This window comes from Pelodiscus sinensis, chromosome 1 (genome assembly GCF_049634645.1).
Source record: "Pelodiscus sinensis isolate JC-2024 chromosome 1, ASM4963464v1, whole genome shotgun sequence".
Taxonomy (NCBI): Eukaryota; Metazoa; Chordata; order Testudines; family Trionychidae; genus Pelodiscus; species Pelodiscus sinensis.
The window spans coordinates 96,391,941-96,536,119 of NC_134711.1; the positions used below are offsets into that span (position 1 = coordinate 96,391,941).

The 144,179-nt window shown below is 44.4% G+C and overlaps 3 protein-coding genes across 8 annotated transcripts; 1 reads left to right on the forward strand and 2 right to left on the reverse strand.

Annotated features, from left to right (window-relative positions):
- Positions 1-4,868: 4,868 nt before the first annotated feature.
- Positions 4,869-66,477, reverse strand: CRY1 (cryptochrome circadian regulator 1). Of its 2 annotated transcripts, XM_075938376.1 has the most exons (14): positions 65,756-66,475; positions 31,829-31,937; positions 30,875-31,017; positions 28,259-28,443; positions 26,375-26,463; positions 25,819-25,959; positions 24,622-24,933; positions 17,581-17,732; positions 17,290-17,492; positions 16,450-16,551; positions 14,601-14,696; positions 7,131-7,202; positions 6,943-7,047; positions 4,869-5,545 (listed from the first exon to the last, which is right to left on the reverse strand). In XM_075938376.1, the coding sequence occupies exons 1-13, from the start codon at positions 65,911-65,913 to the stop codon at positions 6,947-6,949; spliced, it is 1,863 nt and encodes a 620-aa protein (XP_075794491.1). In that variant the 5' UTR covers positions 65,914-66,475; the 3' UTR covers positions 4,869-5,545; positions 6,943-6,946. The 2 variants fall into 2 exon arrangements, with proteins under 2 accessions (XP_075794491.1, XP_075794492.1); XM_075938377.1 differs by lacking the exon at positions 7,131-7,202 and having other exon boundaries at positions 65,756-66,477.
- A 70-nt stretch (positions 66,478-66,547) lies between these two features.
- On the forward strand, positions 66,548-73,926 carry MTERF2 (mitochondrial transcription termination factor 2). 3 transcript variants are annotated; one of them, XM_075938384.1, is made up of 3 exons: positions 71,785-71,921; positions 72,132-72,394; positions 72,592-73,926. In XM_075938384.1, exon 3 carries the CDS (start codon positions 72,639-72,641, stop codon positions 73,788-73,790), a length of 1,152 nt encoding a protein of 383 aa, XP_075794499.1. In that variant the 5' UTR covers positions 71,785-71,921; positions 72,132-72,394; positions 72,592-72,638; the 3' UTR covers positions 73,791-73,926. The 3 variants fall into 3 exon arrangements, with proteins under 3 accessions (XP_075794495.1, XP_075794499.1, XP_075794497.1); XM_075938380.1 differs by lacking the exons at positions 71,785-71,921; positions 72,132-72,394 and adding an exon at positions 66,548-66,660; XM_075938382.1 differs by lacking the exon at positions 72,132-72,394 and having other exon boundaries at positions 71,787-71,921.
- A 10,777-nt stretch (positions 73,927-84,703) lies between these two features.
- Positions 84,704-113,603, reverse strand: TMEM263 (transmembrane protein 263). 3 transcript variants are annotated; one of them, XM_075938385.1, is made up of 5 exons: positions 113,476-113,603; positions 105,276-105,400; positions 104,326-104,497; positions 100,258-100,327; positions 84,704-87,340 (listed from the first exon to the last, which is right to left on the reverse strand). In XM_075938385.1, exons 3-5 carry the CDS (start codon positions 104,467-104,469, stop codon positions 87,054-87,056), a joined length of 501 nt encoding a protein of 166 aa, XP_075794500.1. In that variant the 5' UTR covers positions 104,470-104,497; positions 105,276-105,400; positions 113,476-113,603; the 3' UTR covers positions 84,704-87,053. The 3 variants fall into 3 exon arrangements, with proteins under 3 accessions (XP_075794500.1, XP_075794501.1, XP_006138045.1); XM_075938386.1 differs by lacking the exon at positions 113,476-113,603 and adding an exon at positions 111,316-111,338; XM_006137983.4 differs by lacking the exon at positions 104,326-104,497.
- Positions 113,604-144,179: the final 30,576 nt, after the last annotated feature.

Here is a 144,179-nt window from a genome sequence, read left to right on the forward strand (position 1 = left end):
TCCTCCTCCCCCATGCAGTCAGGGTGTTGTCAAATCTGACAGCTGCCAGAACTGACAGCCAGCAGACTAAAACTGACTTTCTGCAGTGACCACTTACTTGAATATAATGCCAATGGCTGAGAGAAAGGATCATGTTGCAGAGGGATGTCTTCTTCATTCACTGGGGTAGGATGCACCTGAAAGAATTTCCAGAAAACCCAAGCAAAGTTTGAGACACAGGTTTGATGATCCTAGTTGTCCTATTCTGATTCTCAGTTCCATTGTAGATTGCTAAAGCTGATCCCATCATGCTAACGAGGGACCTTCTCCCTGACAGAGATTGGACATATTGTGTCCTCCTATCACATGGCTTACATTTCCAAGCAAGCAGAAAAGCTTCAGGATGTGTTTCAAACAGGTCCACGTGGATCTCTTTACTGAGTCTGCATAAGACCTGCTTGCTTGACCACCCTATTCGCTTATTTAGGTCCAACAATAACTAAACCCCTATTTAGACTTGGTAACCGCATAATCTAATCCTGAATTAATCAAAGGCAGAGCAGTACATCGACTTCACTCTGGCTTTAAATCTTAAATTACCTCTCTGATTATAACCTCCCTGTGTTACATGGGTAACAACAAGATTGTGACAGAACCAATGAATCTGTCTTTTCAAACACTTGTTTCCTGAAAGCTTAAGATACTTGCATGGAAGTTTGTTTCCCAAGAGTTCAACTTGCCAGAGAGTTTCAGGCCTTCGTGATGGATCCACTTTATTTATACAAGATTTTACAATGAAACAAGGTGTGACAGGGTCCTTGGAGTACAGCCTGGGATTGTGGGACCATTGTGTCCCCTTAATTCTTCAGCATGGGCTGCCTCTCACAAAGCTTTCCTAGCAACAAGCAGCAAACCCTTCCAGGAAGCAAAACCTTCCACTCAGCACAGCCGCACGTAGAGCCCCACGCCCAGCTAGATTATATGAATGCTTCCAGAGCAACTCATGAATCTCAGAGAAAGGGACCAGCCAAATCCCCCCAGCTCCCGGCCTGGTACTGGGGAACATAAAATGTCTTGTACTGCTCAAGACAAGCAGTGGAAATGTATTAATGGGTTCATCACTTCATCAATGGAAAGTAGATACACACCAGCTTTTGTAAACCTGAGCTGATTTACCGATCACTTCAGATAAACTCACTGGTAAAGATGAACAGTAAAACAAGTTTATTGACTAAAAAGATAAGAGTTGAAGTGATAGCCAAAAAGTGAAAGTGGCTACCAAAAGAAAATACAAACATGCAGTCTAAAATCTGAGTCCTATTAGACTGTGCAACATCTAATTTACAGAGTTTCTCTGACCTCTTTGGACATTGTAGTTCATAGTACACAGGTTTCACCCTTGAAACCTGGGCCTGTCTCCTCTGTTGGAGTCTTCAGAGCTTCCTAGTTGCTTGCAGCGTAGGTGGGTGAAGGAGAAAGACCAAGAATGAGGCCCCTGTATTCCGTTTTATATCCTTAGTCCATATGCTTAGAGAACATAAATCCAGGCATGTCTGGTGGGCACTGCCAAGTCCCCAGGCAAGGCTGAGCAATTTCCTTAGTGTGGCCTTGTGCAAGAAAATCACTGCATTGCAGTAGCCGTGCAAGACAATGGTTACTGATGGGTGTTCAACACCCCTGTGTAGATAGCTCCTTTTTGCACAAGCCCTCCCCCCCCCCTTGCACAAGAGCCGTTCTAATTTTTTCAGAAAATTTCTTGCTGACAATTTCATTCTTGCTATCATCTCACACAGCTGTGGGCATCAGGGCTGCTCTCCTCTCTCTACATATCACAGAGGAGAATCAGTGTTCTAACACTGCACAGTCTGGCCATGCCTCCTTTGCTCATCAGATGAGTTATTCCCAGGCTGTAAAACTAGCAGAATGTTATTTCAATATCTCTGGAATATTTGTTAATAACCGCACACAGACTAAGGAAGATGATCACATGCTACTGATACCACTTCATATCTGATCCTTGACTCACGAGCCAACTTTGGTGGGTAGAATTGTGGAAGACGTAACTAGAAAAAACAAAATTATTAGTAAGAACATGCGATAGTATCCCTCCCTATTTGTATTTGCTCAAAGGGCTAAATCATTTCTGTACCACTGCCTACAGCAGCTTGCCGCCACAGGAGGCCAATGGAGAAGACATGTAGTCTACCTTGTAGCACTTAATAAGGAGGGTAATATTTGATCAGGCAGATACCTCACAAATTTCTCTTTGTATGGATTAGCTCTCTGCCCAGGAGGTCGCCAGGGATCACATGAAATGTGCCCTGACTTTCTGGAACTGGAATCTCTGATGCCTTTTACACTTTCACAAAGCATAGTCCAATGCACCTAGCAATAAAGCACCTGGAAACTGAATCCTTGGCATTTCAGATGTAAGGATACAAACAGGGCATCCGATCTCCTTGTGCACACTGTATATTTGAGATAAATTTTCAGAGCCCTTCTGATATCTAGAAAGTGACACCTCTTTTTGGTGGTATGACGTGGCTGTGGAGAGAATGGAGGTAAAGTTCTCTCTTAGGAAGCATGGAAAGAAGAGTTCACACCTTCAGAATAAAGGATTCTGGAGTTCCGAGCACCACCCTGTCCTTATGAAATATGCACTAAGGTTCTTGCAAAGAATGCTGATGGCTCCAATACTTGTCCCTGTCAGAACATGTTTTTATGCAAATCCAACATTGACATCAGTGGCTTGAAGGGATAGTGTGTTAGGGTTCTCAGTACAAGTGCAGTAGGGAAAAGGAGATCTAGTGGCCATCTTGAATATCCAGACTACCAGCTGGCTGTTCTCTGCTAGAGAAGAAATTCCTCACTTTGTGCAGAAATAATGGTTCTTTGAGATGTGTCCTTGTGGGTGCATCACTTCAGCTGTTGGTGCATCCTCATGCTGGCGATCTGAGAATTTTTTTAGCCGTGTCTGGTTGTGCAGCCCATCCACAGCAGCCACCTCACGGTGCTACTGATTGCGTGCACGATGCAGCCCCTGTTCCTTCTCTACTGTGGAATCAAGGATTTGGATTTTTAAGTAGAAGGGCGAGTAGTGGAGCACGCACAGGGACACCCATCTTGAAGATCCATTGTAACTGCACAAAGTAACTACTACTTCATGTGCTGTTCCTGTGGGTGCTTCACTTCTAGTATCTATAGAACAGTGCCCAGTTGGAGGGGAGGCTTTACATATAGAGCATTGCCTGGATTTAACCCAGTGTTTTTTTAGCTGCCCTGCCAGCCAGTAAGAAGAAGAGCTAGTAGGGAGACCATGCAGTGGAGGCTTAAATGACCTAGGGAGAAGCACTGCTCCTCCCTTGCCCTCCCCCAAATGGACAGAAAAGGGAAAACAGAAAGTGTAAGGGCAGAAGAAACCACCATCTGCTGCTTCTGTGGAGGCAAAGAAACTGGCAGCAACCAAAAGTAAAGGGGTCAGGGACACCCCATGCAGCACCTAAATGCTGACCCACTTCCATGAGCGGTAGAGATAGGAGAGCAGCCCAGATATCCAAAATTATGAGAGACAGTGACACTGACGTGCAGCAAAATGCTTGGATGGTAGCATATGTTTGTTGTCAACCGGGACTAGTACAGCACTTTCAATATGTCTGTTTTGACAACATGAACAGTTGTTTTCAAAAACATTTCACACTTTTATTCCATGCGCTTCAAGTTTTTAGAGCCCTAAAACAGTGGTTTTGTATGTTATCTAGAACCTATTTGATCTAATTTAGGAAAACTGCTTCACATCTGGCTCTCTGCTTTAGTGCTCAGCAATTTTTGCAGGAAGAGTCTCAAGCACTCTTCACTTCAAACAATAGGGGATTCCACAGACAAAGAACATACAATATGAAAAACAAGGGGTGTTTATTTAATAGTATTTTTAATTAAAATTTCTCTCTGCCCAAAACATTGTCACTGAACAGAAGTGGATCTAAAACTATCATTCTAGAGGGGAAGTGCATCATGTTGTGCAGAGCAGTATTTGGTCCTGCACAAGTTGCCAACACAACGTTAATATAGCTTTGGGTTGGATTTTAACTTGATACAATGTTAGAAAGAAAATCCTTACAACTAAATGTCATCTGAAAAGATGCTGATAAGAATAAATCTCAGCAACTTCAATGAGAATTTATTAGCTTATCCACCAACACCGTAAATTGGCCTTGCTGTCTATAATATGTAACAATTCAGGTTGTTCCTTCTGGGATCCTTATATTCTTGGAAAATTTCTAATCTTTGCAACTGACCTGAAAATTTCAGACTGAGGCAAACTATGAGCAGATTTGCAGAAATCTCTACTGCTGCAGAAGAGCAAACTAGTTGTAATAAGCAAAAGGCTGTCTGCAAGGCTGCTGAATGACACCTTTAGGTGTAGCACAGATAGCAGCATAGCAAGGCATCTAATTCTATATAAAGCATCCAGTAGATGAGGTAGGACTGAAGTCATGTGGAAAAAAATAGTATGCAACGGGGCTACATTAAGGGAGGGTTGAAAAAGGTTGTTGAATTAAGGTTGAACTGGAAATCTTAATTCTAGCATTTCCTAATCTTTAGAGACCTAGACTTTGCAGCCTTACATTCTAGTCACGTGGTCTTTTCATAATTAGATTTTATATATCTACTTCAATAGATAAGTAACCTGCATACAATTTTAGCTCTGCTACTATGAAAAGCTGTGGAAATAATAAAAAGGAAGCCATGCAGTCAATTATTCTAAATCTGAAGATCATCTTTCTCCTGCCCCCATACAGTTTTTTTGGGTAATAATCACTACAGCAGCAACAAATAGCACATGTGCACTTGCACGCGACACACACTCAAAATAAATTAAAACCAATACATCTGTATATACACTTTTATTAAACAAGGTAATTTTAGCTTAACTGAACAAGGCAGTGGGAAATACAAGGACTGGGGCATATACATGACAACTTACAACATCTTGACAGAAATAAATGGCAGGTGACTTATATACAGCTGCATGTAATACAGGTTACAACTCTACTGTATTTTAATTTAACACAGTCCTAAGCTCTTACATTATGAAAACATTATGAAAATATGCAGAAGTTGGATCATACAGAGGTCTAGTAGTCTAAAAACCTCCATACCTCTCAAATTCTGCCCACAAAGTTTCTATTTTACAGAACAGCCATTACACCTTCCTGTCTTTACTGTTACGGTACATGAAATATCAAAAATATATTGATGAGTCTATCACTAACCATGAATGTTTGTATTTACATTCAAGTTAAATTCCTCACCAAATGCTTTATATACAAATCTCAATTTACCCTTTATGAAAGTCATTAAAAAGTTAAAAACCATACAAATGCCAATTAGAAATAAAAACATTCCAAAAACTGAACTTGTTTACAACAATTCAGAACATTTGAAACAAATTTATGAAAAGTGTGTTACTTTAATACACGCATTCTCACAATTCTTCAGCTCCAATACAGCGCAACAATATTTTGCTCTCAATACATTCTGTGCAGCATCCTCTCTTCCAACATTGCTGTAGGAAAAAAAATTAAATAATCAACTGAGGGAAAATATTTTTCATGAAGTCCGTAATATATTTTGTAATTTGACAGATACATGTTTGTTGCATTTGATGGAAGGGTCACAGGCACTTTCCCAAGGCAGTACAGGTGGTCATCACTGTCCAGAAAGGCAACCTTTTAAAGACAGTTAATCTCGGCATAATCTAATTTCCACATCAGAATGCACATAAATAGAGCCCTACAAATCCACAAGTTTTATATCCATGGGTATCTGCATCCACAGACGTGGACAGCTGCAGCTTGTTTTTGCAGATACAGATAGCGGATACAAATTTTGCAACCGTGCATGGCTCTACACATAAGTCCCCAGAGAGACAGATTTTAACTATTCGTTAATGTTTTTAATAGTTGTATTGGTATAAGCTACACTAAAGATAAAACCGATAAACATGAATATTTACAGGTTTGAAGGATCAGGCTGAAGAGAAAGAAGCAGCTCTGAACACTGGTGGTTCAGACATAGGCCATGTGGCAGTAAGGAGCTGAAGAGGCAGTCAGTCCTCCCCACCCCCTTATGTACTTATAAGAAGTGTAGGGGCACAGGCACTGAATTATAAACACTGCTTGCAAAAAATTCACTAGTCTAAGGCACATGAACATCCACAGCAGAATACAGAGAGGGACCAGCATTCAAAGAACTTCTTTTTTGGCTTTCCTACTCCCACCACAACCGTGTGCATGAGAAAGCAGAGCACAGCTCCTGTTCCCTTTCAGCCACCTTCAATCAGTAGCTACATAAAATTGCTTCCCGGGTTTTCAAACTTTTTTTCCCTGTGACCCAGCTGAAGAAAATGATTGAGGCCCACAACCTAACATATTTATACCTTTTGACTAGAATGCAAGCTCCAAGGTGGAGCTGGGGATGAGAGATTTGGAGTGCAGAAGGGGACTCCGGGCTGGGGAGGGCTCAGGGGAGGAGACTGGGGTGCAGGCTTACCTCCAGCAGCTCCTGGTCAAGAACACAGCAGGGGTGCTAAGGCAGACTCCACACCTGTCCTGGCACCGTGGACTGTGCTGCACCCCAAAAGCAGCCAGAAGATCTGGCTCCTAGGCAAAGGTACGCAAGTAGCTCTGCGTGCTGCTCTCACCTGCAGGCACCACTCCCTGGCTCCTATTGGCCAGGACAGGCAAGAGGCATGCCTTAGCACCCCTGCAGGTCGCCTGGTTACTGTGCAGCAAGATGACCCAGTGCATGACATTCCACGACCCAATAGTGGGCTGCAACACGTACTTTGAAAACCACTGCTTTACACCATGCAATGGCATACATGCTGTACATTAATGGGTGCAAATTACTATGTAGTAATTTAGCTCATTAACAAGATGTTTTAGAGTTCTCATTTCTTACCAATCTAATTAGTGCTCTGGCGCTGGACTTTCAACCCAGTGCTCTGAGTTTCCTTTTCTGGATTTGGGCGTTTCCCAGTGCTGATGCCAGTGCTTCCTGTTCTTCCTGTAAAATGAAGTCAATATCTAACTTGAGAAACTACTTTGCTTTGTATGTATCCAAATGGCATCTTTTAGAATGCAAGTCACCTTGTTGCAGTAAATGTGATTGCTGATTGTCTCCATGGGCATAATGTAAAATACTGCTCCCTTGAGAGTAACCTGTTAAAATACAATACACATTTACTTCAATCATTCTTGTGTTTCTCTTTTATTTATTACAATTATATGTTTGTATCCACAGAGCTTTTGGATCAACAATGGAACCCAAAACTCTGAATTCCCGAACACAGATGCCTGGAAAGAAAACATTCTTGTTTGCAGAAAAATCTTCAAAAGTTCTCTCAAGATAAAGACCAGTTATTCGCGCCCCCCCCCCCTTCCCACACACACAGTCTTCCCTTCGTGAATTACTACAAACTATAATTTTGTTAATACTCATTCACGTCATCTTCTTTACTATTTAATTAAAATAACAGTCAACAGCACAATTGAACTGGGAAAATATGAAAGTAAATTTCAAGAAATTGTTTCATCATCATCTTATATTATTATTTATATTATCAAACTACCTAGGAGCCTCAGTTCTGAACCAGAAGCTTTTGTTTCACTTCAACTGCTTGATAGCCCTCAAGGCTGGAATCTTTAATCAACAGATCATGAACAGCCAAAGCAAGAGTAAGTTTTCCTATTCTGCCCAAACATGTGCTTCATATGGAATGAGAGTGAAGTCCTGTCTCTGAATCTCTTCTGCCAACCCTTAACCTCTACTGAGACTGAAATGGAAGGCCAACGAGGGTAAGAATTGTGTCATGTGGACACCTGTTTGACAAAAAGTGTCCCAAGACTTCTTGTTCTTTAGAAGAAGAGGTTACTTACCTCGTAACTGTAGTTCTTCAAGATGTGTTGCTCATGTCCATTCTGATTAGGTGTACGCGAGCCGCATGCACTGATTCCAGAGCTTTTTTCCCTTAGCAGTATCCATAGGGCCAGCAGGGAGCCCCCTGGAGTGGCACCGGTATACCGGTGCATATATACCCCTGCTGGCCCTCCCACCCCTCAGTTCCTTCTTGCTGGCTCCTTCCGACACAGGGAGGTGGGTGGGATGCAGAATGGACATGAGCAACACATCTTGAAGAACTACAGTTACGAGGTAAGTAACCTCTTCTTCGAGTGCTTGCTCATGTCCATTCTGATTAGGTGAATCCCTAGCCGTGTCCCCCCTCCGGAGGCGGGGTCGGAAGGTGACTGACTATTATTTTATTATTCTGCAGAACACAGAACTGCCGTCCCGACGGCAGCATCCTCCCTGGCCGGCTGCGTGATTGCATAATGTTCTGCAAAGGTGTGCACCGATGGCCAGGTTGCTGCCCTGCAGATCTCCAAGATCGGCACGCAGGCCAGGAACGCCGCCGACGTTGCCTGGTCTCTAGTGGAATGTGCTGTTATGCGCGGCGGTGGTCTACCCGCGACCTCGTAGCACAGTCGAATGCAGGAAGTAATCCACGAGGATATACGCTGTGCCGAGACTGGCTGACCACACATCCTTTCCGCCACTGAAATAAACAATTGAGTTGACTTACGAAACTCTCGTGTCCTATCTATATAAAAAGCCAACGCCCTCCTAACGTCCAGGCAGTGCAGAGCCTGTTCCCTGGGCGACGCGTGTGGCTTGGGGTAAAACACTGGCAGGTAAATATCTTGGGACATGTGGAAGTGAGAGACCACCTTGGGAAGAAACCCCAGGTGTGGACGCAACTTCACCTTATCTTTAAAAAACACTGTGTAAGGTGGTTCTGAGGTGAGAGCCCTAAGCTCTGACACCCGCCTGGCCGAGGTAATGGCCACGAGGAAAGCTACCTTATAGGACAGATGTATTAAAGAGCATGAAGCCAGGGGCTCGAACGCGGGCTTCATAAGGACCGTCAGGACCAGGTTAAGGTCCCAAGCCGGTACCGGAGGCCTCTCATATGGCATCAACCTGTCAACTCCCTTTAGAAACCTTTTAACCAAGGGATTGGCAAAGATAGACCTTTGCCCCCCCCCCCCGGCGTGGAAGGCCGCTATGGCCGCCAGGTACACCCTTAGGGAGGCTGTGGCCAGGCCCTGTTTCCGCAGGTGGAGGAGGAATTCCAGGACAGTCGGAACCGCTCCTTCACCTGGAGCGAGCGTCCTGCCCTCCAGCCAGGAAGTAAACCTCTTCCACTTAGCCTCGTAAAGGGCTCTAGTGGACGGCTTTCTGCTTTCTAAGAGGACCTCCTGGACTGCTCTGGAGCAGGCTTGCTCCATCACTGAGAGCCACTGAGGAGCCACGCTGCTAGGTGGAGAGATGGAAGGCTCGGGTGGAGTGCCACCCCAGCCTCGCAGCTCTGAGTGATTAGATCTGGCACTAGGGGTAGCCTGAGCAGGCCCTCCACAGCCAGATCCAGCAAGGTGGTGAACCAGTACTGCCGAGGCCATACTGGTGCTATCAGGATGATCCGAGCCCTGAACCTCTGCACTCTGAGGAGTGTGTCATGGATCAGAGGGAACGGGGGGAAGGCATAGAGTAGGCCCCTGAGCCAGCTGACCTGCAGCGCATCTCCCCGAGAGCCCAGACCGTGCCCCATGTACGAACAGAACTCCCCGCACTTGGCGTTGCTCAGAGTTGCAAACAGGTCCAGGCAGGGAAACCCCCACCTTTGGAAGACCTCGTGAAGTACATCCCACCTTAGCACCCACTCGTGCGCCTGGATCGAACAGCTGAGCCTGTCCTCTAGCCCGTTCCTGGTTCCCGGAAGGTGAGATGCCTCCAGGAAAATACCGTGGGCTATACACAGTTCCCATAGATCTAGGGCTTCCCGGCACAGGGGAGAGGAACGTACCCCACCCTGCTTGTTTATATAGAACAGAGCCGTAGTGTTGTCTGTCAGCACCGCCACCACTCTGTTCTGTAAGTGGGGAAGGAACGCCCTGTAGGCCAACCTGACCGCCCACAGCTCCTTGATATTTATATGGAGGTGAGCCTCCTCTGTTGACCACGTACCTTGCGTCCTGAGGTTGCCCAGGTGAGCGCCCTATCCCACGTCCGAAGCGTCCGTGACCAGCCGCACTGACGGGGACGGCTTGGTGAATCGGACCCCCGCACACACCGTGCCCTCGTCCTTCCACCAGTGCAGGGAACAAAGAATGTCCTGAGGGATAATCACTACTGCATCTAGCGGCGACCTCAAGGGGTTGTGCGCTACCTTGAGCCACCACTGCAATGGGCGCATGCGTAGCCTGGCGTGTTGGACCATGTAAGTGCCCGCCGCCATGTGGCCTAGGAGCCTCATGCAGGTCCTCGCCGTCGTAGTCGGGAACTCCTGCAGACCTACTACCAGACAGCGAATGGTCATAAATCTGTCTCTCGGTAGGGACGCCTTGCCCAAAGGCGAGTCCAGATGGGCCCCCACAAAGTCTATGACTTGCATGGGCTCTAGCAGTGATTTGGCCTTATTTATGAGGAGGCCGAGACCCTCAAACAAAACCCTGGCCCTTGAGACATGACCCAACACTTGTTCTCGAGACTTGCCCCTTATGAGCCAGTCGTCCAGGTATGGGAACACTTGGACCCTGTGCCGCCGCAGAAACGCGGCTACCACCGTCATACTTTTGGTAAAAACTCTCGGGGCTGTACACAGTCCAAAAGGGAAGACCATAAACTGGAAGTGGCCCTGTCCCACCGTGAACTGAAGGAATTTTCTGTGACTTGGAAAAATTGAAATGTGGAAGTACGCATCCTTTAAATCGAGAGCAGCATACCAGACCCCCTTTCTGAGCGATGGGATGATGCAGGCTAGCATCACCATCCTGAACTTTGTCTTCCTTATAAAGGTGTTCAGGTTTCAGAGGTCTAGTATGGGACACATGCCCCCTTTCGCCTTGGGTACTAGGAAGTAGCGGGAGTAGAAACCCTTTCCCCTTACGTCTGGGGGCACCCTTTCTATGGCCCCTAGCATCAACAGGTTGGACACCTCCTGCCGAAGGAGTGTCTCGTGAGAGGGGTCCCTGAAAAGGGAAGGGGCAGGGGGATGGGAGGCAGGGTAGGAAAGGAAGGGGATAGTATATCCCTGCTTCACCAGGTCTAGGACCCAACGATCCGACGTGATCTTTAACCATTCCTGGTAAAAAAGGGAAAGACGGTCCCCAAAGGGCGGACAGATAGGTGCTACTGGTACTCTGCTCTCTGGCGTACCTTCAAAATGAGGGCTTAGTTTGGTGACCGGGTGACGGACCGGAGCCTCTCTCGGAGTCTGACCGAGGGCCCCTACGCCTGCCTCTGAAGAGGTCAGGGCGGCTATTGTTGCGGCCTCTCCTGCGACCCCTATCATTGTTTTGCCCCCTTCTAGGGTAGGGTCTAGTCTGGAAAAAGCGCCTCTGAGGCGCCGGGGTATGTATCCCTAGCGACTTCAGGGTTGCCCTTGAGTGCTTCAAGCCATGCAGCTTGGAATCAGTCTGCTCTGAAAACAAGGCCGGCCCCTCAAAGGGCAGGTCCTGAATGGTGGTCTGCACCTCGGGTGGGATGCCAGACACCTGCAGCCAGGCACTACGCCTCATAACAACCCCTGTGGCCACAGTGTGGGCTGCCGAATCAGCTGCGTCCAAGGCCGCCTGGAGAGAGGTACGCGCCACAGCTTGTCCCTCTTCCTTCAGGGCCCCGAATTCCTGGCGGGATTCGGGAGGAAGCTGGCTGGCAAATTTCTGCATAGACGCCCATGTATTAAAAGCATAACGCCCCGGCATCAGTTGCTGATTAGCTATACGTAGCTGGAGGCCCCCCGTGGCATAGGCCTTCCGGCCAAGTAGGTCCAATCTCCTAGGCTCCTTCACCTTCGGAGTAGGACCTGGAGGCCCTTGGTGCTCCTTCTGCCCAGCGGCCTGAACCACTATGGATCCCGGAGCCGGGTGGGTAAAAAGATGCTCGTGCCCCTCCTGGAGTACATAGTACCTTCTCTCGACCCCCTTCTGGGTCAGTGCAATGGAAGCCGGCGTCTGCCACAGAGTTTTAGACAGCTTGTCCACCATTTTATTCAGTGGGAGCGCCACTCGACCAGGGCCCGCTGCCACTATGATGTCCACCATAGGATCTAAGTCCTCATGAACCTCCACATGCTGGACCGCAAGATTGACCGCCAGCCTTCGGAGCAGCTCCTGGTGCGCCCTGGAGTCCATAGACGGGTGCTGGGGCGCGGGGGTCGGCCAGGGCCTCGTCTGGTGAAGACGACGAGAACTCCCTTGAGGGGATTGCCTCCTCCTCAGCTCTCTGTGCCCCTGGTTCCCCCTGGGCAGCGATGTCCACATAGGTTGCGCCCAGCTGGGACATAGCCCCCTGCCCCTGACCAATAACCGGGGGTCTTGGCATCGCCACCATAGACGAGTTGCCTCCAGGTGGGGGCGCTGTCAAGGGGGTGGCGGACGGAGTGCTACTCCTTCGGGATGACCCCGCTGCCAGCCCCGTAGGGGGAGGCTCTGGGCCTGGTGGTATGCCCAGGGCGTCCAGAAAGCCCACTGGGGTTGCCCCTGCCACTGCTGCTGGTCCACCGGCTCCCAGTGAGATGATCTGACCGATGAGCGGGACCTATCACGGGGCCGTGACCTATATGAAGACCTGGACGAAGCCACTGACTCGGCCTCCGAAGAGTACTCTGATGCTGACCAGGGAGGGGCCGATGAAGCCTGCACCCTTCACTGGGCTGCCATGGCTGATGGCTTGCCCCTGTGCACCGCACGCGGTGCCGGTGGGGGCATGGGTGGAGGCCTTTGCTGCATCTGATAGGCCGGTACATAACCCTCCGGTGCCGTCATGTGCAGCGGCGCTGCGCCCTGCTGCTGCGCTCCCAAGGAGTAAGCAGGGATCGGTGCCGGGACAGGCATCAGCGTCGGTGCCATGCGGGGCGCCTGCTGTGGCACCGCAGGTGGCGCATAGTACGGTGCGCGGCCCTGCACCGCCCAGGGGGCTGTCTGCGGCACCGGACCCTGCACCGGTACCGTCGGCACCGCAAGCACACTCGCTCCCGTCGGGAAGGGGCCCGGGGTCGGTGCCGGTGTTCATCCCGGCTCCGAGAAAAACTGCTGCTGGGCCGAGGCCCGCCCTTCGCCCAGAGGGTCCCACGACCTGGCCATAGCCTGCTGGGGGGCACTTGAGGCCGGTGCCGGCACGGTCCGCTCCTGCGGCACCGGGCCCTCCCCTTCATCCACAGCCATGTGAATGAGGCCCCGGGCCGCCTCAAAAGTTTCTGGGATGGAGGGCCAATGGACCTCTCCTAGCCCCACGGGCTGCCCCGGGCTCTTGCCCTTATCCGGGCTGCGCCTCTTTTTGGAGGACTTAGAAGACAGGTGCCCCTCCTTAGGGCGCACCGTCTGGGCACTCCTCTCTACCGAGCATCCCCTCGAGCTCTTGGAGGCCCTCGGCACCGGTGACTGCGATCTGGGCCTCGGTGCCTTGTTGTCCAATGGGGGTGCTGCCGACGGTGCGCTGCGGGCAGAGTGAGGCCGCTCCTCGCTCTGAGGCTGCAGTGCCAACTCCATTAGCAGGAGTTTCAGCCAGGAGTCCCTCTCCTTCTTGGTCCGGGGCTTAAAGCTCTTACAGATAGAGCAGCTTTCAGCTTGATGGGCCTCACCCAGACACTTTAAGCAGTCGGAGTGGGGATCTCCGCAGAGCATAGGTTTGGAGCAGGAAGCACAGGGTTTAAAGCCCTGGGGCCCTGGCATGCCCTCCCCTCACTGAAGGGTTCCACTGCTCCCTTAACTAACTAAATATTTAGAGCACTTAACAACTACTTAACTAGATAAAAACTTCAACCAGAACTATAATACAACAGATAAGAAATAAGCTGCTAAGAGATAGGCTATCAGCCTGAGGCATGCTCCAGCTACCGTCATGGGCGGTAAGAAGGAACTGAGGGGTGGGAGGGCCAGCAGGGGTATATATGCACCGGTATACCGGCGCCACTCCAGGGGGCTCCCTGCTGGCCCTATGGATACTGCTAAGGAAAAAAGCTCCGGAATCCGTGCACGTGGCGCGCGTACACCTAATCAGAATGGACATGAGCAAGCACTCGAAGAAAATAAATATATTTCTCCTATTTTCGCATACAAACTGTAGAAATTGACTGTCTATATTGGAAAGAAAAATGACTCTACACAAACTGCTATCAAATGCACAAAGTAAACAAATGGAAATTTTACTTCCTGCAAGCTCTTTCAGTTATAATTATCTTAGGTGTCATTTGTAACAGAAGACAAGAACAGATCTCTGATTTCTATGTGGGTGTCCTTCCAAAAGCTATTGTAAAATACCCTTTTGTCAAACCCCTAAATAAACAAAGCTACACTATTGTCCATGACTTATTTGAAGCACAAGTTAAGATCATGTTAAATAATGATCATTACATGTTTACGTTTCAACAAAGAAAAATGAGCCAAGCTCAAATTTAGAATTCTGCTGTCACCCAGAGGGGGAGATGTTTTTAGGGATTTTAACAATTTCAAGAATAGCGAGAACCTCTTTGAACACATTTTTTATTTGCTGAATAATACCGTGCTGCTGAATTCCACTTGATCCTGCATGTGAGTCTCCGAGGGCACATGTTTGAATGCCCCCTGTATGACCATCATTGCTTCCCATTTGAGCTCCTGAAAAAAAGGACATTTTTTAAAATTTAGCATAGAATACAGCCCAGATTGGACATTTAATAAATAACTATAATGTCTGAAAGTCTATAATTGCTAAATACATACTTACAATGGGAATTACTGAATACTGCACCCTAAAACTATAAAGCGAGGTCAATTTTTTTTTATTTCCCCCCCACCATAGCCTGTAAAGTTATGGGAAAATGTTTATATGTCCAAGGTTTTGCTCAAATTCAGATCTTTATTCATAAACCAGGGAACTAAGACTTAAATTCCTAATATGAAAATTACAAATGCAGTTTACGTACACAAAAAATTGGTAACTGAAAATTGTACCCATCAATTTTGTATGCTGGATTGAAGCCCCTTTTAAAGTTTTGCTTTTGATGTTTAAGTTTCAGAGCATTTTTAAAAACATCTTATACTCCCTATATTATGTATATAAAACACTAACATCTGTACATAATCTAAAGAATGTTTGTAGGCTAAAATATTTTTCATTAAAACCTAATGGAAAAATTCTACAATAGGTATCGTAGACATATTTGGGGTATTTTACCATCATTATGTGTACTCTGGTGGTGCTTAGACTATTCAGTTCCAAAGTACTAGGCACAATACAAATATGGCAAAAATGTGCCTTGCCTCAAATAGATTAAATCAGACTACAATCTATTACGTCACTACCATCAAATGACATAAAGGAGGTGAACAGATGCACAAACATGTTTGAAAATTGCTCAACATGCATTAATACTTTTACAAGGGTTAAAACAGTCCTGAAAAGTTTTACTTATTTATGCTGAATATATCTATTCTTCAGATGAGCAGCTATCAGTGTTATATAACCATGCAAAAATGAGTAATGGTAGAAGAGAGGATGTGAAAATATTCTTAAGAGCAGTTTTCACAAAACTGGTTTTGTGAAGATAGCTAGGGAGTTAACTTAAGGAATTTGTGCAACTTCTCAGTAGGAATGTGAAAGTGTAAATGTGTAACAGTTAACCAATAAACCTAGGCTCCTGGGTTAGAATGCAAAGTCACATGCTTCTCGCCCCCTCCTGTCCACTGCTGCTTCTGTATCAGAGGTAGCGGGGGGGGGGGGGGGAGAGAGGGAGGGAGGGAGGGAGGGAGGAGTGCACACAGGGAGCTGCATGTGTACCAGCTCCCACAGAGCTGCCCACCCTGACACTCCCCGGGCTACTGCCTCTGCACCAGCTTTTAAAGCTGGTTCCTCACATGTAGCAGCTCCCGTGAAACTGCTTGCCCCCCTAACATGATCCTGGTTTCCCCCCTTCCCCCCGCGTTGTTTCTTCTGAGACCGAGGCAGTAACGTGGGGAGTGGTAAAGGCAGGCAGCCCCGTGGGAGCTGGTATGCACGGGGAGCAGGTTTAAAAGCTGGTTCCCTGGGAGCACTAGCTCACGAGGAGCCTCTTGCCCCATGGCAATCACAGAGGGGGTGGGTACATGTGGGAAGCTGACTCCTGCATAGCTACTAGGAGAATATGGGGACCTGTGATCCCGCCGGGGGGAGGGGGAGAAAATGACACACACCAAGCAGCTTAACTGGAACTGCTGTGCATGGGGAACCGGCTTAAAAGCTGGCTCCCTGTGCTCTCCAGCTCCCAGGGAGCCGTCCTCTCACCACTGCGTGTAAATGAGTTTCAGGAGTTACACATTTACCTGAATAAATGCATTTTAACATCCCTACTTCCCAGTTCCAATATTTGTCAGAACAGGAGATTTTACTTACCACCTGTGGTACTACAACCAGAGATGTTTTCTCCTGGTGAATATCCCATTAGGCCACCATTTCCATTTCCATTTGTGTTAGAAGGCACTGTTGCAAGAAGACCTAATCAAAGAAAAAGAAAAAAAATCAGTGTCAACATAATTGAGGCAAGCAAATATATTTTTGTTTTCTATACACTTTCTGTTGGCTTGAAATTGTATTTTCTCGGTAGTTTACCAGTGTGAAGAATGAATTTTTAGCCTCTACTGTAAATTGGAATATCTGCCCAAATAATTTTATATTATAATTACATTACTATAAAAAAAATCAGTATTATTTTTGCAAGAAACTTTAAATGCATAGATTATATATGGTACATTTTAGTGCAAAACACATCAGAAGTTACTTCATACCTAATGGAATATAGCCATTATTTAAACAGGCAAAAGTCAACAAATGCACATGGAAGAATGTAAACCAAGGATTAAAATTAATTTTGCACGATAAACCACGGTGTTTGTAAACAGTGGATTGTACAGTTAAGGTTGCAAGACTTTTTCCACTAACTTTTTCCATGCAGAAGTTATATCTAATAGTAAAATTAACCTATACAAAACTTATCTGATGCACTAGAAATTACAAGAATTTAAAACAAACTGCAGGACTAACTCCCTAGGCAGGTGGAGACTAGAAGCATTGTAAAGTGCTGAAAAGGTGAGAGGGAAAATACAAGTGTTACCGTGGGGTACACTGCTCTTATCTTTACTTGGTAACTAGGCCTCATGGCTGAAGAATGGATTATCACAGCTCAAAGGGAAGAAAAACTTCCAAATAAATACATGAAGTAGATTACAGTCATACCTAATCCTCTGTACCGTGAAAGTTGCTGGTAGATCTGTTTCATCCTCTCAATATTCAGGCGGCTTGCCTCTGCATGATTTACCATTGGTTTAGGATAATTAACTCCTATTACACATTTTGCAACCTTCTGGATGCTCTCTGGGGCATTCCAAGGGTCGTATATGTATTTTGCAGGGAAACCTCTCAGTATAGGCAAATAACGCCTTTAAAGACAAAAGGTATAGTTTTAAACAGCTGTTTAAAGCTCAAGGCAACTTCAATGATGGCTTTACAATATTTATGTCAGATTACCTGATGTAGTCCCCATTAGGATCCGTTCTTCTACCAAAACCCACAGGACAGTAGCAATGAAAAAACTGCTGAAAAAACGAACTACAGGAGAGCCACATCCAGCTTCCAGCATTAACACTCCAATCCGCATCAAGCAGCAATTCTTCAAATACCTTGAGAAATAACAGTGGCAAGTTATTCTAAATGAGTTAAAAATTTCCACAAACATTCCTAAGCATTGCTCAGCTATCAAAATGTCAGTACAGAAAACTGTGTTCTTAAATGCTGAAATCCTATCTTTTCTGATACTTGCCCAGACTTGGTAACATCTAAAGAATGCTCAATAAATACTTAAAGTTCTTCTTTAAAGTCCATTCATGTATGATGGTGGAAAAGAGGTATGTCTGGCTTCTGCACTGCAGATACCAGTCTTCTGGGCTTTCAGTGGATTCTGCAGCACAGAAGTTGGACATACTTTTGCAAAAATGCATTTTACAGATGGGAAACAGACAGAGTGGTGAAATAATTTGCTCGAAGTCACTTAGGTAAGCCAGTAGCAAAGCTAAGAATAGAACCTAGGTTTCCTAAATTCCTGCACTGTGCTCTATCCACTAGGCCTCACATTATCTTCCCCGGGGTGGAATTTTCTTTCCCAATTTGCTCCATATGGACTGTACTAAAAAGCTACATTAACTTACTAATGCTTTTATAGCTTTTTGGTAGATGTTTCAATTAACAGTTAATTTAATAATTAGAGAAAAAGCAGATGAGGTAACACTGTTTATTTGATCACGCCTTAGTGAAAGAAGCTTTTGAGTTTATACAGAGCTCTTCTTCAGGTCTGGGAAAGATAGTCAGCATCACAGCTAAATACAAGGTAAACAGATTGTTATACATGAGGTAACAAATCTTGTAAGGGATCATTCAATGTAAAGTGGGCAGTTAACATTTAATAATTAATTGGTCTAAAAAAATTTCTAAAATTTAACAACTTTGATCTAAGAAAATTAATTCCTTATCACTGAAATGCATCAAGATGGATGCTGTATAGTTAAATTTTGGACTCATGCTGATCAGGTATGGCAGAACTTAATAGGCACCCCTTTTTAGAGCCCTGGCCTTTCCTGTCTAACACTTGAGTCCCTTCTGAGGGTGAGAGGTTAAAGACGGACTGCTCCTTCAGTTCCTTCCACCAAATTCTCTGGCTATGTCTAGACTACATCCCTCTTTCGAAAGAGGGATATAAATTACACAGATTGAAATTGCAAATGAAGCTGAGATTTGAATTTCCCACACTTCCTTTGCATAATGGCAGCCATGCGTTCTTTTGAAAAAGGGCTTACAGAAGTGAAACCGCCATCTAGATGTGGTTCTTTAAAAAAAAGCCAAAACCCTTTTTCGAAAGATCCTCATTTTTTGAGGAGTACAGGATCTGTTGAAAAGGTTTTTTTCCCTTTTTTCAAAAGAATCGTGTCTAGACAGTGGTTTCACTTTTTCGAAAGAACACACAGACACCATTATGCAAATGAAGCATGGGAAATTCAAATCCTGGCTTCATTTGCAATTTTGATCTAATTTATATCCCTCTTTCGAAAGAGGGATGTAGTCTAGACATGCCCTCAGTGTACCATTATGATCTTGTCTACTCTGCAGCAATAAGAATCAGGCTGGCTTGCCTTACCTTTTTTATTACTATGGGAATGAGGAGAAATGGGGAAAAATGTATATATTAAACCAAGGGTCAGCAACATTTCTGAAATGGTGTGCCAAGATTTAATTCTCTTGCCCAGGGCTGTGCTGCTTTCCTGGGAGGGGAGAAAGGGCTCTCTTTCTGCCGCGTGCCCCCTAGACCACCTGGGTCAATGCAAACATTTCAGCAGACTAAGTTGATAATGGAAACTCACCGTTAATTACACAATTACAGCCCAGCCATTTTGCAACTGGGGAGAATGATTTAATTTAAATTATTAAACAGATAGGGGCTATGTCTACACTGTAGGCTTTTTGCGCCAGAACTGTTTTGCACAAAAGGCACGTTCCACAAGGGCACGTCCACGCTGCCATGTGTTTTTGCGCAAGAGCTGTGCTTTGGCTCAAGAGCGACCATGGCAGTATGGATGCTCTCTTGCGCAAGAAAGCTCTGATGGCCATTTTAGCCATAGGGGTTTCTTGCGCAAGAAAATCATGTTGCCTGTCTACACTGGCTACTTGTGGAAGACTTCTTGCACAAGAGGGCTTATTCCTCGTGGGGAGAGGAATAACTCTTCCGCAAGAAGCCCTGTTTTCTGATGCTTTACTGTAAATTTACTTGCCCAAGAACGTGCATGCAGTATAGACACCGGGCAAGTTTTTGCGCAAGAACAGCTGTTCTTGCGCAAAAAGCCTGCAGCGTAGATGTAGCCTAAGTATTTTAACTTTCCCATGTTAGTTTATCAAACTTTATTGAAAATGAAGTAAAACATGTAATTTTTTCTTTATTTATGGGAGGGGTGGGAACCTTTTTTGGATCACTGACCCACAGAAAAAAAAAATTAGTCGGGGACCACACAAGTGAGAGAAAAAAACCCTCCAAAAATCCCCAACCCTCACTGACATGGCCCCCAACTGAAACACCTTACTCCTGTGGAGCTCCAGCCCCCATGGGATGAGGGGAAGGGACTGGTAGGACTGAAGTTCAGAGCTTCTCACAGGCCAAATTTATTTTTCTGGGGTTCTAGAGTTAGAGGATTTTGTGGACCCCCCATAGGCTCTGGTGTGGGAACAAAAAAGGGGGGATTCAATGTGCAGGGCTGTCAGTGAATGGGATAGGGATGCAGGATCTGGAAGGGAGTTTGGCAGCAGGGGGGCCAGGAAGGAGTTGGGGGAGTAACGCAGAAAAGGTGAGAGGGTGAGAATGCAGCCAAATAGATAGTTGGGAAGGGAGCCAAAGGAGTGGGGAGTAAAGGAAAGTACAGCTTCTATAAAGTAAAACTGTACCCACCCCACATCTTTCCTCAGCCCTATGATCTCCTCCCCCCCCCCCCCCCCGCCCGATCCCCTGCATTGCTCCATGTCGCCCAGGGCAACCCCTGCCCCTCCCATCCTGCTCCCACATCCTTCTCCAACCCCCACCTCCACACATCCTTATGCCTCCAGCACACTCACCAGTAGGCCAGCAGTGCTGGGACTCTCAGCCCCCTGGTAGCTCACCGGGACAGAGGTAATAGTCTCCCTCCTGCCCGGCCCAGCCATTTGCCTGAAGCTCTGGGGCTGGCAGAGCCCAGGGCTGGCTCCAGTCTGACCAGGTACAGTGAGGCACTGGGGAAGGGCTTCCCCGCCCGTGCAGAGCAGTGCGGTGCAGCCCAGTGATCGGCCAACCAGCCCCAGCTCTGCAGACCAGCCATACTCCTTCCCCCACCCCTCCCCCCACTCCCTCCTGAAGTAGGAAGCAGAGCCTGTAGTCGAGAGGGAGGGGAAGGAGTTAAGCCCTTAGCTCCTGGGAGCTGCACGCACGGCTGAGCAGGGGCAGCCCCAGGGACGCGCGCCTCTCCCGCCCAGCATGCAGCTGCGCGGCTGAGGCTGGAGCCATAGCATGAGCTCCCTGCTCCGTGGAGGGGAGAGGCAGGGCTGAGCTCCTGCCCCACGTGCCAGTGGGGAAAAAAAAATAAAAAAAAAAAAAAAGTCAGCTCACTTGGCCCTTGTGGCTTATGTGCCAGGGGTTTCTGACCCCTGTATTAAACCCTTTTTTCCAATTTAGAAGGAATACACAGGTCAATGGTATGCTGTCTGAGCCCACTTCTGAGAAGAACTAAGGACATTTCATACTGAATCCGATTCCAAACAGATTTCTGTTCAGAAACCCACAAAGACTGAAAATATCCTAAATTGTCATATTTGAGAGACCATTCATCTGTCTGCAGAGAATCTCTGCTCAGTCGATCTGCAATCATACTGCATTCACTCGCTTCTTGCCAGAAAACTGAGTATATGTTATGCTGGATACATTAATGCCAACATTTTATTGCTTTTGTAAATTTAAGATGTTCAAGTTCCTCCTTGTCTATTTGCATAATACACTGCTGACACGTTGTCCACAGCCACTTGAATAGTGCCTTTTGGCACTTGCAAGAGAGATGCCCTGGCATCTAACTGAATTGCCCTCAGTTCCAATACATTTATGTGTAACAGGGATTTCTCTGTCATTCATAAGATCTCAAAAACAGACAGCAAAGATGCACTTCCACCCTGTCTTTGGCTCATCTATGGTTGTTACTAAGAGAGGAAGGCTGAACCAAAAATCCTTTAAGGGCATTCTGCTGTTCCAACCACCAACTTTAGCAAGAGAGAAATATTCTTTGGAATAGCGAGTAATATTTGCATGCTGTCTGTAATTGGTCTGAAATTCTTTAGTAACCAGTGCTGAAGAGGTCTCATTCTAAGCCCGGCACACAGAGTCATTATGTTGCGGATGCCATCAGACCCAACAGAATTAATAAATAAACCATCTTCTCTGACAGATGAAATAATCCTTTTTGTATGGAGCAGGGAAATTACATCAATGTTACGGTGTGAGAATACTTTATTTTAAACAAGACTTCGTTTTCTAAACGCTCCATGCTGCTGCCTATCAATCAGAGGAAGCAGCATGGGAGGGGTGGGGGGAGGGGGGGAAAAGAGAGACAAACCAGCTCCTGCCTCCCTAGGGGGGAAGTGCATGTAGTTGACAGGATTAACCGATAAGCCCAGGTTTTGGTTAACCATGGTAGTTGTCTACATGCTGATATCCCTACTCAGAGCTGATTCAGCCCTTCCCCCCATTCTTATTTTCTGATCCTTTAGAGTTCTTGTATACTAGAAGTTCCATTAACCACACCACCAAGAACAAAAGCATCTGAAATCTGTTTGGTCTTTCTTTGCCATCTTAAGATGTGACTGTGCTATAAATGGGTAATGGCTCCCCCCAAAACATTTTAAAATATGGAACCTGCATGTCAGATGCTGGGAAGACCTCTGAGCAATGCCACCCACTCCACCCATCCCTTGTACCTGCATTTCTTCTTACTGGGATCATCGGTACAGAAAAAAAGCTTTTCCTTAAATCCTCCAATCTAAAATGAGTCTAACCTATAGACTACTAATTATTCATTTTCTTTTACTGCTGCAGCTGGAGGGAACAGAGGTGGTAACAGTGTCACAACCTCTTTAAACTCTCACCCTCAAAACACAGTTGGGTACAAAGTGGTGGTGTGCAGGGGGAGTCTGGGCACTGTCCTGTAGTGCTAGTCCCAAGAGACTGGGACATTTGAAGAATATTAAGTTTGCAGTGCTTTCCCTGGATCAGCCCTAACTTGCATAAAACAAGTTCTTTCTGCTTAGAAACATCGTGAATATTGTTCCCTGAAGGGGAACAAACCAACCAACAAACAAGAAAGAGAATCTTGTTCCCTGAAGAAAAATATTAAATAGTGTAAGTTTTCTGAAACTGCTTTAAAAGGTCTTATTCAATATATATATTCTTATTTAACACACATATTAAAAATATTCAGCAAGTTTTTCTTTAAAAGTTTACCTAATCAAGATGTTCTATAACGATCTCATTTCCTTTCCAGGACAATACAAAACCACAAATATTAATTCTAATTCTGGGTCACATTAAACTTTACAATTTTATTGATGTCTAGCAGAACATGTTAATACACAGCAAAATCTGCATGGGAGGGGAGGGATTATTACAGCAGTAGAAAATAAAAGTTTTTTTCTCCTATCATTCCAAATCTACTATTAGAACATTAAATTCTACTTGTTAGACTTCTGTAATCAGCATCAGTTAACAAAAGAGCTACTTAAACAAGTTACTCAAAAAAAACCCTATAAAAATCATTGTGAATACCTGCAACTATGCCTTTTTATTAAAATAGTTCACTTATCTATTTTCTGAAAATATTTAGTTAAAATACAAGGTGGATGAGGTAGTATCCTTTAATGCACTAACTTGTGCTGGTGAGAGATAAAATGTCAGTACACAATTGCCCCACTAGATGCTCCCCTTCAAGCACACTTGCTAAGATTGTATAACATCCTACTAGAATTAGTGGGAGACTCTCTCTCTAGCAAATGGAAGTACAATTTATAGATCCTTGTACTATACAAATATGTTCCTTTGTTATCTTCGCTTAACTCCAAGGGTAGGCCAAGTAATATTTGTAATGTGAACAATCAAATGCATGAAGTTGTACATTATAGGAATACAGACATTCAAATTTACACATGTATAAATCACATAAGGCAACCTGTCTTTAGATTTTTCATGCAATTACTTGCATAACCAAAAGTGCTGTTTACATGTGAAACAGGAAGGAAGTGAACATAACTCAGACAGCAAATGTATTAATCTTCAAGTTCGAACAGGAGGAACTGTTTATAATGTAGTAAGTTAAAAAAACCTGTGACTGTATTTAGAGATTTGTTTTTTATTTTCTGAAACAATCAAAATCAAAGACTGAAGAATGCTGTAAATAATAGCAATGAGACTAACACATCTTTATACTCTGAATATCCATGGCTCCAGTTTTAGGATAATTTGGTACAAGTTAGTTGGGCTGAGATCACTAATGAATCATGTTGTCCAACATGTATGGGTCTGATACAGCAAGGTGTTGAGTCTCCTCCCACCCCCCGTCCCGCCCTTTCATTCCCACTTTGCTTTCACTAACCTGAAAAGAAAAGGTTGGTGGTTTCTTTTATGGCAGCGGGATGGACGGTATGAATGGGAAAGAATTTCTATCAGCTGAATGATGAATGTTATTTATTCTTACCATAGATATATGGGGCTGAAAAGGCCCTCAAGAAAGTAGCTGCTCTATTCCTTCATATTCTATTTTGATTTTAAAAGAACTCATGGATTTAATAATTGCTGGTCCTAATTTTCAAACTGGGTTATCTAAAATTAAGCACCAATGGCCATTACTAGACATCTATTTAAAAAAAGCATGTTCTGCACCTGAAACTTAGACGCCATCACTCCTACAAGAACGACAATTTAAATGTTCTGACCATAGTTTATTCATTAATGAAAAACTGTACCTTCATTCCTTCTTCCCAACTAATCCACAGGTCACCTCGAGTCAAGAAGCATGCCACAGCATGTCTGGCTAAATGATGAATCCAACCTTCCTGACGGAGCTGTGTCATAATTGCATCAATCCAAGGAAATCCTGTCCTGCCTTCTGCCCACTTGGCCAAAGCCTCAGGATTCCTATCCCATGGAATCTGAACACAGATGGGATTTCCCTCCATTTTATCAAAGCGTGGATTATTAGTAGCTGCTGTGTAGAAAAACTCACGCCACAAGAGCTGGCCATAAAGGGAGAGGGGAGGGGAACTGTTCTTCTTTACCTGAAAGGCATCACGAAAAAAAACTCTCAATTTTTTATTATACATAAACACTAGAAGATTTACCCAGCATTGCTTGTGTCTTAGGATAGGAGGCTGTGGGTGGGGGTAATTCCAGGAGTCAAGGCAGGGGCTTTGGGATGTAGAGAGCTCAGGAGAGGTGGTGGGGCTGCAGGAGTCAGGGTAGGGGCTCCGGGGAGGTGGTGGGACACAGGATTCAGTGCAAAGGGGCTAGGAGGGTGGATGGGTGGGTGGATGTAGTCTTGCCAGGGCCACCCGTGATGGCAAGGGTGGCACTGCTCTGATGGCAGTTCCTCATGGGGGCCCCAGCCAGCACTGGGTCCTTGTGGGGGACAGAAAGGGGCTCCTTACGGGAGGTAGGGGTGAAGAAGCTGCTGGCCAGTGGCTCCTGGGGGGGCACAAGGGGTCCCAGGTCTGTTAATCGGCAGGGCTCCTCAGTGGTATGCACTGTGGCCAAGGGCTTGGGGGAAAGGGAGGGGGCGGAAAGCATATGGGAACAGGGGGCCAATCACAAGTAGGCCATTGGCTACCAATATGGAGATCCCTAGCCCCAGCTAGCCACTCTGTCTGGTGCAGCCACCTCCCTTGTGGTCACTCTGCAGTATAACTATCCCTCCTACCAGCCCCCTCCCTTTCAATGTTATGGAAAACAGAATTCCAGGCACATCCTGTTTTCCTGGTACAACCAAACCCTGACCTTGCTTTAAGTTAGGATAAAGGAAGCTGCATATCAAATTTGGTGGTCCTAACTCTTACTGTTTAGGAGGAGTTCTTGAACAAACAGACTCACGGATAGACCGACACATGAACACACAAACTTTCTAAAATAAATATATAGATGAGTAGCTTACAAAGTGGAGTTCATACCTTTTTGTATAGGTCTGTTAACTTGAAATAAAAAAGGCGACATGACAGACAGCCAAATCGTAGATAGGGACTAAGCCCGGTGGGACTTGCAAGAAGAGAATTTGCATTCATTCGTGGTCTTTCAAAGTTTGCTACCCAAGCCTCAGAAAAATCAAATTGTTAAAATATGTATTAGATGATTCACAGGCAGAGTGAAAAATTATAAAGTTTAATATACAACTGAAACATACCTGCTCATTAAGAAGCTATTTTTGTGACTAACATTGCACTATACGGAAGATATCTCCACTAGAAAATGCTTATGTTCTAAGTTAAGTGAGATATCAAATCTTCTTCTAGTTCCATTTTTATAAAAGTTGAAGGTGTAAATTTTTTTTCCAAAAGTCATTATAAAAAACAAAATAGCTATTCAGTCTGTAGCTAGATACAGGTCTTTGGATTGAAGTTCATTGGAAATTCTGCTCCCTCCTCCCCAACATGCTTATTTGTAGTAATAATAATTAACCATGGTTTTAAAGATGTAAACTTTTGCTTGTTTCAATGATATGCAACATACCTTTCGTTCCAAATGCCTTTCCAGTCGTGTGAGAGCTTCTGTTTCTCCACCCGGCCACACTGCCGAAGGCAAACCATCTGTATCAAAACCTGATAAGCAAAGTAAAAGAAATTTTTTTTTTAAATACTGTATCAAACAAACAGCAGTTATCCCAATTCTCAAAGAATAACTGTTCTCAAACCATGATACATCACTAGATAGTAGAATGCAGCTTTTGAAGCAAAGTTTGCCAAATGGACAAGTCCTACCAAGCCACATTAAAAAGCCATTTGCCTGCAACAAGCTTAAATACAATGTTTATGTTCTATTATAAAAGGCAAGGATAGACAGATCTTAAATTCCTTTTTACATTTCCTTTGATGCAGTCAATTAAAAACATCCTTCCACACTATTCATTTCTGTGGTCTCAATTCTGTAATGTTTGGGATATAAGAACTACAGAGATTTTTAATGAGACATAATTTTCCATTAGAATATGAGGACTGCATAACAAAAAATTAAGGACAGCCAAAATGTTAACAACTTGTTTTGACAAATTTTAAATTTAGAACCAAAATGTACATAGATGAGTCTTTATATTCTCTATGTCCAATGAAGGTAATCTTATACAGAGGCAGCAAGGTAGTGTGTGTGCGCGTGTATTCATTTGGATTAACCAATAAACCTAGGAGTATTGGTTAATCATTTAAATGACTATACACTAACATCCCTACGATATATAGCAGGATGACCATGAAGCAATGGGATTTGGAAACTTGCATCATGTGATGCTGACTGCTCCATATGACATTGCAAGCTCTTCCCAAAACACCCTGCAGCCAGTTGCATTCTGAAATAGCTACCACAATGCATTGCTCTGTGGCACTGCAAGACCTATTAATGTGGACATGCTCCACCATCACAAGGAGAAGTCAGTATGATATGCTGCACAACACAGACTCTAATCAGTACAGTAGTGTCACTGAAGTAGATGTTTAAGAGTTTTATTGCATTGGGCCTTAAAATTGCAATTTTTGAAAGGGATGAAGTTAACATGAAAGTGTGTCTGAGAATTCTGTACTTGCTAGAGTGACAAGTTACACTCAAGATTACTGTAAAAAGACACTAGTAACTTTTCCCCCACAGATCAAAAACATTTGTTGAAAGAGCAGAAAAATCCTTATAAAATGTTTTTAAATGGTTTATAGGTGTCTGGATATATTTTAAGGGTGTTCACAGAGTAACTGATGGTGACTGTCAAAAAGTTCAATTTGTCAGTATCCCTTTGATTCATCATGCTTATGGTTTGACCTGAAAGGTTTTCATATGTGCACTGGCATTTGCAAGATTACAGTGACAATAATAATTAGATTATTACTGTAAACAATATTTTAAAATTCATGTGCAAAGTTGTTCATGTTTAATTTTATGATAAATTGGTCAAATACATGTAACTTTCTGTAATTGGGCTATTGGAATTGAACTAGACAAGACAGAGCAGTGGAGATCTGACAAGATTTTTCCAGACACCTGTGGGGACAGCCTGGAGTCAAAATCACTTCTGCTTGTGTTTAACATAAGTGACTGAAGACTAAATCCATGACTCTATTATTATTTAACTTTGTTTACTTTATAATAATGTCTTTTCAGCTTTGGAGAAACAGAGTTTTAGCACTGGTTTTGTATGGAGCACAAATACAGGGAAGCATTCACTGCAAAAGAAGAGCTAAGTACAACGGTTCAAAACAAATGTGCTCGGAGTGTAGTCTGTTATTACAAAAAGTCTGGGAAATCTTCAAGTCACTTGGTTAGGCTTTTCCACCTTTGCTGTAGGACATTTTGGAAGTAATACTTCAAAATGTGTGTTATATCAGGAAATGCATGAATATAAGTCTTATAACATACCCAATTCTTCTAATGATGGAACACCATATTTCTCATCATGATCATCAGAAACTGGAGTAGTACACTTTTCCATTACTTCTGCAGTGATGGTTTCCACTGGCATCTCCAGTGGTTCCATTCTACTGATTAACGTCTGAAATCTTTTATAGGTAAGAGGTGGCTGTCCTCCATTTAATTCTATAATCCTGTGTTTAAAAAAAAAACCAAATGCATGCATTTCATATAATTGCACGTTAGAAATGTATATACATATACACAGATGAATATAGAAAATCTGTTCTGACCTGCAGTTTGAATTCTGTTTTTGTATACCCACACTAAGCCAGACAGTTAAATCTTAATTATATCATTCCATTAATTACATAAACTTATTACTTTTGCTTTCTAAGTTGAAAACCTCTCTCAGCAGTAAATGAATAATAAATAAAAAAAATAAGGTAAACCATAACATATACACCCTCAAACAGGTTACAGACAGCAGTAAAAATAAAATTATTGCAGAGACATACATACATACAAACCACCAATTTAAAGCATTACAACTGTGATTTGGAAGGAAATACTATGGCAGTATTCCAATGGAAAACTATGGTAACATCAATTAGGCAAAAGATGAACATATAATGATTTTAATGGCAGCCATTTACATGTGCATGCACACCCTTCACCTCTCTTCTATACTTCACTTCTCCCACAAGAGTAAGGTTCCCTCTAAACTGTGGGATTGCACAGGTGTATAGTAAGCCCCACACAGGGGCTCAGGGTTGCTGTGCAGGAAGCTACCACCATCGGGGAGAGGCCCCAGAGAACTGCCATAGCTGGGGAACAGGAGTGCTCCTCTGGCCCCAATTAAGGAACGGGCTTTAGGGGCTGCAGTCCTTAAAGCCTCTGTGTTCTGGACCAGCCCTTCCCGGCAGGAGGAGAGGTTGGTAGGGGTAAGAGGGGGGCTCCACGCGCAACATTCCTTCCTCTCCCACACTCCCCCACCAGCTGGAACCACATTATCATGAGCACTAGGAAGCTCTGTCCTTGCAAATCCCACAGGCTAGGAATCATGACTAATGTGGCAGCTATAGGTGAGTGCCAGCAACACAAAACCTCCTATTGCCACCACACAGGAGCTGCCCCAGATAGGCCCCCTCCACCCTAAACCACTGCCCCAGCCCAGAGCCCCCCTCCACCAATCTAACTCCCTCCTAGACCTCACACCCCAACCCTGAACTCTCTCTCCTGTCCAGACCCTGCACTTCGACCTCCTGACCTAAGTTTGCTCCCACAGTCCAAACACCTTGGCTCCAGCCTGAAGCCCCTTACTAAATCCCAAATGCCTCCTTCCCCAGGCTCCACCCTAAAGCCCGCATCCCCATAGATGTGGGGCACACATCATCATCTCCATATTGGTGCACATAATATTAATTCTGAACATGAACATACAAAAATTAGAGGGAATGCTGCTAAAGAGTAATTTGATATGCTTCAGATACAACTTGAACTCCAAAAAGCAATGAAGCAGAATTTAAACAACAAATCTGTATATTATGGCACTGAATGGTAAACCTGTGTTGTGCATAGGGAGTAGTATTTTTTGTTTAACTACTTTGTTCATTTGGGGTTTCTTCCTAGTATTGAGGAAAGATCAACCCCTGCATTCCAAACAATGAAACAAAAATAGAAGTGAGAGATGATACTGGAGAGATTTGAAATAAAGTTCTCTTAATTTAGCTAATATAAGACTGGACACCACAACAGAATTAATAAATCAAAATTTCAATGGGACCAATACTTTATATGTTGTCAATTATGTACGTACTAGGGGGCTGCGCCCGCTGCTCACTATATTCACCAACCTTCCCCCCCTCCCTCTGGCAGCTTTTGTGGCCAGACAGCATGATGATGTCATTCTGTCGCCCGGCAGGAAAAGCTTTTATATACAGAGAGATAAGATGGGGCTAGTATTAATCCACTAAAACCATTAATTTGTAGAAAAACGTAAACACCAAGGCAATATGGTGATTTCAAACAATCTCCAAATAACTTTCTAGGTACACATGATAGAAAGGGAATGTCTGAAAAACGTTCAATTGAGAACTAGCGCACTAGAAACAAACTTTAAAACTTCTTGACATATTTGCATGCTGAAAACAGCAATAACTGAAGCAATGGTATCAATCTTGACCTTTATTCATACCAAGTTCTTTATCACCCTGATGGTATGGAATGATAGAATGCAACTGTTCAAATTGGTATATACTGAACTACATACAAAATCTTACAACTCCACAATAAATCCTATTTAAAGTGAATTATAGGCATATATGCATCATATTCCCACAAAGCAAGTATATGGCCATTTTTATAGACCAATTATGGCACAGTTTATTAAAAGGGACTGATATTTTGGCTCTCAGCCAATTTTAGAGTTCAAAACTCTACTTCGCATTGAAATAAGAGGTTGTTATTTAACTAGGGGGTGGAAGAAGCAGGAATAAAAACTGATTAAGCATACAGTAAAGACTGCAAACTGTGCACTGTGGTTTTGCGGCAAAACAATGACTGAATATTGCATAAAATCCACACACATTACTACATGTTAAACTTCAGACAGTAATAACTTACTTGTCTAAGTCATATAATGTATGTGAAATTCGTACAATGACCTCCACTCCAGCTTCACTAGCCAGTTTCTTAATTGCTGCATCCCTCTCCTTTCCAAATGGCTCAGAATCATATTCAATAGAGAGTTTTGCAATGTTCCATTCCTGAAATTCAGAAAAACAAGTGTTACATTAGAAGCACCAGTTACCGGGGGGTGGAGAAGACATTTACTTTCCCACTCCTAATTAGATAAAAATGCAGTCTTGCACATCAGCAAGCCTAAAACCTTATTAACAGCAGTAGTAAAAGGAAACTAAAAAAGTGAGGATTCCCTGCAGCCATTAGTCTAAACTTCTTCCTCAGGGAAAAAAAAAAAATTTTTTTTGCCTATTAAACATTGCTGTCAGTTTTAATTTCATGGAAAGCTAAATTCCCAGACAGAATTAATCCAAAAATGATTACAGTGACTTTTAAAAAAAAAAATTACCTCAAAGGAAAGAGAAAACCAAGATTAAGTTGTATAGCCCCACAGCCTGGATAACCTGACATGGGCTAGTTGCAGTTGTTCTATTGTGCAGCAGACATACTTTTGGTGAACTCCCAGGATACCCCACAATCCTACTAGCTGTCTTTCATCATCTTCTGGGCCTGTTTTCCCACACTGCACCACAAAACTAGGGCTAGAGTGATCACTTTTTGGGAGGGTGCTAGGAAGTCTGGGTTTTGAGTAGGTATCAGGCCCACACAATTCAGAGTAAACACTGGACCCTGGGTTCAATGATTCCTAGCCTGAGGTCACAAATGAGTGTAGATGCTCAAGCCTAGATTAACAAACCCTGTGTCTGCAAAGTGAGTTTTCTTAAGGCTGGGCTTATATTCTTGTACAGACATACCATTAAAGCTATGTCTAGAATGCAGAGTTTTTCCGGGAAACAAAGCATTTGCATTAAAAACACACCTTTGCCTATAACTCACCTTAAAGAGCCTGGGAAACACATCTGCTGGCTGTCCACGAATCACAAACAAACGAGAATTTAGTTTTCGTAGATTGGCATCTAGATCCTCAAGACACTGAAGCAGAAACCTGTGTAGGAGAAAGAACAAACCAACATTTATTTTCCTGAAATAGTTCAATCAAGCATCTTCAGTTAGGAAAGGGGGGGGGGGGAGATAAAAAAGCAACTACAAGTAGATCATCAAATAGAAATTGCTATGTTTCCAGGATTTTACAGAAGACATGTGTTCACACATGCATGTTCTGGTCAAGGTTCAAACTATACATGCTTACTTTGACTGCAGTTGTTTACATTCATAACATTTATTGTTCTATATGGAGCTGAAGAAATCTAACTGCATTCTGCCTCATACATTTTAGCTTTGTAATGTACCAAAATGAATGCTAGTTATAATTTGGAATTCAGTTATTTAAAAGTAGAAGGGCAGAGGAGAGTAAGGAACAGGAGATAGTTACTAGGAGAATAAAAACTTTGTGTAGTAAGGCTTTACACACGTTTAGAGTAACCTAAAACGTGTCTGAGAAGTAGTGTAGCTAAAAGTCACACTAAATGACCCATCAGTTCCTTTGGAATTTAAAAAAAAAAAAAAAAAAAAAAAAAAAAAAATCTATAAAACAACTTGTGTCCACTGATTTATGGTTTTCTCTGGAAGCCATACAATTTCACTGTCTTGGATATCCACCTACAGTAGAATTATTTTAACAGAGCAAAGAAGATAACGAAACCATAAATCAACCAAAAATGGTCTACAAGTTTTCCAAACAGAGAGAGATTATTTTAGCAAATCACTCCAAATCCATACATTTTAATATTAAACTCATTACAAGAACAATTATTTATTATGAATTGGCAGTATAATTTGACATGCTGAAGTTAGTCTATGCAAATGTTAAGAACAGTTATATTATGTTTAACAAAGATTATGAAGGATTAGTTGAGGTTTATAAACTACTCTGTGAAATATTATGCAAATCTGAAGTATACAAATGTTGCAAGCTGAGACACATCAGTACTTCCCCACCCATCCAACACAAACACAAAGCTGACTATGGACAAGATGTAGCAAGAATAATGAAGCATAGGTTGGAAAGAAATACTTTTGGAGTATAAGAAGTACAATAATAAACTACTTGTGGTTAGCTGCACTTAACTGTATTTTAGTTTCTTTAACCACCCTCCACCGCCAGGAAAGGTTAAAAAAATGAAAATTAAGGAAGATGTTTGCATACCCTAACATTGCTAAACACAGCAGGATCATTTATAAGTGACATTCAACTAACAATACAGGCAGTCCCCGACTTACGCGGATCCGACTTATGTCGGATCCGCACTTACGAACGGGGCTTTTCTCGCCCCGGAGCTCACGGGCGGCGGGTCGCCACCCGTGTCCTCCGGGGCGAGAAAAGCTTCTCCCGGTCTTCCTGGTCTACTGGGGGGGGTCCAGCAAAGCCGCTAGACCCCCCCAGCAGACCAGGGACACCCGAGCAAAGCCGCTGCCTGGGCGGCTTTGCTTGTTTGCCTGGGAGCAAAGCTGCCCAGGCAGCGGAACCCCCGCCACCTGGGCGGCTTTGCTCCTGTCCCCCTGGTCTGCTGGGGGGGGGGGGTCCAGCAAAGCCGCTGGACCCCCCTCCCAGCAGTCCAGGGACACCCGAGCAAAGCCGCCGCCTGGGCAGCTTTGCTCGGGTCTCCCTGGTCTGCTGGGGGGGGGGGGGGGGGGGAGGGGGCGCAGCTAGTGCGCCCCCCCCCCCCCCCAGCAGACCAGGCTTTTGTTGCGCGACGCCTCGGGTAGAGCAGCTGGGGTGCTGCCGGGTTGGTCCTGTGGGAACCTACCAGGCAGCGCCCCAGCTGTTCTGTCCCAGGCTCCAGATTCAGCAGCTGTTGAAACTGATCAGGCTGATTTCAGGAGCAACTCTGCCTCTGGCTTCCTGTAGTCAGCCCCTGGTCAGTTTCAGTGGCAGCAGCTGAATCTGGAGCCAGTTCCGACTTACATACAAATTCAACTTAAGAACAAACCTATAGTCCCTATCTTGTACGTAACCCGGGGACTGCCTGTACAGTTCGTCTGCTGCTAGTCTCCATATGCACAGAAATTCTTTATGGTACACGGCAATTCAACAAATGCAGAATGATGGGTAACCTCTCAGTCAGCTGGCAACAGAATTTCCAATCCCATATTTCTTTTTTGCCTGCATCTCCTGCATGAGGACATCCGTGCTGCAATTTGTTCTGATTAGTACCAAAAATAATTACATTACATTACATTTAAGAAGAGGACTAGGTTGGTTGGTTTGTTTTTAAAGGACAAACACACAGAAAAGAACTGATAATGAAGAAATTGTGGAGAAATTGGAGGTGGTCTAGAGAAGAGCAACAAGAATGATTAAAGATCTAGGGAACATGAGCTATGAGGGAAGACTGAAAGAATTGGGCTTGTTTAGTTTAGGAGAGAGAAGACAGAGAGGACATGATAGAGGTTTTCAAGTACCTAAAAGAGTGTTACGAGGAGGAGGGAGAAAAATTGTCAAAATTACAATAAAATTCTGCCAAGCCTAAATAGAAGACTGTCAAATAAGGTGATAGTTTTTAAAACTAAGGCTACAGTAAAAATGTTAACTGTAAAAATTATGTTTACAGTGAGACTCTAGGCCCCCTCTTCCCACCCCGGACCCACCTCTGTGCTGAGGAGCAGAGGTGGGGAGGGAGGGCGCTGCTTCTACTCCCTCCCTCCTCTCCCCGCCACAGGAGCATTTTCTTTTTAACTGGTCCGGCCTTCAACCCTCACCACCTAAGGAAGGGAAGAGGGCTGCCCCACCTCCAACTTAACGTGACCTCCAGTCCGCTGTGGATGAGGAAGGGACAGTCCGAATCCAGCGCCTCTCCCCTGGCCTGAACACAGCAGCGGCTCCAGAGGCCCACTTCACCCCACTCTACCCCAGCCCCAATCCAGAGCCCACAACCCAGTCAGAGCCATTGCACCCAAAGCCTCTGTCAAAGCCGCAAGGCCCTTATCCCCTGTCCCACCCCAGATTCTGCACCCTTAGCCATAGCCCTCACACCCCTGCACTCCAACAGTCTGCCTCAGGCCTGAGCCCCCCTCCCACACTCATAACCCCTTAGCTTACCCCCCACCACATGAATTTTGCTATGTGCACTAATATGAAGGTGATTTTCGTACATCACTTCCATATTGGTGCACACAAAATTCATTCCACTCAGGTGTGGGAAAAATTAGAGGGAACACTATCCCAGACTACCGCACTTATTACTAAGATCTGCTATTTTGTCATTTATCCAGTTAGAATGTTTGATCATATGTAAAGAACTTTTTAATTCAAGTACAGTTTATCGCATTAACATATGAGGCAGATGATGCATGATCATGTTAGATAAAAATCTACCAGACTGCCAACATACAGTACTACAGTATAGCACTATCAGAGATTTTTAGCAAATTGAATGATATGCCAGCATATTTTCTTATTCTACTGATTTGTCACAATCAGACATTATGTAGTAGGGCCAGTATGTCCTTGTAAACAGATTAAGCTCAGACAGGATTTAAACATTATGTACACTCCACAGCATCACTGGGCATTGGGATGGAATGCTACTTTCTTATCACCAGATCAAGGTCCTTCTGTTTAGAAAGATGCCTGTTTTATTGATTCATTTAATTACATATTAAGTTTTATATTGTTACAATACAATATACAAGTTACTGTGACTTTCAAAGGCTGACAAAGTATTCAATAAAGAAAGTTGATATTTTGCATTACTTTCCATGCTTTACACTGACAACATAGTTTTAATGTGTTAGTACAAATTAAATCTGATACAAAAAAAGAAAAGTGAATGAGACAACAAGAAGACTGTTCAACTATGTTATCAATAATAAATTCTTATTCACTTCACTGCCACTATGTCAAGTAGTGATGGAAGGAGGAAAAATTACTACAAGATATAGCTTTGTATAAGCCAGAGCTGTTGTAGAGTTTCATTACCAAATTCTAAGAGACTCATACTAATAATATATGAAAAGGCAAAGGATGAAGGGTGGTGCAGTTTTGGAAAATAAAGAATTCAATGAGTAATACCATGTTATGAGCCACCTGCCACAGGTCTTGAAGCTAGACCAAACTGGGTCACTTGTAGATCATGCAACAAGAGATCTGTCCATTTGAGACCTTTGAAGACTGCCTGAACTGTGGGTTTTCCTGTCACATTAAAAATCAATTACAATGGTAGATTTTAGGTAGAAGCAAATAAGTATATGAATCTGTCCCCAACTTGTTTGGTGAACTACAGAAAGTTGTTTCCTTATGCTCCGTCGCCTACTATGATCTTTTCTAACCACTTTTCTGTATCTTTAGATTATTGTTCTCTGGGATGTGAAGTATGCAATAAAATATTTCTCTGTGTGCTACAAGCTCGCAAGTGCTTCTCAAAAATAGTACCCTGTACCTGTTTTACACTTCATGGGCAACATACACAATGACAATAGTTAAATTAGACAAAATAAAGCTATGTTGTCTATTGATATATTAGCACCTGTAAAGTTCTGTAATCTAAACACTAAATATTAGTGTACCTTACCTCTAAAAGATGTATAAAATCTCTATCACACCATTTTCTCCCTTCCTTCTTAACTGTTGTACTTACTATTCACAACACTGAAACTGTGGGGGTGCGATCTTTATATTTAGTGTTTTCATAGTAGATATGTGGTTTGACTGGGAGTAACTTCTTACTTGTTGGAAAGTGAAAGCCCTGTGAATTGTTCTTTTGAGCTTTAGAACTAAGTGGCAAGCCCAACAAATTAAAAAAAATTAAAGATTTAGAGATTTTTTTTTATTTCTTATGTAACAATAATGATATATCTGATCCAGTTACTGGTAGGTCAGTTGATATTTGGGCAAATGTAAAATCTTCTCATTCTATAGCAAACAAAAGCAAACAATTCAGCTGTGTAGGAAAGATAGAAAATATGGCAAAAGACCAGCTTGGCTTAACAAGGAGATCTTGCACGATCTCAAAATAAAAAAGGAGTCATATAAAAAATGGAAACTAGGACAACTAACAAAGGAGGAATATAGGCAAGCAACACGGGAATGCAGGGGCAAGATTAGAAAGGCAAAGGCACAAAATGAGATCAAACTAGCTACAGGCATAAAGGGAAACAAGAAGACCTTTTATAAATACATTAAAAGCAAGAGGAAGACCAAGGACAGCGTAGGCCCACTGCTTAGTGAGGAGGGAGAAGCAGTAACAGGGAACTTGGAAATGGCGGAGATGCTCAATGACTTCTTTGTTTCGGTCTTCACCGAGAAGTCTGGAGGTGTGCCTAACGTAGTGAATACAAGCAGAGAGAGGGTAAGTTTAGAAGATAGAATACACAAAGAACAAGTTAAAAACCACTTAGGAAAGTTAGATGTCAGCAAGTCACCAGGTCCTGATGAAATGCATCCCAGGATACTCAAGGAGCTGATAGAGGAGGTATCTGAGCCTTTAGCTATGATCTTTGAAAAATCATGGCAGACAGGGGAGATTCCAGAAGACTGGAAAAGGGCAAATATTGTGCCCATCTATAAAAAGGGGAATAAGAACAACCCAGGAAACTACAGACCGGTCAGTTTAACGTCTGTCCCAGGGAAGATAATGGAGCAGGTAATTAAGGAAATCATATGCAAACACTTGGAAGGTAATAAAGTGATAGGGAATAGCCAACATGGGTTTCTGAAGAACAAGTCATGCCAAACTAATCTGATAGCTTTCTTTGATAGGATAACGAGCCTTGTGGATAAGGGAGAAGCGGTGGATGTCATATACCTAGACTTTAGTAAGGCATTTGATACGGTCTCGCATGATATTCTTATTGATAAATTAGGCAAATATAACTTAGATAGGGCCACGATAAGGTGGGTGCATAATTGGCTGGATAACCGTAATCAGAGAGTTGTTGTTAACGGTTCTAAATCCTGCTGGAAAGGGATAACAAGTGGAGTTCCTCAAGGGTCTGTTTTGGGACCCGTACTGTTCAATATCTTCATCAATGATGTAGATATTGGGATAGAGAGTACGCTTATTAAGTTTGCAGATGATACCAAACTGGGTGGGGTTGCGACTTCTTTGGAGGATAGGGACATAATTCAAAATGACCTTAGCAAGTTAGAGAAATGGTCAGAGGTAAACAGGATGAGGTTTAATAAAGAGAAATGCAAAGTGCTCCACTTAGGAAGGAACAATCAGTTCCATACATACAAGATGGGAAGCGACTGTCTAGGAAGGAGCATGGCGGAAAGGGATTTAGGGGTCATAGTGGACCACAAGTTGAATATGAGTCAACAGTGTGATGCTGTTGCAAAAAAAGCAAATATGATTCTAGGTTGTATCAACAGGTGTGTTGTAAGCAAAACTCGTGAAGTCATTCTGCCGCTCTACTCTGCACTAGTTAGGCCTCAGCTGGAGTACTGTGTCCAGTTCTGGGCACCACATTTCAAGAAAGATGTGGAGAAATTGGAAAGGGTACAGAGAAGAGCGACAAGAATGATTAAAGGTTTAGAGAACATGACCTATGAAGCCAGGCTTCATGAACTGGGCTTGTTTAGTTTGGAAAAAAGAAGATTAAGGGGGGACATGATAGCGGTTTTCAAATATCTAAAAGGGTGTCACAAGGAGGAAGGCGAAAATTTGTTCCTCTTGGTTTCTGCGAACAGGACAAGGAGTAATGGGCTTAAAGTAGAGCAGGGGAGGTTTAGATTGGACATTAGGAAAAAATTCCTAACTGTCAGGGTGGTCAAATATTGGAATAAATTGCTAAGGGAGGTGGTGGAATCTCCCTCTCTGGAGATATTTAAGAACAGGTTAGATAGACATCTGTCAGGGATGGTGTAGACGGAGCTTGATCCTGCCTTGAGGGCGGGGGGCTGGACTCGATGACCTCTCGAGGTCCCTTCCAGTCCTATTATTCTATGATTCTATATGCAAATTGTGCTACATCAATTGCACAGCTTATTTCAAAATAGGACTGTATAGCACTTTAAAGACTAACAAGATGGTTTAATAGGTGATGAGCTTTCGTGGGCCTGACCCTCTTCCTCAGATCAAATAGTGGAAGAAAATTGTCACAACCATATATACCAAAGGATATCCTGTTTTTTGTTTCAGCTGCACCAGACTAACACAGCTACATTTCTACCACTATTTCAAAATAGCTCATTTGAAAGTAGGGAGTGTCTACACAGCACTTATTTCCAGATATAGCACTCTTCCTCTGACTTTCCTGACTCTTCATACAATGAGGGTTACAGGAGTTGAAGTAAGATGTCCTCCAGCATGACAGTATTTTGACACTATTTTGAAATAACTGCCTGCTGTGTAGATGCAGACTAAGTTATTTTGAAATCTCGCTAGTTATTTTGAAATAGTTTTGCAATGTAGATGTACCCTTAGTGAACAATGCCAATCAGAAGGCCACAGAGTGCAGTCATTTTGGACCTTCTGGATTGCAATTCTTGCAGCACCAAATCTCCACAGCATTCCTTGGCTCTCTCATGTCACCACCAGGAGCCAGTGCAATGTCAGCTGTCCCAGTTTCTGCCATCCTGGATTCTAGTACCACAGATCCTTAAACAGAAGGACCTTGCAATAGTTTTTGGATGTGTACTGGTGTCATAGAATTTGAAATATTTGGAATATGAATCATACCAGACAGTTTAGGATATAGATCAGCAGTTTTATGCAACACTCTAGGCCTCTAGAATTGTGGTGTACAATCTGCACTGCATGTTTGGCTTGTGAGTTTTAAAGGGGATTTTTGAAGTTCTTTACAGTGATCTGCTAGAAAGCCCATCAACTTTTACAGAACTTTAGCTCTCATTTAAAAATAATTACTAGTGACTGTGGTTGCAAACTATTTTACTGCTGCTAATTTTCACAGAAATATCTAGCTAGATATCAAAGAAATTAAAGATAGAAATATCTGGAATAAAGTCTCAGGCCACTGAACCGCCCCAGGCACACATTCCTCTATAGAGGAGAAGCATTCTGGCAAAAAGTGGAATGGTGGAAAGAAACCAGTCAAAGTTTTTGTGTGTGTTAGACAGGCCAAAGCAAAAATATATGGGTTTGATCATCAAGTGGCCACTGAAACTTGTCAAAGGCACATTCTGCAACTACTGGGCAAGCCTAAAGTCATTTACTGACTCATCACAGCAAAAATATTCTTAGGTACCTAAAGTGTCACAGGGAATGAGAATTTTTTTTTTCCGGCTCATAGGGAAGACTGGCCTGTTACATTCAGCCCAAACTTTCACACAGAGAACTTCAGCCAAATGTCTTGAACATTTGGCAGGACAGAAAGTGGAAAAAAGTAACACATGACAATTGTCTGCTCACTGAAAGGATCAAGAAGCGTCAAGATTCATGTCAGCAATGAGTTAGAGATTTTCAAGTGGAACCAAAACCAATTCACCTAAATTCAAAAATAGTGTATATTAGTTGTCTAAACTATTTAAATTTCATTAAGGAAACAAATGATTTTTCTATACAGAAAATACCTGCCAACAAACAACCATGCAAAGTTATGTCACAGGGCAATTTGTGCAAAACTTCTTTGAAAGTACTTATTTGTGAATTGACCTATATGAACATAACGGCAACTAGAGAGGAACAACCAACCAATAAAGGCAAAGCAGGGAGTAAGGCCTTTGTATAGGAATAATACATCACTAAGTTGTCTATGTTTTCTTGTCCGCATCTGCTGGAAGGCAGGCTACATTCTCACTGCCTGAGCTAGCATAGAAGTACTACAAAGTACTGGCATTTCTGCTAGAGTCTGAAATAATAAAACAAACCCACCCCCCACACATCCCAAACCCCACTGTGTATTTCACAATATATTCTGCCCTTTCAGAGGGGGCGGAGGAGAACCTTGCCATCAAGAAGTTTTCAAGAAGCAGGACCAGTTTTCCCATGGATATTCATTTCCCTGAAGCCTTGAAATTAGATTTTATATGCATTTTGCAAGATCCTACATACATTGACAGTGCTCAATGTTGAGTAAACATGTTTTTTTTAAAGCTTTTTTCAGTATCAAAAATCCACACACACTATGGGTATGTTTGCTCCCTATAGCAAGATCTAGAACCTTTTGGAAAACACTGTTAGATAAGGACAGGGGTAGGCAAAAAGCTGCCAATGGGTCAAATCCGGCCCGCTAAGCCACCAGATCCAGCCTGCGGCCCCCCTTGCTGGAACCCTTAGGCAGAAATCAGTTCACATTTTAGAAAGCCAGCTGTCCTCCGCTCTGGCGGGCTGCTGACGGGGGAGACTTCTCATGCTGTTCCTGCCCACCAGCAAAATCTCTTAGCTGCCACGGGCCAATCTCTCAGTTTCCAGCCAATAGGAGCCAAGAATTTTTTGCTGGGGGCAGGGGCAGTGTAGGAAATCTTCTCCCTTGAATGCTGCAGCATTTCAAAGGGGCAGCGTGCACAATTAATTTTTTTTAATCGCTTGACAGCCCTACTTTTTTTTATGTTTTGTATCAACAGCAAGCACACAAATACACCTTCAATAACTTTGGAGACTTCTGATTCCTGGAACTGCCTTAAACATGTGGATGGCAGACCTTGACAGCAAAACTCCCCTGTGTTGAAGAGTGAAGTTTACATTCCAGAGTGCTGTTATATTCCTTTGGTTTAGGGACAGATCCTTCAGCACCAAGAGCTAGTTCCCTCTGCTCTGCCCCAACTCTAAGAGATGCTCTTCTGTAATTATCACATAGGAACCTGCTACCCGTCACCTCATTCATGATAGGGCAAAGTTTCTTGCAATCAAAGGACTTGAAGCTGGGAACCCTTGGGGCTGCCTTGCCAATATCCAGTCTTGTCCTAAGAAGGTTCTCCACAGTTACCTTCTCTTCACAGTTGACTCATTTGTTCTGAGGTACCTAGTATAAAGACTGAGCTGTCCCCCATCTGGGGTTTCAGCAGCTGCAATCATCTCGCTCTTCTCTTTCTGAAAGGGCAAAAGAAGACTACTAATTGTATTTTAATCTTTCTTGAATGTAGCTGAAGCTGAGTCAGCAGCAAGGAATCCTTGCTCTTGCAGCATTCATTCAGTATGGATATAGGTTAGATGTAACCCTTATGGCCGTGACAAGTTGCAAATCTTCTAATGGCCACACAGACAACACTGCTCCAGCACAACTACTGTCATTTTGAGCACCAAGAATTTTGGGAATGCGAAAGCAACGATATAGATGGTTAACCGATGAGTCTCTTCATGGTTACACTCAGGTTCCTGGTATGATCCTGATATCTCAAAGATAGATATCAAATTCAATGTAGTATGTTCTTGATACCACTTCTGTATATGCATTTTAGATCTAGTTAGCCGTCTTCATAAGAAGAAGTGTAACTGCATCATACTGAAGTGTTTCATAAGAGGGTTTTGAATTGGTAAGCTGCTGAAAAAATGAAACACACTTGGGATATTATGTGGAAGTGAGCATCCTTGATCTTGTGTGTACTGTCAACATAACCCCCCTACATTTTCACAAATCCTATTCAAGATGCTTACAAAGTTATATAGTACAGGCAGTCCCCGACTTACGCGGATCCGACTTATGTGGGATCCGCACTTACGAACGGGGCTTTCTCGCCCCGGAGGTTGGAGCGAGAAAGCCCCATTCGTAAGCTGCTCCGGTGCCCCTGGTCTGCTGGAGACCGTCTCCAGCAGACCAGGGGCACCGGGCGGGTTCCCGTGCTTCTGAGGCTTTGCCAGAGCAAAGCCTCAGAGGCGCGGGGAACCGCCGCTGCTGCCGCTTCAGTCCGGGAGCCTGTGGTCTGCTGGGGACCGTCCCCAGCAGACCACAGGCACCCAGACTGAAGCGGCACAGGCCAGAGCAAAGCCTCAGAGGCGCGGCACGCCGCTGCCGCTGCGGCTCTGCTCCCCGTGTCCCTGGTCTGCTGGGGGGGGGGGGGCGCAGCTAGTGTGCTCCCCCTCCCCCCCCCCAGCAGGCCAGGCTTTTGTTTTGGAGTCTGGGGCAGAGCAGCTGGGGCGCTGCCGATTGGTCCTGCAGCGCCCGCTCTGGGCACTACTGGACCAACCCGGCAGCACCCCAGCTGCTCTGCCCCAGGCATCCTGATTCAGCCGCTGCTGAAACTGACCAGCAGCGGCTGAATCAGGACCTGGGGCAGAGCAGCTGGGGTGCTGCCGGGTTGGTCCAGTAGTGCCCAGAGCGGGCGCTGCAGGACCAATTGGCAGCACCCCAGCTGCTCTGCCCCAGAGTCCAAAACAAAAGCCTGGTCTGCTGGGGGGGGCGGGGGAGCACACTAGCTGCGCCCCCCCGCTCCCCCAGCAGACCAGGGACACGGGGAGCAGAGCCGCAGCGGCAGCGGGGTGCCGCGCCTCTGAGGCTTTGCTCTGGCAAAGCCTCAGAGGCGAGGGACCCCGCCGCGGCTGCGGCTTCAATCCTGGTGCCTGTGGTCTGCTGGGGACTCCCCAGCTGACCCCAGGCTCCTAGCAGCATGCAGCGTAGTATGGAGCCCAGTGCCAGCGAGGGACTCAGAGTCCCTCGCTGACCCCAGGCTCCAGGGCTTTGAAATGCACGAGAGCCCCCACTGGGGACTCGTGCCTGCTTTGAAATGCACAAATCGTGTGCAACCCAGAATCAGCAGAACTTCCTGTTGGCCTCGGGCTGTATTCGGAGTTCCACATTCCTCCAGCAAGGGCTCTTGTACATTTCAGAGGAGGAATGCAGAAGTACCTATCAAATAGTCGACGGAAATTCTATCCACTGGTCAACTAGTCAATTAACCGTATTTTAACATCCTTTCTCTGAACACTGTTTCAGTTCTGGGTACCCTCAGATCTGAGTTACCTTGTCACTCCCTTAATTCTAGAGGTAGGGGTCTACCTATGCCTGACACGGTGTCAGCTCTTTTTAATATCACCAGCCTATCAGCCACTCCGGGCTTCTCTACACTTGCAACATTTTAGTGGCACAGCTGCAACAGTACATTGTAAATGCTCAGTACAGAAAAGGGATGGGTTCTCCTATCCACTTAGTTAAATCACCTTTCTGAGGTGGTAATTAGGTTAGTGGAAGAATTCTTCCCTTGACCTAGTGCTGTCTACATCAGGGGCTAGGTCAGCTTGTGTCATTCGGGGTGTGGATTTTACACACCCTGAGTGACATAGCTTGGTCACCCTAATTTTTTAATATAGACCTGGCCTCAAGTACTCTCCACTGGGCTATACCAGCCCTGACTTCACCTTGCAGATTAACAATTTGTGCACTTCAAGTCCTGACTCCTTTTGAAATCATTCCTGTGATATCTAGCCCTTAGCACTCAAATCCCAGCTACTCTACCCCCAAGAACCAGAGTAAAGATTTAACTAGACACCTCCATTCCACGCAAGGTTTCCAAAGTGAACTAATTCAAAGGACCTATCCCTACCCTACCCTACATAAATGAAACACTTTTGTTTCTACTCAGATAGGAAGAAGCCCTGTCTTGCTGTAATGTTCCCTTTTTATCTTCAGATAGCTTTGATTGTTTGGAGTTCCGATAGCCTTGTCCTGTAAGACTTTCAGTACAAATCCATATAATTAACCCTTGCATTGCATCATCAGATAAGTAGCGTGGGGGTGACAACTTCCTCCTGACTGAATGGGCTACCAAGACATTATTGTCTAGTGATTAATTTTTGCTCAAGTCCATAAAAGTGTATTCATGTAAACATGTTCTTCCTCAAGTATTACCGATATGTACATCTCACAATACATGAATCTTGATAAGTTAGGAGTTTTCTGTAGATACTGGCTATATAGCCAAAATGAATAACTTGGAAGGTGTGTTTGATGTAGTGAGTTTTTCAGGTCTAAGATGAAAGTGTTTTAAAAAAAACCCAACAACCAGAGGACCCTTTGCTAAGGAGCCTCTGTCACAAGCATAAACCCTAACACTTTTCATAAATCCACTCTGATACAAACTCCTACTTTGGGAAGCTGCAGTTATCTTGGCACTAGGTTAGTATGTATGGCGGGATTTTTTCTGCTTATTGATATGGGAGTAACATACTAGGGATGTAAAATTTTGATTTGGCTAATCGAATAGCTGATGCAATTTCCATCAACTATTCAATTAGTCAATTACACTTCCGCCTTTGAAGTACAGGCAGTCCGAGTTACGCGGATCCGACTTATGTCGGATCCACAGTTACGAACGGGGTTCCTTTCCCTGGTTTCCAGCAGACCAGGAGGAGGGGGGGGGGGGCGCAAAGCAGAGCAAAGCCGCGGAGCACGCGGGCAGCGGACAGCCACGGCGCGTCTGGGCTGTCCCGCTGCCCCCGTGCTCTGTGGCTTTGCTCCAGACACCTGTGGTACAGCAGCTGGGGCGCTGCCAGTTGGTTCCGTAGCGCCGCTCTGGGCGCTACTGGACCAACCGGGCAGCACCCCAGCTGTTCTGCCCCAGGCGTCCTGATTCAGCCACTGCTGGTCAGATTCAGCAGCGGCTGAATCAGGATGCCTGGGGCAGAGCAGCTTGGGTGCTGCTGGGTTGGTCCAGTAGCGCCGAGGAGCGGCGGCGCTACTGGACCAACCCAGCAGCACCCCAGCTGTCTGCCCCAGGCGTCCCCAAGTCAGCCGCTGCTGAAACTGACCAGTGGCTGACTACAGGAAGCCCCTGCCCCGGGCTTCCTGGAATCAGCCACTGATCAGTTTCAGCAGCAGCTGACTTGGGGATGCCTGGGGTTCTTAAGTTAAATCTGTATGTAAGTCAGAACTGGCGTCCAGATTCAGCCGCTGTTGAAACTGATCTGTTTCAGCAGCGGCTGAATCTGGACGCCAGTTCCGACTTACATACAGATTCAACTTAAGAACAAACCTACAGTCCCTATCTTGTACGTAACCCAGGGACTGCCTGTATAGCAACAGCTTCAGGGCTGGCAAGGGAGACTTTTTTGCTTAAACACAGTTGATCCACAAGGAAAGGGTGAGCTAGTGTGAAGGGACATTGTACAAAACAAAACAACAAAATATCCTAAACTCAATCTGTACTCTCATGGACCTGGCACCTTTGCCTGTTGGAATGTGCAGCAAATTGCTCTAAGGACCTGTTTACAACTCCACTTACTCAGGGACAGCAATTTCAGATTAACTATGCATGGATGTTGTTATTCTAGAATAAGATCACTTTGTTCTAATAGAACATGCAGTACTGTAAAGTGGATACAGTTAAATCAGATCCAGGCATTCTTATTCCAGAATAAGAGCATCCACATAGCATGATGCAGGAATATCTACCACATTACAGATAAGCCCTAAACAACCCAGATTAATGAGTGTAATACATTCATTTGAATGTGCAATTCCATATCACATTACATAAAGTTATCTTCTAGCTAGAAGTATATTTTAAAAGGGAAGTTCGCATAGCATTTTGCATCAGTTTTTCAAAGACAAGTTATTTAGAAACAGTCAAACTGTTTTTGGAATGCGTGTGTCTTTCACACTGCCATGATTTTATATGTGCATTCTTTTCTCCTGAGCAGGCAGGAATTAAAACTATAGTAAGGGGTTGGAAGTTTACAGGAATCCTTCTAAAAAATAAGTGTTAAGAATAAAAGCAAACAGACTGAGCTGAGAAACAGCGTGTTTTATACATACCCTTCATGAATATCATGAAGATGGTCACACAGGCTGTACTTCCAATTTGCCAATGCTAGTATAATCAAGCACTGAGGAGGATATTTTAGTGTTGAAGATTTGTTTATTTGGAGGGGTGCAGAGGGCTGATTATAAAAGAAACATCCTGTTCTTAAGAGGTTGTTTGTACATTTTAAAGCCATTTTGTCATCAACTTCCACTCTTTATCCCTTTAGTAAAAACTAGCTTGTGGACAGCTGACCAGTAAGATCCCCACTTTCATGTGATTGTGAGCAGGCAGAAACTGTGACCACTCTTCTCTAGAGTTCAACTTCTGAGGAAAAAGCAGTCTCACATATACAGAACCTCAGTAACAAAAACCAGAGATATGAGCTGACCTTTCGACCACACATTTCATTTGTAAGTACCGTACTATGTTAAATGTAAACTGCTAAAAAAAATAAGGCAAGGATTAAAAAAAGATTGATAAGATAAGGAAATTGTTTCTGTGATTGTTTCATTTAAATTACAATTATTAAAAGCATCATTTTTCAAAGCTGTATTAAGTCAATGTTCAGATGTAAACTTTTGAAAGAACAGCCATAAAGTTTTGTTCAGAGTTTAAAACCACCTCCCATTCCGGAGATTTTACTGTAACTTTGTAACCATTTCTATATCAAAAAGGGGCATTTATGGTCTCTGAATTGGAAACTAGATCTAACCTCATTTCCCCAAGGAACACAACTGTTGTGTGTCACTTCTAAGGGGCAAGAGAAACTTGCCACTAAAGAAAAGATGAAATAAAACCTCTGAAGACTAAAAATGAGGCTTTGATTTAAATCCCACACTCCCAAAGACCCCAGCAAGGGAGGAACTGGGGAAAGAGAAATGACAAATTTTCATAAAGAGGAATAAAGTTAGCTACAAATCTGTCTATTTTTTAAAATGATTTCCAAAAGATCATTTCAATATGAATCAACTGAATTAGCCTCTTAAAGTAGGTCGTTGCTCTAGCAACCAGTAGTGTGTTTAGACAACTCCCTGCCATAATGACCTACTTTTCAGCTCCTCCTAGGACAGCATCACGTAACTAGAATTTCATGTTCACATCTGAAACATTCTGAAGAGAGAAGGCTAATCTGCAGCTTCCAAAGTCTCTATTTCCTGGAAACAAAAATAAAGACTCCCAGAACATTCGGATACCAGATCAATATGTTGCTCTACATTGACTGGACACAGAAACAAAGCTATTCAGGACATATTCAGACTTCAAAAAGCATTTAAGAAAGTCAATTATTAAAGTTAAAAAATGCTAAAAGCAAATAGCACAAGCAGCTGCTAGAATGAACATCTCCAAAAGCAGTGCTGCTCTCTGCCAGCAATCTTCATTGTAAACAGCCTGTTTCAGTACATCACTAAGGCTATGTCTATACTGTGGGTGTTTTGTGGAAGAGGAAATGCAAATTGAGTGCTCATTTGCATATCTTCAGATCCTTTTTGCAGAAGACATTTTTGCGATAAAAAGCCCTGGGTAGATGTGGCCATTTGTTGGGAAAACCCCCTTTTGTTCAACAGCCCTTATTCCTCAAAAAAAAAAAAAAAAAAAAAAAAAAGAGGAATAAAATACAGGCTCTCGCACAAAAGGGTTTTCTTCCGACAAATGGCCCCGTCTACACAGGACTTTTTATTGCAAAAACTTCTTCCGCAAAAAGGATCTGAAGATATGCAAATAAAATGCACAATATGCAAATGAGCACTCAATTTGCATTTCTTCTTCCACAAAACACCCTCAGTGTAGATGTAGCCTGAGAGAGAGAAGCGGACAGATATTCCTCAATTACAGACTTGAAATTAAGAGTGAAAAAAAACCCCTCAGGAATGAGAAAGTTAAATACTTTGCATTTAACCCTGTGTAAAGAGATGGTGATGAGGGTGGAAACACAAATTTAGGAAACAGCATTGACAGTTACTTATCTATTGTTTGCCAAAAGCTTTTTGATAAAATTTCCAAGAGAAAGAAATAAGTTTAATACACGTTCACTCAGAAGTTTATGAAAATTTCACCAGAATTTTGAAGATAGATAAAACTGAAAAGTCAGCAATATTTAATCTGTAAAATAACATGTCTATTTGACCATCTGAGTTCCCAACCTTTTACATTAAGCCCTCATAGTTCAATTTTGTTCATATTTAAAAAGGCATGGGCAAGGAAATTTTATAAGTGAGAAAAGTCACACCCCAAAATAAGAGTGCGCTGCAGATGCATATCTGTTACTACACAGTATACTCTGGGTTTCTGGTTTTGTTTTAAACCAATAAACACTAACAGAGCAAACCCAACATAAAAAACAAAAAATAGGTATATATTGCAAATTAGTTGAAACCATAGGTAAGAGCAGTGTTCTCTGTAAGATGCTCACTTGCGTGGCTGCGCACAAGAAATTCAGAGCCCGCCCACCCTTTTGCAGAGCTGAGGAGCAGCACTCACCTTCCTGGATTAGTGAGGTGGCTGCTCCCTTGGCCAGGGCCATATGGTGGGGCAGAGACGGGGATAGGGTTGCAGAGGGAGGTGGCTGCTCTGGCTGCCGCCAGGACTGAAGCTATGTTGGGAGGCAGCTGCTGCCAGGGATTGGGGCCATGGGGCTGGAGGGCAGCTGCTTCTGCAAGGAGTTGGGAAGGGGGAGTGGAAGGGGAGAGAGGGGCGCTAGCTGTATAACAGGGCAGAAGATGTATGTGTTTTAAATTGTTATGGAAGAAAGTCCCACTTGCTGTGCCGATGTATTAGCACCTGCCCCATCTTCTGCCCTGTTACACACTAACAATATCTATCTAAAAGTTTCAGAGGGGTAGCCAAGTTAGTCTGTAGCAGGAAAAACTTAAGTAGTAGTCTAGTAGGACTTTAAAGACTAACAAAACATGTGCCCACAAAAGCTCATGATACCATCTACATGTTTTATTTTTTGCTTTTTTTTTAAATGTATATACTGTTAATAATTGATGGATGCCATGGTAGCACATACCCAAACAAGCACATGTATTTATCAGTATTGATGCACAAGACAAAACTCACTCCGCTCATGGATGGAAAACCTTAGAGGGAACACTGGTCATGAGCAGAACTGCCAAACACAACCCAACATAATTTGTTGGGGGAAGTCAACATGGTTTCTGTAAAGGGAAATCATGCCTCACCAATCTACTAGAATTCATTGAGGCGGTCAACAAAAGGACTAGGGATGTAAAATTCCATTTAACTGGCTAACCGGATAAACATATTGTTTAACCAATTAGAGGGGGCAAGTGTGTGCGGGGGGGGAAAGAGCACTTGAGCCGGGCTGGAAGGGCCCCTGCCTCCTGCCCCCACCCTCTATCCCACCAGATAACCTTAATCAGTAACAGGCTAAACCTTCACATCCCTAATGTAGACAAGGGGGATCCAGTGAATATTGTGTACTTAGATTTCCAGAAAGCCTTTGACAAGGTCCCTCGCCAAAGGCTCTTAAGCAAAGCAAGAAAGGTCCTCTCATGGACTGATAACTGGTTAAAAAATTAGAAACAAAGGGTCATTTTTCAGAATGGAGAGAGGTAACTAATTGTGTTTCACAATGGTCCATACTGGAATCAATCCTATTCAACATATTCATAAATGATCTGGAGAAAAGAACGGTTACTTACCTGTAACTGTTGTTCTTCGAGATGTGTTACTCACGTCCATTCGAATCAGTTGTGCGCACCGCGTCTCCGGAGCGTTTTCCCTAGCAGTACTCATAGTGCCGGCAGGACGCCCCCTGGAGTGGCGCCACAATGGCGGAGCATAAGTACCCCCTGCTGGTGCTCCCCTACCTCAGTTCCTACTTGCCGGATGCTCCGGACGAAGGGAAGGTGGGGGGAAAGTGGGGAAAATCGAATGGACATGAGCAACACATCTCGAAGAACAACAGTTACAGGTAAGTAACCGTTCTTTTCTTCTAGTGGTTGCTCATGTCCATTCAAATCAGGTGACTTCCAAGCCAACCCCACTTCACGGAGGAGGGGTCAGAGCACCCAGAAAGAGAAGTCCACAAAAGTTGAACAACCCAAACATATTTATTCAAGTAACAGAACACAGAACTGTTGAAAAAAGTGCAATGTGGTATAGAGAAACAAACACATTTACAACACGGAGCTGAGGACCGCAGAACCCAACCCTGCGTCCTCCCTGGCCTGCTGTGTCAGCGCATAGTACGCCGTAAAGGTATGCACTGACAACGTGGCCGCCCTGCAGATTTCAGTAATTGGAACCTGCGCCCCAAAAGCTACAGAGGACGCCTGCTCCCTGGTGAATGTGCTGTAACCCGGGGCGGGACCTTCCCGGCCAGGACATAACACTCCCTGATACACCCCGCGACCCAAACGGACAACCTCTGGGTAGAGATAGGGAGCTCTTTCATTCTGTCCGCGAAAGCAACCAACAGTTGTGTGGACTTACGAAAGGGTTTCGTTCTATCGACATAGAAGGCCAATGCCTGCCTAGCATCTAGGGAGTGGAGCACTTGCTCCCTAGGAGAGGCATGGGGCTTTGGAAAGAAAACCGGGGGGGGGAGTAAATTTCTTGGGACAAATGGAACGGTGACACCACCTTGGGGAGAAAAGCCGGGTGAGGACGGAGCCTCACATTATTCTCCAAGAACACTAGGTAGGGCGGGTTTACAGTTAGTGCCCTAAGCTCAGATGCCCTGCGAGCCGACATAATGGCTACAATGAACGCAACCTTCATAGAGAGGTGCTTTAAAGAGCATGTGGCCAGTGGCTCAAAGGAGGGCGACACAAGTCTAAACAACACGCCCTCTAGACAACACAAGGTTAAGGTCACAAGCGGGGAGAGGGGGTCTAACCGAGGGGTACAACTTATCCAAACCCTTAAGAAACCATAGAGGATGCCCGCAGGCCACAGCATGGTCATGGCATCTCCCCTGGAGTGGGCCCCCAGGCTCAACAGGGAGCAGTTACTCTGGCACTTGGTGTTGTGTGCTTAGGCAAACAGGTCTAAGGGACAACCCCACCTGTGGAAGACCTGATGATGAAGGGCCGAGTCCTAGAGGAACCATTCGTGGGCTCTAAAGGACCTGCTCAGAGCATCAGCCAGCAAATTTTTGCACCGTGGCAGGTATTCTGCCTGCAAAAATATATTGTGTGCTACACACAGGTCCCACAGCCACAAAGCCTTGCGACAGAGGGGAGGCGACCAGGCTCCCCCCTGCCTGTTGATGTAGAACACAGCCGCCATGTTGTCCAGGCGCACCAGGACGGAGCGGCACGACAGCTTTGTCAAGAAGGTCTTGCAAGCTCTCCTCACTACCCTGAGCTCCCAGACATTTATATGTAGGGCCTGCTCTACAGGGGACCACAAGCCCTGGGTCCTGTGACGCCCCAGGTGCGCTCCCTAACCCAGGTCTGAAGCGTCTGTGACCAGTGTCACCAAGGGGAGGGGAAGGGGAAGTACGGTAAATGGAACCCTGCTGCACACAACAGCCTCCTGAGTCCACCACTGTAAGGAGGCAATTACCGCTGGAGGCACCGTGAGAACCATGTCCCAGAGACCCCTGGACTAGTTGAACACCTTCACTAACCAGGCCTGCAGCGATCTGAGCCTCATTCGAGCATGGAGTACCACATAAGTGCATGCTTCCCTGTGTCCTAGCAGTCTCAAGCAGACTCAGGCAGTCGTAATTGGTTAACTCGGAGATCAGCTCCACTATGGCCAGAACTCTGTTCCTGGGGAGAAATGCTCTTGCCACCCTGGCGTCCAAGAGAGCCCCCACAAATTCTAGGCACTGAGAGGGAGTCAACAATAACTTTTCCTCATTCAGCATGAGACTGTGTCTTAAGAAGAGAGTCCTTGGTAAGGGAAACGTGAGCCACCACTTGTTCGTAGGCTCGACCACAAATTAGCCAGTCTAGGTACGGAAAGACGTGTACCCCCTTTTTGCAGAGGAACGCCGCTACGACCGACATGCATTTTGTGAAGACCCTGGGTGCTGTCGAAATTCCAAAAGGGAGCACCGTAAACTGGAAGTGACAGCGGGACACTATAAAGCGGAGAAACCTCCTGTGGCTGGGTCTTACTGCCAAATGGAAGTAAGTGTCCTTGAGATCGAGAGTTGCATACCAGCCTCCTAACTGTAATACCGGGATAACAGAGGCCAGGGTTACCATTCTGAATTTAGATTTCACTACCATCTTGTTGAGGTCCCTGAGATCTAGAATGGGACGAACCCCGCCCTTGGGTTTTGGGACAATAAAATACCGGGAATAAAACCCCTTATCCCTTAAGTGTGAAGGGACCCTCTCTACTGCTCCCTTTTGGAGGAGCGCTAAAACCTCCTGGTGGAGAATACCTTCGTGAGAGGTGTCCCGAAAAGAGACAGGGCAGGCGGGTTGGAAAAGGGTGAACCCAGGAAAAGGATAGTATAGCCATCCCTGACTATTCTCAGAACCCAAGCGTCGGTGGTGATTTCTGCCCAGGCATGGGCAAATTGGGATAACCTAGCCCCAAACAGGGGGCCCGGGCGGGAAACTGGTGCGTAATGCTCTAGAGGACTGTCATAACGGGTGCTTGGACTGTTGAGGGGGGCCCTGACCAACCCCATGGTTGTCCCCTCTCAGTCGGCGACGAGGAGCTCTGGGCGAAGGTGGGGCCGCAGCCGCCCCCGCACACCCACTGGGAGCACGAGGATGGTGTCTCTAGTAATCCTCACGGGGGACCCGAGATTGCATTCTCCCCTGTTGTCTGTAGGGAAGCTGACGTCGCTGAGGAGCCGGCACGTGGATCCCCAAGGACTGGAGAGTGGACCTCGTGTCCTTGAGCATATGGAGCCTTGAGTCAGTATGCTTGGAGAACAACGCTTTGCCGTCAAAGGGCAGGTCCTGAACAGTAGTCTGCACATCAGGAGGTATTCCAGACACCTGCAGCCAGGCACCACGATACATAACTACACCCGACGCCATGGTACGGGCTGCAGAATCAACAGCATCCAGGGAAGCCTGAAGAGCCGTGCGGGTGATAGTTCTGCCCTCTGTGGTCATAGCCCCAAACTCTTGATGCACCTCGGCGGGGAGTTTCATCTTTGAACTTATCCATCGCTTGCCATGTGTTATAGGCATATCGACTCAGCACTGCCTGCTGGTTAGCAATGCAGAGTTGCACCCCACCGGTGGCATACATCTTACGCCCCATTAAATCGAGGCGTTTGGGCTCCCTAGCCTTCGGGGACGGCCCCGGGACAGGCTAGGAATATAGGTGCTTGTACCCCTACTGTGGGACAGAATAGCGCCTCTCGACTCCCTTTAAGGTAGGGGTTAAGGAAGCCGGGGTCTGCCACAGGGCGTTAGTGATCTTAGCCACAGTTTTGTTGAGTGGCAAAGCCAAACGGGCGGGCGCATCGAACAGGATGTCTATCATCGGATCCGTGTCCTCTACTACTGGCTCCACTGGAACACCCAGGTTGGAGGCCAAATGCCGGAGCAAATCCTGATGCGACCGAGCAACCATGGTCGGCATTGCCAATGCGGGATCCACTAAGGCCTTATCAGGAGGAGACGATGACGACGACTCCTGAATCAGCACAGGATCCAGCATAGGGCCTGGTTGAGGAGCTGGCTGGACAGGCACCGCCATGTGCGGAAGTGGCTCTGGCACCAAAGCCTGCAGGTCTCTAGCAGTATCTATGGTAGCAGTCCTCTGGGGCGAGGGAAGGGGTCGAGACAGCGACGCTGACGGGGGCGCTTGGTGCCCGGAGACACTGGACACTGTGGACGGGGGCATAGGCCCTTGCCACTGATGGTATGCCTACGGTGTCCAAAAAGGCCAGTGTGGCTGAGGCAGCCAAGTCTGTTGCACATGCGAACGATCACGGCGGTGCCGGGAACGGGATCTATGCTGTCACAAAGCCCTCGAGGACCCCAATCTGAAAGAGCCCACATCCAAATCTGAAGAGTAATCAGTCGGGCCAGGGTGGCGCCGATAACGAGTACCCTGTCACCATCGGGGCGGAGTGCGGGGGGGGGGGCCACACCCGAACCTGGCCATGGATTCTGGCTTGCCCGCATGCGTGCGGTGAGGTCGTACCGGTACCAGAAAGACAGGCTTTGGGCCTGACTGTGGTGCTGACACGGTGCACGTGGACTGCGGTGCCGAAGTCAGTGCCGGTTGTGAGCACGGAACTGCGGAGTCCAGCTGCCACGGAGATGGTGCCTCTATCAGTGCCGCCGTGGGCGCCATGGTGGGTAGGACTGAAGTCGCCGGAGCCGTGATGGCCGCCCTAGAAGGGATTGGTGTCACCAGCAATGGTGGTACCAGCATGGCCCACGGGGCCGATGCCAGTACTTGAATCGGTGCCAGTACTTGCAGCGGTGCTGAAGAAGCCAGTGCTGATGACTGTACCAGCACCCCAGGCAAGAGGCCCGGTGCCAGTACTGCTGACGGTGCCACGAGGCCTGAGTAGTACGGCACTGGCACAGCTAAGACCGGTTCCAGGAGAGGTCCCAGCACCGAGGGAGGTTGAGTCCAGTCGAGTGCCGGGTGAGGCCTGGCAGCCTGTGTACCATGGAGGGTGAGCCCTGGGAGGGTAGCCAAATTAGTCATCATATTGTATATACAGTTGGGATTATTTTTTCCAATATGCATTACTTTATATTTATCGAAATTTAATTTCATTTGCCATTTTGTTGCCCAATCACTTTATTTGGTGAGATCTTTTTGAAGCTCTTCGCAGTCTGCTTTGGTCTTAACTATCTTGAGCAGTTTGGTATCATCTGCAAATTTTGACACCTCACTGTTTACCCCTTTCTCAAGATCATCTATAAATAAGTTGAATAGGATGGGTCCCAGGACAGACCCTTGGGGGACCCCACTAGTTACCTCTCTCAGAAAACTTACCATTTACTCCACTCAACTTCAATCAAACCAGAACAGGAAGAAACTTAATCCTTAAAGTTAACTTACAAATACTAATGATAGCTATTTGTCCCCCAAATAAAGTTTTAGATTGACTGATGTTCCTCTGTTGCCACAATACTGCATGGAATTGAAGACTCAGGTTCATAAGTTTTACAACAGCATTACAAACTTCCATACAGAATAAAAATGCTGTGGCTTGCACAGATTTACAGGTGGCTGCTTTGGAAAGTATGCTGGACATAAAGCCATAAAAATGAATAAGCGAGTAGCTTCTATCATAGAGCTTATTTGCCCATCCCTCTCCCATGTAGGTTTTTACATTCATAGGATTTTAAAAGTCATAATTTTACCTATTTAAATCTGAAATTTCAGTGTGGTAATTGTAAGAGTCCTAACCCAAAAAGGAGTTGTGTGGGAGGAGGTCACAAGGTTATTGTGTGGAGAAGGGTTGCAGTACTTCTACCCTTACTTCTTGGTGGCACTGCCTCCATAGGTGGGCAGCTGGAGAGCACTGACTGCTGACTGGGAGCCCAGCTCTGAAGGTAGAGCTGCCACTAGTAGCACCTCAGAAGAATAGCATGGTGTGCTGCTGCCTGCACAGCTGGCCTTCAGTCAGCAGTAGGGCTGTTAAAGACTAGTTGACTATCCGATAAGCATTTGCTTAATGGGTAGTATTTTGACTAGTCGATATTTTCCCTCCCCCCTCCCAATTATAGAAAGAGGCAGCAAGGGGAGGGAGGAGGGATTAAGGGCCATTTTGAAACCCCAAAACTGCTGCTGTGCGGTGGGCTGTCTCTTTAAAATGCTGCCTCTGCGCATTTCAAAGGGGTAGTTGTCATGGAGCCTGGGGTCAGCTGGGTACTCTCAACTGACCCCGGGCTCCCTGTGGCATTTCCTTAGAACCCATGATCAGCTGCAGACTCCCCAGCTGACCCCGGGCTGCTAGCAGAATAGCATGGAGCCTGAGGTCAGCGGGAGACTGATTCTCCCGCTCACCCCAGGCTCCATGGCTTTGAAATGCACAAAAGCCCCCACTGGGGACTCTTGTGCATTTCAAATCAGGCACATGTGTGTAACCCAGAGTCAGCGGGACCCCCAACAGGCTCTTGAACATTTCAGAAGAGGAATGCGGAAGTGCCTATCGACTAGTCGATGGAATTTCCATCGACTAGTCAACTAACCGTATTTTAACATCCTTAGTCAGCAACAATCATTCTCTGGCCAACCATCCCTGAAGGCAGCAGCAGCACAGAGATAAGTGTGGCACCCTTATATCAGGGTGGGGAGGGGGAGAGGAGAGATGCTTCCTTCAGAGATTGACTGTCAGCCAGGTGTCCTTCTCCAGACACTCAACTCTGAGGATAGTGCAGAAGTAAGAGGTGACCCACCCCCCAAATAAACCTATAACCCCTCTGCAAGTCTCTTTTGGGTCAGGGCTCCTAGTTAAAGAAACACAAATCTCCCCCCATGAAATCTGTATAGTACAAGACAGAAGCACACAAAAGACCAGATTTCACAGCATGGAAGAGAGGGGAGATAAGATTTCACAGTCTAAGATAGTTTTCATGGCCCTGAATTTGGTAGGACCCTATTTACAGATCTACTGCACACGCCAAGGTATTCCCACAGAAAAAGAACAATTCAACATATAAATACATTAACTGTATGCAGAGTTAATATTTCCTAATTTCAAAAAAACCAAATACTAGTCGTTTAGAAAACAAAAGAAGAAATTGATTCTACCACATGAAAGTAAGAGGATCCTTAAGGTTTTCTATAACTATTCCCCCATGCCTACACCCTTCCCAACCAACAGGATCAAGAAAAATAGAAAAAAAAGTGTAATTAATCAGAAACTAAATCCTTGCATGGCAAGACAGTAAATAAATATTTCCACATATTTTTATTTATCACATAAGAAGAGTACAAGTACTTTCTTTCATCCTGAAGACAAACTTGATATAAAACAGGATTTGTACTCTTCGCTCATAACAGCAGGCAAAGATGTTAAAAACCAGTCAATCTTAAGACCGTTATGCAAAACCCTCTATAACCTCAGCTTAAAAAAAATTGTGCCTATAACTTGTGTATTTTGAGGAGAAAGTCAGGAACCATTCACTTTTTTCTTAAACTACAGTTCCACTGTAAAATGAGATCTACATCATTTTTAAGGGCAAAATTTAAACCATGTAAAGGTTTTTTTGCAGCAAGTAAAAATAACTGAGCAGCTAGTTAGATATTTTTTTTTTTGAGGGGAGGCCAAACCACGGCTTGTGGGCTGCACGTGGCTCTTTTAGAGTTAATGTGTAGTTTGAGGAACATCCCTTACCACTAGTTGTCTACCTACCAGACTAGGGAAGGAGCTCAGGACTAGGGATGCTAAAATGAGTTTATTTTTGTAAATGTGTAACCACTGAAAATTTCAAAAGTTACACGTGGGGGGGGGGGGGGGGGGGAAACGGGGACATAGGGAGAGGTGATGCTCCCAGGGAGCCAGATTTTAAGCAGCAGCAACGCATGGGGTGGGTAGCTCCTGCTTCTCCCCCACTCCCTGATGCTGCCCCTGTATGAGAAGCAGCAGAATGGGGGAAGGGGGCTGTGTAACCATGAAGGTTAACCGATGAGCTCATATATATTCACATCCCTAACCAGGTCTTTGCCTGCAATGGGAGGTGAGGTCGGGGTGTCTGCCGGACTATAGGCCCACAGGGCACACCTGCCAGAGGCTTCAGCAAGAGCGGGGCTGAAGGTCCCACTTCTTAAACTTCTGAAGATTGTCATAGGCAGCTTGGACAGTCAGTAAGTTTGGCCACCCGGATACATGCCATTTCTAGAAATGAGAGATGTCATAATGCTAATATCAAGGAATTAAGGCCAAGTAGCAAGCAAGACATCAAAATCATGTTATAGGAAAAGCTTCATTTTGCATCTTTCTGCCCCATGTAACACCAGTGTTTACATTTATGTAATCAATTTTTTGTTAGGGCAGAATCTTCCATTTGGGAATTGAAATGGAAAATTCATTATCTAGAACCAGATAAACAATGATCAACAGCGAGATTTACTTAGTGCCAATTCAACAACTTGAGAGGCAAAATAATAAAGCATGCTATTATTATGTTTTAGAGGGAGTAGGCAAGACGCCAAGAGAAAGAAGATCAGTGAGGCCATGTCACTGGTTAGTAATTGTACTTGCTCAATGACAATTATACAAAAATACTGGAGTTACATGTACGGTTAAAAGAAGAATTTCCCATACAACATCAATATAATGAAGCATGCTCTCAATTTCCCTAGTTAAAATATCCTGAAAACCAGAAATACTGCACATGTCTCTTTATTTTGCACAACTTATAATATGAATGGAGGAATCTTCAACAATGTAAAGACAGCTATCATAACATAATGTTATTTCAAGGAGAAAACATAACCCAGTGTCTTTTCATTTCTCTTCCAGTTTATTACAGTACCATTTCTAATGGCTATTAACTATGTTTTAACTTCAAAACAGATGAGAAACTGACAATGGTAGTCACTTGGTGCACCTGGAGTATTTTGAACAAAAGGTGACAGGTCTGGAACAGAATCTGGGTCACTGGTTCAACCCTTTGCAAGATGTTTCCTCAGTTTAAAACCCTCCTTCAACCCTATGCTAAACTAAAAAAAGGCACTGTAAATTAGCAGCAGAAAAAAAGAAGACTGACAAGATTTTTTAAAAATATTTTCATCTTCTGAATGAGCGTCTGCTCCTATTCACACAGTTGTTTTGCCACTACAATGCCCTTTTTTATAAAAAGGAAGGGCAAATAGCTTATCTTCTCAGATTTTGGCTATTTGGCTGTCAATTTCAGCTGCTGAATGATAACTCCAAATTGAAAGGGTCATTTTACGGACCTCGTGTGCACACACTACAGTGGCTAAAAAAGTGAAAGTTATTTAAAAAAACCATTTAGTTAGTAACAAAATTATATTTTGCTTTTATATGCGTAAACTCATTCTAGCAAATCATTTTTGAGACAGGTAATAGTGGTTGTTAAGTTTTACTTGAAAAATCTTTAATAAACCACATAATATAAAGCTATGAAAGAGCGGGCAGTGTCTGAGGCACAAACTGTGTATACAGCAAGAGCCATACACACACTGAAATATGAAGCAATTCAAATAATCTTAGGACAGGATGTTATAGTATCTCCTGGAACTAGTCCCAGGAGATCTCTGGTCTTGGACAGGTGAAGTGTTAGTGCAGAGCAGGCATTCTTCCTCAAAAAAACTCCAATACCCTATGTTTTTCTTTTGGAATTTTAAATTCTTTAGAGTAGGGAATGAGTGTGTCTTTTGTACAGCACCAAGAATATTTTTAGAGTAAGCAAGTTAACACTAGGGCTACGTCTACACTGGCCCGTTTTCCGGAAGGGGCATGGTAATTTTTGAGATCGTAATAGGGAAATCCGCGGGGGATTTAAATATCCCCCGCGGCATTTAAATAAAAATGTCCGCCGCTTTTTTCCGGCTTTTAGAAAAGCTGGAAAAGAGCGTCTACACTGGCCCCGATCCTCCAGAAAAAGCGCCCTTTTCCGGAGGATCTTACTCCTACTTTGAAGTAGGAATAAGATCCTCCGGAAAAGGGCGCTTTTTCCGGAGGATCGGGGCCAGTGTAGACGCTCTTTTCCAGCTTTTCTAAAAGCCGGAAAAAAGCGGCGGACATTTTTATTTAAATGCCGCGGGGAATATTTAAATCCCCCGCGGATTTCCCTATTACGATCTCAAAAATTACCATGCCCCTTCCGGAAAAGGGGCCAGTGTAGACAAGCCCTAGGTGTTATATAGTAGTTAATTAAGTTAATTAAGTAGTTCATGGAATTTCTATTGATTAGTCTGGGGGCAAGGGAGGGTTTGAAAGGCGCTTGCTACTGCTGCTGAGACTCTGGCAGCCAGGCTCTTACTACATTTAAACTGTGGAGCTGCAGCTGGGTTAGCTCCTGGGGGCGGCACGAGCTGGGACTAAGCATTTCCGGCTTGCTCCGGCTCTACAATTTAACATGCAGAGTTGCAGCAAGGTTCGTTCCTGGAAGCTCACACCAGCTCCGGGACTAAGGATAATGAATATCAGTTAATTGAATATAGGCAGTCCCCGGGTTACGTACAAGATAGGGACTGTAGGTTTGTTCTTAAGTTGAATCTGTATGTAAGTCGGAACTGGCGTCAGCCGCTGCTGAAACTGATCAGCGGCTGATTCCAGGAAGCCTGGGGCAGAGCAACTCTGCCTTGGGCTTCCTGTAGTCAGCGCTGGTCAGTTTCAGCAGCGGCTGACTTGGGGACTCCTGGGGCAGAGCAGCTGGGGTGCTGCCAGGTTGGTCCGGAGCGGCGCTGCGGGACCAACCCGGCAGCCCCCAGCTGCTCTACCCCAGGGGTAGGCAAGAAAAGCCTGGTCTGCGGGGGGGGGGGGGGGGGGGGGGAGGGGGCACTAGCTGCACCACACCTCCCCCCCCCCCGCAGACCAGGGAGACGGAGAGCAAAGCCTTGGAGCACTCCCGCAGCAGGACAGCCCAAGCGCGCCTGGGCTGTCCCGCTGCGGGCGTGCTCCGCGGCTTTGCTCCTGTCCCCCTGGTCTGCTGGGGTGGTCCAGCAGCTTTGCTGGACCCCCCCAGCAGACCAGGGAGACCGGGAGAAGCTTTTCTCGCCCCGGAGGACACGGGTGGTGATCCGCCGCCCATGAGCTCCGGGGCGAGAAAAGCCCCGTTCGTAAGTGCGGATCCGACATAAGTCGGATCCGCATAAGTCGGGGACTGCCTGTAGTTGAATAGTCTATTAACCGTGTGAAATCTTATCAATTACTCAACTATTCTACAGTACCTGGGGGGTGGGGCTGGCAGCCAGTGTGCTCCAGTCCCACTTCCAAGACGTCCCTTCCCACTCCGTGCTGCTGCCTTTCTATCAGAGGCAGCAGCGTGGGGTGCCAGATGGGAGCTTGCTAGTGAAGGAAGCCAATTTAAAAACCAGCTCCCCTCATAGACTGGCTGCCTGTTGCCTTGCACTGTTGCCTCTGAAAGAAGCAGCAGAGCAGGTTGGCAGCAGCCCCTGTGCAGGAGGGGGTCTGAGCTCCTGGACCTGGCCTGAGCCAGATTGCCTGCCCACCTGGCTCTTAATACACTTTAAATGCAGAGCTGCAGCGGAGGTAGGCCCAGGACACAGTGCAAGCTGGGACTGAGCTCTGCAACTGGCCAACCTGCTACAAAATGTACTGACGGAGGAGGTGGGGAAATGCATGTAGTTTATAGCATTAACCAATAAGCAAATGCTTATAGGTTAATCAACTATACTATTACATCCTTATCAGGCAACACTGCTGCTCTACCTCCCTCCCCCTGCACCAGAGACAGTGTGGGGGGGAGGAGGGGGAAGAGAACCGGCTTTTAAGCCAACTCCACCCCAGCACCAGCTCCTGCTTCCCCTTTTACCCCCCCCCCCCCCCAATCTGGTAGTCAACTATTTGAGTAGTTGCTTACATCCCTTGTTAACACGTGCTAGATCTGAGTAATATATATAATAGATACATAATTGTAAATTGAATAGTTGCCAGAAACCCAGAGAACATTAATAAGTTCATTTTTCTTCAGTAGGTGCTACGAAGTTCATATCTGCTCACAGATCAATAGCGTCCATGCTGCCTGCTGACCTTTTAGAGACTAAAGACCACAGGAATCCAAAGCATGTCTTTATTTGTTTCTCAATAATATTACATATTTCAGGATGTTTAGTGTTCTTAATTGATATGCCACTAAAAAAATAAATTTAGAAACTTGCAAAGTATTTTAAAAATATCAGGTTTGTCTTTTACTTTAGGCTGGCTTCAGTCTCCACCACAGAAGATGATTAGGAAATATAATTTCACAGTTTGTAGTGGCTTGTATATACACTCAACCATAAAAGCAAAAATCTCTGAATTGTTTATTGAGCTACAACATGTTTTTCAGTCAAAAGAACCTTATGAATACAACTTTTAAAGACAATTTTCAATCATTCCATCCAAAACGTCCAGCAACTACTGTTTTTAAACTGCATAATTCTAAGTTTTGTTGACAAGCATGCATTAGCCATTATATGGAATATCATAGGAAAAGTACTCTGGTACTTCCACCTTCTCAAGACTATAAATAGGACTACCATGTGCAGAAGTTGGCAATTTCCAAATATAAAGAAGTGAGCTTGTCCATAAACTATTCTGATATCCTTGGATATAAAAGATTATATAAAATAGAAGATATTGTAGAAAAGGCTCTAAACTAGTTGCCTAGCAAGTTCAAATTCTCCTTTTAACTGACTTACCCAAAGTTATTCAAGGAATGAATGGCATTAAGTCTTTCTGCATCTCAGTTTCATCCCTGTAAAGTGAAGTTACCACTTCTCAATGCTACAGTCCAGAGAAGACCCAGTTAGCATTCTGCAAAGCACCTGTAATCCTTGGATGGACCACGGTACATGAATTTCAAGATTTTAATCAGTGTATTTGGAGGGGGAAAAAAAAAAGGTTTCACACTAGGGATGTTAAACTGTAACCCTGTACACAGTTAACCAACGATGTTCACAATTACATACAAGCTCCCAGCCTGCTCCCAGGGGCAGGTGGGAGCAGAAGCAGGAGCCGGTACATGTAGGAGGCAACTTAAAAGCTGGCTCCCCACATGCACCTGCTCCCAAAGAGTTGTATGCCCCCCCATGTGTAACCATGGAAAATGTCATGGAAAACGGTTACACAATTAAACACATATTAACATCCCTATTTCAGACAACTGCTAACATTTCAAATTAGCTAATTTTTCTGTATGCATTTTTTAGCCCAACTACCCCTCTCCCCTATCTCTTCTCTTGTTACGTCATCTCTTTATTACAGAGGCTTTCTACCATAGCTCCACAGTTAAAGTTAAGTGCGAAATTCAAAGCAGGATTCAACCTCTGGCTATAAAGTAGACGTGTGATTCCCAGCTCAAATACCCATAATCGCACTAGCTCTCATCTGAATCCACTACAGGTTAAACCTCTCTCATCTGGACTCTCTGGTCTGACAACACCTGTGGTCCTGCCAGACCACGGATGTTGCTAGACTAGAGAGTGCTGGCTGCAAAGGTTGAGAGCATCTGGGAGTGGAGCTGGTTTGGTTAGCTGCAGCCTGCAGGGCCAATCACCTGGCAGCAGGGAGCCCTGGGAGCAGCTACGGCCCTGTGCAGGGCCAGGGAACTACAGGAGAGAGCTTCTGGAGCAGAATGATGACAGCAGAGCCAGGCAGGTGGGTCAGAGGCAGTCAAGCCTCTGCAGGAGCAGCCTGAGGCCAGCTGCGGCAGCTGGTACCCCAGGAAGAAGGCGTGATCGGCGCCCCCACCTGCACGGTTGTCAATGGCTGTGACGTAATCATGGGCTGCCCCCGAGCCTCTGGGTTCTCAAGGGACAGCAGGCAGGAGGGGAACCCCAGGAGAGCCCAAACACCTGACTTCCACATATCCAGCAAATTTCCTTGTTTGGGACCACTCCAGTCTCGAGGGTGCTGGACCAGGAAGTTTCAACCTGTACACTATTTTTGGTAGGGATGTGAACAGTTAACTGTTAAGTCTCTCACCAGTTCTGGTTAACCAGTGTGGGCTGGGGCAGAATCTGTCCCCCTCCCCCTGCAGATAACTGCTAGCTCCTGCTCACTAGAGAGAGGGGGATGGCAGTGTCAGCTGCAAACCCCACCTATAGGGGGGCCAGCAGGGACAACCCACTTCATCAATTAACTGGTTAAATCTGATTTACAGGATTTTACATTTCAAGTATGAAGTTGGTTAAACTTGCATCTTCCTTAAAAACATCACCACTTATACTGTTCAGGATTGACAGGATTTTTTCCAGAGAATTTACATTTAGATCTGTTAAGCCATGTGCCAAAAATATTAAAAAGACCTTTCATGAATTCAGCACCTGGTAGTGGTGCATTTTTGGTCATAAAATAATCATAGCTCAGATATTTAGGGGAGGTAACTGGCCTAATCTACTCAGCACCTAATGAGGTCTCAGCTGAAGCACTGCATCCAGGTCTGGGAGTCAAATTTATGAACAAACTGGAAAGAGCACAGAACAAAAGGTTTTCTAAACCTTTTCTTTCCTAATATCTAGGGGCCCTATCAAATTCACAGATATGAAAAATGGATCATGGAAGCAAATCAGATTTCACAGTCCAGGAAATCTGATCTTTGCGTGCTTTTACCTTATACTATACAGATTCCACTGGAGAGATCAATGTTTTTCAAATTGGAGGGCTCTGACTCAAAAGGGAGTTGCAGGGGAGGAGGGAAGAGTCACAATATTATTTTAGTGGATTATGGTATTGTCATCCTTACTTCTGCACTGAGTGCAGAGCTGAGCTGTCAGAAAGCAACAGTTGTTGCTTGGGTGTCTAGCATCTGAGAGCAGCACCCCATCAGGAGCAACACAAAAGTAAGGGTGGCCTATTCCTACCTATCAAAAATCAGTTCATATTTAGTCTTAAGGGGGGGGAGGAGGGGAGAGAAGAGAGGGAGAAAGACTGATGAGGACCGGATAGCCCTAACCCTATTTGAAGGCTGTTATATAAAAAAAGATAATCAACTGTTCTTTGTGCTCTGAAAACAAGACAATTTTATCTTCATCAAGGGAAATTAAGGTTACACACTAAGAAAATCTTTCTTTCAACAAGGATAGTTACACTCTGGAATAAGCTTCCAAAGTAGACTATAAAAACCCACATTACTGGAGAGTTTTTTTAAGAACAGGTTGCACAAATATCAACCCGGGATTTAGGTTTACTTGGTCCTGCCATGCCATAGGGCTGAACTATAAGAGCTCTTGAGGGCCCTTCCAGACCCACATTTCTATGATTTTGAAGCTAAGCTCTTTTGACTTGCATACACTAGTATCTTTCCCTAAAGTTTCCAGCCACTGCTACTAGCAATGCTCCCCTAATGGAAATCCGAGGGGCTGCAGCCACTAGTCATTAGCTCTCCTTGAGTCATGGTTATACAACACAGCGGATTAAAAACCAGGGGACTAGAGTGAGCGGCCCCCGTGGGAGAACTCCCTTATTTGGGGGGCAGGGTCACATTTTCTTTCGTCGGAGGCCGTTCGGCCCTGTGCTTTGGATGCGGGGCAGCGGGCCCGTGGCGGAGACTGGCACCGCTGCTGGGTCAGGCAAGGCCAATGAGAGCGGCGGGCGGGGAGCGGGCGGGGAGCGGGAGGGGCGCATACGTAACCCGGCGATAACGCGCGGCCGACCGGGCCCGCTCACTCACCGCCACCTGTTGATGCCCACGTTGGAGGAGCCGGCGAACCAGGGGTCGAGGATGTAGACGCAGCGGACGCTGTCGGCGCCCTGGATGCACTCCCGCAGCGCCGGGTTGTCGTGCAGCCGCAGCCCCTTGCGGAACCAGTGCACCGCGTTCACCCCCATGGCCCGGGCGCGGTCCCGTCCGGAGCGGTGGGAGGGAGGGGGGATTCAGGAAGAGCCGCCGCGGCTCATGCCGGACCCGGGTGGGTCTCTGCGGGGCAGCCCTAGAGCGGGGCGGACGCCGCCCCCGCCGTGGCGACACTGAGACGCGAAGCTGCTGCCGGGGTCGCTGCCTCCGCTCGGCGATCGTCCGTTGGCTTTAGGACCCCGCGGAGGCGACAGCGGGGCCGGCCGCCTCAGGGGGGCACATCCCCTCCCCTTCCGAAATCCCCCGCGCGCGCGCGGGCCGCCTCTTGCCACGAGCCCGTGGCTTCCTCGCCGCTCGCCCTGTGACTCGGTGCCGGACTCCGAAGCCGACAGTCGTTAAGCCCCGCCTCCCGCCTTCTTATTGGCTGCCGCCGCCCCACCTGACTCGCCGCCCTCACGTTCCCGAAGTGTGTTTAGTAAGCCGGCCGGGAGGGGCCGCGGGGCGCGCGGGCTGGGGCCTCGAGGACAGAACCGAGCGCAACCGCTGCGCTAGAGGTCGACCACCGATCCCGTTCCGCTGGACACACCCGCCTGCCTGCGCGGCTCGGGAGCCCAACTGCGGGGGGGGAAGGGGACGGCACCTCCGTCACTGCGAGCCCCGCCTGCTCCGGGAGAAGCCCGGATGAGCACGGGGCGGCGAGGAGGCTCCGGGCGCGCCTCTTAGTGCGCATGCTCCCCTGCGCACGGCAGGCCGTAAACGGGCAGTTATGCAGAGAATCCTGCGTACGTCAGAGGGACGTTCGTCAGCAGGCGTGTCACGGGCGCGCGTTGGCCCGGCTGCCGGAGGCTCACGTGGCGGGCGCGCGGGAGGGGCGCTGGGCGGCTGCGGGGGCGGGAGGAGCCGGCAGGGACACGGGCTGGCGCTTGCATAACGAAGCTGCGCGAAGTGCCGTTAAAGCCGCAGCGCCCCCACCGCTCTGCGCACCTGCCCGGGCCCGCCTCTGCGTGTCGGGGCGCTGCCAGCCCCAGGCAGTGCGGGCCCCGGGCCGGAGAGGCGGGAGCCCCACCCCAGGGCAGTCAGGCTCGTGCAGAGCTGTGCTGATGGCTCAGGAGAGCAACTCCTCGGTGTCCTTCCTCTGCCCTCCCTGCCCCTTATGCTAGCTCACCCTTAGGGGTGAAAGTAACTTAAAAGTTCTTGCAGGACTGTCTTATTGCAACCCCCCTTGGGGCGGTGCCTCAGCACAGGGCGAGGCTTAGGGATGTTAAAATGTGTTTAGGTGAAATTATATAACTGCTGAAAATCTGTATCAGAGACAGCAGTGCAGAAAAGCCAGCTCCCCATGTGCACTGGCTCCTGCCTGTGCCCAGGAGCAGCCAGAGACCAGCTGCAGCAGCTGGCGCCCCAGCGGGCATACGTGATCGGTGCCCCTGTTGGTAGGGCCGTCAATGGCCTGATGTCATGGGCAGGTGCCCCCATGACATCATCCTTGGGCACACCGCGTGGCGGCGCCCCAGGCGGCGGCTGAGTCGCCTATAGCCATGGGCTGCCCCAGCCTGTGCCCCACCCACTGTCGCCTCTAATGGGGGGAGGGAAGAGGTGGCTCCCTGAGGCTGTCTACACTAGTGGGTTTTTGCGCAAGAACCCGCAGAATGTCCACACTGCCTCCCTGCCCTTGTGCAAGATTTATAGTACGGCCTCGGAAGACAGGGCAACTTGTGCAAGAGCTATGCTCTTTTCTAACACATGTAAGGCCTCTTGCACAAGAGCTCTTGCGCAAGAGGGCAGTGTGGACGAGCGGCAGGGATTTCTTGCGTAAGAAAGCCCTATGGCTAAAATCGCCATCAGAACTTTCTTGTGCAAGAGAGCGTCCACGCTGCCATGGATGCTCTTGCACAAAAAAACCCTTGCACAAGATGTTCTTGTGCAAGAACCCAACAGTGTAGACATAGCCTGAGTGCCCACTGCTCACAGAGCTGGTTTAAAAACCCTTCTTTCCACCCCTGTCTGCTCCCTGCACAGGGCTTACTTCTGCTTTGCCTCTTCCTCTTCCACACCCCACCCCTTGGATTAAATTGGCAAGAGCAAAGGGGACAAGTGCTCACTTTTGCCAAAAAAAAGTTGGGAGGGCAGGGTCAGAACTTCATAATAATTTTTAAAGTTCCAGCTAAAACAGGATGTGTGGTCACTTTAGAAAAATAAATCACCTTTCCTTCAGCCAGTTTATAATCCATCCCTTGGTTATGTGCTAGCCCTGTGTGACAGTGAAATGAAATGATTAGAAGTCTAGGTAAAACTAGGGCATGGCTGTGCTGCAGCTGAATATCTTCCCTTAATCTAGCCAGAACTACACTAGGAATTAATTCAGCATAACGATAACATTATGTGCACATTTTTCTCACCTTTGAGCAACATTGCTTAAAATTTAGATTGACATAGGCCCAGCCTAAGCCAACTCAGGTTCATTACTCAGTAAATGATTCACTGAAAGATTAAAAACCCAGCAAAGGTAAAGTAAATGCTATGATCAGCTCTAATACTAAAGCATAACTATGAACACAAAACCATGTTCCTTTAAATGCACCTTTAACACAATTTTCCCTAACCCCAAGACACTTATCAAATTTGCTTTTATATATATTTCTATGTACTCTTGTAATTACTTTCTATACTTTGGCTGTTTCGTTCTCAAGAGCTTTCGGCTACGTCTATACTGCGCTCTTTTGTGCAAGAAAATATGAAAATGAGGTGAAGCAGTGAATATCGCTGCGCCTCATTTGCATACTTAATGAGCCACCATATTTGCGCAATGGGCTTTTGCGCATAAAGGAGCCATCTATACAACTCTTGCGCAAAAGCTGCCTCTTGCACAAGAGCTGTTCTGCCTGAAAAAAAGCGGCAGAATGGCTCTTGCGCAAAAGCCCCTTGTGCAAAAAGGTAGCTCATTAAGTATGCAAATGAGACATGGCAATATTCATTGCTTCACCTCATTTGCATATTTTCTTGCACAAGAGGAAGCAGTCTAGATGTAGCCAGTATGTTTAAGAGCAGTATAAGGCTAGGCACTACATTTTCCCCTCAAATCTCAGCCATCGTTGTTATAAAGGAGACCTTAAACTGAATAAAATTCTAACCACAGATGAAGATAATTCATGAATTGAAATAGGTCACTTTTTTAAAAGTATCCTCTATAAGATGAGCTTTGTAAGTTGCATTTAAGGCAGTATTCTATTGACCCACTTTCACAATAGGGAGGCCTTTTTGAATGTAGTAGGTTAAAATGTTTATCTTGTTTATAATAGAGATACAGGTAGAATTAATACAAGTCCCAGATAATCCGGAGATACAGCTAAGCATGTTCAAAATAATAAATTTAAAAACCCCACAAAACCTAAGAAAGTTTTTGTAGCTGTTTGAAAATCTTGAATCAGATTGTATTATGTGCACAGTTCCAAACGCAACTAAGAAAGGACTGCTGGGTTGGGACACATATCCCCTTAAGGCTGTAATCTGGTGGGCCGACCATACGGCTGAACTTGCCTACCTGCCCTTTGAGGCACTCTATCACCCTGTCTTACTGAGTCAGAAACTGGTCTCTCCTAGTAAAAGCACAGAGATAGATATAAAATAAGTGTTAGAGAAAGGAATACCAGGAGTTTTGTTCATGTCTCGTTGTACATTCAGTGAATCATAGAAATATAGTACTGAAAGGGAGTTTGAGAGGTCACTTAGTCCATCCACGTACACTGGGACAGGGCCAAGTACACCTAGCCTAGACCATTCCTGACAAAGGATGGTGGTTCCACATCTTCGCTTAACCTAAAAGGGTAATTAAGCCCTGAAATAGTTTTCTTTCTGTTAACCTATCTCCTTCTCTGTAAATTAAGCAGATAATTTCTTGTCCTGTCATCAGTGGGCCTGGAGAACAATTGATAACCATCTTCTTTGTACAAGCTCTGGACATATTTTCATCTGGTGAAGTGGGTCTTATTGATGAAAGCTCTTGATGCTCTATATTTTTGTTAGTCTCTAAGGTGCCACAGGACTACTTAAATAAGATAACACCAAAAGTTCAATGGTAACAAATTCACTAAACAACCTTTTCTCATGATCTCATTATTTTTTGTCACAGTTTTTGGGCCTCTAGTAATATCCCAACTCAATTTAAAATCAGCATTTACCCACATCTACATAAAATGTGATATATTGAGGTTTCTTGGCCATAGAAGGAAATCAGGACGTGAGATTTTGTTCAGTTTGGGAGACTGAGAGAGATATTGGCCTTAAGCTAATATGTTAGGTGAAGTGGACTAGGAGCTGTAAGCTATATTTAGGTAAGATTTTATTTTTTGGAACTTTTAAGTAGCATACCTTTCAAATGTTTGTTTATTTAATAATTACATTCTAATTTTTTAAATAAAGGAAGTTACTTTATTTAAAATCTTAATTCCACTTTCAAGTCTGGGAATTTTATTAAATCCAAACATGCCTCAGTGCCCTAAATTGGAACATTTATATTTAAAAATGGCAACAATACTTGTATCAAATGGGAAAATATGAATATAAGTGATTCTCAGAGAGAAAGATGTGGTAGTGCTTAGCACTCTAATTAAGGAAGAAGATTCATCAGTATGAGTTATAGCATACTCACATCTATTGTAGGGTGCTATGTTCTAGGTCACTACCAGCTTGGTAAATTGAAGCACTGATTTTTAATTGATTAACAACTGTACCCCCTGCCAACTATGAGACAGACTGACAGAGGATTCTTTTCCTCCTTGTACTGATGGAAATCAAGACTTACTCCATCAAAGTCAAAATACTACATCAAAATACAAGAGGTGAAAGTGAGAGAAGCCCATTTGCACTGCCAGCAGGGTATCCAGATACAGCTGCCTAAATTCCCCCAAACCCATCGCATAGACAAAAGCTCAGTCAAATCTAAGGTGGTTTCTTATACCTCTTGGCTACGTCTAGACTGGCATGATTTTCTGCAAATGCTTTTAACGGAAAAGTTTCCGTTAAAAGCATTTGCGGAAAAGAGCGTCTAGATTGGCACAGACGCTTTTCCGCAAAAGCACTTTTTGTGGAAAAGCATCCGTGCCAATCTAGACGTGCTTTTGCGCAAAAAAGTCCTGATCGCCATTTTCGCAAAACAAAATCTGAGCTGTCTACACTGGCCCTTTTGTGCAAAAGCTTTGCGCAAAAGGACTTTTGCCTGAACGGGAGCAGCATAGTATTTCCGCAAGAAGCACTGATTTCTTACATGAGATCATCAGTGTTCTTGCGGAAATTCAAGTGGCCAGTGTAGACAGCTGGCAAGTTTTTTCGCAAAAGCATCTGCTTTTGCAGAAAAACTTGCCACTCTAGATGCAGCCCTTGGGTGTTCCATAGTCTTAGCAACAGCTGCACTTTATTGTTGACCAGGAGGACATTATATGGGGATACCAAGCAAAGCTCAATACCTAGAGAGCAGATTAAACTCTCCTGCAGAAAACAGCTGCTACCTTGGATTTGGTCTTTTGCCACCCACTGCTCCCATAATAAAACACTTGTCATTTTACTGTGATGTGTGCAACGCATTTCAGTGGGGTCTAAAGGTGGCTCCCTATTGTCCCCTTCCCTCAGACATACATCTCTCCCTCCATCCTTACATTACTTAGCCGCAGACCCTTGTGCTGAGACCCGGTGCCTTGCATTCACTTTACACAACCCATTGCCGATGTAGGAGCTGAAATCTCATTTTTAAGGGCCAGTTCCTGGAGCCCCGCCTTACGGGAGTCGCTGGCGAAAGGCCCCACGTGTGCAGCTCAGGCAGGCCAGGGGTGTTCCCAGCAGGGGGCGCTCGGCTGCTCCGACGGGGACGTGGCCCTCTCGCCAGCGCCGCCAGCAGCTTCCGAGTCCGCCTCGCTCCCCCCCGCCGGGCCAGGGGGATGGACCAGGCCGCTTGAGCTCAGCGCCCTTCCAAAGCGAGTGCGGGAGGCCCGGCTCGGCCCAAGGGGACACGCGGGAGCCGAGGCCCAGCCACAGGCCCGCGCTGACTCAGGTAACTGGGGCGCGCGGGCGTGGCTGGAGCCGTCCCCGGCTGGCACCACAGCGGGCCCCGCCGCCTCCCCTCCGGGTCCAGTGGGGTGCGCGGTGCCGGCTCACTGCCTGCTCCGCGCCCGGAGCCTCGCAGCGCCCGGCCCGGCCCAGCCAGACTGTGTGTTGGGGGGAAGGGGAGAATCGCTACTGTAAGCGGCGTTTGTTTTCCTAGATAAGTGAAGACATTTGAACATCTTGAAGAGATTAGCTGCGGTTCCCAACCCTTTCCAGATGGGGACCCCTTTTGACAATTCAGGAAGACTTGGGGACCCAAGGCAATTCAAAAACGGGGAAGAGGGGAAGCAGAGCCACCTGGGGAGACGCTTGGCAATCCTTTTGAAATGTAATGGCAACTCCTATTTGGGTCCCTGCCCCTAGGCTGGGAAACCCTGGATTAAAGAGATTTAAAACAGAAACAAAGCTCAGGTGTTGGAGGTGAGCATTAGCTGTTTACAGACTGCTACTCAGCTCCTATCCCTGAGAGGTGCGAAATCCTCCCTTCTCAGACTATAGTTTTTTCTTTAATGATGGAAACAGGATAACAATAATGTAGCAGAAGAGATGAAAGTCTTTTGAAAATGTCAATGTAACACAAATTCACATTTTTGTTTTTAAATCCATTTTGTGTATAGTGCAGCACTCCAGAACATTGAGAGGAATTGCTAATAGTGCAACCCAGATGTTTACACTTCTATGGGCTAGATGTCAACCCTGCAAGCGATTGCTGAGTGTCTCATCCCCACCGAATCAAGTGAAGGATGGAAGCTTTGTACAGCATTGGAGTTATACAACTGATACAAAATCAAAAGTGGAGAACAAAAGAACTGTGGAGAATCTCTACAAGTTATCCATTGATATTAAAAAAATTCGGAGGCTAAAGCAGTGGGTCCTCTTTCAGGATACAGCCTATGTTAAAGAAACTGCTAATACTTTACGAGAAATGGGAGCTGATAAGACTGCCATAGTGAACATTTTGGAACGTTGCCCAGAGGCAATCCTCCGTACCCCAGCAGAGATAAACTCTCAAAGGGAGTTGTGGCAGTCAGTATGCCAAAATGAAAAACAACTGGTCAAGTTAATAGAACTATTTCCAGAGTCTTTTTTTACTGTTGAACACCACGAGAACCAGAAATCTAATGTTCGGTTTTTTCAAGAATTAGGTCTGAAAAATAATATTATCAGCAGATTCTTCACAAGTGCACCTGATATTTTTCACAAGCCTGTTGAAAAAAACAAACATATAGTAGAGACATTACAGAGAACGTATCTAAATTTAGGAGGTTCTGATGCCAATATGAAGGTTTGGCTTCTGAAATTATTAAGTCAGAACCCTTTTATTTTGTTAAATACCTCCACAGAGGTTCTAGAGAACTTGGAGTTTCTCCAGAAGCAAGATTTCACTGATTCTGAAGTTCTACAACTGCTGTCCAAGCTTAAAGGTTTTATTTTTCAGATTAGCCCTAGCACGATGCAGAAGAGCATGTTTTTTTCCAAAGATGTTTTTAAGTGCAATGAAGAAGAATTAAAAGAGCTAGTGTTGAAATGCCCTGCTCTACTCTACAATTCTGTTCCAATTCTGGAAGAAAGATTCAGGGGACTGTTGAAGGAAGGAATTTCTATAGATCAGATTAAAAAGACACCAATGGTGCTGGAGCTGACAACTCAAATTGTACAGTACAGAATTAAAAAGTTAGCTGCTTTAGGATACAATATAAAAAATGGAAATCTAGAAGATTTGAATGGAACAAAGAGAGATTTTGAAGCCACTTATTGCAAAATACAAGCAAAGAGAGAGAGACCAATGTTTAATCCTGTTGCTCCTTTAGATTAATTTGAACATCTTTAGTTTATTCCAGAAAGGTATTTTATCCATCCTTCCTTAAGGACTGAAATAAAATCATATCACCAGTACTTTAAAAAATGTTATTGTATTACAAAAAGTGACCACAATAAAAAGGTTAGCACTATCATTGGTGTCATTTACATAAAGTGCATATTAAGCACACACACATTTTTTTAAAGATGTTTCCCCATTCTAACTGGTCACCAACTTACCTGGATCTTTAGTGATTGTTGTTGCACTGGCCAGTCTGATAATATTTAGAGCGATTATATTAACCAGCCAGGAGAGTTAGCTGCATGAATTTTCAATACTGTTCATTGGGTAGCAGATAAATAAAAGTGTTCAAAAAGGCCTTTAGATAGCTGCCACTGCATCAAAGAGGCCACTGGAAGTTGAGCCCAAATTGAAGCCGGCAGAAGGAGATTACATAGCTAGAGTTTCCACTGAAGATGTGCAAGAACTTTTTATATATAGTCATTACTATAAGAGGGCCCTATCACCATCTTAAAATGTGATCTCTCAGAGATCTCATCTTTTCTTGACTGACCTTTCTAGTTGTCTCTCAGGCCCGTTCTTGTACCTTTACCTCCAATTAACTCCTTGAGCATTTTGTGTTTTCAGGCTCTTGGCTGTTTTCTTGGTAATAGCCTGGTATCATTCCAGGCCTTTCTGCCTCCTTTTTCTTCCCTGTACCCCCCCCCCCTTTTTTTTTCCTTCTCTCTGTATTGGATGCAACTGTGGCTGCCTGCTTCCATGATTGGCAGCTCTAGCACCCACCTGTGGTTGTAATCCAGCTGCTTGCTTATAAACAGAAAAGGCTCTCCTCCCCTTCCCCAGGGCTCACTCTGAGGCTGTGTCTAGACTGGCAAGTTTTTCCACCAAATCATCTGCTTTTGCGGAAAAACTTGCCAGCTTTCTACACTGGCCGCTTGAATTTCCGCAAAAGCACTGACGATCTCATGTAAGATTGTCAGTGCTTTTGCGGAAATACTATGCTGCTCCCATTCGGGCAAAAGTCTTTTTCTGAAAAACTTTTGCGCAAAAGGGCCAGTGTAGACAGCAGAAAGTTGTTACCGGAAAATCATGCCAGTGTAGATGTAGCCTGAGGTTTGTATACCTTATTACACCATCTGGTTGCAATCTCTGGATGCTAATATAATGCAAATAAATAAACTGCATCTAGAGGGTCTCCTTCAAGATTATGAAACCTGAAGCTGGCTCTTCTTGCAGGAACACTCATTTTATTTATTTTGCCTGGGCTTCTCCCCATAATTTCCCCCTCCTTTACCTTGGGCTAGAAAGAGAACAATTAGAAAGGGAATTAGTTGAAGTAAAGACTGTGCTTCCAGAAGGAAGGCAAAGACATCTGAGGGGGAACATGGGGCCTTATGCCTTTTAAAGTAGCTGTGGCTCAGGAACAAGCCTTTGCTCTAAATCTGGTGAACATTAAAAATGGACAAGATATGCAAACAGCCACTGCAATTATTTCCTAAGCATATGGAAAAACTGATACCTTTGATACCATGATGTGGTAGCTGTTGACAAATGCTGACCTTTTAATATCAGCTACTATAAATAGCCATTAGTCTTTGTGTAATATTTTCCTTTTCAGGGTGTGAATGAAGTGGTACATAACAAAAACAATCATCAGAGGTCGCCTGGCTGAAATTAAAGTTGTCAGGGGTTTCTTGATAAGCTTTTATGAGCAAGTGGTCTGGGTATATTGCTCCTTGGCATGCAGGAGATAGACATGCATGAAAGAGTAGTAAGGTGACCAACTACCAGGGGACATGTTCCACATTTAAAATGTCTGGAAAAACTCAAACATTATATTCAAACAAATTAGGAGTGATCACACATATCAAACTAAATTGATTTGGTATCAAATTTCCATGGGAAAAACTTATATTCTTGAGGCTCAATGATGAACTAAAATTGACTACAATGGACAATTTTGGCAAACAAAGGATCAAGCCTGTTATCTTAGGCTGTATCTAGACTGGCCAGTTTTTCCGGAAAAACTTGCCAGCTGTCTACACTGGCCACTTGAATTTACGCAAAAGCACTGATTTCCTACTGTAAGAAATCAGTGCTTTTTGCGGAAATACTATGCTGCTCCCATTCGGGCAAAAGTCCATTTTGCGCAAAAGGGCCAATGTAGACAGCTGAGATTTGTTTTCCGCAAGAAAGCCCCAATCACGAAAATGGCGATCGGGGCTTTTTTGCAGAAAAGCGCGTCTAGATTGGCAAAAGTGTTTTTGCGGAAAAGCGTCTGTGCCAATCTAGATGCTCTTTTCCGAAAATGCTTTTAATGGAAAACTTTTCCATTAAAAGCATTTCCGGAAAATCATGCCAGTCTAGACGTAGCCTTAGAGTACCTCAACTGTAAAGTGAACTGTTATTCTGCTTGTCATGAGTATACATTTCAGATACATATACACAGTTAAGGACAGATTGGCAATACATCTATATTTTTCTTTACTTTCTCAATGTTTACAACTACAGAGGAAACTTTTGCTTTAATTGTTTAAGATATTTTTTTCTCCTTGCAAATAACACCCTCAGCATATACCCTTCATTTGCTGATCCATCAATGAGGCTTGAGAATGCTGAGAATTAGTCAGTGTTATGTTTTAGTCCTATCTTTCAGAACTCAAGAGACAGGAAGATGCATCCTATATGCAACGTTATCTGTGATTTTGTGTCTCAGTAATGCCTTTTCCCCCAGATACAAGGAGACACTTCAGATATACAAAACGGTGACTATAATTGGCAATATAATTAGTAACGTTGAACCACTGTAGCACTAAATAGACAGCTGGCCTGTTATGCCTTTTGATGAAAATAGTGGCTCAGAGGAGGAAGGGAATTTCCTACTGGAAGTTAAATCAAGATGTATTTGATTCTTATTCATATACTGATGTAAGAGTTTTTGCCAGTTGCCTTGAGCCCATTATGCTCAGCCTGCCACACTGGGCTCATTCAGTTCTTCAGAAACATACTGCAACTAATTTGAGATGACTTTGAGGTAACTGAATATGACTGGCATCTCTTACTGTTGGAAAAGCATTTGATGGTGCCTCTGGGGAATGTATTTTCCTTAAGAAATTTGGGTAAGTTAGTAACTTACTTGAGTTTGTCTTTCAGATTGCTTAATTTAATGCCATATACACTCTTCAATCAGCATGAAATTGGTTTGTTATGACTACTGCCAGTCAAACTTTCCCATTGTACATTGTCAACACTTTTACAATAAACTTATTCTTTAAAGTTGGGCTGAAGCCTACTTTTTAGCAAGGTTAGGACAGCCACCACTATGCAGACCTTGTTTGGTTTTTAAAAATAGATACTTTTGATGGGATCTCAGTGATAATAGGAAAAATAAGGAGAGAAACAGTTCCTTTCTCATAGTTGGATGAATCAACATAGTACTTTTCTATTAATTAGATCAATCAAGACACAACAAACCTCCTTCCCCAAAAGCTGAAGTAGTGAACTGCTATGTCTGGTCTGATAAAAAGAGTATTAATCAAGTTTTACTACTGTATTTTAGTACAGTAAAACCTTTGTATCCCAGCATATTGAGGGACTAGGGGGTGCCAGTTAGTCAAATATTCTGGTTAACTAAGAGTTCAGTGTGTGGGAAGGGGTTTGAGCTTGGGGAGAGAGTTTGGGTGTGGGAGGGATCTCAAGGCTTTGAACTGGAATGGGTATGGGGTTTGGGTGTGGAGAGAGAATTTGGATGAAGGAGGGGGCTTGGGGCAGGGAATTGGGGCACAGGAGAGGTTTCAGAGTACCAGATCTGGGCAATTGCTCATCTCGGGCTCTTCCCTGGAAACAACACATCCTTGCTGCTCCTAGGCAGAGGCGCACCTAGATGGTTTCTGGCCAATGGGAGCAACGGAGCAGTGTTCCGAGTGGGGCAGTGCAGGGGGAGTGCACAGAGTCCTTGTGGCCATTCCTCCTCCTAGGAGCAGTAGAGACATGTTGCTGCCTCAGGGAAGTCACACAGAGCTAGGTAGGGATTTCCCACACCAGCCAGACTATAAACTGGACTTTCAGTGAAGATCAGAAATGCCAGATTATATAACTCTGCAACTGGTACCTGGCTGGATAATACAGCTTTTACTGTCCATAATAAATCTTACCTAGCGGCATAATTTATTTATTTTCCTCAAGTGGTTACAGTCATCTATGGAGTCCATTTTTAATTAAAAATCATGGCACTGAAGACCAAGAAAAGTGGGAGCAAGCTCCATTTCTTATGTCCCTTGATAGCTGCTTCTGGTTATAGCCTGCTGTGAGAGAATGTTTTTGCATGGCAACAAGTATATTCATAATAGTTCTCTATCATTTAGCATGTCACAACTCAACTATGAGACTGTAATAATATATTTTATCCAAACTGTATATATCAAATGAAGAGCATTAATTTCTTATCTTAGGTTTCTTAAAGTGACAAGATTAGAGAAGGTGGGTTAAACACCAACAGGAGAACAACTTCAACAGGTAGGAATTCTGTCATTGTTCATGTAATTGAGTATTGTGATGCATATGCAAAACAGTGTTGATTTAGCATCTATTTTGGCATTTCCTTGCAAGAGGACTTAACTATTCAATTTGGGTTTCTTTAAAAACATTCTCATATTAAATTGATGTATTCTGTATCCGGGGGGTGTGAAGAGAGAGATTCTATTCTTATTCTTTCCTGTTTAAAAGTGTGGGCGTGTGAGGGAACAGAGGGTAGTTTTATTTACAAAACTCTGCACAGTCCAGTACTAGGAAAATGTATCTGTGCTTACCTGAAAATTTCCTTTCTTTTGGATATAGTACAATGGGTATTTCAGCTTGCTCACAGTTTCGGACAGAACCAGATCTGCCAGCCACTGGAAGCAAGGAACTGCTCCACCTCTTGAAGTCCCCTTCAGTTGAGAGCTTTCAAAGACAAGATAAATCAAATCCACTTTTCTTAGTCTCAGAGGGGTGTCTGTAAAATCAATGAGGAGTCCTGTGGCATGTTAAAGACTAAGTGGCTACGTCTAGACTGGCATGATTTTCCGCAAATGCTTTTAACGGAAAAGTTTTCCATTAAAAACATTTTTGGAACAGAGCGTCTAGATTGGCACGGACGCTTTTCTGCAAAAGCACTTTTTGCAGAAGAGCGTCCGTGCCAATCTAGACGCGCTTTTCCGCAAAAAAGCCCTGATCGCCGTTTTCACAATCGGGGCTTTTTTGAGGAAAACAAATCTGAGCTGTCTACACTAGCCCTTTTGCGCAAAAGCTTTGCGCAAAAGGGACTTTTGCCCAAACGGGAGCAGAATAGATTTCTGCAAGAAGCACTGATTTCTTACAGTAGGAAGTCAGTACTTTTGCGGAAATTCAAGCTGCCAGTGTAGACAGCTGGCAAGTTTTTCCGGAAAAGCGGCTGATTTTCTGGAAAAACTGGCCAGTCTAGACACAGCCAGTCTGTCTACACAGCAGGGCTTAACTCAAAATAAGCTACACAAATTGAGCTACGTCAATTGCGTAGCTTATTTAGAAATAGCTTATTTCGAAATTGGAAGCGTCTACACAGCACTTATTTAAAAACAGAGCACTCTTCCTCCGACTTCCCTTACTCCTCGCACAATGAGGGTTACCGAGTCGGAATAAGAAGACCTTCAGCTTGACAGTATTTTGACATTATTTCGAAATAACTGCCTGCTGTGTAGACATGGACGGAGTTATTTTGAAATAACACTAGTTATTTCAAAATAATGTTGCTGTGTAGACGTACCCTAACAGATTTACTTCGGCATAAGCATTCATGGGTAAAAACTATGTTGTCATATGCATGGGGACTGAATGCATCTGACGAAATGGTATCCACTAGAGATGAGAAAAGCGTAACATGCAGAGTTAAACTCTATGCTGCAGAGGTTTTTTTTTGAAAAATGGCAATTTTTCAAAAAAACCTTCACTTATGTCCACACTGCAATTGCATTCTTTCGGGGGGGGGGGGGGGGGGGGGAATTGAAAGAACAGAGGGTTTTTTCCGACATTGGTAAATCTCTTTCTACAAAGAAGAAGCCTTTTTCCGAAAGAGCTCTCTTTTGGAAAAAGGTGTGTGAGGAAGGGGAAGAGGGAGTTCTTTTGAAAGAAGCGGAAAGAGGAAAAAGTGCAGGTGTCCTGGTGGCCACTCTGTCCATAGTAATCACAGCTTAATTGCGAGATAGCGTCCACACTGAATGGATGCTATCTTTCGAAAAAGCAGATAGTTTTTTCAATGCGCTTTTGCTGTGTGGACACTCTCTTTCAGAAGAACTCTTCTGGAAAAGTTTCTTTGGAAAGAAGCCTGCAGTCTAGGCATAGCCACAGGCTCCAACTATGTGTGGGGCAGTAGGCAGGAGCTGGTACATGTGAGGAGCGGGCTTAAACTGCTGCCCCTCGTGTAACCACTGAAGTAAGCGGTTACACGGTTACTTAATTACACACAGTTTACCATCCCTATTATCCACAAAAGCTTATGCCCAAATAAATCTGTTAGTCTTTAATGAGCCATAGGACTTCGCATTGTTTCTACTTTCCTAAATTATAACTTGTGTTCTGTACTTTGAGGGGGGGAAAAGCACAACATTTCCTACTACAGCACGTAGTAAATTCAACCTAACAAAAACAAACCAAATTGGATGTAAATGGCCATCTTCTGAATGATCCATTTGTCTCCAAAGGGGGCTGGATTGGTGCACCTTATTGTTCAAAGGAATTTAGTTTTCAGGTAAGCACGAATAATTTTTCTTTATGGTAAGATCCACAGGTCATCACAGTGGGATTTTCAAAGCCTCCAGGATGAGAAGTAGGATCTTCCTTTAAATGGAACATTCAAAATTAGGTCAATTATAATCTGTATGTTTTCCATCTCAGAAAGAGAGAGGACATGTGCCCAAAGAAAGAGAATGCCATTGGCTAAGACTGGATGACTAATATCCAGAGTTTTACTAACTTGTGTTGACAGCTAAAGGGGTATTTAGCAGATGTGAACACAGGAGTTATGACTACTCTGCTCTGACATTGTCATAGCTTTGGAGGTCTGGATGTTGATGCTTACCCAAAGGAGGAATATTTATTGAATTTACTTAGGGAATTAGTGCTATGACATTTGTAAGGACTCTGTCTGAATGCAAAATACAACAGCAGTTCTCACTATAGAAAGCACCCACCTTCCAGGAACTCATCTGATTGGAGATATCTGCATAGTGCTGTAAGGAGCAGAATGCAGTTTCAAGGTCATGCTTTGTGATCCTGCAGGCTTGGAATAAGGGTTGTAGCCCTCAGGAAACATTGAATTTTAAGACATGGTACAATACATCTTTTTCTTGAACATGCTCGGAACATCATCAGATTGCTTGATCTTTTAGCTTGGATGCTCCTAGCCACTCATAATGAAGTCCTTCTGTTGGAGCTTACGGCTATATTTCACTGGTTTAACATGATAGTTAAAACTGTAGACTTTGCACCAGCCAGTAGCATACATTCTATTTGATGACTTCGCTTTTGGGGTCCATGAGAACAATAGTCACTTCTGCCAAATGTTTCCTTTAAATGTCTGATCCCTCGTGCTAAATTAATCAGATTTGAAATCCAAAGCCACTTCTGCCAGAAAGAAAGAAATTGATTCACTATTGTTCTCTTATTGCTATCTTCTGTATTGTTGGTGGGAAGACATATAGTTAGGACTTTGCTAGTGGTCATTTACCACCTCATGTACCATATGGTATATAGGTGTATTGTTTTTGGATGCAAAATGTTGATCAGCAGCCCATCACATTGACTTATACTACATATTTCTGCATATAGGAGCCAATTTGCTAATCAGACTTCCACTATGTAAATCTAAGGCTACATCTACACTGCAGGCTTCTTGCACAAGAGCTCTTGTGCAAAAAGGAGTTATTTCTCGTAGAAAGAGGAATACCTACATCACAAAAATCCCTCTGTTCTTTTGATTTACTGTAAATTTACTCATGCAAAAACACACTTGAGGTGTGGACATTCTGCAGGTTTTTGCACAAAAATAGCCGTTTTTGCACAAAAACCCTGTAGTTTAGACGTAGCATTAGTGTTCTACTCCCTGTTGGTAGGCAGTGTATATATAGAGATAGGAAACTACTCTTCCCAGGACAGAAAAATTTCTCTAGAGCACGACTGATGATAGTCTTCCGACTGGTGACCCCATCTGAAATATGATGATCACAACCAGAACAGTATGCAGTGTAGTTGTCAGTCTCAGGATATTAGACAAGATGAGTGAGGTAATATCTTTTGTTGGACCAACTTCTGTTAGATGCTTAAGAATCAGCTTGTTATCCATGAAAGGAGCAGTGCACTGAGATCTCCAGGAGACACTGTTCCAACTGGTGGATCCGTACTCTTTTTTTGGTACCCCTTCCCTGAACTGACTCAGGAAGATCCCTTTTACAAGTAAATCTGTTTCTCTGCCTTCACCAGTTGTGAAAGCAGAGAATACAGTTGGAAATAGTTCTCTGGAAATGGAGGAGATAGGATAGGCTGAGGAGTGGATACCTAATATTACTGAGTACCATTGTGATATATGAACTCTGGATCACTGAAGCATGCCAGGATGGGAGATCAATTACTCTTGGAGTATGCTGAGAATTCTGAACTTTGTTTCTGTGAAAGCACTTGTTTTCCATTATTACCATCTTGTTAACATTTCATCTGAAATAAGACATTCTACTTGATAGTATATGTCTTCAGTTCATGCCACTGAGTGACTTCCCTGACCTCATTTTTTGTCTAGAATTTAAGACACTCCTGAAGTTGTATTATTGTGTGTGCGCTTCAGTTTTCTCTCTGTATAGAACTCTGCTCCGAAAGATTGTTCATGAAGAGAGAGAAGAATTTTCTTCTTCTTCTTCCCTGATGCCAACATTATTGCCACCATGATGCTGGAGATAAGACTCCGAGAATATATTAAGATCAAACTGGGAAAAGAGGAAAAAGTTGCCATTCTTCTGTAAAATGTTAATCTCAGGATGGCAAGGTAGGCATATGTGGAAGACAAGCCTCCTTTAGGAATTTCATGTTTTAGGCTGGGCCCTGCTGTATTTGTCCCTGATTCTTTGAGGCTGGAAGTAGTATGGAGAGTGAATTGCAATGCTCTGATTTGAAGTAGATGGCAAATTTTATTCATAACATGGCCTTTCCACGGAGGCTGAGAATGGGGCAAAGTTGTTCCTCTAATACTTGCAGTATGTCTCAGCATGCTGTGACTTCATTTGCTCCTCAGCTGAGAGAGAGCTGACACCAACTAAGGGTTTAAGACAACAGACAGAGTAGTTACTAACTGCATTTTTTCCTAGCAGCTAGTTGCAGAACTGAATCTTCTCCTATTATATTTCAGGGACTGTTTCAACTTGCCAAATATCCAATTTTCCCTGCCATTTTATCTGGCAGGAACCAGGATTGTAAGTAGATTTTTCTGATGGCTGAATCCCCTCAGCTTTTCATAGTTTGATTATAGCACCAGGATAGTTGGGAACTGATTTACCTGAGCATCTGATGCCAAGGTTCAAAGGCCCAAATTATTAGTCTCAATATTTGAAACTTTAGCTCTTAAAAGCACTTTACAAAGCTATTATCATTATACATAGTTTTGCAGAATGGAAAACAAGGCAAAATGAAATTACTTGCCCCAGGATAACCCATGGGCTACTAGCAGATCAGAGTTTGGAATCTCTCTGAAACAAATCTTTGCAGTAGAGGTAGATAAAGCTGCCTGCCACTGTGGAGACAGAAAAAGACTGAAAGAACTTCAGGAGGTAGGATATTCCCTAGCTGGCATCTCTCAAACTCCTCCCAGCTGCAAGCAGATTGAAGTGGCCTGTATAACAGATCTACAGGCCTTAGCATGAAGAAACTAGAGTTTAATACAAATCTAGTTTCTTAAAAAAAAATCCTTCAATGAGAGCATGAGATATTCTAGCAAATTGAACTATTCACTGCCTTATACAGAGGCATCTGCAACAACCAGGTTGTTTCCTTTTACCACTAATATGCAGGATTCAGGAGAAAGGATACTCCTCCCCTCAACCCGCCCCCCCAAAATGCTAAAAAAAAAGAGTTCAGATCTTCATTAAAATGTTAGTCATTTTATAAAGGATCACATAAAAATACTTAGGGAATAATCTCAGACTCATCCATGTTAATTTATGCTGGGATTATGCTTTCACCTTCCATCTGAATATGATTAAGAGGTTCTCAATTGTTGTAACCCACATAACTTAATATCAAGTTTTTCATCTGTAAGATCTTTTCAGGAAAAAAAAAACCCAGAGTAAGCAGCATAGAACTCTGCTCACCAAAGGAATAAAGCTGTCCATATTCTAGCTGCCATGGACATCTCCCTCTTAGAACTGAGAGTGTTTCACAGCTCAAGAATTTCCCACACATGGTGAGTCACAAGAGACAAGCTTACTCCCTGGTGCAACCCATTTGGGACAGACTTTTGATTAACACATTGGATTTGACTCTAGAGATCAGTGTTCAGTTTCCTGTGCCATTATTATTCATTGGACTTTGGGGAAATTCATTTTCTCTCTGCTTCAGTTCTCCCATCTGTTCAAATAGGAATAAGTTCTTTCTTTCACTGTTTTATACAAGAAAAATAGAAAGAAAGTCCTTGCTCATCTCATCTGTAAATAAAGCAGAAAGCTCAATGGACATGTAGTCTTGTCTGGGATCTTTGATTAAAATAGTATTTTAAATGACACTTTTGAGTGCAATAATGTTTAGGGAGATACTCCGCAATACACCTCACCACATTCTTCAACTCATAGGAATATTAATCTCCTCTGTAGTTTTACCTTCCCCACATCTAGAAAGGAAGCTGTCAGAAGTAGTCAAACTGCAACAATTTAATATTTCACAGGTTCCAAGCAGGACAGAATTAGAACAAGTTTTTAAAAAAGGGTCACAGTCATACATAAAGTGGAAAATAAAAATGCAGACAGCACAGGACCAAGCTCTAAACTGCAACCCTATACTACTTTAAAGCATTTAGTTACAAGAATTTAGAATCACTGAATAATACATTTTGCTCCTAAGACACGCTGCAAGATGGTAGAACAATTGTATAGCTTATAGCAAGAAACTTCAAGACTACACTTAATTTGCTGCAATTTTCATAGTGTCTGTTACTTTAAAAAATGGCTTATCAGAAAGGGTAAGGAGTTTGTGATTTAAAATTTAACCCTTTAAAATTCCCAATTTCCATAAAGATTAGTAAAAGGATTTAGTTGAACAGTTAATGCAGTAAAGTTTGTCAACAAATGTGTAGTTGACTGTCATACCACTCTGTGTTAAAGCCTCTTAACTGTTAGCTGATAAACTTACATTGATGACATGGTCCTCTTCAATCCCCAAAAATGGTGTATGACAGATTACCATAGCAATGCAAAATGTTTTACTCAAATAAGATGAGTAAATAATTCCTTTTGTTGGAATCTTCTAAAACAAGCCTATATATTTTAACATTTCATTTCCACTGCTACAGCATACCTAGAAAACTGTCAGATAAACATATTTAATGGTAATGCTGTCTAATAAGGAAAGCTGCTTCAGATCACAGCTGAAGTCCCAATGGTTCAGTCTCACTAGCTGACTATATCAAATAGTTTACCATTTACCAACATCAGCTAAACAGGAATAAAAATGTTAAGACAAGTGATACCCTTTGACCTTTAATTTCTATAAAAAGATTTATATCTTCCTTGTACAGCCATAGCCACTTAAAAGCTCACATTTAGAAATTCTCTGCAGAGATATACAATTTTACAAAATACTGCATTACCAAACATTCACATGAAACTTCCACCATCTTTTACAGGCTGCCAAAAGGTTATCTGCAGAGTCAGCAGATCTTGAATAACTGAGCTTGTGTCATGCATTTAGATCCTGCCCATGAACATCCTTGAAGATGTGGGAGATGTACCCAATTCAAAATGTGCCAAAGTAAGGATATCTGTCCCCATTCAATTCACTGAGATTACATTTCTCATTTTCACTTTTAACATAGTCAGTCTTGTTCATTAGTTTAAAGAGTACAGTGCTGTGTTTTAAGTAAAAGTGAACTTAAAATACAAATGTAGTGAAAGTCTTTATATCTTGGCTATAGGAGATGTGAATGGTTAAAAGCAACAAACTAAACTAGTAAATCATGCAGTCAGACAACGGCTTTAATTAGATCACTCTTTGGTGGTTTCTAACATCACAGCAAAGGTATTTCTCTCAAGATAACTACAATGGATCATGAACCTTGGCTCAATTGAAATCAAGCCATTTTCTTCTATTGTTTTTGAGCTAAAAAAGTCACAAGCAGTAAGGTTTCATTTGCAGGTGATAGAGGGATACCTTTAAAACACATCTGAGATATAGCAGTATCGTCTTTAGTAAAAGATGACAAAGTTTCAGATATCAGCACGTATTTTTTAAAAAAGTGTCCAAAGCTTATTCTATGAACAGTGTTGAAATGATAGACATTAGAAAACTCTTTACACAGCTTCATTAAGTGAAAATGAGTTTTTCCAACCATTAGGCATGAATCATTAAAAGCAGTATACTTCAAAAATAAACCTTTAAGCTGCCTTCTCTCTCTCAGCCATTTTAAGCATACTTTTCCCCCACCCACACTTCTAAACATCTCCAGTTCTGTCTCTTGCCAGCCATCACTAGTAGAATACACTCATTGAGAATTTATAATCTGTATAAAAATAGTTTCAAAAAGCAAAAACAAAATATATGAAACTATTAAGCATATCAGAAGATGCCTTTTACACAGTTCAAGAATTCCTTATCAAGAGGATGCAGAAACCACTAAGAATGGCAGCCGGCACATCATATACAGCTAGTACTGCAAAAATGGCCAACAATCTTTTTTTACTTTCACATTTTAGTCCCATACTGCATAAGATTTACAGTAAACGAATATTCAGCCATGTACTATCCCCTCTCATACATGTGCTTGGTTCTAAATTTATCAAGTGTAACATTTCACCAGATATAAAGCTTGAATCTAGGTTTTAAATGAATCTTCATACACAGTGCTGTCCCTTCAGAGGAAAGCAAAACTTTTCCCACAGCTCTTTAGAAGATAAGTGTCTAAGACATGTGGCTTTGTTGTAGTCCAAATCTTAGCAGATTCCAATGCCACTGATGTAGTATTATGGAACTCAACTAGGACTCCGTCCTCTTTTAGTCAGACTTATCCTTTTTCTTCCCCGTTAAAGGCACTTTACTTGTGACAGCAGATCCTACAGCTGTAATACCCCCCGCCACAGCAGAAACACTTCCTTTAACTAGACCCACTCCCATGGAAGGCACTGCTGTAACAGCTGTTTTGGTCATTTCCAAACTTTTTCCTCCAATCCAGGCTACACCACCGATCGTGGCACCAACTGCTCCCTTTGTTACACTGAAAATGCCACCAGTCACACGAGAAAGCATGCCAGGCTGCTGCTGTGGATGCTCTTTCAATGAACCTGAAAGAAAAAGTGTAAACATTCAAGTCAGTGACACTAATTAAGAGTTCTAAAAGTATACAGTTTATTCATAAGTATTGCTCCTTTTAATGACATGACACAATGTAAGGTGCATCTCTTACACAGAGTCTTGGCTACCTTCCTGGAAAACACTAGGTTTCCCGGGGGTTGGTTCTCACTGAGAAGTGAGAGCTAAGCCTAAGAGTGCCTTGATGCCATTTTTTCCACAATACTGATTAATGGACAGTAACTCTTCAAAGTTTAGATCAGCTTTGAATAATACCCAAATGCCTTACACCACCCTATAGCAAATCTCGATCTCTTTCCCTTCCTAATCCCCTGCCTCATAGATCAGTTCCATTTTCGCCCCTGAAGACCTGACTACCTCCATGTACCTTTCCACTGGGCTTTGGCTATCGGGGGGGGGGGGGGGGGTAGGGGAGCGGAAAACGGCTGAATTTTTTGTTGTGGAGCTGTCTCCCCAAGTGACAGAACTTCAATTTAGTACCAGAGCATGGTACAGTAAACTTCTGATAATCCGGCACATTTGGGACTCAGGGGGTGCTGGATTATCTGATATGCCTGAATATCAGGAGGTACTCCGGAAGGAAGGCTGTGACGGGTCTGGAGGATACGGGGGGGAAACGGCATGGCGTGGGGCGAACCCTCTGCCATTATGCAGGGAAAGCCCTGCGCAGCTGCCGGCGGCGACTTGGGGAAGCGGCAGGGCAGAGCAGCTGGGGTGCTGCCGGGTTGGTTCCACAGCGTTGCCCCTCACCTGAGCGGTGCTGTGGGACCAACCTGGCAGCACCCCAGCTGCTCTGCCCCGCCGCTTCCCCAAGTCTGTCGCTGCTGAAACTGATGAGCAGCGGACTTGGGGAAGCCGCGGGCAGAGCAGCTGGGGTGCTGCTGGGTTGGTCCCGCAGCGCCACCTCTCACCCCCCTTGCTCGGCGCCCAGCAGCACCCCAGCTGCTCTGCTCCGCAGCTTCCCCAAGTCCCCCACTCATCAGTTTCAGCAGTGGCAGTGGCACGGAGCAGAGCAGCTGGGGTGCTGCCGGGCACCGAGCAGGGGGGTGAGGGGCGGCGCTGTGGGACCAACCCGGTAGCATCCCAGCTGCTCTGCTCTGTGCTTCTTCCCCAAGTCCACCACTGGTCAGTTTCAGCAGCGGCAGCAGCGGACTTGGGGAAGCGGTGCAGAGCAGCTCCAATTGTCCAGCTGGCCGGAGCACTTCTGGGTTCCAGTTGGTGCCGGACTATTGGGAGTGCCGGACCACTGGATGCCAGACAACTGGAGTTTTACTGTACCTACTAGGCCTAAGGAAAGATCTACAGAAAAAGCTGAACTAAAGTTATGTTGGGAAGTGGTTGCAGGAAAGGTATCCCAGCTTATTTAAAAAATTAAATAAATAAATAAATAAATAAATAAATAAATAAATAAACAGAGAGAGAGAGAGAGAGAGAGAGAGAGAGAGAGAGAGAAAGAAAAAGAAAAAGAAAAAGAAAAAGAAAAAAAAATTTGGTTTCTTTTTCCTCTCTCAAAAAAAATGTATTTTGCATGGGTGGAGGAAAGAACACTCATTAGGAAGAAAGGAGGATGAGAAAAATAGAAGCTCAGGCCAGTTCTGTGTTTCATCCACCTCCTCCCTGCCACCATACGCACAAAGGACCTACACTGGGCCCTTATTTTATTTTTGTGGGAATTCACAACATATTTAAAGACATTTTAAGAAAACGCAACACTTCCCTAAAGTGCCCAAAGGGGTAGCATTATTTGTTAGTATTATCATGGCCCCTAGAAGTTGCAGTTATGGATCAGGATACCATTGCACTAGTCAGGGGAGCTTGAACAATTTTTATTGTGAGGATGTGGATGATGGAAACCATGTGTTTAGTGTCTGTTATTGCTACTTCAAACCAGGAGTTATGGCCATACCCCAGCACCTCTAATTTCAGCACCACTGGTACTAGGTTCTGCACAAAGAATAAATGAACTATGTGTTTTACAGAGCTCCTTACATGTTTTAGATGTTGTATAATAAGTCCATTTTCTATATCTATGGTACAATTAAATATTCTTAAACTAAAAGGAAAACATGCTACATTGACTGTTTTTCTATAAGCTTTTAACATTGGAAATCCATCCCATTATCCTCCCACACTTTAATATTCCGAGTTTCTAAATGTAAGCTTCAAGATGGAGAGAGAAAAAATGCACTGAATAAACTTGCAGTGGAAATGCTAACACAACCTTACTATAGAAATATTTCTTTTTTATAAACAGAGTATTTTTAAACAGTTTTTAATTTTAATGCTATTAGATGCTAGATTAGAAAAGCTTCCACGCATACAGCTGACAAACTATCCAAGTCTCACCATACAGAGAAGCACTGAAACATTTGTTTGTATTGTATTTCAATTTCTGGAATTTATTCCATTACTGTCATAGGCTATGTCTACACTACAGAGGTTTTGCAGAAAGATGGCTGTTTTTCCGCAAAAACTCAGAGCATCCATGCTGTAAGCGCGTTCTTTCAACAGTAAATCGAAAGAACAGAGGAGATTTTGCACAATTGGCATTCCTCTTTCTACGAGGAAGAAGCCTTTTTGCGAAAGAGTTCTTTTGCAAAAAGGCACGTGTGGACAGAGAAGGATAGGGTTTTGCGCAAAAAGAGAAAAGAAGAAAACGCACAAGTGCCCTGGTGGCCATTTTGTGCATATCAATCAGTGCTTACTTTTGAGAGAGGTCCATGCAGTCTGGACACTCTTTCGCAAAAGCCCATTGCTTTTTCCAATGCGCTTTTTCAGTGTGGACGTGCTCTTGTGCAAGAAGTTTTTGTGGAAGATCTCTTCCGACAAAAACTTCTTGCGCAAAAAGCCTGCAGTCTAGATGTAGCCATTGTGTTCCAAAGCAGCATTCTACGGTGCCAATGTTTGAGCACTGCAGGAGGTGAATAGTTTTCACCAAGTCTTTTGCTCTTCTTTCTCTGAAAGATGTTTCAGGGGACAGCAGGTACCAACAAAGGGCTGTAGCAATGAAGTAGTTCAGGAGCTACATAGCTCTTATAATAATAGGTATGTGAAGAAACAGCAGGTTAACCTGTTTGTTGGGAAAGAAGCAACACACAGAGCCAAGAAAAGAGCAAGTGAATGATGGTGAGTGGAACTAACAGAGAGAGAGAGAGAGAGATGCAAAGAGGGGATAAATTGTAAGTGGAGTAGAAAGGAATGGGAACAATCAAGGAGACAACAGGAAAACAAGTGAATGAGGAGAAGGGCAGCAAGAACATTGAGCATCTCAAAAAATATATCCCTAGGCATGCAGTCACTCTCCTACTGTTCCACCAAAATAACTCAATCCAACATGGAATAGTTGTTATAATACAGTTCAGTTTTCAAATTATATGATGTGGACATTCATGTTCTAGGGAATGAACCAAGATCTACAACTTGTGTTATGTATAGGCACAGAATAGTCAGTGATAATGCTTTTAGATCAGTACTAACTTGGGCCAGAGACAAAACCAGTGTATTAGGCCACATCTACACTAATGTCAGCAAAACTTATGAAAAAACACCCTGGCATAAGTGGTAATGACCACAGCGTTCTGTCAAGAGGAAAGCTGCTACCATTGCTCATTGGAGGAGTTTATGAGCTCTCTCACCAACATAATTAAAGTGGTTACATGACAGATCTTACAGCGGCACAGTTGTATCAATACCACTGTGCCGGTATAAAAGCTCTGTGTCCATTACAAATGCCCCAAGAACGCTTCAGACAAGCAGTACCATCTCAGTATTGGAAACAATGGGAGTAAAAGAAAAAAGAGCAGAGGGCATGGTAGCCTTAGTTTGGGAAGTAAAATGCTGCCAGCTTGCATTAGCCTTTCTTGCAGGGTTGGGGGATTTGCTCATAGTTGTAAGAAGTTTACAAGTAGTAAAGAGGGACAAAAATCAAACTTTAAAAAACCCACTAGTCCTTATCACATTTTGACAGACTCAAGATCACAAAACCTGGTCAATCTGTTCAAGAAATATCCAAAAGTCATAATTACTTAATACAAGGGTAATACATATTGAAAACAAATTAATAAGATCCTTTATGTTTCCTTGATTGAAAGAATAGTCGATTTTTCACAGAATTTTTGATTGCAAGTCTGTTGGTACGCTACTATAATAGAAACAATTCTTATGACAGAAGGAGTTCTAGATCTTGTTACAAGCTCAGTCAAAAAGGTAGCTTGACTTATTCTCATTCTCAACATGTTGAGTAGGAAAAAGAAGCCTGCCATACTGAAGTTAGTTACTGAAATTTAATATTAACTCATACCCATTACAGATTAACATCGGAAGGAAGGACCACACTCGGGTTACAACAAGCCAGAAAGATGCTATTAAATAGATTTGAACAGCAAAGAAGTTGGTATCCCACTTTCCTCCAGATGCGTTAGGTGGCAAATCATTAGTCAAAAGCCTATTGACAATTTGACTTGAGTATGTGTATTAGTACAGCCACACAGTGGAAACAGTATTTCAAATATGCACCCAGGACTAAGAATATTCTTCCCAGCTACTGGCATTTTCTAGATCTGTTCCATGAAGCTTGCTGTTCGCTAACTGGCCCCCAGTTTCTGATCACTATAATGAATTTAGGAATATTCTGCTTATTTAAGCAGAAAATGTGTAAATACATAGCACCTGTTCATGATGCTGGCTCTACCAATCATGCAGAACAATCAGTTACAAAACTAAGGCTTTTTTGGAGAACAAAGACTTACAGTGAATGTGGTGTGAAAATGACTGCAGTCTGCCAAGGTTATTTATATTTTCCAGCTTGCAGAGGGCCCTAAACACATTAGAACCAATACTGCTCTACATAAAAAAAGAATACTTATGTAATACAAATCTATAGTACTTTTCATCCAGAAATATCATAACCAGCCTTCTTTGTTAAATATCCTGGGACTTGCCAGGTGTGTCAGCTGTAGAATTTAGAAGTTATTTATGCCATGACTTCACAAAAGACTGGTCAAGTGACCTTAGAACTAAGCCTTTCCTCAAAAGAGAAGCCTGCCAAGAAATTCTTAAGAGAATTTCATGCTAAGACTGAAACGGGCAGGCATCCATGTTTGGTCATTTCTTTCAAGTGATGAATGTTTAGAATTGCATAAGATATGAAGGTTCCATATGACATCGAAGGCAAGAAAAGTTCTTCAGGACAATTTAATATAAAATAGGAAGACTGTACTGGAAACAAGGGTCATCCTCAGAACTTTTGCTCTCCTTAAGGAGTTTTATTTCATTTCCTCCCCTAGTCCAATTTATGTCACTGCGTGACGACTAATTTAGGGACCAGTTCTGATGCTCATACACAGATTAAGAAATTCCTTTCCTCACAAGGGGCATGTCTACACAGCAGGGCTAAAGCTGAAATAAGCTACACAATTTGAGCTACGTCAATTGCGTAGCTTGAGTCAAAATAGCTTATTTCAACTTTTGGCACTGTCTACATAACAGGAAATCTAAGGAACAACACTCTTCCTCTGACTTCCCTTACTTCTCATAAAATGAGAGTTACAGAAGTCAGAGTAAGAAGTCTTCCAGCTCAACATTATTTTGACATTATCTCAAAATAACTGCTTATAGTATAGACGCAGACTTTGTTGTTTCAGAATAATATCAGTTATTCTGAAATAACACTGCTGTGTAGATGTACCCAGATAGCCCCACTGAAGTCAATAGTAACACAGAACAAGATGCTACCCAAACTAATAAAGAGTATCAGAACATAGCCCATTGAAATTAAGAAACAAATCAGAATATGAAAAAACAAAAGCCTACTGAATCCAATGGATTTCACTTTCATAATACAGTAAACTTCTGATAATCAGGCACCTTTACGACCCAGGAGGTGCCGGATTATCAAATATGCCGGACTATCGGAAGGGGGAGCTATGAGGAGTCTGGGGTGAGGTGAGGGGGGTGCCACCCCAGACCGCTCATAGCCTCCCTTCCAATAGTCCGGCTCTGCCCCAGGTGTCCCCGATTCAGCCGCTGCTGGTCAGTTTCAGCAGTGGCTGAATCTGGGACGCCTGGGGCAGAGCAGCTGGGGTGCTGTCAGGTAGGTCCAGTAGTGCCACCCTTCAGCGCTGCGGGACCAACCCGGCAGCATCCCAGCTGCTCTTGGGGGACGCCTGGGCCACAGCAGCTGGGGTGCTGCCGGGTTGGCACCGCAGCGTTGAGGAGCGGCGCTACGGGACCAACCCGGCAGTACCCCAGCTGCTCTGCCTCTAGCTTCTCCGATTCAGCTGCTGGTCAGTTTCAGCAGCGGCTGAATTGGGGAAGCCGGGCGCACAGCAGCTCCAATTGTCCGGTAGCCAGAGCACTTCCAGGTTCCTGATGGTGCCGGACCATCAGGAGTGCCGGAGCATTGGATGCTGGACCAATGGAGTTTTACTGTAATAGAGGAGAGATTAAGTAATAATCATGCCTTCATTATTAAGACAGGATTTATTTGACAGTTAAACAATGTGAGATAAATATTTTACTCAATTAATTGGGTGTTTATACCTAGCTGAAACTGACTATTTTCAAGTCAGACATTTGATGAAAAAATTCCCTAAAATAGCTGCAAGATTTGTATTTACTATTGCATAACATTTGCTCCGCTATCAGTTCTGTCAACCCAAATATAAATGTTACATAGAGAATAAACACCTGTGTGTAGGGGGAGGGAGTTTCTAACATTCAGTTTGAGTACCTTACCCTTGCATACTCCATTTGGGGAAAAAAAGTTAACATTCCTCTGTGCAATCCTCCTTAGCCAGCTTTTTGTTAACAAAATGAACAGTAGCCCCTATATAGTTTTTTTAATCCCCTTCCTTCTCTCTGTTGTGTCAGTTCATCATCTTTTCTTTCCCCGTTACTCTTATCCAGCTTTGACAGTCCTTTAGTCTCCTCTTCTCTGTTCCCCTCCACCTCTTTACTCAGCTGATGTGCTCTAATAGGATATTGCTACATTAAGTCACATAAAGAGGCACTACTAAATAGTAAACAACTTATTTTAAATGTATAAGGCTGTAAGAAAGTGGTGAGATTTTTTTTTTGGTCCAAAAGTTGTAGCTAGTTTGCTAAAGCTGCGTATTTGAGGTATGTGCAAGACCTGAACTATTGATCTCTAAGGGTATGTCTACACTACAGCACTAATTCGAACTAAGCTAATTCGAACTAGCATGTCCACATTGAGTGGACCCTGAACTGGGGTTAAGGATGGCCGGAAGCAGTGCTGGCAGGGCATCAGAGTAGGACTTAGAGCGTGGAGATGCTGTCTCAGGCTAGCCGAGGGCTGTGCTTAAAGGGACCCGACCCCCTCCCCGGACAGACAGTTCTCAGGGGTGCCCCGCTTGCAAAGCAGTCCTGGCTTGGAGTGCCCGGAGTGCCCACACTGGGCACATCACAGCACTCGGCCATCAGACCGGCTGCACTTGCCGCACGCTGCCATCTGGGGAGAGAGGGTAATCGGGGGGCTGCAGGAGAGCTTCCACCCCCAGAAGCCCGCAGAGCCAGCCCAGTCCTCCCCATCGGGGGCTCGTACCCCATTCCTCCCTCACCTCCTTCCACTTACCCCTCCCTAGCCCCCCTTCCTGATGTACAAAATAAAGGACAATTGTGTTCAAAAATAGAATCTCTCTTTATTGAGCAAAACTGGGGGAGACTGGGAAAAGGAGGTGGGAGAGGGGAAGAGAGAGGCTGGGAGAGGGGAGGGCAACTACAATGATCAGGGGTTTGGAACAGGTCCCATATGAAGAGAGGCTAAAGAGACTGGGACTTCTTAGTTTAGAAAAGAGGAGACTGAGGGGGGATAGGATAGAGGTCTATAAAAGCATGAGTGGGGTGGAGAGGGTGCATCAAAAAAAGTTCATTAGTTCCCATAATAGAAGGACTAGAGGACACCAAAGGAAAGGAATGGGTAGCAGGCTTCAAACTAGTAACAGAAAGTTGTTCTTCACAAAGCAAAGAGTCAACCTGTGGAACTCCTTGCTGCAGGAGGCTGTGAAGGCTAGAACTAGAACAGAGTTTAAAGAGAAGTGAGATCAAGTCATGGAGGTTGGGTCCATGGAGTGGTATTAGCCAGGGGGTAGGAGTGGTGTCCCTGCCCAAAGTTTGTGGAAGGCTGGAGAGGGATGGCATGAGACAAATGGCTTGGTCACTGTCTTCGGTCCATCCCCTCCAGGGTCCCTAGGGGTTGGCCGCTGTCAGCAGACAGGCTACTGGGCTAGATGGACCTTTGGTCTGACCCAGTACGGCCATTGTAAGCTCAGGGCTCAGGGTCGGGGGTCTCAGTGGACCACCTTGATTTTCATGCACACCTGCTCCTGGGTGGCCAGGCTGGCAGCTCTCCTGCCCTAGACAGCCACTTTTCTGTGCCTAATGTGGAGGTCGTGGACAAGGTCCATGATGTCCGCACTAGACCAGGCGCCCGCCTCTTGCGGTCCCGGGCAAGCTCCCGGGAGCCGCCAGCCTGGTCCCGGGAAGAGGGGGAGGGCTGGGGGGCATCGGGTGGCTGGCTCGAACCGTGCCAGGTGCAGGGTCTGCTGGCTGGCTGGGTGCTGGCAGGCTTGCACCTGGCACGGGCACCGTAGCCAGCCCGTGCCCCTTTAAGGGCTCCGGGGCCGGGAGGGGGGCAATAGAGTTTCCCTGGTGTTGCCCAGAGTGGCCACCAGGGAAACCTGGGGAGGGCTAGCCTCCCACTAGTTCGAATTAAGGGGCTACACACCCCTTAATTCGAACTAGTAAGTTTGAACTAGGCTTAGTCCTCGTAAAATGAGGTTTACCTAGTTCGAACTAAGTGCTCCGCTAGTTCGAATGAAGTTCGAACTAGCGGAGCGCTTGTGTAGCGCCTATCAAAGTTAATTTGAACTAACATGCGTTAGTTCGAATTAACTTTGTAGTGTAGACATACCCTAACTGCCTAGGTGCTGAGTTGGCAGCAAGGTCCTTTACCATCTGAAAAAGGGGCTTGATACTCTGGCCCCCATTCCTCCAAAACACCCAGGTTAAGGTAGAGGGCCCCCAAATGCTTGTACCCCAGAGCCAGCCTCACACAGAGCCCTGGAAGCCCTGTGGGGGAGGGGGAAACTGGCACACCCCACTCCAGCCCTGTGGAGGCACAAGCCCCAACTCTTACTAAGGATGTTAGATAGCGATGAGTTGTCTTATCACTTCACAAAATATTATTGGTTACATGACTATCTGATAGTCCCCAAGGGCAGGGCGGGTAGCCACTGCGCTCCCAGCCCAATTCTCGGGGAGCCCCCACCACTCCACATTGCTGCCTCTGTATCACAGGCAGCTGCTCAGGGTTGCAGGCAGAAGTCGGTCTGCAAAGGAAAAACTGGTTCCTTGTGCATACCAGCTCTCGCCTGCTGCCCCACGTTACTGCCTCTGATACGGCGTGGCAGCAGTTTCTGTCCACACTGGGCCTTTGATCGAGAGGCAGCAGTGTGCAGTGGGTGGGTGAACAGCTCACATGCACTGATACATGCAGGGAGTTGACTTGAAGGCTAGCTTCCCATGTGTACCAGTTCCCACCTGCCCTGCCCTCCTCCCTTCCCCCCGCCTCACTGCTGCCTCTCTATCAGAGGCAGCAGCATGGGGGGAGGAGGGGAGCACCAGGCAGCTCCATGGATTCAGTGCTTCTGGGGAGTCAGTTTAAAAGCTGGCTCCTCACAGCACCAGTATCAGCTCCCAGTCCTCTCATCCCCATGCTGTCTCTGATACAGAGGCAGCAAGGCAGGTGGGGGAGGGAATGTGTGTAGTGGACAGGATTAACCGGTAAACCCAGGCTTATCAGTCAATTGTGTACTCGTGTTGACATCCCTAGCTGTTACGTGGCCCCACTTACTGGAGACTCCCCAAGCTCCTCCCTTGGTGAGGCTGGACAGCCATGAAAGGCAAGTCCTTCAGGTGATACAAGAACAGGGGTGGGCAATAATTTTTAATTATTTTGGTAAGTGGTCAAGGGCTGCACTTCTGTGGAGGGACTGTAGGGTTTCGGATGGCAGGTGGGGTGTAGAAAGGAGCGTGGGATAGAGAACTGGGGTGCAAGAGGGAGTGTGGGGTCTGCGAGGGAGTTTGGATGAAGGAGTGTTATGATCTGGGGTAGGGGCTTGGAGTGCAGGGTCCAGAAAAAGTTGTGGGTACAGATGAGAATTCTGGCCTAGGGCAGGGGTGTAGGATGAGGTGCAGTGTCTGAGAGGGAGCGGTGATTTGGAAGAAGGGGGAAAGTGGGTGCAGAGGGTTTGTGTGGTGATGTGGGGCAGGAAATGAGGTGCAGGGTCAGGGAGGGGGTATGGGTGCAGGAGAGGATTCTGGCCTGGGCAGAGGGGGGAGGGGGAAGAGTTTAGGAGGGGGTGCAGGGTCTGGGAGACAGTTGTGACCTGGAGGAGGTGGGGAGAGGGGATACAGAGGATTTGGGTGGTGGCTTGGGACAGGTAGTTGGGGGAAGAGAGGAGGTGGGCTGGGAAGCACTTACCTAAGTGGATCCCAGCCAGCACCTTTGCAAGCACCTGAGACAGACTCCCTGCTTCTGTGTGTGTGTGGGGGGGGGGGGGGTGGGGGGGGGAGGGGAGGTAGTACTGCTCTATGTGGCTCTGCTCCAGCACTGGGGGAGAGGGAGGAGACTTAATTTGCTGCCCTTGCCTTCAGCAAAATTTTTTGGCGCCTGGCTGCACTTTCTGCAGGCTGCCATCCGGGAGGTCCATTGGGGGACTGTCAGTATCCAGGAGGCCCTGCGGGAGAACTTCCACCCTGAGGAGCCCTAAGAGCCTCCCTGGTCTGCCCCACTGGGGGCTTGTGCCTCATTCCTCCCTCACGTCCTTCCACTTACCCCTCCCTAACCCCCCTTTCTGATGTCAAAAGACATGTATTTTCATGAACACAAACTCTCTTATTTAACAAAACTGGGGGGGTGGATGAAACTCTGGTGAGACTGGGGAAAGGACGCAGGAGAGGGGAAGAGAGAGGAGGGGGAAGCCTGGAAGGAGGGAGCTGGAAGGGGGAAGCAAGGGGAAGAAGGGGAAGCTCAGGGTTGGGAGTCTCACCAGACCAGACCAATCTGGTTTTCATGCAAACCTGCTCCTGGGTTCGCATGTGGCCTTTGGTGGCCAGGCTGGCAGCTATCCTGCCATAGACGGCTGCGTTCCTCCATCTAGTGCAGAGATCATGGACGTTGAGGGCATCCCCCCCCAAAAATAAGGTTCATGATCTCCACCCTGGACCAGAAAGGCACCCGCCTTCTCTAGGCCTTGGCAGTGCTCCTGGGAGCTGGCAGACTGCTCCTGGGGAACAGTGGCGGGCTGGCTGCCAGTGCCTTGCTGGCTCATGTTTTGGGGCCACTGGGTCAGGGCAGTGACTGCTGGCTCTGGGCTGGCAGGCTTGGAGCTGGTACAGGCACTGTGGCCAGAGTCAACCCCTTTAAGGACTCCGGGGAGGAAGGAGGGAGAGAAGTGTTCTTGGTTGAGGCTGGAGTGGCCACCAGGGTACCCTGGGAAGGCTGGAGGCCCCCTATTTCGAAATAAGTGTCTACACAGCACTTATTTCAAAATAGCTATTTTGAATTTGATGTTATTCCTCATGGAATAAGGTTTACAAAATTCAAAATAAGCGCTCCGCTATTTTGAATTAATTTTGAAATAGCAGTTTGGCTGTGCAGATGCTAGTAAAGTTATTTCAAAATAATGGCTGTTATTTCGAAGTAACTTTGCTGTGTAGACATACCCCAATTTAAAGTTTCGCCTAGTTTCAAGTGGCTGCAGCTGCTCTGTAGTAAGGATGGTGGCGAAGCAGCCTCAGGCCAGATCCAACCCGCTAACCACCTCTTGCCCACCCCTGTACAAGAACCACTGCTGGTTGGTAGGCCCAGCTTGCACCACCTGGCAGATGCAGAACTGCACCTAGGCAAAATGTGAAGCTAGTTCCAGCAATGGCATTCAGCACAAAACCAATCCAGAAAGCAGGACCAATCTCATTTGCCTCCTTGTCTGCCTCTACATCAGGACAGAGGTACAGGTAAGCCAAATTTAAGTGGCACCAAGACCTCTTGCACAAGGCCACAACATTACTCAATTTTCTCAGAGTGTTTGTTTCATTAGATGACATACCAGTCACAATTCTATAAATTGTACTCAGTTAATTCTACTGATGCATAACCTGGAAAAGAATCTAGCTCAATCACATAAAGCCATATTTCCTCTGCGGCACTAAACAGAAGCATAAGCTCAACAGAAAAGTGAACAGATTTGCCGTTGGTTTAAATTCAGTTTCTGTTAGCTAAGATGCTGTTATATAATCCAGCAAGTTCAAGTAAGCGTGGTTCCAGTCTGAAGACAGATTCCAAAACCAGTCATTAGATCCAATGTTTGTCTCAACAATTCCTGAATCAGATGCATTTTAGTAACATCTTTTTGTTCAGACCGCCAGCCCTTCAAATGCAGCCTGAGATCTGAAAGTCAAACCCGGCTCTTTCCATCTCACATATTAACCCAAGTAATCAAGGTTCAACTGGCAAACTGTGCTCTCAGTTACAGTAAGGCGAACTCAAGTCTTCAAACTGTGCCTTTTAATACTTGTGAAACCTCACGGTCTTCAATGGGTTTGTACTGGCAATACATTGTAATTTAATAAACAATTCTGTTGTTGCACAGATAGAACAGATCCATCTCATTCAATCTTAAATGTGTCAGCTTTTCAGGGCTAGCAACAATAAAAGGATGACATTAAAAAAAAAAATCAGAGTTCTTAGCTTGATCCTTGTAGCAAGAATTAATTATTTTCACATCACTTCTGAAAAGAATGGGTAACTGCACTTGAGCTCATTTTCTTACTATCAAATAGAAGATTACAGAAACTTAGTAATTACCTTCTGGTGGTTCATCATTAAGGTATGAAGGAATTTCCTCTTGATTTTTGTCTGTTTGATTCATTATTGCCTAAAAAAAGAAATTCACATTTATAGTATATATCATTTCTGGCAAAATATGAAACTTTTTTGCTTCAAATTTAAATACATGTATGTGACAGTTCCCTCAGAAGGATGTTCTTTTCTGTATGCGATAAAACAGCACAATCATTATCATTTTTAATCACTGGCTGTTTGTGGACTCAGATTTAATCTTCCCAGTTTCGGAAAATGGAGTCTTTAACACACAACAGACTACAAGCCTCCTTGCCTAACTGGCATGTCTTAACCCTGCCTTGGAGGGATTGCCTTTTTAAGAGTTGATGGAGAAGAGGAGGTTACTGACGTTCTTCGAGATGAGCATCCCTGTGGGTGCTCCACAGCAGGTGTCGTCACATCCCAGCACCGTAGACTGGACTCTTCAAAGCAGTGCCTAGAGGAGTTGCACATGCATAGCAGCAGGGCACGTGTGAGCACCGCGTGGTTCAACCAGACATGTGCAGCCACCCTCCCCTCAGTTCCTTCTCCATCCAGAAACCTGGCCTGTGGAGAGGAGCGGGGGGGGAGGGGGGGGGGGGAAGAGGTCTCCAAAGTAGAGGGGAGAAAAGGAAGGTAGTGGAGCACCCAAAGAGCTCCTCTCAAAGAACATCAGTTACTGCTAAAGGTGAGTAACTTCTTTTTCTTTGGGAGATGTTACTCACCTTTAGCAGTAACTGATGTTCTTCAAGAGGAGCATCCCTGTGGGTGCTCCACAGCAGGCGATGGCAAAGCAATATGTCCAAGGAAGGTAGGGACTTCGGATCTAGCAGGTAAGCTGTAGACAACACTGCCTTGGCAACCCTTGTTGAAGAAAGAGGTCCATAGTGCTTTGCAAACATTTCATCAGGGGCCCATCTAGCTGCAGCGCATATGTCCTTGAGAGGGATCTTTTGGAGGTAAGCTATAAACATGGCCATTGCCCTGGTGGAATAAGCTGGTTGTGCTGATAGCGTAAGGCTACACAGTCGGAAATCCAGTGAGACAGTCTTGGGAGGATCTCTGTTGTTCTTTTTTGCGTTCCACAATTGATATGAAAAGTTTGGGCAAAGCCCTAAAAGGCCTCGTTCTGTGAATGTAAAATGAGAGAGTCGTCCTGAAGACATCTAGTGTATGCATACTTGCTTCGAAAGTATTGGCATGAGGTTTAGGGAAAAATACAGGCCAGTGAATAGTTTGGTTTATGTAGAACAAAGAACATACCGTGGGAAGGAACTTGGGGTGGGTGTGTAGGGTAACTGTATCCTTAAAAAGGGTGGAGTAGAGAGGATCCACCATCAGGGCTGCTATTTCTTCCACCCACCTGGCGGATGTAACTGCAACCAAAAATGCAGTTTTCATAGAAAAATAAAGAAGTGTGCAAGTGACCATTGGCTCAAATGGAGGGTTGGTGAGTGCACTGAGAACCAAATGAAGGACCAATGGCTCCCTTGGTGGAGTTACGTCAGTATATAAAGACTGGACGCCCCTCAAAGTGCTTTGTCAGATGTGCAATGACTGTGCTATTGTCTATTTTTGAATGATTACTGCAGCTAAGTACACCCTAATAGAGCTGACAGAAAAGTTGGACTGTTTTAAGTGCAGGAGGTAGTCAAGGATGACAGGGAATGGGGCAGTCTCAGGAAAGACGTTACGAGGGATGGCCCAGTATGCAAAATGTGTCCATTTGTCAGAGTATGTTTTCCACGTCAAGGCAGCATGACTGTGCAAAAGTATGTTGCGTGCTTGGTAAGAGCATTGTAACACTACAACAGAGACATCCAGGAACTAAGCCTTTAGATGGAGTCGAGGAACCACAGGTGTTGGGTCTGTATGCCGGGTTGGTATATCAGCCTGAGGTTTTGTGGCAAGGGAATTGGCAGAAACAGTGCCATTTTGCTGAGAAAAGGGAACCAGGGCTGTCTGGACCAGCATGGAGCTATTACATGAAGCTATTAGAATAACTCTGGCCTTGTCCCTCCTTATTTTGAGTATTGTGTGGAGAAGGAGGGGAATATGAGGGAAGGTACAGAGGAGCCAACTATTCCATTTCATGGTGAGAGCATCTCTGAGGGAGCCTTTGTCTATTCCCGACCCGGAGCAGTATAGGGGGCATTTTTTGTTGGGGCTTGTTGCGTAAAGGTGTATTAGAGGATGACCCCAATGCATGAAGAGCATGTCTAGTATCTCCTGGTCTATCTGCCACTTATGCTGTTGAGGTAGTAATTGGCTTAATGCATCAGGTGTGGCGTTCAGTGCATCTAGTAGATAACAAGCACTAAGAATGATGCCATGGGAAAGGCACCAATTCCATAAGGTAACAGTCTCTATACAGAGGACGTCGGAACTGTCTGTTTATGTAAAACATGCTGGCAACAGTGACAGTATATTTCTTGACGTGCTTGTGTGCTACTGCTGGAAGAAAGTGTTGACAGCCTAGTCTTACGGCTCTCATCTCCAGTACATTTATGTGGAGAGCCCTTTCTTTTGGTTTCCAAAGGCCCTGTGTTATTAAATCTCCCATGTATGCCCCCCATGAGGGAGGTGTCTGTTGTAATGATGGCAGAGGATTCTGGTGGTTGAAACGGGATTCCTGTGCATAAATCCTGTGTCTTTGTCCACCACAGTAGTTCATTTTTTATTGTGAGTGGAATAAAGAGAGGCCTGGTGATTGCATCTCTGATCTGGATTTGATTAGGCAGTCATCAAGATAAGGAAAATTGACATAATTGTATTTTCTTAGGTAGGCGATAACTATGGCTAGCATTTTGGAGAAGACCCAAATATGTTCTATTAGCCCTTTTGCAGGTGGGCGAAATGGTTGCAGGGGTCTGCCAAATCATTTCCATGGGGTCCATAATAGCAAGGTTTATGGGGGAGGTGATCTTGGCGGTAGGGGTGGCCTGCAGTATGTTGGTAAACTCACGTTGGATCTCAAGAGATTTCCTCCATGGCAATGTTGAGATCCGCTGCTACCCTTTTAAAAAGATCCTGAAACAACATGAAGTCGTTCACCACCATCAAAGGTGATGACATTGCTGCTTTGTCTGGCGAGGATGATGAGTTGGTGTCAGAAGACGTATCTGGTCATGATTCACAGTTTTGCTGGTCTGGTGCATCTCCTGACTCCTCTGAGGCGATGGAGATTGGGATGAAAGGGAGTGCACGGGTTGCTTGTTTGTCTTCTTAGTGTGTTTTCTCTTGTAACCATATCACAATCGGCTCCAGTACTGCCACTGTTTGCCATAATGGCATGGGCAATGGCATCCAGGGGTGTGGCCCCCAATGAGTGTTTGAAATTAGGATGTGAAGACAGTACTGAGACCTTGCTGCCAGGTGAGAGTTGAGGTGAGATAGTTCCCCTCCATCATTCTCATCGCTAGATAGTAGTGCAGGAGGAGAAACGTGCCTCTGTGCTGCGGTGGCTGGCAATGTACTGGTGCTGAGAAATGGGGAGTTACAGGTGGAAGAAAAGGCAAGGTTCTTATGATGATGGTACCTTGGAACCAATGGCTGTGAATCTTTCGGTACCGATGACAGTTGCGGTGCAGTTTTGGTTGTGGCACCGGTGGCTGCACTCACAGTACTGGAGTCTGGTGCCACTGTAGGGTATGGTGTTGAGTGATGTATTTTCGGTACTGATGTTTCTGCCTTTTGTTTGTCTGGTGCCGCTATGGGCCCTGAGCTTCTCAAGGCAGCCACATTGTGGCCTGTAGCCTCTCTGCATGGTTTCTGCGCACTCTGGATATACTGCACTGGGTGCCGGAGGTGTCTAGCATGTCATATGTGGTGAGGCCCGGCACAGCCTCAACTCTTGGTGCCGACTTCTCAGTCACACACTGCTTAGGTGACTGATTTAAGAGATAGAGAGGTGGCACGCTTCTCTGAGGATTTTTTCCCTTTATCAGATTTCTATCTTTTGGGCCATTGGATGCCCAGGCCAGAGGCAGGGTGCTGTGCTTTTCCAAGCACTAGCATCTTAAGGTGGAGTTCTCTAGCCCTGTGTGTACGCACCTTAAGGTTGGCACAATGGTGGCAGTCCTGTTGCACATGGCTCTTGCATAAACATTTAACGCACTTGGCGGGTCCATCGGAGAAAGGCATCACATCATTACAGGTGGAGCAGCTTTTAAATCCTGGTGATTCAGGCATTTCCATCCAACCAGGGTAAAAACAACTTGGAAAACTGGTTTTTTGATAGGAAGATAAACTTGGATGAGCAACGAAGGAAAGAACAATGAGAATGAGTGAAAACGAACTACTTATCTACAGAGAACAACGCTGAGCGAAGAGCACTCCTGAACTCCCTCTTAAATCAGGGACAGTAAGAAGGAACTGAGGGAAGGGTAGCTGTGCATGCATGGTTGCACAGTGTGGCGCTCACACACCCTGCTGCCACACGTGTGGCCCTCCAGGCACCTCTTTGAAGAGTCCCATCTACAGCACTAACAACTGCTGTGGTGCACCCACAGGAATATCTCGCTCTCGAAGACTAAAAGGGGGTTGTGAAAAAGCCAATGGGATACTGCAATAAATCAATGAAAAACAGATTAAATGACAGTAGTGCAGGAGAGCAGTACTGTATCCAAGAGAGTCTTCAGAATCTAGAGAGACAATTTAAGCAATAGGGAAAATACTGCAGAATTTGAATTGGTAAAAGTTTCAAGTCATAATAATTCACCCAGTAAGGTCCTATTACTGGTTTCCCAATTAGGGAGAGGCAGCAACAGTGATACCATAATGGAGTATTTTAAGCATGCTGATAGAGGCCCATCAAGTTGCTTTGCTACAATTGCTTCTTGGGACACCTAGTTCTAGAGCACACAAGAGGAGAGACCTCTCCTCTCAGTCCTCAGCAAGGATTATGTTCAAGTACCAACCACAACTGAGTCCCTTATAGCTACCATAATATAAATTAAGTTAGATAGTCTCAAATGAAAGCATAAATCTCAATCCATACATACCTTTAAAACGAAAAGGAATTAGGAAGGAAAGAAAAAAAAAAGCCACCAGTATGGCTGGCTAAATGACAAGGATCACGACGTTCTTTGAGCCAAAAAGGTATCTTTCAAAAAGTGGAAATCCAAACCTGGAAAACAATAGAAATGAGCATGAGCTATGGCAGATAAAATGTAAGACTGCAAATAGGAAGGCTAAAAGGAATTTAGTGAAATATAACTTTCAGAGGAATGTAGTCTGCGAGATGCTATGCCAGTAGGAAGCAACTGGGGAGCATAAGGACACCAGAGAAAAGCTAAGTTATTTCTTTGCATGAATCTTCACTACAGTTGGACCTTGCTGGTCTGGCACCCTTGGGACCTGACATGGGATGTTAAATTTCAAGTGATTGACTAACTGAATAGTCGATTCAATTTGCATTGACTATTCGATTAGTCAATAGGGCGCCTCCGCCTTCAAAGATGAACACACTGTAAGAGCACAGGGCCAGCAGGGCAGCTCCCCACTGACCCCAGGCTCCATGCAGCGCTGCCACTTTGAAACGCTGCGGGGAGCCCGGCATCAAGGTCCTCGCAACATTTCAAAATGGCAGCACCCCATGGAGTCCAGAATCAGCTAGGGACTCTCCTGCTGACCCCAGGCTCCGTGCATGCTGCCGCTTTGAAACACCGCATGGAACCTGGCTCCGGGCTCCCTATGGCATTTCAAAGCAGCATGACCCCTGGCTCCCTGTGGCACTGCAACTTCAAAATGCCACGTGCAGCCTGGGAACACCTCACCTGGCCCTGGGAATTTGATGGACTAGGGAAGGTCCCTCCCATCCTGGCCTGTGTTGCCACGGGATTAGGGCTCCAGCCTGCCCCCACTGCTGCCCCACCCCCTCTAAATGCTGTCAGCCCTGCTGCTGCCAGGGCAGAGCGCCACAGCAAGAGCTCCGCAGCCACCTGGCTCCACAGGCAGGGCCGGAGCTCCCCACTGTGCCTCCCATCTCACCCACCCATCCCCCCTCCCCCACACACTGGGTTGCTAGTGCCCCCTAACATGCTCCTGCTCCGCCACCAGACCTCCTTTTTCCTGGGCTCTGTGGTCCGGGAACATCCGTGGACCATGGATTTTGCCGGACCAGGAAGACCTGATACAGGGAGGTACAACCTGTAGAGACTTTGTGGAAGACCTATATCTAGTATTGTTAGGTAACATAAAGGTAATATGAAGACTCAAAACATCCACAGAGAAGGTGCAACACACAGAATCCAAAAGAGAAGTCAATTGGTCCAGATATTATATAACCAAGATTTCTAAACAAACTAAAGAATGAAGTGATTGCAATTTGTTACAACACTATTTAGCAAATCAGTCTTTAAAAGCAATTATACCCTGTGAGTACTGAAAGATAGCATCTATTTTTAAAGCTAGGATTTACTGACTGGTAGATCTTTCAAAGCCAGTTCCCCGCCCCCCTCCCAGCACCATCTCCAGTGGGACAGGGGAGGCAGAGGTATTGGCGGGAGGGGGGGGGGGAGAAGAGAACCAGGCATGAGCTGGGAATCAGCTGATTCTACATCTACATGACTGGTTTGTTTCAATGCTGTTATTCAGAACCCTGGGGAAAGGAGTGAAACTGACAAAAATCAGGTCGATTTTACTTTGCTACTGCTACTTGCAAAGACTATGAGAAGCAGCTGCAGCAAGCACTAGAACTATTTACCCGGGGAAAGTGCTCCAAACCAACCAATTACCATGACAGGTATGGGAAGGGGTGGAGAACTACCCTTCCACTGGATGTTCCCAGTCAGGACGCTTGGACTATGTCTACACTACAAGGTTTTTGCACAATAACTGGAGGAGCATCCACACGTCAAGCATCTTTTCGCGCAAACCCCTTCCCCCTCCAAAACAGTAAATCGACAGGACAGAGGGCTTTTGCCGGTACAGTTATTCCTATCCCTGTGAGGAATAACTCCTTTTTGCGCTACAGCTCTTGCGCAAAAAGGCACGTGTGGATGCGCCGCAGGGGTTTCTTGCGCAAAAAGAGTGTATCAGAAAAAGCGCCTTTGCGATGCATTTTTGAGGTGTGGATGCACTTATCCGCAAAAAGCTTCTTGCGCAAAATCTCTTCCACAAAAAGCTTCTTGCGCAAAAACCCTGCAGTGTAGACAAAGCCTTGGAGACAGAGGTCATGAGGAAAAGAATTCCTCTTACCTTCCAGCAAACACAGAATACTTCAAAATGTATCCCACACCTACTAGCCATCAGCTGATACAAAAGATACAGCCCCCAATATAAGATGTAAAGAATAGCACCTTGGAAAGAATCTTAACACTTTTTACTATAAAATAAGTGTGGAATAAGAAAGGGAGACTAAAAGGAAAGCCCTCCCACTGAGGTTCTTATCAGAGTATTATTCCTAGGACACATTGATTACCTCTGACTACTAATTAGAGATTTTAAAATACATTTATTATCGTAAATGTGCAACCATTGAAATTTTCAGCGATTACACATGGGGGGGATGGAGGGAGGGCCAGCTCTACAGGAGCCAGTACATATGGAGAGTGCGTACCAGCTCGCACCTGCCTCCCATGCTGCTGCCTCTGTATCAGAGGCAGCAGCAGCAAAAGCAGCTCCTTAGGAGCCGGTGCTCACAGGGACCCTATTTAAAAGCTGGCTCCCTGCAAACACTGTCTCCAGCCTGCCCTCCCTCCCACTCTGCTGACTCTGATACAGAGATAACAGCACGAGGGAGCGAGGGCTTGCAGTAACTGAAGGTTAACCGATGAACCCAGGTTCATTGGTTAACTGTTTACACCATCGCATCCCTACTACTTATATTCCTCTTTAAACCCTGGATTAATGCTATATGTTATGGCTGGTCTGGAGCTAAGTAGTATTAGTTCAACATCTACCCTGACCCACTGTGGGTCATGTTACTTTACAGAAGAAAAGCATGTCTTGTGTTTTCAGCTTCTCTGAAGAAATCTATTTCAGTTACTTTAGGCGACTAGTTTGGAGTTGTTGGTTGTTTCAGAAACTTGGCAAATGCATCAGCAGCATCATACACTTAGCTAGAAGTGCAGTAAGGATACAATAGTGTGCCCAGTGTAGCTATTCTTTTCCCTGCATAATATTTTAAGTAAAACAAACAAAAAAAACCCAGTTTTTGAGCCTCTCTAAAAATTAATACAGATGGCAAGATCAGCCTGAGAATTGACATCCTATTTCTGAGGCCAAGGTGCAGTTTGCGGAGCAAATCTGAGGTCAGTTATCAAAGCATACCTGAGATACAGATCCGACTCCATATAACCAGCTTTAGTAAATGTTTGGTGCAGAAAGGAAGGCGTAACCAGCAAAACACTTAGATCCCTTCTCTGCCTCTTTTGTGATCTACAGAGCCCTGTATATCCATGGATATCCACTTTATACCCATGGGAATCCATTTTTGCAGCTAGAGATGTGGAAGTGGATACAAAAATTGGTATCGGCACAGGGCTCTATTGATCTAGTGCCCAGGCTCAGGCTCCAGGAGTATAAGAAGAAAGATACTGAATGTTTTTTTGGGTCTAGAGATGAGCCATTCCTGGATCAATGCTCAAGCACAGAAGTGCTAGCTGCAAATCAAACTTCTATGGAAGAAAGTATAGTACCACTAAAAGCAGGCTCACTGAGGAAGTGTGCAGGAAGAAGCCAGTTAGCCAACACTATCACATTAAAAAAATAAAACGTTAAAAGTCTGAAGTATAGTGTTCAAGGTAACATTTCTGCCACACAACAGCAACCTTAACTCTACCCTGTAGTAATGCCAAGAACAATTGTGAATATTGCAATAGGTAAACCTAATAGAACCTAACATTTTCTATACACACAACAACTGGAAATCAAAACTCCTTATGTATTCTAATGGACCCTCAATGCACTCTGAGCTAGGGATACGAATGACTAGTCGACTACCCGTTAATTGGGGCTGGTTGCTACACTTAAAGGCGGAGAAGCCCTTATCGACTAACTGAATAATCAATGAAAATTGCATTGACTATTTGATTAGCCAATTAATCTAAATTTAACATCCCTACTCTGGGCAGCATCACTACTCTGGAGAATACTTGCTGCTGGTAGTCAGAGATCACACTGCAAAAAAATGTTTAGGGAGGTGCAAGGTACTGAATTAAATTGGACAGAGCTGTGATCTGCAAGGAGACCCTCACTTTAAATTTTTTTGTTTTTCAATGTGTGTTTTGCAAATTAAACGCATGACAAGGGAAGCGGCTTGTCCCCCACTACATAACAGCTTTCAAAATATTAAGAGTTTGACCCTCACCCAGGGGCGACCCATCCATATAGGCGATCTAGGCGGCCGCCTAGGGCGCCAAGTTAAATGGGGTGAAAATGGGGCGCCAAATGGTGGTGCAATATCGTTGAGGGGTTTGGAGGTGGGGGCGCTGATTGCATGGTTCACCTAGGGTGCCAGTTGCTGGCAGCTAGTCTAGGGCCACTCTTCCTCTCACCTCCCCTCTGCCAGTGAAGTCATCCTTCATTGCCTACTTTTTTAAAGTTTTCCAAATGAGCACCTTCGTGCTTTTTCCAGTGCTGTCTCTTATACATGGTAGAAGCTAGGGATATAAGCAACTAGTCGAGTCACTACTTAACTAGTTGTTTTCCTCCGCCCTTGCTACCTCTGTATCAGAGGCACCAGGTGGGGGATGGGGGCAGGGAGGGTTGAGGGGAGGACGAGGAACAGGAGCTGGTGCTGTAGGAGCTGGCTCAAAAGCTGGTTCCCCACAACATCGGCTTCGTGGAGGGGAGGGGGAAAGGAGAGGCTCAGCGGGGAACCCACACGTGTGGGGACCTGACTGATGCACCTGTACATTTCAAAGGGAGAAGAGCCACCTGCGGCTCTTGTAAATGTCAAAGGGAGAAACTCAGTAGTCATGACCCTGCAAAGTGGAGACTGCTTCGGTCCCCACTCATGCGAGTTCTCCACTGCGCCTCTTCCTTTGAAATGTACAAGGGCCGCAGGCAGCTCTTCTACATTTCAAAGGCAGAGGAGCAGCAGGATAGCGAGCACCCCGTTATCGACTAATCAAGTAGTCGATGGAAATTCCATCAACTACTCAATTCGCTGATAAATTTAGATTAAACATATGTTGTAGGAGCTCCTTGTCCTCTTTCAAATTCCTCATTAACTCATCTTTACTAAGATGTCTAAAAACTAACAACAACTTGACTCTGCTTATTTTCTACACAGATTGCAGGCTTTTGGGGGGCAGAGGTCGTCTTTTGGTTAAGAATCCGTACTGCGTCTAGTACAGTGGTAGGCAACCTGCGGCCTGCCCAGTGGGGTTCTATTTGTGGCCCACAAGACACTTTGTTTACCCTTGCTCATGCGGTGGGGTTGCCAAATTCCTCTGGTTTCCATCCATGTAGGTTTTTTCCTACCAGTAATATTCAAGTGGCACAAATGTAAATCAAAGGTATGTGAAATCAGGTGCATGGTGATTGCACATAACATTGACTGTGAGAGCCATGCGCTCCCACTGCATCCAATTCAAACACTGCTACACTTCAACTGGCACACCCTGGGAGTTCGAGATATGCAAGTGCATTTAGCAAAGTTACTCTATCCTGGGAGTCCATCTTGATTATAACAATCTTGCAGCCCCTGAAGTGAAGGAGGGACAGTCACGTGGCCCACTCACTATCCTGGTCTAATACACAGAGTCTACAAGTCTCAGAGAGGTAGCCATGTTAGCCTGCCCATGGAACTATCTATTTTGTTAGTCTTTGAGGTGCTGCAGGACTATATGGAGTCTATGTTGATTACTCAGGTTCCTAGGCCCTACCACAATACCAATATAGAGTCGAGTGCCTGCAAACTTGATTTAATGGCAGTAAAGGGTTTTGGCTTTTTAAGTATGAATTTGTTCTTGTGACAGACAAGTAAACAAGCATTTACTCAGTAGCATTAGAAATTCACTTATATATAAGCTAATGTCAAATATGTATATTTAAATTGCCTGTCCACTTAAAAATTCTGCTGTACTTCCATACCTTTCAAAAAGGGGAGATTTATGAAAACATATTGCTTCTTTCAGACCAATTTCGATTCAGTGAACTGTTTCAATAGCAAGCATTTCAGTTTAATGCTAAAGGTAAATAAAAAAACCATGTAGTAACTCTACATTACTATACACATTCTTTAGTTGTTTTCTATATGAATTCTGCTATATCTTGATTCATAGGGCTGCAAGTGAGAGCTTAACACACAAGTGCAGAGACTGGCCAAGTAACACACACATATTTTATTAGCCTAGTGCAACCATCACAGCTAATTGCATGTTTTATAAAATAATGAGTTTGTTTTCAGGCCACACCATGTAGTCATTAAGTCAACAATGATGGAGTGTAAATAAGGAATTATTTGCATGCAATTTGTGGAACATTATTTGCATGTTTTGCCAAAACAGCCTATTTATGGGACAATTCAACTTACTATGGGGAGCACTGGAAAAAACTGACAAGCGTTCAATACTTTAATATTACTACTGTATCCTAAAACAGTTATGAATTGATAAATGATAGACAGAGAGAGAGAAAGAATTTAAGAGTAATGATCAATGGAGGAAAGATTTTCAGATAAAGTAATGAAACAGAATTATTGACGCAGAGAGTAGTCCTTTTGCATCTTAGCTAATCATGAGCTTTTGTGGGAAAAACCCACTTCTTCAGATAGTAGGAGCTTGATGAAGTGGGTTTCACTCATGAAAGCTCATGATTCTAGATACTTTTAAGGTGTCACAGTATGATTTGTTTTTAAAGTTACAGACCACCACAGCTACCCCTCTGAAGCAGAAAGATGAAGGAAAAGAGTAATCTCAACAGAGAAGACTTTCACACCAACTGTTGCAATAAGATTCAGTGGAAGAGTGGTGAAAGGGTCAGCACCAGACTAGTTGAAAGGGAAGAGGAAAAACAAACAAACAAAAACCATCCTTCAGCTAGCCTGAAGTCCATGGAGAAGTTAAGAACCCAAGCGCTTCTGAATGACATCCTGAAATTCACTGAGGACTAGAGGAGGAATCCAAAGATGTGATGCAGTCCAATATCTTTGCCCTTGCAAACACAGGTAGCAGTATATCATCAGCTTTCCAGTCCATTGTGACATTCAGATACACATTAACATGTAACTGACTCTGGACTGAACCAAAGCATATTGTTCTGAAGCAAAACCCTGCTCCATCCCCTAGTGTTTTTTTCCCCCCCTTCCATTTTATATTTGGAAATCTCCCAACTCAGATGTTAGGCCAAAGAACATATAAGCAGTCTTCCACATACTCTGAGAGGAGATAGTGTTATTGTTTCCTCTCTATTTCGGGTAAGCTCTGGGCACTTCTGGCAGACTGGCCCAATGCAGCCAGGTGGGGCCTGAAAACAAACTTGAGTGACATTCTAACCATTGCCTTCCTAACCACAGCTCCTTTCAGTGGGGACCCTGAAGCCACAGAGAGAACTTTCTTGGGCAGCAGGAGTGACGTGGCAGGAGAGGCAGTGATTTAACCTGGAGCCGGGCGCCTGGGCTCCTTCTTTGCCCCCACCCCCTTCTGCTCTTCCACGTTGTACATAACCTCCAGCTCCTGACACAAAGTGTGACTGTGTACAGCTCCCCTGCCAGGCGCCCGGAAGGCCGGGCTCTGCTCTCTTACACGGGAGCGAGCCCCTGCTTCGGGGTCACATGCAGCCAACGCCGCTGGTACTAACTTCCCTCCGGGGCTTGGCGAGGGATGAGCGAGTGCTACAGCCAGCCGCACGCGCACCCCCTTCCCTTCTGCATCGCGGAGGGCAGCAGCGCTCCCCCCCAAGGCACAATGGGGCCCAAGGAAGGCAGAGGCAGGGCAAGAGGAGCCGAGGGGCAGGTTACACAGGGAGGGGCCTCTGGGCAGGACTTTCCTTTGTGCTCTCAGCCACCCACCCCCACCAGGATGTTTGCTCGGGGGGGGGGGTGGGGGGGCTCCAAACGCGCGGCTCTGCCCCTCCCTCCACAGGGGCCCGGGGAGCCTCCAGCAGATGGGGGAAGGGGACGCTAAGGACACCCCCTCCCCACTGTCGCGACAGAGCCCGGTGGGGGTAATGGGAAGGCAGCTCCTCTAGCGACCCGCCTCCCAGCCCGGGAGTCCGCCCCGCCAGCGCTGGGCAGCGGGGTGCGCTACTCACCCGCCGCGGGGAAGGGGGACGCGCCCGCAGCCTGCAACCCGCTCCCTGCCCGGCGCAGACTTTACTCTCCTGCGCCGCGGCTCTGCTGCCGACGTGGCGCCCTACGCTGCCCGCCCCGTCCGCCCCGCAGACCCCGCCCCAGCCCGGCCCCCACCTTCCCAGTGGGGCGCGCAGGCGCCGGTCTCTCCGCTTGCCTCCAGGGCTCGCCTGGTCCTGCCCTTGTTCCTTGGGGTGACGGGCTGGGGCCCCTCCTCACATGTCCCAGTCCGCTAAATGATGGGCCGTAGTTCCTGGTGTAGGAAACACAATCCCCGTGGCAGAGCCCTCAGTGCTGCTCTACCCGGCTGGATTACAGCTCGGGGAAAGGTCAGGCCTCTTGCTATGGGGTTCAACTGACCCAGACCTTCCCCCGCCCCGTCCTTCAGCAGGAAATTCCTGTCCTGAATGCTGGCTAAAGGTGAAGAGCTGAGTCCCGGGGCTCTGATTGTTTACGGGAGAAGGGGAGTCCCACTATGGTGCGGGCAGTCACCCTACCCTCTAAAGGAGTTGCATTTCATTTATGCTTTATGTATGCAGGGCAATTTTCTTCCCTCTGTTTCTGAAAAGAAAGGTGAGTCAAAACCAGTAGCTCCTAGAAAAAGCAGATGGAAGAGTGCAGAAGTTACTGCTTAACAAAGGGCGGGGAACCTTTTTTGCGGCAGGAGCTTCTGGGGCAGGCTCCCCAATGTGGGGCCTCCATGGTTGGATCCAGGCCTTAAATTTCCCCACCCCTGGCTTACGGCTGCCTTCCAGTTGCTTCTCTACTGCAGCCCCATTAGCTTACCTCCAGATTCAAAGGGGTGCATAGTGCAGATGCGGGTTAAGTTGGTCCTTTCCATGTCCCTCAGATTTTTTTATATATGAAATCCAGTCAGACTAGACAGCTGCTAAAATCTACTTGTAGAATCAAAGATTTCCCTCCATGGCTGCTATTGTCTAGCTGCAGAGGGAGTCAATAGGATAGCCGTGCATAAGCATGGGTTTGGCAAGGGTGTCAAGAGGACTGCTGGCTTAAAGAGCTAAAATCCATGCCCACTACCTGTTTGGAGATAAACTCTGTCCCTCTAGCTGGTTTTGAGACAGAAACTCATAGCATTTCCTGGCCCTTGCATGGGAAAGTCCCTGTTAGGGTAGAATAAGGCCCCTAGTTTGTATTACTATAAAATCCTCTAGGATTTAGAGCAGGGAGGGGAAACCTAAGGCCTAGGGTCCAGATGCAGTCCCTGGCTTGGTTGGATCTGACTTCTAGGGCTCAAGGCTCCTCCTCCCCAACATTGGGAAGCCCGCCCTGGCACTCCAGCCCTCGCTGCCTACCACCTGACTTATTTTTCTGTGGGTCAGCATCCTTTGACCCACATAAGATTCCCCATCCCTGATTTAGAGGGTATCAGAGATGCAAATTATAGGTTGTCTCCCCCTAAACCAGGACTGTCTTGTCCGGTGACATCTCTCATCTGGCAACATCAGCTGGGGCCAAGGCAGGCCAGCAACCCAATTGGGGCTGTGTGCTGGTTTGGCAGCAGGGCTGGTGCTGCCATGGCAACTTAGGTGGGACCAGGGCAGCTCAGCCAGGCCCACCTGCTGCCCAGCAGCGCAGCTGCAGCCACAGCAGCGGGGCTGGGGCTACTTGGTTGCTATGCCAGCAGTGGGATTGGGGCAGCCATGTCACCCAGCCAGCAGCAAGTTTGTAAGAGCTTGTGGCAGGGAGGGGCTGCAAGCTGAGGGGACCTTCCCTGGTTTGGCAGATTCCCTCATCTGGGACTGCTCAGGTCCTCGGTGCTGAAACCAGGAAGGTCCAACCAGTATTATTATTTAAAGATACCAAATGCACATGATTCCTATTCTGAAGTTTCATTCTCCATAAAGCAAAACACACCAGGAGCTCTCTTGGCTGTTAGCATATAATGGCAATTGTGAAAAAGCCCCTTGTCTCACTCCACCTGCACAAGAGCTCTCTCAACATAGAGCCTTCCTCATCAAGTCCCTCTCTGACCACAGTCAGCAAAGGAGCTCTCCCCAAAAACTGCTGAGCTGTACCCACTGCTACTCTAGTTTTTCAGGAATCTGCCTTTCATCCTTTCAACTGCTCTGTTGCATCCTTTACTGGTGAATCCCTTCATTTGAGATAAATATTTTTTTCTGTTCATTCTGAGCCTTTAGATTGAGGTGAATCAAAGGACTGGAAGGGACCTCAGGAGGTCATCTAATCCAGTCCCCTGCACTCATGGCAAGACTAAGTATTATCTAGAGTCTAGACCATCCCTGACAGGTATTTGTCTAACCTGCTCTTAAAAATCTCCAATGATGGAGATTCTATAACCTCCCTAGGCAATTGATTCCCGTACTTAACCACCCTGACAGGAAGTTTTTCCTAGTGCCCAATCTAAATCTCCCTTGATGCAATTTAAGCTCATTGCTCCTTTTCCTATCCTCAGAGGTTAAGAAGAAAGTTTTCTCCCTCTTCCTTGTAACAACCTTTTATGTACTGTCTCTTTGAAAATACTGCCAACTCTCCTGAACTGGTTTTCCTCTGAGACTTGCTTTCCTTGGGACCTTACCTACCAACATCCTGAGTTTGCTAAAGTCTGCCTTCTTGAAATCCACTGTCTTTTATTTTGCTGTTTTCCCTCCTTCCATGCCTTAAAATCACTAACTCTATCATTTCATGATCACTTTCACTCAAGCTGCCTTCCACTTTCAAATTCAAATATAACCGCTTCTTTAGATACACTGTTCAGCCTCTCTTTGATGGAGAAGCCTGAAGTTCTGAGAGAGTTGTGTCTTCAGATGATCAGTCTGCCACCATGAGAGGTGTGTTGTAACTGAAACCTTTTATTGTCTATAGGCTTTAAAATAAGGGCTGTCTGCAGATGTTTTACCTACTATTGTTACACATAACCGTTTAAGGAGTCTATAAATTTAAGGTCAGAAAATATCCTTTTCAGTTTTTTTAAACATTTAGTTTCAGTATAAAAACTCATCAGTTCTATTTTTCACATTGCATACAGAAAAAACTGCTTTAAAAACCACAAACGTTGGCAGGAAGGCCTCAGAAACAGGTGTAGTAACTGCCACTGCTTTTATAAATTGACTATCCCTTTTAACCTTTGTATGCAGTACTTTAAAAGGAGAGGGGAATTAAAAAGGGAGCCAAATTTTTTTTGCACATCAAAAAGTTTCAGTTTGGGTGAACATACACATAGAATTTTATTTTCACTTATTGTAACAAGCTCCCTTTTCTCATGCACTAATTTACTTCCTTCCCAGCCTTTGAATGCCTCCTTAACATACACTTCTTCCTCTATGAAAGCTTCAATAAAGATTTCTCTAATCTGTGTGCTAATTACATGACCTTCCATCACTGTATTAGTATTTGAGCACCTTGCTAATTATTTAAAAATAGCAACACTCCTTTTCTTTTCCCCTTGAAAGCATGTAGGAGTTATAGCACTAGCTTAGAGGTCATTTGATTTTGTGTATGAAGAAATAAATGAAGGAAAGTTAAGTCTATAAAAAGTATTGTTTAAAAAGTGAAAGTTAAATCCTATTGAGGACAATAGAAAGGAACATAAACTCTGTCAAATTAAGTGTAAAATATTATAAGAAAAGCCAAAAAGGAGTTTGAAGAACAGCTAGCCAAAAAAATCAAAACGAAATAGCAAAATGTTTTTTAAGTACATCAGAAGCAGGAAGCCTGCTAAACAACCAGTGGGACCCCCAGATGATTCAGATGCCAAAGGAGCACTCAAAGGCTACGTCTGCACTACAAGGTATTTGCACTTTTTGTGCAAAAACTAGCAGAGCGTCCACACCTAAAGCACGTTTTTGTGCAAGAAAATCGACAGAGGGCTTTTGCTGTTAGAGTTATTCCTCTCCCCACATCGAATAACTCCTTTTTGTGCTACAGCTTTTGCGGTAGGTGTAGATGCTCTGGAGGGGTTTTTGCATAAGAAACCCCTGTCAGAAAAAGCACGGGTACTCTGATGGCCATTCTGTGAATGGCAACCAGAGCTTTCTTGTGCAAGAATGTCCATGCAGCGTGGATGCTCTCTTGCGCAAAAGCATATTGCTTTTGCGATGCGCTTTGATGTGTGGATGTGCTTTTGTGTAAGAAGTTTTTGCGGAAGATCTCTTCCACAAAAAGCTTCTTGCACAAAAACGCTGCAGTGTAGCCGAAGCCAAAGATGATATGTAGCTGAAGCCAAAGATGATAAAGTCATTGTGGAGAAACTAAATGAATTCTTTTTTTCGGTATTCACAGTTGCAGATGCTAGGGAGATTCCCAAACCTGAGCCATTATTTTTAGGTGACAAATCTGAGGAATTGTCCTAGATTGAGGTGTCACTAGAGGAGGTTTTGGAACAAATTGATAAACTTGGCAGTAAGAAGTCACTGGGACCAGATGGCATTCACCCAAGTGTTCTGAAAAAAACCCAGATGTCAAACTGGAACTATAAACTGTGGTTTGTAACCTAGCCTTTAAATCAGCTTCTGTACCTAATGACTAGAAGATAGCTAATGTGATGCAAATATTTAAAAAGGGCTCTGGAGGTGACCCAGGCAATTTCAGACCGGTAAGTCTAACATCAGTATCAGGCAAATTAGTTGAAACTATAGTAAAGAATAAAATTGCCAGACACATAGATTAATAGAATTTGTTGGGGAAAAGTCTACAAGGTTTCTGTAAAGAGAAATCATACCTTACTAATCTACTAGAGTTCTTTGAGTGGGTCAACAAACATGTCAACAAGGGGGATCCAGTAAGTATAGTGTACTCAGATTTCCAGAAAGCCGTTGACAAGGTCACTCACCAAAGGCTCTTAAGTAAAGTAAATTGTCATGGGATAAGAGGAAGGGTCCTCTCATGGACCGATAACTGGTTAAAAGACAGGAAACAAAGGGTAGGCATAAACTGTTAAGTTTTCAGAACAGAGAGAGGTAACTAGTGGTGTCCTCCAAAGGTCCATACTGGGACCAATCCTATTCAACCTATTTATAAATGATCTGGAGAAAGGGGTAAACAGTGATCTGGCAAAATTTGAGGATGATATTAAACTGCTCAAGATAGTTAAGACCAAAGCAGATTGCAAAGAGCTTCAAAAAGATCTTACAAAACTAAGTGATTGGACAACAAAATGGCAAATGAACTTTAATGTTGATAAATGTAAAGTAATGCACATTGGAAAAAATAACTCTAACTATATATATACAAAATGATGGGGACTAATTTAGCTATAACTACTCAAGAGAGAGATCCTGGAGACTTTGTGAATAGTTCTCTGAAAACATCCACTCAATGTGCAGCAGCAGTCAAAAAAGCAAACAGAATGTTAGGAATCATTAAAAAAGGGATAGAGAATAAGGAAGAGAACATCTTATTGCCTCTAAATAAATCCATGGTACACCCACATCTTGAATACTGCATGCAGATGTGGTCACCTCATTTCTAAAAAGATCATTTGGCATTGGAAAAGGTTCAGAAAAGGGCAACAAAGATCATTAGAGGTTTGGAGCAGGTCCCATATGAAGACAGATTTAAAAGACTGGGACTTTTCAGCTTAGAAAAGAAAAGACTAAGGAAGGATATAATAAAGGTCTATGAAATCATGACTGATGTGAAAAAGTGAATAAGGAAAAATTTCCCCATAATATAAGAAGTAGGATTCACCAAATGAAATCAATAGGTAGCAGGTTTAAAACAAGCAAAAGGAAGGTTTTCTTCACACAGCACACAGCCTGCAGAACTTCTTGCCAGAGGAGGTTGTGAAGACCAGGACTTTAACTAAGTTCAAGAAAGAAGTAGATAAATTCACGGAGATTAGGTCTATCAATGGCTATTAGCCTGGATGGGTAGGAATGGTGTCCCTAGCCTCTGTCAGAGGCTGAGAATGGGTGACAGGAGAGGGATTGCTTGAAGATTCCCTGTTCTGTTCACTTCCATTGGGGCATCTGGCATTGACCACTGTTGGCAGACAGGATACTGGCCTAGCTGGACCTTTGGTCTGGCCCAGTATGGCCGTTGTTATGGTCAAAGAAATAAATTTTGAATTAGTTCTTTAAGCAGTAAGTTCTGTGATTTTTTTAAAAAAATTGTATTACAGTACCACTCAGGGCTTTTCAGTCAGGATCAGGGCTTCATTGCACAGGTTGGTATAAACTTTGAGTAAGAGACAAGGCCTTTGCTACAGATGATCGTCTCTCTTATATAAATGGTCTAAATAGAGAAAATTCCTCTCCTGATCTTCTGAGCTTTCTGCGTCTGGCTGGCAGTTTCATTTTTTCAGAGGAGGGTAGCTGTTTTAAAATGCAGTAGTTCCCTCCAGACCCTCTTGAGATCCTTATATTCTATCTGTCTTTCTTTCTACCCCTTGACAGACACCCCAAAAAGTTCTTGGAGGAAACAAAAGTCCTTTCCCTTCTTTCTTCTCTTCTGGAAGAGAAGAACCTATGGCAAAACAGAGAAAGGTAGGGGTCATGTGGAACCCAGGGTCAGCCTTTTGATTGGACCTAAATGGGGTTCACTTCCTCATATTGCTCTGAGGCTGAATCTTACTGTTGTATATTGGGTTGTAGATATAGATCTTGTTGTTATGGTAACTGAGTAGGTCACTGGGGTCAGCCCAGCTAGTCTGGGCTTGTTCTGGTGAGTTCTGTGCTATGCAATAAAATGGACACTTGCACCTACTCCAGCTCTCTGCCTTTCCACTGATTTCTTCCTATACTCTGAAACTCCCCACGACATAACACTTACAGCTCCCTGGGTGATCAGGCTTGTTACAGCCTCCCTCTCTGCAAACCTGTCTTTGGCAGTGCAGCCTTCTTCCTGTGTACTACCTTTGCCTGTGGTAGGTCTTCCTTTTTAGGCCTTCTTCCCTCCAGGCAGCACAAGACTTACAGGTGCACCTTGTTGATTTTGAACAGACCCAGAGGAACTCATTAGTCTCTTCGCTGTTCATGTGAGGGCATGCCCCTCCACAGATGGGTCATTGCATTGGTGCAAAGGGAAAAGTACTCTCATATATAACTATGGTGAGCTTCATGAAAGGTTTTAGGATCAGGAACATGGAATCAGAGCCATGAGCTGTGTACTAGAGGAATGTACTCAATCCTGTATTAAGCAGACTAGTTTCTATATATTACAAGTCTTGGAGATTTTCTTCAGCACTCCCATGCTAATCCATATCAGTAAGTTTGGCACATATGGATTTCAACAATACTATTTCAGAAGACTATTCATTTCCTAATTTATCTCCCCAGGGAAGACTGGTGGGAAATAGCTCAAAAAACCATATTTTGTGGGGGAAAATAGTTTATTGCCATTTTGTATGTTTCAAAATACACCTTGGTGATATTGTGACGTCACTTAAAGCACCCTCTCCTGGCAGACTGCAACCAAACAGTTACATGGGCCTCAATTTCCCTCCTTCAGAATCTCCAGAAACTCTACATCAGGGTCTCTTGCTTCAATAATTCTCCCTCTTGGGGGCAGTTTATTACAAAAATAATGTAAATGTTCCATAACAAAAGTCCCAAACAGTTCATTTATCTCCCCCAGTGCATGTAGTCCTTAAAATAACACAACATTTAGTCCCTCAACACCCCATATACCACACCCCAGCATCTCTCACCATACCTGGACTCTTTGTCAGTCTTCTCCTGTCTTTCTGCCTCATTAGCCATCCTGTCCCTTCCAGCTGGTGTGCAACCTCTTTCCAATAGAAACTGCCCTAGCTTCTCTGCTGGAAATTCATCATAATCAGGAGAGCATCCATTACTTCTCCTATTCTATTAACCACTCTTACCTCCGAGAGGCCATGAGGTAGACCCCTGCACTGTTCATTTGATCCTCATCTCCCTTCAGCCCTCTCACTCCAACTCTCCAGCACAGAGATGTCACAGAGGTATGCTTCTCCACTGCTTCCACTCTTTCAGGCTTCTCTGGCCCTCAGTGTTGGGCCTTCAGTTTTGAAGTCAGCAGGTGACTCTCTTTGCTGCTGTCCAACCCATAGAGCTCAGCCCAGGTAGATAACTCCCCCAGGGAACTCCATAATAGAGAGCTGCTGAAAAGATTCCTGAAGAAAGCAGCTTCAGGGAAGATGCTGGAGGAGTTGCTGAGAGCCCAGGAGCACAGTCCCAAGAAGGATTGCTATGCAACCATCTGAACTTGAGTGGAAATACTATTGGCAGGAGAGACTTTATTTTGCCTCTGGGTGTGACACACTATTTCAATTTGATTTGGTCATATTAAACTAAAACTCCAGCAGGGGATTTTTAAGAGCCTGGAGAGAAGGGGAAACTGAGGCAGAGCCACACTTGAGCAGCCTTTAGGAGAAAAAATGACTGACATGACAATAGGATTTAGTACTGAGTGGAGTGCAGGACCTGGTCCAGGAGGTAACTATTACAGGACCTCTTGGGAATTGTGACTATAATATAATAACATTTAACATTCCTGTGGTGGAAAGAACACCTCAGCAGTCCAACACTCTAGCATTTAATTTCAAAAAAGGGAATTATGCAAAAATGAGGAGGTTAGTTAAACAGAAATTAAAATTGGAGTAAAATCCCTGCAAGCTGCATGGAAACTTTTCAAAGAGCCATAATGGAGGCCCAATTTAAATGTGTACCCCAAATTAAAAAACATAGTAAGAGACCTAATAAAGAGACACTGTGGCTTAACAACCATGTAAAAGAAGCAGTGAGAGATTAAAAGGCATCTTTCAAAAAGTGGAAGTCCAATCCTAGGGTGTGTCTAGACTACAAAGTTTTTTCGAAAAAGTGGCCTTTTTTCAAAAAAACTTCCCCTGCGTCTAGACTGCTGCCGCGTTCTTTTGAAAGTAAATCGAAAGAACTTGGCAGTTTTTTCAACCATGGAAAACCTCGTTTTATGAGAAATAACTCCTTTTTTCAAAAGAGCACTTTCGAAAAAAGGCGCTATGTGAAGCAAACTGTGCTTTTTCGAAAGAGAGCATCCAGACTGCCTGGGTGCTCTCTTGAAAAAGCGGCTTGCTTTTTTGAAAGTACTGGTTGTAGTCTAGACACTCTTTTTGAGGCTTGCAATCTAGACATAGCCCTAGTGAGGTAAATAGAAAGGAACACAAACACTGTCAAACTAAGTATAAAAATGTAATAAGAAAGGCCAAAAAAGAGTTTGAGGAACAGCTAGCTAAAAACTCAAAAAGTAATAGCAAAATGTTTTTTAAGTACATTAGAAGCAGGAAGCCTGCTAAAAAGCCAGTGGGGACCCTGGATGATCGAGATACAAAAGGAGCAATCAAGGACGATAAAGCCATTGCGGAGAGACTAAATGATTTCTTTGCTTCAGTCTTCACGGCTGAGGATGTTAGGGAGATTTCCAAACCTGCACCGTCCTTTGTGGCTGATGAATCTGAAGAACTGTCCCAGATTGAAGTATCGTTTAGAACAAATAGAAAAACTTAACAGTAACAAATCACCAGGACCAGATGACATTCACCCAAGGGTTCTGAAAGAACTCAAATGTGAAAGTGCAGAACTATTAACTGTAGTTTGTAACCTATCCTTTAAATCAGTTTCTGTACTCAAGGCCTGGAAGACAGCTAATATAACGCCAATATTTAAAAAGGATTCTAGAGGCGACCCTGGCAATTACAGACAGGTAAGTCTAATGTCAGTATTGAGCAAATTAGTTGAAACAATAGTAAAGAATAAAATTGTCAGACACGTAGAAGAACATAATTGGGCAAAAGTCAACATGGTTTCTGTAAAGGGAAATCATGTTTTACTAATCTACTAGAGTTCTTTGAAGGGGTCAACAAACATGCGGACAAGGGGGATCCAGGAGATATAATGTACTTAGATTTCTAGAAAGCCTTTGAGAGGGTCCCTCACCAAAGGCTCTTGTGTAAATTAGGTTGTCATGGGATAAGAGGGAAGGTCCTTTCATGGACTGAGAGCTGGTTAAAAGACAGGAAACAAAGGGTAGGAATGAATGGAGAGGGGTAATTAGTGGTGTTCCCCAAGGGTCAGTCCTAGGACCAATCATATTCAACTTATTCATAAGTGATCTAGACCAGTGTTTCTCAACCTTTTTTGCCCATGGCCCCCTTCTGAGCCTCATTCATCATACACCTGGCAGTTAAGTTTGGGTGGCCCCCTCAGGAACTTACTGTGGCCCCCTAATGTTCCGTTTTTTTCCATGTGGCCCCTAGAAGTAAGGCGTGGCCTCCTGGGGAGCCAGATGGCCCAGGATGAGAACCACTGATCTAGAGAAAGGGGTAAGCAGTGAGGTGGTAAAGTTTGCGGACGATACTAAACTCTTCAAGATAGTCAAGACAAAAGCAGACTATGAAGAACTTAAAAAAGATCTCAACAAACTGAGTGATTGGGTAACAAAATGGCAAATGAAATTTAATGTGGATAAGTGTAAAGTAATGCACATTGGAAAAAATAACCTCAACTATACATACAATATGATGGGGGCTAACTTAGCTACAACTAATCAGGAAAGATCTTGGAATTATCCTGGATAGTCCTCTGAAAACATCCACGCAATGTGCAGTGCCAGTCAAAAAAGCAAATAGGATGTTAGGAATTATTAAAAAAGGGATAGAAAATAAGACAAAGAATATCTTACTGCTCCTATATAAAACTATGGTATGCCCACATCTTGAATACTGCGTACAGATGTGGTCTCCTCACCTCAAAAAATATATTTTGGCATTAGAAAAGGTTCAGACAAGGGCAACTAAAAAGATTAGGGGTTTGGAACAGGTCCCATATGAGGAGAGGCTAAAGAATCTGAGACTTTTTAGTTTAGAAAAGAGGAGATTGAGGGGGGATATGATAGAGGTATATAAAATCTTGAGTGGTGTGGAGAAAGTGAATAAGGAAAAGTTATTTACTTGTTCCCGTAATATAAGAACTAGAGGACACCAAATGAAATTAATGGGAGCAGGTTTAAAACTAATAAAAGAAAGTTCTTCACACAGTACACAGTCAACCTGTGGAATGCCTTGCCAGAGGAGGCTGTGAAGGCTAGTACTATAACAGAGTTTAAAAAAGAGCTAGATAAATTCATGGAGGTTAGGTCCATAAAAGGCTATTAGCCTGGGGGTAAGGAATGGTGTCCCTGGCCTCTGTTTGTCAGAGTCTGGAGATGGATGGCAGGAGACAAATCGCTTGATCATTGTCTTTGGTCCACCCCCTCTGGGGCACCTGGCACTGGCCACTATCAGCAGACAGGATACTGGGCTTGATGGACCTTTGGTCTGACCCAGTATGGCCGTTCTTATGTTCTTAGGAAACAATATTGCTCCGCATTTTACAGACTTCGTAAATTATAGCTAGTAGGAATGTAAAATCCCATTTAATCAGTCAACTAGTTACATGTTAACCAGTGGGTGAGGGGCTGGGCCCACCACAGGCTGGGGCTGCTCCAGCCAAGGCAGAGCATCCCCTGCCAATATTGGGCCCCTCTGGGCTAGAGCAAACCCCTGCCCACCTCTGCCCATGCTGCTCCAGCCCCTGCTGGTTAACCATAACCAGTAACATCACCTGGTAAGGGTGATGCTTACCAATTAACTGGTTAACCATTCACATCGCTAATAGCTACTCCTCACTCTGCATCCCGGACCTTCACTGACTACTCAATGGCACTTCAACTGAAGCAGAGCTGTTGACATAAGTAAGGGCTGTAGGATTAGATTCCTGGCCTTGTAAATATTGAGAAACAACAATGTTGCTGTTTAATCTGCAAGGTGTGGTGTACTGCCTACAAATATAGCATATGATGTGTTTTCCTGCTTTCCCTAGCAGTTATTTCTACCATTCTTTGACTACCCAGTGGAATTATTTGTTGGAATGGATTTTTTTAAAAGGCAGACAACTGACTAAGCTCAAAGTCTGGGGTCAGCTTTACTCACTTACATAGCTTCTAGCTGCTGAAAAAATGTGTTGGTTCAAGAACCGAACAGATGAAACTATACGAATATGCAAATGTACAAATAACCTTAGTGATTAATTTGCATATTTTTCACACCACAAAAACAATCATTTAGGTGCCTAAGGATACAGACAGGCATCTACTAGGATTATCAAAAGTGTCTAGGCACTCAACTCCTAGCACCTAAATATTTGAAAATTTGGCCCCTAGTGTTTCTAATTTCCCTCCCTTAAAAGGTATGAACCTTAGGTGAATCTAAAGATCAAAGACATATTTGCTCTCCAAAGAAAGGTTTGGACTTCAAAGCACATTGTTAGTGGTCACTGAGATTAGTAATAGAATCTTTATCCAGGACTGAGGCTATCAAATGATACCACCACAGAAATAACAACAACAACAAGGCCAACAGCTGAGAGTCTCAAAGGGGAAGATAATGGTTTCACCCTCACTGTTAGACTGAGTCCTAGATACTGTGCTGAATATTCTCTAGCTTTCTTACTGTGTTTGCCTTTTGAGGCTATGTCTAGACTGCCACTTTTTCCAATAGTTTTGTCGGGAGATGATTTTCCGAAATTTGGCCCATCTGCACTGGGCCAAACTTTGGAAAAATTACTCTTTCGGAATAGCCCTTCTTCCTCGTAGTACGAAGAAGACAGAGCTTCAAAAAGAGCATGTCTGCTCTTCTGCAAAAACTTTCTGAGAAAGAAGGGATCTTGCATAAAAGGGGCTTTTTTGCGCAAAAAGGCGCCATCTGCACAGCGCTTCTTTTGCAAAAACCTCTTCCGCAAAAAGGATCGGAAGGTATGCAAATGAAAGCACAAAATATGTAAATGAGCACTCCATTTGCACTTCATCTTCTGGAAAAAGTTCGTAGTGTAGCTGTAGTCTTTGAGGTTAGAGAATCTGTTGGTTATAAGATTAAAGAGACTAGGACTTAATGGCTATTAGCTAGGATAGGTAAGGAATGATGTCCCTAGCCCAGTGGTTCTCAACTCGTTTCAGTCCACGGACCACCAGGCCAATCAAAAAAATTTTGTTGACCACTCCTTGTTGAGACATGATAAAAAAGAGCAGATGAACATTTTGGTTTGAAATTTATTTCTTACTAACAGATTTTTGGATTCTCTTCTCACGGACAAGATTTTCAATGTTTGGAGTGGTACTTGATAATGCACAACGAATATCGCTTTCCAATGCAAGCCGATAGCTCTGTTTGGGCTTAACTTGTGACAAACACGAAAATCCAGTCTCTGCAGGATCCTCTGGAACACTATTAACTTCTGTTGTAAATGTATTCATGATCATAGAATCATAGAATAATAGGACTGGAAGGGACCTCAAGAGGTCATCGAGTCCAGCCCCCCGCCCTCAAGGCAGGACCAAGCTCCGTCTACACCATCCCTGACAGATGTCTATCCAACCTGTTCTTAAATATCTCCAGAGAGGGAGATTCCACCACCTCCCTTGGCAATTTATTCCAATATTTGACCACCCTGACAGTTAGGAATTTTTTCCTAATGTCCAATCTAAACCTCCCCTGCTGCACTTTAAGCCCATTACTCCTTGTCCTGTCCTCAGAAACCAAGAGGAACAAATTTTCTCCTTCCTCCTTGTGACACCCTTTTAGATATTTGAAAACCGCTATCATGTCCCCCTTTAATCTTCTTTTTTCCAAACTAAACAAGCCCAGTTCATGAAGCCTGGCTTCATAGGTCATGTTCTCTAAACCTTTAATCATTCTTGTCACTCTTCTCTGTACCCTTTCCAATTTCTCCACATCTTTCTTGAAATGTGGCGCCCAGAACTGGACACAGTACTCCAGCTGAGGCCTAACTAGCGCACAGTAGAGTGGCAGAATGACTTCACGAGTTTTGCTTACAACACACCTGTTGATACAACCTAGAATCATATTTGCTTTTTTTGCAACAGCATCACACTGTTGACTCATATTCAACTTGTGGTCCACTATGACCCCTACATCTCTTTCTGCCATGCTCCTTCCTAGACAGTCGCTTCCCATCTTGTATGTATGGAACTGATTGTTCCTTCCTAAGTGGAGCACTTTGCATTTCTCTTTATTAAACCTCATCCTGTTTACCTCTGACCATTTCTCTAACTTGCTAAGGTCATTTTGAATTATGTCTCTATCCTCCAAAGAAGTCGCAACCCCACCCAGTTTGGTATCATCTGCAAACTTAATAAGCGTACTCTCTATCCCAATATCTACATCATTGATGAAGATATTGAACAGTACGAGTCCCAAAACAGACCCTTGAGGAATTCCACTTGTTATCCCTTTCCAGCAGGATTTAGAACCGTTAACAACAACTCTCTGACTACGGTTATCCAGCCAATTATGCACCCACCTTATCGTGGCCCTATCTAAGTTATATTTGCCTAGTTTATCAATAAGAATATCATGCGAGACCGTATCAAATGCCTTACTAAAGTCTAGGTATATGACATCCACCGCTTCTCCCTTATCCACAAGGCTTGTTATCTTATCAAAGAAAGCTATCAGATTAGTTTGGCATGACTTGTTCTTCACAAACCCATGCTGGCTATTCCCTATCACTTTATTACCTTCCAAGTGTTTGCATATGATTTCCTTAATTACCTGCTCCATTATCTTCCCTGGGACAGACGTTAAACTGACCGGTCTGTAGTTTCCTGGGTTGTTCTTATTCCCCTTTTTATAGATGGGCACAATATTTGCCCTTTTCCAGTCTTCTGGAATCTCCCCTGTCTGCCATGATTTTTCAAAGATCATAGCTAAAGGCTCAGATACCTCCTCTATCAGCTCCTTGAGTATCCTGGGATGCATTTCATCAGGACCTGGTGACATCTAACTTTCCTAAGTGGTTTTTAACTTGTTCTTTGTGTATCCTATCTTCTAAACTTACCCTCTCTCTGCTTGTATTCACTACGTTAGGCACACCTCCAGACTTCTCGGTGAAGACCGAAACAAAGAAGTCATTGAGCATCTCCGCCATTTCCAAGTTCCCTGTTACTGCTTCTCCCTCCTCACTAAGCAGTGGGCCTACCCTGTCCTTGGTCTTCCTCTTCCTTTTAATGTATTTATAAAAGGTCTTCTTGTTTCCCTTTATGCCTGTAGCTAGTTTGATCTCATTTTGTGCCTTTGCCTTTCTAATCTTGCCCCTGCATTCCCGTGTTGCTTGCCTATCTTCATCCTTTGTTAGTTGTCCTAGTTTCCATTTTTTATATGACTCCTTTTTTATTTTGAGATCATGCAAGATCTCCTTGTTAAGCCAAGCTGGTCTTTTGCCATATTTTCTATCTTTTCTACACAGCGGAATTGTTTGCTTTTGGGCCCTTAACAACGTCCCTTTGAAATACTTCCAACTCTCCTCAGTTGTTTTTCCTTTCAGTCTTGCTTCCCATGGGACCTTACCTACAAATTCTCTGAGCTTATCAAAATCTGCCTTCCTGAAATCCATTACCTCAATTGTGCTGGTCTCCCTTCTACCTTTCCTTAAGATCATGAACTCTATTATTTAGTGATCACTGTCCCCTATACTGTCTTCCACTTTCAAGTTCTCAACTAGTTCTTCCCTATTTGTTAAAACCAAATCCAGAACAGCTTCTCCTCTGGTAGCTTTTTCAACCTTCTGAAACAGAAAGTTGTCTCCAGTGCAGTCCAGAAACTTATTGGATAGCCTGTGCCTCGCTGTGTTAGTTTCCCAACATATGTCTGGATAGTTGAAGTCTGGATGATGAAAGATAATCCATCCCTTGTCCTGTCTACCCCTGGAAAGTATCATTGGAATTCATCTCGTAGCTTCCGTAAATGATCAAGAATTTGCGTCCGAATGGCATCCTTTTCCTTGAGCATGGCATCCACATATGGAAATTGAACCAAATTATTGCCTTTGACTCTTACGATTCAGAGTTCCAATTTGTCAAGAAAAGCCTTGATGATGCTTTGGTAAAAGAACAGATTTTCACTTTTCACCTGCAGCTGAAGATTCAGTTTGTTCAAGATTCCAAAAATATTGACTAGATACGCAAGCTCTAAATTTAACTGCCTCAGCACATTTCGGAATTCCTCTTTCCCTTGAGCCTGGAGAAATAAATCCAACTCCTCTCTCAATTGAAAAACTCTGTTGAGTATGTTCCCTGCTGACAACCACCGTACAGAAGCGTAGAACAGCAACACATCAAAGTCAGAACCCATGTCCAGGCAAAATCTTTTGAACAGCCTGGTGTTCAGAGCCGATGATGACGTGATTCACCACTTTCACCAACCCTTTGAAAACAGCATTCAGTTGATCAGGCAATGTTTTTTACATCAAAGCTTCCCTATGAATGAAGCAAAGAACTCCGGTTACCATTGAAGCGCACTGTTTCACCAACATTTGGAAGCCCAGTCTTGAGCGCAGCATGGCAGGTGCACCATCAGTGGTGACACCCACAAGATTTACCCTATCTAGACCATGTATTTCAAAGAAATTGTTAACAGTTTCCATCACATCCTGAGCCTTTGTGATGGTATCAAGAGTCTTACAAAAAAGAAACTCGTCTTTGAAGTCTTCCTCAACCATGTATTGTGCGAACACCAATAGCTGAGAGCACAATGCGACATCGGTCGATTCATCCAATTGTATGGCAAACAATGGAAACTTCTTTATTTCATCCACAACTTGTTCACTGATGTTCTGTGATATCTCATTTATCCGTCTCGATGTGTCGTTAGAGATAGATATATCATTCAGCTTCCTTGCTGCTTCCTCGCCTTCCAAGCTGCACCATCTCTCTTGCAAAGGTAGTACAAGTTGCTCTGCAATGGTATGAGGCTTCTTGGCCTGTGCAACTTTGTATGCAACAATGTAGGAATCGCACACTGCATTGCCTGTCTTATTGTAGAATACACTTGTTGAGTCGAGGCGCTGCCGTTTCAGACCTGATAACCGCCACTCAAAATAATCTTCATCCTTTTGCAACAAGTTGGGGTGACGCTTTTCAAGATGGAGTTTCAGCTTAGCTTCATTGAGTCATTCCCCAAGACTTTGAAACAAACAACACATTGTGGCAAATCCACGCCTTCTTTTTCTTGACAAGCGAAGCCGAATTTGATGTAGTCCTCCGAATACTTGTGCTCGACATTTCTTCCTGTCATTGTCATTATAAACAAACTACATCACACCTATAAAACAGCACATGTAGCACAGGATGAACAACTCAGCAGCTGCTCAGCATGATGGCGGCAGCTACACTGACGCGCAGAGCCTCAGACAGAAGTTACTGGCAACACAATGCGGTTGCGTCCTAGGTGATTCTATGGATGACGAGCCGCATGCTTGTGAACACGGTGTAAAACAGCCTAATGACAGTGCCTGTTCACACTGTGTGACTTTGGACAATGTTCCTGTGGACCACTGAAAAAGTCACCATGGACCACCAGTTGAGAACCACAGCCCTCGCTTCTGTTTGTCAGAGGCTGGAGATGGATGGCAAGAGAGAGATCACTTGATCATTACTTGTTCGGTTCACTCCCTCTGGGACATCTGGCATGGGCCTCTGTCGGCAGACAAGATACTGAGCTGGATGGACCTTTGGTTTGACCTAGTATGGCCGTTCTTATGTTATAAGTGAAACCAGCCAAAGGCAAAACTCAGGCCTGTAACTTTCTTCCTTTTACAGAGGCCTTTTCCCTTTTTGACTACATAAAAACATAAGAATGGCCATACTGTCAGACATATTTTCTGACAGTGACCAATGCTAGGCGTGAACAGAACTGTGACAGCGACATTCACTAGGTCAAGTTTTTAAACAAGCCAGCAGATGGCATTCTTGCACTTTGTCTTTCACTGCACCAACCATTATGGTTTACCCAGGGACCACGTCACATTTTCATTTTATTAGTTGAGACCAACTATCTCTGCAAAATTACCATGCTCCAGAAAAGAAGCTAATGTTTTTTTTAAATGTAGGAATATATCCTGTATGCCGTGCCAAATTGTAAATCATTTAACACTGAAGATTAAAATATTTGCCTGGAGATTATGTCCAGGGGCTCTCACTTCAATTTTCAAACATTAAAAGTAGTCTTATTATAGTCGGAAAGGGAACTCTTTCTTATGTCCTTTTAGAAGGTATTTTAATATGCAGCAAAATTTCATGCTGAATATAGCATACAAATAGCTTCATGGACAGTAAAAGACAGGACGACTGTGATGAGCTAGTCTGACTGCTTGCATAGCGCAGGATATTGCATAGGAACATAAAATGTAACAAATTGAATGAGATCATTGCTTCATTAATCCAGTATAGTGGACAGCTTGTACAGAGGAAAACAACAAAAAAGATGCATCCTAACACATTTTTCAAAAGCAAACATGAGATAGGAGCTCTGCAGAATATTTCCAGCTTTGTCCAAGCTCTCAGATGACATTATGAAACATGAGGAATAACTATCTGCAGCAATGCTATAAATCTCAGCAATGGCAATAAAATATTGATTGATTTTTAACATGGCAGAGAAGTGTTTGTAATCAAAATATAAAATGATTCGTGAATCATATATAATATTAAAAGTCCACATAAGGATTTTTAATGCTATCCAGTGAAATACGAGCTTATAATATTTATAGTTGGTTGGTGCACAGCTATAAAAGAAGCAATGAGATAGGAGCTCTGGGTTTCATACTTATAGCAATGCTGGATCTGAGTTTATTCATCCTAATGTTGTGGGCTAAAATCCTACTGATTTCAATGTGTTTTTGATCAGACCATTTGTGAGCAAATCTCTGCTGATGTAACTGGAGCCAGGTTTACACTAAAGGGATGTCAACTTACTATACACACCTCCAGCTATGTTAATTACGTAGCTGGAGCTGAAGTATCTTAAATCACGTTTTGGCACCGTCCACACAGTAGGAGGTTAACAGGAGCACATACTCTCGTCTATTTCCCTTACTGCTCATGAGGAGCAGGACTACAGGCCCTGATGGGGGAGCCCTCTCAGTTCGAATTGGCTGTCTTCAACTAGACCTGCTAATCTGACCCCCGGAAGATTGACTGTGGCGGCTTCGATCTTCTCTGTAGTGTAGACAAGCCCTGGGTTTCCAAACATGGAACTCTAGCAATATGTCCTTAAGACACCCATAGTGCAACTTAGATAAGAGAATTTTTCTCTTAAACTAGCACAAGATTTGTACTGGTAAACACAGTGTAATCTGAGAATTTCAAATGGAGAAGCATTAAGTAGAAAATGCAATGGAAATAGTCTAATATTGCTGTCTGCCGCTAGATGGCAGTAATGACACACTAAGAATTTCTAGATTTGTTAATTTATTGATTGCTCGGCTGTTTGATTTACATTTTTCTTACATATAATAAAAGCTGGGATTTTTCTTTTTAGAGTGCCATATTTTCAGTTTTGCTTGCCAGTGTACAGAACTGATATGCATACAGGTGATCCATCTGTGTTTGTTATATGGTTCTTATTGCATGAAAAGTTCATCAGCTTGAAGTTTGGTGTCCACTAAGCATGAGGAAAACAAATTTTCAAAATATTTAGTTCAGTCTTTACTTCTATATTTCTTTTTCTCCTACAGTAGAAGTGCAGCTAGGCATCCAAAAGCATTTGTGTGAATCTACTAATTCAGAAGTATATTTTTAAAAACATATTTTTAATTGGCCATTGGCTGTTGACCATCAGTTTAACATCTTACAAGAAATCCTCTCTCATAAGCTCAAAAAATACCTTAAGGCAGTTAGAACAGATAAAACAAAAACCCGAAACAAAACCCAACAACTCTGCAAAAATACTCCAAATAACTTTGAGGGGGGGAAGGAACACAATTCAAAGGTTACATAAAGAGTTTCAAAACTTTTCTTTTTTGAATTTTTTTTTCCACGAGTATGTTAGTTTAAAAGATTAAAGTTTGCATTCTGCACTGAAAGTAGCATTTTCTCTAAAGCCCAGATACCAAAGCTGGCTGTGAATTGAAGACCGGGTATAATTAGATTACTGTAAATACAATAAGAAGCTCACTCGTGGTGGTCTCTAGGTGTCACAGGGCACTCAGGATGTATTGGCAGGATTTGGGACAGTTTGACTAAAAGCACAGAACACAATCTCAAAATCCTTTTAATCTTTTTGCAGTTCTTTGGGGATTTGTTTGTTGTTAAATAATAGTCAAAAGCTGAAGGGAATATAAAATGACATTAAAGCATTCAAGTAGTTCTGTAAAATGTATGTGTTTTAATAAAGTCTGTAAGGATTATATGGGTCTTCTAGAGTCAGTCATTTTAAAAAATCCTGCTCATTTGGATCCATATCATTTTTTCTTTTAGCATTTCCAATATACTGGCTTCCAAAAATTCTATGGCCTGTTGCTATGTGTCTGGGCTCAACAAGCTTAAACTTTGCATGGCCCATGCTAAACTAATTTGAGTCAATTTGTCTACATCATTCCAACAATTGTTTTGTGCATTTTGAATCGTACATACAACACTGCATGATAAAGGCCCACCGAGCAGATGCCGACTGCTCATTCTGCCGTGGTGTAGCTGTTGCTAGTTCTTCACCATGGTTTCTCCATATCCTAGTGACAATGTTAGTTTTTCGACGGTGGGGTTAAGGCTCTGCCTGGCTAGTTAAGACTTTCTTTACAGAAGACAGCTCCTATACAACTGCCAACTCTAAGCCTGACCTTTAAAATGAAATGGGGGAGTGTGAGCCTGAGTATTTTCTAAAACTTCCCTAGGGAGCTAAAGGAATACAAGGAGATTTTTGCAAGTCAGTTTTAAGCATATACAAGAAAGGGGCACCAATACCAGAAGCTCTTATTACAAAGTGCCTAACTTGTTTTAAATTAAGCAATATAAATTGTTTGAGCTAGTTTTGGAACATACCTTATAGGAGGGTTATTTTTAGAACTAAAATTGGGCAAAAGGCTGAAGAATTAAAACAGTTCAGCTCTGTTCCTATGGAGTATTATGGGCCAAATCTGCAGCTGGTGCAAGCCAGCATGGTTTCAATGCAATCAGAATTGTGGCAATTTATATCTGCCGAGGATCTGGCCGGAGTGCAGAGCCCCATGTTTCAATACTATTTCATGTAGAGGAGAGCCCAGGAATCAGCTCACAGCAGTAGAAGTGATTACCCCATTTTTGTGTATAATAGTTGCTGCAAGAGGGGTTGAAAGGTATTAATTTTCTATTGAGAGAATATCTATAATTGATACTTATATTGTGCCAGATTTGGCTGGATGTCTTTCCTGAAGCTCTCTAGTAGAGGATGATCACTTAGCAAGTCTTGCTTATTTGGAGCCCGACCTAATTCGTATTAACGTCAGACATGGGAGACTTAGGGTACGTCTAGACTACATGCCTCTGTCGGCAGAGGCATGTAGATTAGGCTACCAGGCATAGGAAAATGAAGCGGCGATTTAAATAATCGCCGCTTCATTTAAATTTACATGGCTGCCGCGCTGAGCTGACAAACAGCTGATCAGCTGTTTGTCGGCTCAGCGCGGTAGTCTGGACGCGCGGGTGTTGACATCAAAGGCATTTGTCGACCACCCAGGTATACCGCATCCCAGGAGGCATACTCCAAACATCTTTATGAAAAATAAATTAGATTGGAAAAAACATTGACCAGAATGCCATAATTTTGTCAGAGGGTTTTGTTGATGAAAAATGGCAATCAGCTCTGCAACCAACAATGAACCAGAGGTCACTGAGTCCTGGTCTAAAACTAGGGAGTTATTTCAAAATAGCCCCCTCTTAGGTCGAAATAATAAGTGGAGCATTAACACTACCAAGCCCATTATTTCAAAATAACGGGCTGATTATTTCAAAGTCTGTTCGCCTGTTTTGTTTTCCTTGGGGAATAACGCTAATTTCAAAATTGTTATTTCAAAATAGCATGAGTGTGGATGCTCTGCTGCTGCTAATTCAAAATAAATGGCCTCCAGAGGCCCCTCACAGCTGCAGTTCTGACCTCTCTAGACACCCCTGACATCTCCACTGCTCCCCTTCTCCAGTAGAGCTTACAAGTCCCGGCAGCAACAGAAGGGCTTGTCCCACATGGCAAGCTGTGAAAGCATCCGAGGAAGCCATGAGTGACCCTAATGCTGCCTTAGAGTTTCCCAGTGGCTGCCAGCACTCCTGCTGCTCCCAAGGCTGCCACTGGAATCATGGACACAGGAGAGCTCTGGCCTAGACTGGTGAAGAGATCCTCAAAGAGCAGTAGTTGTCCAGCGTGGCGAGCTTCCATAGGTTGATGATGACAGACTTTTGCATGGGAATGGCAGGTCTCATGCAGGTGTCCTGTTGCCTGAGGACAAGGGCAAGTCACTCTCAGAGCTTGAGGAAGGTGGCCTTCCGCATGCAGCATCAGGGATGTTCCCCACTCTGGCACTCAGAATGCAGAAGATGGGGGCCCACAAAGAGCTCAAAAGAAGAAGAAAAAACCTTTGCCTCTACAGGCACTGGTTACCAAAACTTCCCCCCAGAATCACCATACACAGATTTTGCAGAATTTGCTGCCACCATCAAGTGCTTTTTATCCCTAAAACCAGGGGTAAACACTTGAAATCACCCCAGGGCACCCCAAGCTCTTTTGCTCCGAAAGAGCTTGAAAAGAGAAAAGAGAAAAACAAGCTACAGTCTCCGGTAGCTGACCCCTCAGTCAAAGGCAGATACACAAAGACAGATCTTCCAGGACACAAGAATCAAACCATCACCTTAAAAAAAGTGATTTTTATTACAAAACAAAAGATAAACTTGATAAAGCATACCTGGTTGCTAGATGTTACAGCAACTAAGGAAAACAAATTAAAAAACAGAGAAAATCTCTAGGAACACTGCTTAGATGGTAAAGGGGGAGGGGAGGCAAAGAATCACACAGAGCAGTTCAAACCAAACCACAAAATAAAGAAAAATTACCCCGAACATGACTGTATTCACTTTTCCCTGTTACTTACTTCTAATAGTCTCTTTGTCCAGTCCTCTCCCATGCCCAGAGTTCTGTGGGAGCATGGTGGTCTTGCCTGGGTTTAAATCATTCAGTGTCTCTCAACTCCTGGCTTATCTCTCCCTCACAAAGAAAGCAGGCAGGGAACCTATATCCAATTCAGATTTCAACACTATATGCTCATTTGTTCTCTGGCTTCTTGCCACAGCTTTGCTAGCTACCTGAGCTTAACCCCTTAGTCGCTAGGTGCTGGTCAGCACTCCTCCTGTCCATGACAAGCAGCATGCGGGGGCTCTGGACAAACTGCCCCATGAGGTGCACAGCACGAGGCCCATGAACATGGCACTGCTCTGCAGCAGTTCTGGCTCTATGTTGTGAGTGCTGTGGCATCCACAAGGGCAACCAGAGCACACAGTGTCCCTTGTGTGTCCCGCGAGAGGGGAGGCAGTGGAGGAGTGGTGTGAGAGAAGTGGCCATAGAGAGAAGCTTGCCTGACCAAGCAGCTAAAGGAAGTCTCCGCCCTCCTGATGCCCTCCACGGAGTGCTTCTGGGGGCTCAAAGTCCAAGGTAGGCTCCAATCAGTGTGGACGCACTATTTTGAAATAATTCTGACTGATTTTGATGCTTTCCCGTAGTGGGGACACGATATTTCGATTTTGTTATTTCAGGAGTTATGTCAATTTTACTTGTTTCAAAATAGTTTCCTAATGTAGATGTGCCCAAAAATACATTGTGTAGTGCCTGGTTTCCAAAGGATGTATGTGGAGAGGTGTACAACTTGGTAGGCTCTGTTTGCAGTGCTAGATGTGAACTTATTCTGTCATTTGAATCGATCTGTGTTTGCCCTCCTTGAGCTTTGCTTTTACTTTTAGATTCAAATGGACTTCAGTAGTGAAAGTAAAAACTTACTTACCTGAAACAATGGTGCCCCTGGGGCCGGAAAGCTGCCTAAACAGGTGAGCAGGGGGTGGGGAGGGGAGAGAGGGAGGAGGGATTCCCCTTGCACAGTAGCATTTTCAACTGAGAAAGAGGCCAGCTGGGCCAGCTCTAAGAACAAAATGGCATCCTCCACAGAGCAAAGATCACGCCACATGGAAGATGCCATTTTGTGAAACATCACTAAAAAGTTTACAGCATGTGAGCCATTCAAGAGTCCAACTGAATGTTGGCTTCCCTTACTAAAAATATCACACCACACCACTGTTGTGAGACCTGAGCCTTTCACTCTAATACTGCTATAGCTAATAAAAATTCTCTCTTAGCTCAAGTAGCCAAGGTCTGTGGTTTTGGAGAAGGTGGTTCTGAATTTTAGCTCCACAGAGGATGGCTTTGAATCTGTACTAGAGTTGTTACAATTCCTCAGTGCTCCCACAGGGACTAGCCTGATACAAACAGATGCAGGAAAAAAGTAAGCAGGACACTGTATGAGATGGAGGCAATAGAATGGGGAAGGATCCACCTCCAGTTAAGCAGCATATTTAGTCAGTGGCTTGGTGCAAAAGCAAGTTTCTTATTGCAAGGTTTGTTAAGAGGGTTTAAAAACAATCTAAGGGATGTCAACATGTCAAAGCACCTCAGGTTAGTGCCAGACCAGAGCACTTTGTAGGCAAGCCCTAAGAAATACACACCCAAGTTACCCACACCGTGTTAAGTTGCTGGTTTTCAAGGATGGGGTAGAATTTGGCCTTGCAAGTGGAATTTAGCCAACAATTCTGTTAGCATGGGAGAAGCGACAGAGGCCAGCTTGCTCTCCCATAAGCATGTTGGTTGTGTTGTGCTAACAGGAGTAAGCAGATTACTTAAGATGATATTTCTACATGGAACCTCATTTTCAGTTTTGGAACCTCATTTTAAGAGCTAGAGCTCTGTTGATGCATAGGTGCCATGATCACACTATATACACAGACCATGCTGAAATGTGTGCATTTTATCCAGCTATTGCCCCAGTCTTATACACTACTATGCACCAAAAGACACCACTGACTTCAGCTGGACTTGCTACGAGGGGAGGCCTGTCCAAGAACATGAACTTTTGGGACTGAGTCTAGGAAAGACAGTTTAACACTGCTTCAATGGCTGTGGCACTGACTGACTGTATGACAATTAGCAAATGACTTGGTTTGGCCGTGCCTCTGTTTTCCCATCTGTTCAATAGAAATAATGCCTGCTGACATTTAAAAATGCTTTGAGATCTACATGTATAACACAGCCTAATGCTATTTTATATTAATAAAGATTATTTAATACAAGCATCAATATTTAAATAACATTAAAAAATTATTACAGAATGTAATAAGAAGAGCTTTTTGCCAAGATCTTCCAATCAGCAAATACTACTGTGATGGGTCTGTATAGGATGCCTGCATGAATAGCTAGATAGAAGAAACAGGGGCTTACAACTATTCCAAGAAGGCCTAGGACAGTGATGGGCAACCTAAGCTAGTGAGTGGGCTGCTTGAGTGGCCCTCCATCTCAGTGGGCCACAAGATTGTCATAACCAAGACGGTCTCCCAGGATAGGGTAAATTTGCTCATTGCGCTTCCATCTCTACAATTTGTGGGAGGTGCCCATTGAACCGTAACAGCGCTTTGATTGGATGCAGAGGGAAAGCACAGCTCTCATAGTGAATGTTGTGTGCAATTCGCACGCACCTTGCTCCCACATGCCCTTGCTTTGTGTGTCACTTTAATAATATTGGTAGGAAAAAAACGATGCTGATGGAAGCCAGCAGAATCTGGCAACACTGCTTGTGGGCAACGGTCAGGAGCAGCCAGAGGCGGGCTGCGGCAGCTGGTGCCCCAGGCAGAATGCGCGATCGGCGCCCCCGCCTGCACGGCCGTCAATGGAGTGATGTCATCATCGGGCACCCTGTGATGTCATCATCGGGCGCCCCATTGAAGGCGGCGCCCTAGGCGACGGCCAAGTCGGCCTATAGTCACGGGCCACCCCTGGCAACGGTAAACAAAATGTGTTACCATCATAGAACCCTGATGGGCTGCAGGCCATCACTGATCTAGGGCTAGTTTCTTGGTTAAATAAATAGTTCATAGCATAGAGCATTTGTATAGTTGCTTCCCACAGCTCATTTTCCTTGGCTGCGGCTATGTGGTAAAAAAAGTAATAGAGCAGATGGGTAGCTGCCTGTTAATTGCCAGTCAACAAATTATGTGCCCTTTTAAAAGGACTTCTTAATATTGAGTGCCTAATTTTTAACATGTCACAGAATTAAACATGCACTGGACCCAATGAATTAGACTGCTGCACTGAGGTGCCATTTTCAGTTTACCAACAGTGGAGGCTGCTGACCAACTAGGGAAGTTCCCAGAGCCATGAGTTCATGGAAGACAAAACAGATGAGGTAATTACAGGAATTAGCTCAGATCCTCCATGGGTGCCAGGCCAACTTATTGAGCTATTAGGCTGACTTCATTGTTATGAACTGACTAGACAGAAAAAGCTGATAACCAAAACACACACCTTTAAAGCAACAAACATGTCAGAAACTGTTTCATTCTGATTTTTTTCTTTAAATAGAGAACTTTTCATGTATTTGCCTGTATAGAACTGTGTCAGATGTTGCTTATGTGCGGAGACCACAGCCTATTATACGGGCCAGTACTGTCTCATTGTTGCCTTGTACTCTCTTGTTTGTCTGTGTCCATCTGTTGTCTCTTGTCTTATGCTTTGATTGGAAGATCCCTGAAGCTATGTCTACACAGCAGCGTTATTTCAGAATAACTGATGTTATTCCAAAATAACAAAGTACGTGTCTACACTACACACAGTTATTTCAACATAATGTCAAAATAATGTCGAGCTGGAAGACTTCTTACTCCGACTCCTGTACAAGGAGTAAGGGAAGTCAGAGGAAGAGTGCTCTTCCCCTGGCTTCCTGCTGTGTAGACAGCGCCAAAAGCCAGAATAAGTTATTTTGACTTAAGCTACGCAATTGACATAGTTCAAGCGGCGTAGCTTATCTCGGCTTTAGACCTGCTGTGTAGATGTGCCCTGAGACATGGGCTACTTTTTGTATGGCACCTTGCACAATGCGGTCCTGCTCCAGGAATAGGGCTAATACAAATAAGCACTGCTTTTTTTGTAAAAAAAAAAAAAGGTACTGGTACTCCAGTCTCAAAATTGTTGAGGAAAAAAAACAACTAGGGGCCAAAATGCATTTGTGGCCCTTTAAGAGCCATGTGTCCTGAGTGGGCTTCCATCAGGAAGCCACGCCAGAAAATAGGTGCTAGTACACCATTCAATTATAGTATGATGGGAAAATAGGTGCCAGTACGCCATTCCAGGGTACTGTCACAAAATAAGCACTGCAAATAATAAATGCTAATGTTATGTGCACAAATTCAAACATCCTGCAAAGCAGTGGCTACTGAGGACCACACATGGCCCCTGTATGCTCCTCAACTCACTTTTTCAGTTTTAAAATTAAAAGTGCTCAGTTCTTAAAGACATTCCACCATGGAAAGAAACAGGTCAACCCAAACTGGCAGTTGCTCAAAGTCAACAGACAAAACCCTAAGTTGGCTGGGAATGTGCCATAAAATGCAATGAGTTGAGAAAAAGACTAAATGTTTAGGCAAAAATTTCCATTTTCAAAAAATAGCTACGTTTCTCCCCATCCCCCCAAAAAAAGTTCAAATGGAAAAGGAGAAGCAAGCAGGTGTGCAGATTGCTGGTCAGAGAGAACAGGTGGGAGTGGAACTACATGAAAGTGTTGGACCCTCTGTGATCATGTCTCATCTAAACAACCCACCAGTATATTCTAAACCAACAGTCAAAGAGATGTGACACATCCATGTGTAATAAAGATGGTAATAAAGGTTTGAAAGTAAAAGTCTGAGTATCTGCCTTAAATACTGATCCTACTGAGAAAGGCCTTTAAAGACTGTATAAAGTGCCTACAAGAGGCCTGCCCATACCCTGCAGTTTTGAAGGACCTTAGGGTTTACCCTCAGCAGTCTCAAATGACCTGTATCCATTAGTGGAGCATGGGGAGTAGTTTTCAGGATAGATAGAAATGGCATCAATAGCTTACAATTGTCCAGAAAGGAAAAGGGGGGCTATTGGGTCATCCTACAGAGGCTGGAACAGGATGGTTGTGCCCAAAGGTAGAAGTGTGCTCCTAAATGAGAAGATTGTTAATCGCTTTACTTGCAGGGCACCAAATGACAATCTTTTGTCAAGATTCAAATTTCCATGGCACTAAGGGCGTAAATCATTGTGGGAGTGACTGCTGTACATATCCCCTTTCCAGGTCAGACCGGCCACTCCAGCTGCCTGTTTTGGCATGTCACAATGAGAAATTAATGGAAACTGGTGGATGGAAAGCAGAGACCTTTAAGAATTAAGTTAATTTCAAAATGCAGCATGACTGTAATGGAAAATTGCATTTAGAGGCAGCTAATGGAGCCAGTTGACTCCAACTGTGGAGCATTCAAAACAGGTTTTACCGTGACCAGATGATCTGATTAATACATCTGGAAAAAGAGACCTTGGAAGTGTACACAACAGATGAACTAATCACGAGCAATAAAGACGACAGTATTTACAGGAAATCTTTCCAAGGACAGAGATTGTCTTTTCTGACATCATTCTACCAGATCATCTAAAAATGTCCTATCTACGTCAAGGCACTGGGCAGGAAGGAGGTAAACAAAGAAACCATTGACTATGGGGGGATAGCAAACAGTTTGATGATGAAGCATAAAACCAGCAGGGTGCAATGTGCTGGGTTTTAGAGAGCACTGTCTAGTGGTTATAGCACAGGCCTCGATCCAGGAGATTTGGGGTGAAATCCTGGTCTCATTGAATTCAAAGGAGTTTTGCCATTGACTTTAATGGTGGCTAGGATTTCACCCTTGGTTCTGACCATGATACAACAAAGCTTGTAAATATATGCTTACCTTGAAACAAATCAAAGTCAGTGAAACTTAAGCACGTGCTAAAGTATTTGTTGACTCAGAAGCTCTATTCCCTGCTCTGCTGCTGATTCACTGTGGGTCAGATTCTGATACTAGATCTCATTAGACTTTTTTTTTATCCCTGTCAAAAATTTCAACTTTTTTGAAACCAAACCCCCAACCCCAAAAACTGAACTAAGCTTTGTATAAACAAGGTAAGTACGTTAGCCCCGTTTTACAGATGGAGAAAAGGGGAGACAGAGAATTTAAGTAACTAGTTCATAATTTCACAGGCCCAACGTCACATTTTGGAATACAATCCAGACCAGTGAGGGGCTGTATCATTCATAGATGTCTTCAAATGCTCTGTTGCTGTAGCTCCCTTGTCTAGATGCTCCCTGGCAGCACACAAGCCTATTCTGAGTGTCTGTGTGATCATCAACTATGGACCAACAGCTCTGACTCCAGCAGCTTGCTTGTTATACCACAGCCACACTCTGGCTCCATTGATCTTGGTTAGACATGGCAAGATAGCCCTAGCAGCCCCAGTCTCAAATTCACATGCTCTGCAATGCCCAGCCCTGTCGTGGACCATTCAGAGATATAACAAGGTTTGTTTGCTCCACTAAAGAGACAAGCTGCACAGCTTGTCACTTTAACCGGTGTTAACTATTGCTACAGTTTAAGCATCACACTGGGTTGGTTTAGATTAAAAGTAAAATATGATTATGGACAAAAGGAGATAGGATTTTAAGTGAATCCAAGTATAAAGGATAGTGTTAGAAATGGTTACAGACAAATAAAATTGAAATACTTTCTAGAGACTTATGAAATTACCGTTTTAGTTTAAAGTATGATTCTTATCACACAACTTTCCAGCAACATGGCTGACCACCCTTCTGGTCAGGAGCTCCTACAAGATCCAATGTGATTGGATCCTTTGTATTCATAGGTGAAAAATGGTGTGGGGTTCTTTGCCCTCTCCTTTATAATGCAGTTAAACCTTGGAATTGGATTCTTCTGACAGTCCTCCCCCACAAGAAAAGTTCATTCTAGGTGTGAGGAAGGAAACACGGAGGCTACTGGTAACAGAAATTCCATTCTGGTTTATTTCCTGCTTAGTGTCTGCTACAGTAAAAATGAATGGTCACTTGACATGTGATTGCTAACTGTCTCTGAAGCCCTGGCTGGAAGTGATGGCCTGTCCTTGGCCTAGGCCAGGGGAAGCCAGTTTACCCACACCCCAAACTCTTCAGTAAACACACTGTAGTTCCACATTTCCCTCATATTGGAATGGTCCCTTGGGCATTTACCATACATATACCATAAAAGAATGTTAATGATTAAGTCCTGCTTCAAGCAGCCTGATATACCCTTAGACCAGTGGTCTCCAACCTTTTTAAGCACAAAATCACATTTTGAATTTAAGTCAGTCCAGGATCTACCTCAAACCCAAATACCCCTTCCCCCGCCCCTTCTCCAATGCCCTGCCCTGCCCCACCCCTTCGCCAAGGTCCCGCCTTCCTCACTCTGTGAAGTTGGGGTACAGAAGTGGGGGGCAGAGTTATATCAGCACCTCCCTGACTCTGTCTCCTCCACCCTGCACAACAAACAGGAGGGTCCCAGAGGGTAGCTCTGAGGCTCTGGGCAGGAGCAGAAGTGCAGTGTCGGGAGGGGCAGCTGAAGGGCCGGAACTTGATAGAATCATAGATATCTTTCATGACTCACCTCAGCTCCAGTTTATAACATTAATTAACTAGGGCACATTGAATTGGTCAAACCAGCTGAAACTCAATATCAGATACTAGTGAGCTCTTTCCCTCTTCCCCTGGGATGTTGTTAGGGTTAAAGCCAGAAACTTCCCCTATTACCACCCCTATGT

Bases quoted from the DNA above. Each gene is read 5' to 3' on its own strand.
- TMEM263 (XM_075938385.1), bottom strand. From the start codon at position 104,469: ATGGAAATGCCTGAATCACCAGGATTTAAAAGCTGCTCCACCTGTAAT. The intron at 100,328-104,325 runs GTGCGTACACAC...TTCTTTTTTTAG, and splicing joins ACCATTGTGCCAACCTTAAG to GCAATAATGAATCAAACAGA. The intron at 87,341-100,257 runs GTAATTACTAAG...TTTTTCTTTCAG, and splicing joins TAATGATGAACCACCAGAAG to GTTCATTGAAAGAGCATCCA.
- CRY1 (XM_075938376.1), bottom strand. From the start codon at position 65,913: ATGGGGGTGAACGCGGTGCACTGGTTCCGCAAGGGGCTGCGGCTGCAC. The intron at 31,938-65,755 runs GTGAGTGAGCGG...TCTCCTACACAG, and splicing joins GTGGGCATCAACAGGTGGCG to GTTTCTGCTTCAGTGTCTTG. The intron at 17,493-17,580 runs GTAATCTGACAT...TTGTCTTTAAAG, and splicing joins CCTAATGGGGACTACATCAG to GCGTTATTTGCCTATACTGA.